The following is a 144179-nucleotide window of genomic DNA, read 5'->3' on the forward strand; positions in this document are numbered from 1 at the left end:
ACTTCCAGCCGGTGGGTCTCTCTAGGAAGTTATAGACCCTGCCTTGGATGTTGGTCCTGCTCAGCAGCGGTCTGCGGATGCTGTAGATGGAGACCCGAGGGTCCAAGTTGATGTGTGGCCGGGGGCAGTCCGTGTTCACCACCACCATCTCTCTCTTGTACTGCGGCTCGCCCCGATCCGGATCCGCCGGCTGGCTGGAGCCCTGCTGCATCTGCTCCTGGGCGGGGGGCATAGGGGCATAGTGGGCACTGGGGCTGTTTTCAGCCAGCTCCAGGGCGGAGGGCTTCTTGCTGGGAGTCATGCTCCCTTTCCGGGACCCAGGCAGCCGTCCCAAGCTCCAGCGTCTCTTCTCAGGCTTGGGGGAGGAGGTCATGGCCGGAGGGGCGTGGGGGGAAGGAGGAGGAGGAGGAGTGTGCGCGATGAAGGAGGGAAAGGGGCAGCCACTGCAGGGGCGAGAGGGCAGGGATGCAGCCCCGGCGCTGCCCCGGGGAAGGAAGGCGGGAGGGACAGCCAGCCACCGCTGGGGAGTCTCTCTCACACCCTCCCTTCCCCGCTCCCGGAGCGCTCCTAGCCCGGCCCACCCCGGGGGACGGCCCCCGCCGGGAAAGGTACGAGGTCTCCGCCTCCCACCCAGGGGAGGCTCCGAGCCCGGGTGACCGCGGGAGCTGCCTCGCCCCCGGGCATTCCCCGGGCAGTTGGCACGAACTACTCGCTCGCTCGGGGGAGGGTGCCCGGCCCCCCGCTTGGAGCCGGAGTGTAAAGCAGAAAGCCCGCCATGGGCACTGCCCGCTCCAAGGGCCGGGGCAGGTCAGGCAATGCCGCACCGCTCGCAGCATTGCCCGCCTGCCTGCCGGTGGCAGCGGAGATGGGGACTGGGTGCTGCCTTGGGGTTGCACCAGGTGATGGGGACCTGATTGTCTTTGTGGGACCGATGAGCCATACACCAACCCTGGTAAGGGAAAGGAAAGAGCCACTCTGTTGGCTAAAAGAACAGGAGTAGTGTGGCACCTTAGAGACTAACACATTTATTTGAGAATAAGCTTTCATGGGCTACAGCCCACTTCATTGGATGCATAGAATGGAACATATAGTAAGGAGATATATATACACATATAGAGAACATGAAAAGATAGGAGTTGCCCTACCAACTCTAAGAGGCTAATCAATTAAGATGAGCAAATATCAGCAGGAGGGAAAAAAAACATTTGTACTGATAATCAAGATGACCAATTTCAGGCAGTTTGACAAGAAGGTGTGAGGATACTTAACATGGGGAAATAGAGTCAATGTGTGTAATGGCTCAGCCATTCCCAGTCTTTATTCAAGCCTAAATTGATGGTATCTTGTTTGCATATTAATTCAACTTCAGCAGTTTCTTGTTGGAGTCTGTTTTTGAAGCTTTTCTGTTGCAAGATTGCCACCTTTAAGTCTGTTACTGAGTGACCAGAGAGATTGAAGTGTTCTCCTACTGGTTTTCAAATGTTATGATTCCTGATGTCAGATTTGTGTCCATTTATTCTTTTGCATAGAGACTGTCCGGTTTGGCCAATGTACATGGCAGAGGGGTACTGCTGGTACATGATGGCATATATCACATTGGTAGATGTGCAGGTGAAAAAGCCCCGATGGCATGGCTGATGTGATTAGGTCCTATGATGATGTCACTTGAATAGATATGTGGACAGAGTTGGTTGGATTTAAAAAAAAAACAAAAACAAAAAAGGACAGCATCATAGCTCACTGGCTAGCCACCAGGGGAGAAAGCAGCTGTATCCTTTCAAGCTTACAATAACTTTCTTCAAGGTGAACGTAAGAGCAGGTGAGGGACTTTACCTCAGAAGGGGCTTTCTGAGGAACGGTCCCTTTGCAGAGCTGTTTCATATGTTGGTGATGCTGGTGCAGGGCTGTGTCTACAGACACAATGTCCTCTACTAGATCTCTAGGTGTAAATAATAATTTGTGTCTTAGACTTTGGTGCTAAACTGTTCTTTTTATTGTTATCTCACCTCCCCGCCCCACACACTCCATTTGTCCATTTCCTCCACTGGTTGGATCCTATCTGACATGCAGATCATGAGTAGGATTTATTAGAAATTCTCCCCCAGAAGGTTATTCCATTGGAAAATGCTGACTGGTCAAAATCAAAATGGTTTGTGGGGACAGGGTTCCGGCCCGTGTGCCCACTTGGCTACCAACTTTTTGGCAGCCCAACCCAGCAGGCTGATGGAGAGCTGAGACTGTGGAAGCTCTGGGAACACCAGCCCCCAAGTTCCCAGGCTGTCAGCTCTTCCGCACGCCAGGCTCCCAAGAGATCCCAGGAGGTGCAGGGTCTGTGGCTGCAAGGCAGCCCACCATTCAGACTGTCCCAGACACGGGCCCATTCGCTTTCCCACAGTAATTAAAAAATTTTGATTTTCATTCTAAAGCAGAATCAAATCATATTTTGAAATCCTCTGTGAAATGAAATTATCTTTCTCCACACAGCTCTAATTGTGAGGTTACTGGTGCAAGGACTCAAGTATCAGAGGGGTAGCCGTGTTAGTCTGAAACTGTAAAAAGCAACAGAGGGTCCTGTGGCACCTTTAAGACTAACAGAAGTATAGGGAGCATAACTTGCATCTGAAGAAGTGAGGTTCTTACCCACGAAAGCTTATGCTCCCAATACTTCTGTTAGTCTTAAAGGTGCCACAGGACCCTCTGTTGCTTGGTGCAAGGATTGTCTTCCTTGTTATTTCTCTGTAACAGCGCCTTTCACAATGGGGCCCTAGTTTTTCATTGTGGTTTCTAGGTGCTACCATGATATAAATAAATGATGAATAGGTGGTTGAACTAGAGAGCAATAAGTTTTGCCCTTTAGCTCTCGGACCATAGTTGACCCTCTCTTCACCACCTTTAAAATATGTTTGCTTTTGTGGAGGCCCCCTGCTATATGTGTTTGGCCATTACTGTTATGTTATGTGAGGGCTTGGCCCAGTTTTTCTGTTTACTATTTTAAGCAATGACTTACTTTACTATGACAAATTGTTTCACGCCACAGTTACAAGAGCCTATGCTGCAGCAATTAGCTAACAATTTCTATTCCCAGACCTAAAGGGGAGATTATCTTTGCTCTGGAGAGCTGTTTTTTTCCTTCTAGGCCAGAATAGAGTAGAACTAGCTGTGCTGAGTTCATGGGAGATACTTGTGCTTAAACAAAAAAATGTTGTGGTAAGATAAGGGGCTATATAAAGTTAAACAAAAACAGCCTTACTCATTGCAGCTCCATTCAAACCAGAGAGAGCTACGCAGGGGGATTGGGCCAAATCCTCAGGAAGTATAATGAGCATGATTTTATTATTTGGCCTATTGTCTATTACATGAAGAAAAGCAAAATATTGATCTTACAAACAATAAAGACTAAATACATCCGTTTGAAAAATAAGATGGCAGTGATTGTTTTTTATGAAAAAAATAAAACATGATTAGCAAGTCACTTTAGCAAAACAGCATGCCAGAAGAAGGGAGATCTGCCTTTCACCTAATCTAGAGACAGCCAGATTGTGACTAATTGGCACTGACCCACGTTGGGAGTGGTATGAAGTCACTGTCTGTCACTTTCTGTGCCATGTAGGGACAATCCACATGCTACACTGTGGTGTAACATACCACCCTTTCTGTACCCTGCCAGCTCCACTGACCAGTACATTGGTGTTGGAGGTCATGGCTGTGCCTCCTCACTGTCCCCTTTGTGGTACCTTCACAGTTGCCAACTTTCACGGGGTAAAAAAAGCACGCTGATGTTCACAATAAACCAAAAATAAAGCTAATCCCATTTCAAAACAAGGCCAAAACAAGCCAATCCCTAAGAACGCCAATACTCTATGTGACTAGATCCAGACTGCGTCCAGTCTGGGACTGGGTAGGCCTGCTGTGCACCCCTGACTCTCTCTCCCCTCCTTGCCAGGAGCCAATCAGAAAAAAAAAAAAAAAAAAAAAAAAAAAAAGAAGAAGCAACAAGCTGCAAGCCAAACAAGCAAAAAGCTACAAGCCAAAAACTAGCCAACAAGCAACTCACAAGCCAATTCAGCTGAAAACAAGCCCAATTTCTGCATTTTTTTCACGGGTTTGGAATGTCTGGGTACCTTGTGCCCTGGGTTTGCTAGGAGAAAATAGACCTTGTGCTCCCCCAAGTGCACAGACTGTAATTGTGCCCAGTCCTTGTGCATAGGATGTAAGGGGGAAGAGAATGCCTCTCCAGACCCTGTGCACCTGTACAATGGCCATGAAAAATCTGTCCCTTATTATAACCGATTGTATGACTTAATAACAAGGTTTTTGTATCTAATCTAGTCAAAATGATCGTTTGGTTTTTCGATTAGCCAATGGAAGTGCTGATAATGCAAAGAGGAAAGTTTTGGATTTCAGTAGAAATGGAATGATGCCTTCTCTCTGGCCTCCAGTAACAACTTCCTGGGCTCAGAATTGGCAGGGATTTTAGTAACATTTGATTGTGATGTGTTTGGCAGCCAGCAAGACCATCCTTGTGACTCTTTGGGCAAGATTGCAAAGGTCCCCCGCCTTTATTTACGTGAGATGAGCAATTACCCATATGAGTAGGGTACTCACAAACTAACTTTTTGTATATTGCCAATCTCTTTTGTTATGGGGTTACTTAAGCCCAGAGTGAAAAATGAAAAAATTCAATTACTACCCTCCATTGGTTGAGGCCTACCACTTTGGGGTTCTAGTCCTTGACTAGGGCTTCTAGGCACTATGATGAGAATATTAATAAAGTTTTGATATGGAAAAGTTAATCTATTTGTTTTTTAAATAAAATATGACATTTCTATAAAAGCAAGGCATACTTTTCTGGACTATACAGTAACCTATCCCTGGAGACACAGACAAGAAGATTGAAAAAAATCAAGAAAAATAAGGGACAACAAAGATGCCTGAAAGGTAAACTTTAAATTTGATTAAGATGCTCTTTGAAACCTGAGTAATTGTTTTAAGGATACTGTGACATGGTTTTATATTTTCTTAATTAAAACATGAGATGATGACAAAAGAGATGGTAGGAATTCTGAGACAGGTTTTAGACTTGGAGAGAGAGGAAACTCACATAAATTACTTCCAGCATAAAAAACAAGACAGAAGATGTAGTCATCCTGTTAAGGAAGTAAAAGAAGAAAATTAAAGGTTAAAAAAATAAGAGGAATATATTTATACTTAAGTATCTCTAAACAAATACAGGAAGGTGAACAAATAAGAATTAAAAGTGATACTAAATGATGGAGAGTATGACATAGTGGCATAACTGAAAGCTAGTGGGATGATTCTCTCAAATGAAATGTCAAAACTGAGTTCTTAGCACCTGAATCCAGGGAATAATTACTTTAATTATAAGGCAGAAGAGTCATTAAGTACCTGGTATTTTATGTACAGCATGCAACATCTTCAAATATAAACAATTACATAATATGTATGCACCAATTCCAGTTTCTCTTCATTACAAGTTATTCTTGTCTCTCTATTAATTTATATATACACTTTTGTATTTTGTTTCTATTTTACAAAAGAAAAAAATAATTTAAAACAGAAGAAAACAAAAACTCCGAGGAGCACTGCATAGATAAAAGAACTAGGAATAGAAAGAAGAGGGGGAAGAGTGTCAAAAATGTGTACCAAGTCAGGCAGCAATGCTTTGATACCGAAGGCAGTAGTGAAATGCTTTGGATAAGGAGGATACGGGGAATTAAAAATTAAGGAGGAACTGTAATACAGTCAACATTGTCACTGCTGCTCAGTAGTAATTTCAATTTACAATTTATGAAGGACATAGTAAATATTTAAGAATCAGAAAGGAAAGGTTAATAAGATATGATATTGTTAACTTATTACAACAAGGTACCATGTTATACATTTGCATCTGGAGCAAGATGGTACATTTGAAATTGGATTTTAGGCACTGGCCTAATTCTGCTCCCATTAAAGTCTATGGCAAAATTCCCAGCCCATTGACGTTGATAGGAGTAGAGTGAGTCCATCATTCAGCACTCTTAAAAAAAAAAAAAAAAAAAAAAAAAAAATCACACACTGAGTTTATGGTAGATCATGAATTTTTGTCCCACCTTGGCGCTGTTTTTATATTCATCACCCATGTATATAGTTGGATGTGAGATGTATTTTTAAGGTCTTAGCTTTTGAGTTGTATATATTATACTTATTATACAGCATAAAAATGCAGAGTCACATCTTTCACCATTACTGAACATTTATAAGGCAGAGTTGGTGCAGTGAGTTTCAGAATAGGGACACACTTTCTTTGTGTAGTTAGTTCCCTGTATCTAATCTAAGAGTTGTGCAGTTTGAAAGCGTATGGTTGCTGTGTGTGTCCTGAAAACCAAAACACTTACACTGGCAATTATAGACTTCCGTGTCAGATAGTTTTTCAACATAACTAAGTTTGACTTTGATATCTGCATTCTAACTGTTGCTGCTAAGGGTTTTTTCCGTTTTCTTCTCTCTCTCTCTCTTTTTTTTTTTTTTTTTGGTGCTACTTCCTGTTTAATGAAAACTTCTGTGCAGCTGTGGAGATGGGGGTGGGGAGAGAAGTTTTTGATGTAAACAAAACTTTCCATGGAGAAACAGCAACATATGTTTTAACAACAACAACAACAACAACTCCTTGCTTAAAATCAGTGCTAGTGCCTACCTGAATTCCACTCACTGTAGAGTCCCCAGGTTAATCATTCTGTAAGAAGTCAATTTAAAAAGTCAACCAAAGAAATAGGTAACTGTGACTCAATAAGCAACTGAGCAGTATTGTCCTTAGTGAACTATGGTTCACCATGGAGAAATACAGAATGTTTCAGATACTTTCATACATTAACATATGCACAGTTTTGCAAACTCACAATATTCACTGTTTTTCTTAGTGCCCCAACTCCTGGAGGCATGTAATTACATGAGAATCTCAGTTTTCACTTAAAAAAGAAAAAAAAAGTTTCTAGCCCTCACAGTTGCAAAGTAAAGCCTGAGAACAAGACTCTAAAGGATCAAAACCCAAATAAAAAGAACCCTAAATTTCTTTATTTGCTGTTTTTAAAACTAATTAATTTTAAGTCAGTATCATGATTTTTGAGGCGTTGACTCGTTTTTAAATGCTTAGGGTGGGCAAAAGTGTATACAGGCTACTGCTTGGAGTTTTCAGTGCACATGTGAATGAATTAGACACTGTTTTAAATTGTTAGTAAGTCAAAATCTGCCCTCATACCACACTACTAGAATCAAAAGCTAAGATTTTTAAAGCTACCAACTATATTGGGTCACTCAAATCCCATTAAAACTAATGAGGACTGAGTGTCCAGATCCCCTAGGTGATTTAGAATTTGTCCCAGTCTTCACTGTATTTTAAACTGTGCAGCACCTGAGGATCTCAGCAGTGGGGTGCATCGTAAATACAATTATTACAATAAATTTTCTTTTAATTATTCTGTATCAGGGTGAACTATTTTAACTAAGGCCTAGAAAGTTTTACCAGCATAGCTATGGCGGTTAGGAATGGGGGGAGGTGGGAGAAATCACCACCCCTAACTAACAGCTCTGCCAGCAAAACCCCAGTGTAGACGCCGTTATATTGCCAACAAAAAAAAAATCCCTTTGCTGACATAGATCTTTCCATTCAGGGAGCTAATTTAACCTACAAACAGAAAGTGGAAAAAAAAGAAGCTTTTGCTGATATAAGCTGCGTTTCCGAAGGAGGGAGGGGGTGTGTGGATGTTGCTGGTATAGCTCTACCAGCAAACCTTTTAAGTGCAGAGAAGGCCTAAATTTGATAATGAAGAGGAGTTGAGGTATTAGGTTTCTTTTTCTTCTTCCCTTTTTTTTTTTTTTGTCATAGTTTAGCACAGAGGCCCTGCTTTTACTTGGTATTCAGCAAACAGCTGGTGTAGCTCAGACTCATAGACTTTAATGTCAGAAGGGACCACCATGATCATCTCCTACACATCATGATCCCCTCCTACACACTGCAGGCCTGCATCATCGCCACTCCGGAGATGACAAAGAAAGCCTCAATTTATACTAGTTGAATTTACCCTGGTTTCAATCAGGGATAACTGCTACCTGTGCATACTATGGCTTCCTTTGTCTAGCCATGAAATTTGTACCAGTGCAGCTACACTCATTGCTAGCCTCTGATGGCTGAATCGGAGCTAAGCCTAAATATAGACAAGGCCTTATACGTTTCTCTCCTATATATTGCTGTTATTGCACTTATCAATTTAAAAACAGACCTCATTGGTATGTATTCTATTCCATTTGAGAACCCAATAACTTACTTTACTGTTCTTGAAATATTAGGATTTGGGCTCCCTGCTATTGTTTCAAAATTTTAGGCTATGGTCCTGCAGAAACTTATGCATATGCTTTACTTTTAGTTTGGAAAAGAGAAGACTGAGAGGGGACATGATAGCAGTTTTCAGGTATCTAAAAGGGTATCATAAGGAGGAAAGAGAAAACTTGTTCACCTTAGCCTCTGAGGATAGAACAAGAAGCAATGGGCCTAAATTGCAGCAGGGGAGATTTAGGTTGGACATTAGGAAAAAGTTCCTAACTGTCAGGGTGGTTAAACACTGAAATAAATTGCCTAGGGAGGTTGTGGAATCTCCATCTCTGGAGATATTTAAGAGTAGGTTAGATAAATGTCTATCAGGGATGGTCTAGACAGTATTTGGTCCTGCCATGGGGGCAGGGGACTGGACTCTATGACCTCTCGAGGTCCTTTCCAGTCCTAGAATCTATGAAAGTCATTCCACTGACTTCTCATTGAAGTCAATGGAATGACTTGCATGCTTACATGTGTGCTTAACTTTAAGTATTTGCTGTACTGGGACCTTATTTTGTTACACATGCTTGAGGAAGCAGGTTAAGGAAATTCCTGCTTCTTTCTGCCTTGTCTACTCACCGGGTATTTGCCCTGATTTCAGTCATTGCTGGCCAGCTATTGCTGTAGCTGTACCAGTGCAAACTCCAAGTTTAGACAGGGAAACCAGTATTAACTGTCATTTACATCAGTGTAGTTTACCCCAATATCAAGTGTTGGCCCCATTGGTGCAAAATAGTGGCTTTGTCCATGTACACTAAAGTTTTGTTTTAGCATAGTTACACAGGTGGCTGGAATCTCAGGGTAAACCTCAGTTCACTTTTTACCTTTTAGTCAGTTCATTGTAATCAGACTTTCTTGTTCTATTCTAAGTGACAGCAGCATCACACTACTAGTATCTTACTCATATTATTGTCAGGGAAAGAATGACTCACATTACAGCAGTCATTATAGCATGGATGTTATGACTAGCAACCCCAGTTACAGACACAAGGTAGCTACTTGACCTGAAACATATTCATGTGCACTCAATACATAACAACACAAGAGTGTGCTATCAGTTCCTTTTTAATAGCCCTCCTTGGCCTAATCTACACTGTTTTACTAACTCCTCCCACCAGTCCAGCTCCACTGGTATGAGTGCTAGTGGAGACAAGGCACCACCAGTTACCAGAATTTTAACCACTGCATCATCTAGAACTGCTCTCAGTAGAATCAGCGATAGATAGCAACACTGGGAAATATTAGGGTAAAATAGCCACTTGCTTTCTAGGTCTGTTCTTGGAAATGAAAATTCACTTGTACAAATGTTAATGGAAAATCCACACAGAAGGCTGTGAATACCATCCAGGTGACTTTCTGAGTTATATTCAACAAAGGATCGCAAATGGTTTCTACACTGTTTGCCCAGTACTAGTTGCTCTTATCAGTGTGACTGAGAGCTTCTATTTAATTTTAAAAAAGAACATAAGCCCTAGATATTTGCCTATTTAAGAGGAGGAGCTTCTTTTATCCAAGAGCCCTGCTCAGAGGGTACATCTGTGTAGGAATAAGGGAGCTGGAAATGCCTGTAATAGAAGAGCACCTCCTATGTTGCATCAGGTTTTGTTAATTTTTTTTTCTTTGTGATTAAAGCAAGGGCTGGTGGGGCAAAAGGTGAATAGTTAAGTATTATAAAATCCGGCCTAAGCTCTAAGGGAGACACTCAGCCTTGACTAGGCAAGAGGAAACCATTTTCTGAGCTAGGCGCTCTATTTGTGTCTCAAGCCTGTTTTGGCAAATGCCAGCCTGTTTCCCCCCCTGCCCTTTGGTTTGGTTTGTTTATTTAACTATCCAGCAATTTTCACAATGGCTCCTCTGAAAATATTTCCAGAAGAGGAACCAGAAACCTTAACAGGACCTGCAACACACCTGTGTTCTTCATTAATGCACTTCGGCCAGATTCTAGTCTCAGCTGCATAGGATTCAGCCAGTGTCTTGATGTTGCATACAGTGCCATGTGTATAAAGAACGAGGAGTCCTTGTGGCGCCTTAGAGACTAACAAATTTATTTTTAGCCCACAAAAGCTTATGCTCAAATAAATTTGTTAGTCTCTAAGGTGCCACAAGGACTCCTCGTTCTTTTTGCTGATACAGACTAACACGGCTACCACTCTGAAACCAGTGCTATGTGTGACACTATATGCATGTATGCGTAAATGCAGAAGCATCTGAGATTAGCATCTGACTTCATTCTTTAAAGAGAGGTCATATCGTTACATCATCTAATTGCATCACACATTTGTCAAAACTCTCTTCTTTATATAGGTCACATTCTCTCTCTCTCCTCCACACTGTAATCAGCGTGTCTGAGTGAGCTCCAAAGAAATTAGCTGCTCTTTCCAAACATCGGAATTCCACAAACATCTTAACTTCTGCACTTGGATATTGGATAGTGGCAGCATCTGTGGCTGCCAGAAGGATATTACAATATTTCTGGAAACAGGTTTGCTCTTGCTGGCTGAAGCCAATTCAGAAATTGCTTTGGCACAAAGGTGCACCAACAATAGAGAGGTTGCTTAAGTCCCTCGCCTGATGACTTCCAATAGGTCTTCCTGAAACCATAGGTCTAGGAATTCTTTCTGCCTCAAACCTTCCGATTCAATAACATACATGCAAATTATGATATTATATAAGTAACTTGTTATGTTGCATGCGAGTCTTACTGTCCTATACTAATACTGTGTGTACCTTAGTTTCCCGGTGTACTGCACCAATACTTAGGTGGTGGGAACTGGGTGTGTGAGACCCTCAGGGCAAGTGAGACTGCCCAGCTATTTGCACCTATGTAACCTGAGACCAAGGAGGGGGGTGCGACCAGGTGACACCTTTGTCCCGGGAAGCGAGACAAAGAGAAGGAGGAGGGGCATGAAGGGGGGTGTCGGAGGTCAGGTGGCTGGAGGTTGGCAGTCTGCGTGGGGGGACTGGAAGAGGGGGAATCTAGGGCATCTGGCCCAGGATTCCCAAGATGGACTTGGCTGAAAGTCACTGATGTCTGCAATAGCAAGCTCTGTTCTACGCTGTGGTCCTGTCGACGAATAGACCTTCTGTTTCATGCTGGCTGAGAGTCATGTCTGACTGCGGAGTTGGGATGCGGGGCCCTCTGGCTTCCCCAGGAGCCCCCCTGTGCAAACTTGCTGTGGGAAGCACACAGTGTGAAAAGGGGATGCTGACTGCTCTGAGGTCAGACCCAGGAAGGTTGAAGCTGTGTAAACTTCTTGCCCTGGAGACATTATGCTCAGAGAGAGGAGGCATGCTTCCCCAGAGTCCTGACTGTCTTTGTATGGAGTAGTTCCAGAGCATCACTCGGTGACTCTGTGACAACAGGTGTCAGTGGTGGGATCAAACTGCACCCAGTGGACAGAGCATCCTGCAGTAAGTGACTGGGGAGCAGTAAAACAAAGGGGGATTAGTGAGAGACAGGCGTGCTGGAGGCTCTGAGAGGTGCGTTTCCAGGAGGCGGAGGAGCCTACGGCTTAACCCCCAAGTGAGAGTGGACCCCCAAGAAGGGCTGTCACACTGAAGGGGTTCCTCCCAGGGATCATGGGGAGCTGAGAGAGCACAGGCCTGAGAGTCTGTGACCCCTTGGGAACAGCATGGAGATGACCTATAACCATCTCCTTAAGAAGGACATTGTAGAGCTGTGCAGAGAGAGAGAGAGAGAGAGGGGGCTGTGCATTGGAAGATTTACCAAGGCACAGCTGATTGCTCAGTTGGAAGAGAATGATCGCTCTAAGGAGCCAATTCCTGACCAACCTGGGGCTGCGAGAGAGGCTGGGAACAGCCAGGCAGCCCCAGGGGTCATCCCAGCCACCAACCCAACCAGGGATGTGGGAGGGGAAGAAAGAAGCCAGGCAGTCCCAGGATCCACCTACCCGACCAGCAGGGGATCTTCCCAACCGAGTTCCCCATTGGTAGAGCTGAGATGGTTGGAGTTGGAAATGGAATTGAAACTGAAAGAGCTGGAGGATTGTGAGAAGGAACAGCAGGAACGGGAGGACCATGAGAAACAGAGGCAGCATGAACTGGCGATGGCGGAGCTGAGAAGCAGAGAGACCCCTACCATGGTGAGTGGGGGTGGCCGCAGGGAACTCCAATATAAAAGTGCTGCTTCAGTTTAAGGAAGGGGATGATATAGATGCCTTCCTCACTGCCTTTAAGAAGGCCTACAATGTGCACCAGATTGACCCTGTAGACAGGCTTCAGCATCTCACCCTCTTACTGGGTCCCAAAGCCATAGAGATGTTCAGCCAGATGGATGAGGTGGAAGCAGGGGACTATGAACTGTTCAAACAAGCCCTGCTGCGCAATTTTGAGCAGACCCCTGAGGTATACAGGAAAAGGTTCCGGAGAGTGCAGAAGACCCAGGGGATGACCTATCTGGAACTGGTCACGCTGATGGCGGAATACACCCGCAAGTGGGTGAATGGGATCAGGGCCCAGACCAAGGAGGATGTGATTGAACTGATGGGGCTGGAGTGACTATATGAATTCTGTCCCCTGGACCTGAGGATGTGGCTGGTGGACAAGAGGCCGAAGGACCTGCGCCACTCACGGCTGCTGGCTGACGAGTTTGTAGACAGCAGGTCGGGATATGGAATGGAATCCCAGAGGGACAGGCCCACATCAGTACTGAAGGGGGGTCACACAGGGGCTTCCCTGAAAGGAGTATTGGATAAACCCCCCCCCCCGAGAGGCACAGCCAATATCAGAGCTGACCGACCGGCCTCGGGGACCAACGAGACCGGAGGTGTAATTAGTATGGGCAGAGGGGCCACAGGTGGGCCCAGTGCCAAAAGCTCAGGGACAGGATGAGCAAACCGAGCCCTCAAAAAGTTAACTGGGTTGGAGCCCAGCTGGAGGAGGGGCTGGCGCCCCAGGCAGGAGGGGCTGGCAGTTTAGCAATGGCCCAAGAGGGAGGAGTCTCCCAAGCCAGCTCCTCGGGGAGGCTTGATGCTCCGTGTGACGTTGAACTCCATATGTTTTTATGAAAATATGCTAATGAGTGTGAATATAATGTAACTGAAATATGCTTCATGCAAAAGGTCTCTTGTAAGGTATTATTACAAAGCTTATAATCTACTGAGTGTAGTCTCTAAGGTGCCACAGGACCCTCTGTTGCTTTTTACAGATTCAGACTAACACGGCTACCCCTCTGATACAATCTACTGATTGTGATCATCCTATTTGTATAAATGTATCATTCTTGTATCTAAAACTAGAAATATAAAATATAACTTTAAGGTCCAACTTGAATCAGTGTCACTCAAAGCACTTTACAAATATGAATGAAGTAAGCTTCACAACAGTTCTTTGAGATAGGACAGTATTGTTATCCCCATTATGCAGATGAGGCACAGAAAGGGCTTGACTTTTAATAGTTCTCAGCATGTACATTTCTCATAGAGATCTATGGGAGCTGCAAGTGTTCTGCAGTACTGAAAAAAATCAGACTTTTTAGGACTTTCTATAGACAAAGTGGTAGAACACAAACTATGAAAAGTCATTGTAACTAATACAATGTTAAACACACATTGTATACAGGGACTCATGTTCAATTCCATGTCAGCTGGCTGTAGTTATCCCAAAGGTCCACACACAACCAGATGACATGGAGTTGAACATGAAAGCCCCTGTTCATACTGAGTGCTAAATCATGCACCTAATACCTAGCTGAAATTGGTGCTTTGGCTGGACCACCGATGTGGCAGTAGGTCTTATCACACATATTGTGGGCACAAGGAACAAGATTCTTTTCCTCACACTTAAAACTATATGGAACAGAGAAGGAGGCACAATTTTTCCAGTCCTTGTTTTTTTTTTAAATGTATTATTGGTCAGAGAGACAATAAAGAGCCTGTTTACTAGACCAGCATGTTAAAAAATGGCCAATTGTTTGGAAAACAATGAGCATCCATTAAAGAGTAAAGTAACTTGATTCCATCTGGTCAAATACAGTATCATTTTTCCATCAGGAAACAAGTTATTAAAGTAGGCCTTCTCTTTCTCTACCAGTGTCAATCATAAAAACTCTAGTAACCGAAGTGGGGAGAAAAAATAAGCAATTGATAATGGTTAGGTGGCTGATGTGCTCTGACTGCTGCTTATTACATTATGCTGTGGAGTTGTACCCATGTCAGTCCCAGGATATCAGAGGGACAAGGTGGGTGAGGGAATATCAGAGTACCTTTCCCAGACCTGAAGAAGAGCTCTCTGTGACTCAAAACCTTGTCTCTCTCACCAACAGAAGTTAGTCCAGTAAAAGATATTCTCTCACCCACCTTGTCTCGCTTATTACACTAATCATAACAGTCTCATTGTTACCCGTGTGCTTCCCACCCTGTGTGTTTTACTCACCTGTTGCCTCATCTTATATTTAGACGATAAAATCTGTGGAATAGGGATAGTCTCTGAGTGTGTACACAGTAACATACTAGGGCCTTGATCCTGAACTATCACATGCTACTGCAATATAAATAAATAATAAAGTTGAACCAAGGTATTTGGGACCTTCGACTCTCATACTAAAATTTAGTAGTGCATGCTATCACCCCTCATATATATTTATAGCAATAGCAATCTTACATTGTTAGAGCACATTTTATCCTGAGAGATCCCAAAGCAATTTTGTAGAATGTATACAGTACACACGGATTGTTTGCCCACTGCTGAAATGCAACCCCCAATTGGGGTGAAATGCAGCAGCTGCTAAGGCCTTGTCTACATGACAAATGCTTTGCTAGTATAGCTGTAGTGGTACAGCTATACCAGCAGAGCCCCCTAGTGTAGATGCAGCAAATACCAACAAGGAGTTTTTCTGTTGACATAGCAACACCAGTTCTCAAAACAATTTTAGTCATGCTCAAAGAAGCATTCTTCTGCCAGCATAGCTGCACCTACACTGGGGTTTTGTCATCAGAGCTATGTCGCTAGGGTTTTTCATATCCCTGACTGACATAGCTATGCCAACAAAGCTTTGTAGAGTAGACCTGGGCTAACAGTGGACTGTAACACTGCAGACCAATCCAGAACAGAAACTGAAGAAGAATGATAGCTCAATGTGGATGTGCAGAGAGAATTTTAGGCAGGGAGAATGTAGTTACCTGACCACTGGCACAGTATGGACTCAGAGTGGTAGCTACTGAATCACTGACTGTTCTGTTCAGCACACTCTCAAACAATCTAGTTCCCTTGCTGCTGTGAAATAAAAGAAAGTAAACACTGTTGACAGGCCTTTGAATTAGCAAATACAATGGCTCTTCCACTGATCACGAAGACCCTCATCCAAGTCCTCCAAAGTAAAGATAGGGAAGGATGATTTCCCCTTCTTCAGACCATTTAGCAGCCCACTTTCAAACGCAGGGGTGATCAGACCCCATGTCAACAGATAATACTCAGTGGTCTATTCGGCCTTTGAAAGGTACGTGGCTCTCCAGTTAACTGTAATGGGAATTATGCACAGGTACTGAGAGGGGGCATATACCTCTAACTCTCTTTGCTGTATACCAGCACTACAAAGAGAGACTCTTATAAATCCAGCTTTAACCACAGAAACTGTGGGAAAGCTATACTAAAAACCAAAACAAACAAAACAGGTAAGTCAGAGCTGACCTATAACAATGGCCAGTTCCACCAAGCTGGAATTTCTGGTTAGTTGAAATACAATAAGATTTGATTTTCTATGGTGCCTTTCAGACCGGTATCCTAAAGAACTTTGCCAAGAAATGAGATGTGATATGACAACAAACGTATACTGGGGTTGAAAACATTCTTTGCATTCATTGTGTATTTGTATTTTTACATAAATTCCTGCTCCTGCCTCCTTTGTGGGGCAAAGAGGTTCAAAAACAATGGAAATGTACGTTCTAATTCTTCTTGCATTACACTGGAGAAAATCAAATCTGGGATATCTCCACTGAGTCAGTGGGGTTACACCACTGTAAAACATGTATACATGAAAAAAGAATCAGGACTACCATGTTAGTACTCTGCAGGGAATTGGGCCATGTGAAGCTTTTTGCTGGGGGAACGCCTCAACCCCTTGTGTGGCTCTATGCAGCAATGTGAAGGGGAATTTATGGGTACCCCTGTCACTACCCTGGTCCATTGCCAAACACAATACAGATCTACTGACCCAGAATGCCGTGGGAGAGCTGTTCTATGGGTGCTGTGTACCTCTCAGATAAGGGGAGGACTCTGCACCTATTACCGATACATTTCTCTCCTGCAAAGCCCTTTCACTCTGGCCTTTGACTCCGTTTGTGAAAGGACCACAGTTTCACCTTCAGAAATGCTCACTTGAAGCTGTCCATGATTTTAAAAGGTGGGGCCTTGAGCAGACCAAAGATATTGGTGCTAGGCCCCAAGATATAACTGTGGGTCTGTGGAAGATTGCCTTAACTATGTCAAAGAGTTTCTGACCCAAAAAAGGAGACAAGGAGCTTCAATTACAATACTCTGAGTTCCCCAAACCACCTCTACATTCCACAGCTGTATTACAAATTAAAAGTGTAATTGATGCTGCTATTATTTATCTGTACTGTGATAGCACCTACAAAGCCCAATAAGGCATTCAAGCCCCATTATATGTACAGTTTCTAGCACATTTAACAAGGAGATGGCCTCTGCTGCAAAGAACTTTCAATCATCTCTGTTTCTTTTTGAAAGAAGAACACAGACAGATTCTGCTGTCCACTACACTGGTGTGAATCAGGAGTAACTCCGCTGGAGTCAGTGATGTTACACTGACTGGTGTGAGGTCAGAATCAAGTTGATAGTCTTTCCCCATCTATTCTATGTGTTGAAAGAGAACTGAAAAGGCAGAGAACTCAGAAGTCAAAGCTCTCAAGATGTGTACTAGTAATACTGAAATAACATTCACAGTAATTGGCAGGGCATATAACAACAACAAATTTGAAATCAATTTTGGCAAGCATATCACAGTATCTATGGTTGCTTTGGTCTCCTAGGCTTGTGAAGAGCTATTAAAATTCAAATGAAATCAAAGGCTACGGTAATTATTCTAGTTAATTTAAAAAAAAAAAAAAAAAAAAAAGGATCCTCACTATCTTGTTAATTGCCTGCACAGAACTCAGCTTGATGGGTAATATGGAGTATTGCCCTCAACACCTCCAAACACTAGGGATGAAATCCTGACCCTATTGGAGATACAATGGAAGTCTTGCCATTAACTTCAATGGATCTTGGATTTCACCCTAGAATTTTATTATATTTAACCACTCACTTCACATTAAAAAACAAAACACCTTTTTAAATAGGCTTTGGAGTTTACTGGGAAATCCAAGCAACATGGAAATTTCATTTCCTGCCTGAAGCAGCAAAAACATGGAGCCAGTTCATTCTGATTTTCCTGCTATTTCAGAGCTCATTATAAACTAAAGAAAACATGTTTTGTTTGAACTATGCAGTTCTTTTTTTGAATGTCTAAAATTTAAAAATTGCCATTGTCAATACAGTTGCATATTATATTCCTAGGGGTCCCTCTAGTGGCTAAGGCAGTAGGCTAATTTAGTATAGCCAAGTAGACCATAGAGTGGGCTGCAGGTGGGTTTATGATCTTCTGTCTCATTGCGTTTTCACACAGAGAGAAGGTGCTGAAGTTTTTCTCAGAGTAGGACATGAACGAATAAATTCTTAGCACTTAGTTTCCGGTCTCCCGAATGAGTCAAAAGAGTAGGCAAAAATCTCAGAATCACTTCTCTATAAGGGGTCTAGAGTCATCTTTTGTTAAAAGTTGGTAACAATATTTTCTAACATAATTTGAACCTTCTGATTTCGAAAATAGTTGTTACCAAGCTGAATTTTGATGTTTAGATCCTCAAACTTGCAAACAAATATGGCCACCAAAATTCACCAGAAATGTTTAATATACCAACAGCGTGTGTGTGAATTTGTCAGCATCAAACTGTTTGGCATAATTCCTTTTCAGTCTATTAAGAACAGAAAATGAGAACACATCATTGTTTTACCACCTATTGCACCCTAATATTCAACTTCTTATGGCATTTAGTCATCCATGCATCAAAATATTAGAAATAAGTTGTCATCCATGCATCAAAATATTAGAAATAAGTTGTCATAACACCTAGCTTTCTCCTTTTCTTGCATACTTTAGTATTTGTTTTATGGTACATAATGCTTTGTCATTAGAATAGAAATAACATAGAAGTAATGGGGATACAAAAAGAGAGCACAACAGTAGTTAGATGAGACAGGGATTTAGGACACTTATATTGGTTAGAGTTGTACCTAAACCATGGAACTGGTAGTAAGTCTCAAGAGAGCCACACCAGCTTCCTACAGTCTCTGCATTATTTGTCCAGAATCAAGTAAAGAAGATGTGAGTAAAGCAGGTGAACAAGGATTGCTCAGAGTAAGGGAAGCAACAGTCACCGGAAAAAAACGGCAAGACGTCAAATACAGAGAAGCCATTGACAGAATTGGGCCTTCTTTCATTCAGTACTGACAGTATCAGTTGTGTGGCACAGAAATTGCTATGCCCAATACACTAACAAAGGCAAAATGCATAGGTAAACATCTGTAACTGATGTCTCATGTGTGGCAAGCTGTAGTGATCCCAATAAAGACACCAGTGTCCATAATGCAAGACAGTACAGTACTGTGAAAATATGGACTGGAGATGATACATGTTTTGTGAAGAAGTGCATCCTAAACAGAGACTCATCTCTATAACTACAGTCAACATGAGCTAACCATTAATGAAGGCAACTGTATTGGACCACAAAATGAGTGCTTGTGTATCTGGAGTGAATAACCTCATAGCTGCTGAAGTCAAGTATCACCTGTTTTGTTACATCCTATTTATGAGGTCTGTGGTGAAAAAGAGTGAGAGCACCAAAATTACTGACAGCAATGCTTTGGCTTCAAAATGAGTTTCAGCAAGCAGCAAATCAAGCCCATGTTTTGGAGCTATCTGATGTTTGGCATCATTACTGTAATCTTGCAAAGGAAACTGGCATTGCAATTCCACACTCCAGCATCAGTCAAAGATCATCATTCACGGAAAAACTCCACACTCATATTAGGGATTTAGTTCATTTCATTGCCTGATGGGTCTCCTATGGAGAGATAAACACTCTTAGTTCTAGCCAAGTATAAATATGTACCTCTCTCACAAATAACAGATTCTCGCCAAGATGAGGAGATGGCCGTCCCCATTTACCACCTCCAGGAAGACATATTTCTGTCACGGGTACATTTTTGCATTGAAAATTCAGGCAGATACTTTGCTACAGAGCTTTCAGTGTCCATGAGAATAATGTAGCTGCTTGCATTCCAAATAACATGTACATGTTCCCACTGCTTAATGTATGCCAGGCCTAAGCCCCAGTACCTCAAAGCTTGGCAGTTCATAGCCCTGGCATGTCTGGGCTTGCTGCATCAGTTATAAGTGTAAAATAATTGCTTGAGCCCCAGCACCTCTTTCATTACAAATTAAGCCCTGCACGTTCCTCCACCTGCTGTATGAAGGGTAGTCTCTTCTTGAGGACAATGTGATGAAGAGAACTTTGAGAAACGAGAATCCGTGAAATTCAATGTGTTTAGTATGGCTCAAGACAATATATATGGTGTGAGCGGTGCAAAGGAATGGCCATCAAAGCATATTGGTCTTGAGTGCACCTTCCATTAGCTAACAAAGTCAAAACTACTTGTTTAACTTTTAACTTTCCATCAGGGTGGCCATTGCATTAGTTATGAAGGAATCCTAAAGGTGGGGACAGCCCTAGCAGAGAAAACCCTACAAACTACGGATGCTAAAAATGGTGCTGTTATGCCTCCCAGCTGACAATATTGACATACATGATGAGTCTCTGGATGGCAAATGCCCATTCCATGAAACCCAGATCGCTGCTTGGCAAAGAGGATCTGCCTCTGATCTGATGCTGAATGATCTAAAAAGACAACAAACAGCAGCACACAGCGTTCCTGATGCAACTGACACAATCATACCAGCCAATGTAAGAAATAATAGAGCAGAACCAGTATTCAAGGACTGTGTTTGCAGAGAGTGGAACTCTGAATCTGAAGAAAACTGCGAAGTTGCAGTGCAGGCAAGAGTTTCTAATATGGCCTTTATCGTTAAACATCAAAATGAGAACCCAAAATGTGGATGGTCACATTTCAACCAATTGCACGTGACAACAGAACCAGAAATAACTACCATTGGATACTTGCCAATCATTCAAACCCCTGCCCACGAGCTGCATACCCTCAATACTCTTGCTTGGGCAGAAATATGTGCTTGGGCAGAAATATGTGGTTCTAATATTGGTGAAGCTCTGATGAAACTAAAAGGGGCCACATCACAGTAGAGGGAGTGGCTTATTCCATAATAAGGCTCCATATCTCAATGAACTTTCAGAAATGTATAGGCCAGCACACACAGGCTTCAGGGCTAGCAGTTGCCTGTACTGAAAGTGGAGCTCATGGACCAAACCCAACAGAACAAGATATGAATGGCCAATCATATGCCAGGGTGATGTGGATCCACAAACTGACATTTCAAGCACTGTGGAGCTCACTTCTTCTACAACTCTTGGACTTTATAGCAGCGTATGATCAAGAGCTCAAAGAGGATATCATCAAAGCTGACCAGTCACATTCTTTTGGTGAGCTCACTTCAGTTCATACCTCAGAAAGATTTTGAAATCTCACCTCCACATTTGTGAACAGGAAAGGTGAAGGTCATGTGAACCTCAGGTTTTGGTAGCAGTACATGGAAAAGTAGCCCTACAGCTCATGTTCAACCGTGTCCAGAGAGAAGGAAATTGGGAGTTGCATCGCTTCACCTTCAAGTGTCTGCTGCCAATCTTCATAAGCCATGACCACACAAACTCTGCAAGGTGGGGTGCCATCTACAATTGCAGAAATGCATCCGTTTCCATCTGAAGTGCTCAAGGAGTTCCAGCAAGAGAACTTTGTTGTCAAGAGATCATGTCTGAAATTCAACTAAATGCATTAAACTTTAGAATGCCTCGTTTAAAGATTCTAATGATTGTTATCTGAGGGAAAGGGATGTGCGTTTCATAACCTATTACATTGGCAGGTTTGTTGTGCCAATATGTGAGCACAGCAAAGCATAAGCCACAATCAGAACTATGACGGGTATAACAGGCAAATCATGCTTTTCTTCAAAACATAGGAGACCCAATCCTTGTTCCTGCTGCTGTTGCAAAATGCTCTTCTGTGTGCAGCAAAATGAACTGAAACTTTCCTTAAAAGTTCAGCTGATGATTCCCCTATTATGAGGGGAAACCTCAGCTACCATGAAGCTGGTGTGTCCAGCTACATGCCATCCCCTCCCAGCTCCCCCTAGACAGAGAATACATTGGGGCTGAAGGGCACATTCCTTTCAGAAGCAACTCTCTAGTTTAAGTGACTACTATGATGTACAGTAACCAAGCTCTTCAAGTGACTAGTGATTTCACCTGTCTCCACTTTTGGGAGCCCAGGTTGAGACATGTTAAAGCTTTCTTCTAAGTGCCTCAAACAGGGGCCCCCGAAGTGGAAGAACACAAAATCTCTAGGCATTTTTGAAAAAAAAAAAAAAAATCAGTATCTTCAAAGTTGCATAACACAATTTAGTTCAGCTCTTAGGGCTTGTCTAGATGGTGAGTTAGTGCGTAGCAAGCGAGGGTGTAAATTTACAGCAAGCCACACAGACCCTGGAACCATGCACTAAAGAGAGCTCTAGTACACTTTGATCTACTCTACATTTGAAATGGGAGTAGAACAAAGTGCACACGGACCTTTTAGTGAGCAGCATGCTAGTGCCCTGTAGGTTTACACCCCAGTTTGCTGTGTACTAATTTGCTATCTAGACAAGCTGTTAGAGCACAGCTGTAAATGACCTTCCCCCTCCCCCCCACTAATCCCTTGGTTGGTTGGTTGGTTGGTTGTTTAAAGCAAGTTTTTTTGTAGTTATAACAGATTAAAAAATAAATAAGTTTCTATTATGACATAATGGAATTCAACACGATTCCGGATATGGGAATTTAAACGTTAACAGAAACATGATTACAGTCAAAATAGTCAGAGGAAGGAAAACAGACAAGCGTGTGCACACACACACACACACACACAATTTTAAAGCAATCCAGAAGACTTATGCAGGCCCCCATGAGAGAAACAAAACCTGCTGTTCTCCTCAACAGACAGAGAGTGGATGTCTTCCTGCTTTCATATTAATTTGTGACCTGGTGTGACACAGGGGAATATATTCTTCAAAATTACTCCCTCTTGCCCCGCCCAAATAAAGGAAAGGAATCCAGTCTGGCAGAGGCAAGACAGGTGAATTTAGAGCCTAAGGAAAATAGCAAGATCTGTATCAAGGACTGGATATTTAGGACATAAATTATCTTAACCCTGAAAGGCCTGAAGCCCAACAAATCAAAAAAAGTACAAACCGTGGCAGTTAATGCCATCTCAGCAGGCAGAAAACAATTGAGGGGATGCGTCATAGAAAACAGCCACCTGAAAGAGTTCAACGTTTACACCAAGCTTTATTGGATCAGATCCTTCTCAGCTGGTGTAAATTTACATAACTCCATGGAAGTCAATGGAGCTATGCTGATTTGCACCAACTGAGGATCTGGCCCTAGGTATCCAACAACCCCATTCAGAAAGCTGCTTAAGGAGGCAGCAGCATTGTGACACTGAAAGGAAGGATTTTGGTGCAGTTGGTGGTAAAAGAAATGCAAACTAACACCAGCCATAGTATTGCATTTATGTAGGGAAGCTCTATGCATTGCTTATTGAAGTTACTTATCTTCAGGGAGATTCAGGAGAGTTTCTGTAGCTTGAAGAGGTTTTGACTGGGAATCTAATGATCAGAGTTAAGAGAGGACTTGGATTGTGCATCTGTGCCCTGGGGAGGGTGTACCAGGGTTTCTGCAGCTGAGGAGAGGCCCATGTAGGGCACTTGGTTCTTGGCAAGGACATTCAGAGAGTTAACTAGCTTCACTGATACAGTAACTCCTCACTTAACGTTGTAGTTGTGTTCCTGAAAAATGCGACTTTAAGCAAAATGATGTTAAGCAAATCCAATTTCCCCATAAGAATTAATGTAAATGGGGGGGGGGAGGTTAGGTTCCAGGGAAAAAATTTTTTTTGCCAGACAGACTCTTAAACAGCAATTTAATACAGGTATACATTTTAAACTATTTTAAAGAAACAATTTAATACTACAATCATCATTGCTGAGTATGAAGCTTGGTTGAGGTGGTGGAGTCAGAGAGTGGAACAGGATGGATTGTCTGGCTGCTCCTTTTGCTGTTCTTGAAAGCACAGGCACCGACTTTGCCGGGGGTGGGGGGGCTCAACCCTCAGCCTGTCCACTCCACCCCTTCCACTAAGCCCCCACCCTTAACCCGCCTCTTCTCCCACATCCGCTCCACCGCCGCCTCCTTTACTCCGCACGCTGCATCCTTGCTTCTCCTCCCTCCCCCCAGCCTCCTGCCCATGGCAATCAGTGGGTTTGTGGTGTTCAGGCAGGGCCGGCTCTGGCTTTTTTGCCGCCCCAGGAAAAAAAGCCTCCGGCCGCCCCCCTCCCCCCTCAGCGCGGCAGGGGAGGGCGGCCGGAGCCCCGGGAGGGAGGGCAGCGAGCTCCGGCTGGGGCTCTGCTCTCCCCGGCGGCGAGTCCCGGTCGGGGCTCCGCTGTCCCCGGCGGCCAGAGCGCCGGAGGGAGGGCGGTGAGCCCCGGCCATGGCCCCGCTCTCCCTGGCGGCCGGAGCCGGAGCACCGCGCCGCCCCCCTCCAGGTGCCGCCCCAAGCACAAGCTTGGTGGGCTGGTGCCTGGAGCCGGCCCTGCGTTCAGGAGGCTGGGAGGAGGAGCGAGGATGCGGCACGCAGCCTCCCCCCTCCCTCCCCAGCCTCCTGAATGCTGCAAGACAGCTCATTGCTATGGGCAGGAGGCGGGGGGAACGGGAAAGGCACTGATCCGCAGGATCCACCGGCGGGCGGAAGGCGCTGGAGGGCTGCCAGCCGTGGACAAAGCAGGCGGCTAAACGACGTTATAGGGGAGCTTTGCACAACTTTAAATGAGCATGTTCTGTAATGGAGCAGGGACATAACATCGAAACAACGTTAAGCAAGAAGACGTTAAGTGGGAAGTTACCGTACATTTATTCCACATCCACTCTGGTGCATTTAGTTGAACACATCACCTAGAAAATGTATAAATATTTAAAGTGTGATCCTTTTAGATGTCAGATTCTAATGGTCATTTACCCCTTACTGATGCAGCGACATTCATATCTACTATTTGCATACACATTTGCTTGACTCGTCTCCTATTCATTCCCTGAGTACAGCGATTGGTTTCAGCAGGTGCTGCTGCTGTTTTCTTTTACTCTTATAGGTTTAATAGGAAGGGTGCACCAGCTAAACCAGAAACCTCTCCACAATAGGAAAAGGAAGCAGCATTCAATGCCTTTTAACCTGACACACTGCATAGCAACTTCAATAGTGCAGGTGGCCAGTCATGCCCATTGCAAAGGATAACCAGCAGGTAAGTTTATTTATAATATATAAATTATCACGCGCACAATAAGCCTTGTGCAGACTCTGCAGAAGTCGTTCAGATTGTTAAATGAATTCACCTCTGGCCTTTAAAACTTTTCCTTTTCTGGAAAATGAATGGAGGTTCCTTCTTATTACCCCTCGCGGCAAGCCTTTGAAAGTGACCTTGGTGCTCAAGTTGAGGAGGTAACCAATGGCATGCTCCATTGTCTCTTCTCTTTTCTTGCTCTACTGGGCAGTAGCGAGTAGAGAAGATATAGAATATCCACTACTACCCTCCTCTCCATTTGAGCACTGGGTGTGTGTGCAGTACGTTTTTACAGGTATAATGTTCTTTGTCTATGCACTGAATGCAGGGTTATATTCATCACTGTTTGGTTCAGCCGCTGAAACAGACATTTCTGCTTCAGTGTTGTTGTTATATTAATTAAGGATTGTTGACTATGATTGTTTGAGCTGCTTTAGACCTCTACAGAAGTCTACTATTGCACTCCCCACTGCATACGTGAACTCTATATTAGACGTGGGTCAAAATCAAAATCCGGGATCTGAACATCTCCAAATTTATCTTTGTAATGGGACAAATCGAAACTCTGGATGGGGCCCACCTCTTCTCCAGGGCCCCATCCAGAGTTTCGATTTGGACCCAGGACCCAGATTCTGTGCTGTGATGCAGCTGCTTTGTGCTGACAGTGATACAACACACCTCTAAAGCCAGGTTACCTGGCCAGGAGAAAATCCCACTATTGCAGAGAGAATCCGACGAATCCAAACAAAAATTTTCTAGACTATACACTGTGGCTGTTTACTGTACTTTTAAATGCTCCTGAAATCATGGAAATTAAGAAGTGATAGACTTGCATGGCAATTTCATATTTGATAATAGTCAGCATTTTAGGTTAGGTATATTTTTAATTTTATGTACACTGAAATCAAAAATAAATATAGATGGAACATACAATGTATCAGTAATAATTAATATACCAGTAATAATAAAACTTTGCATTTCTACAGCTCTATTCTAACTTTGCCCTTCCATTGCTAACATTCCAGGACCCAAGAATGTTTTGCAAAAATTATTAAGTGATAAGCTTCACAAAAATTTTGTGATGGGTGAAGCATGACTTTTCACACTGTTCTAGATTTTGCATTACATAATTCATAAAAGTCACTTTTTCTTATCTGAATATTTTTCAAGAAAGGGGGGCAGGTTATCAGCTATGTAAATTGCTGAAGTTAAGGGACAAATAACAATTTACATCCTTTATTCCCACTATGCTGTCATGGTTATAGGGCAAGCAGTGCCTTATACCCCTTTACAATCCCTTATGAGTGCATTGCTCAGGTGATAGGTTTTGCTACCTTCATCCCTGGGTCCCCCATGGTTCTATCACTCTTAGAAAGGATCCTGGAATGTCAGCCTCCCCAATTCCAACCACATTAACATGACAGACCCAAATGAATCGGGCACCTGCAAGTAACTTCTCTCTGGGTGCATGTGATCAACAGCTGATCAAAGGGTCTCAGAACAGCTCCTTCTAAACAAAGGTACTGTCTATACATTCAGAGGTATATGTCAAGCATAGAAAAGGGTTAAAAACCACAAAAGTTCCATGCCTGGGTCTTGCCTATACCTTATTACTTCTCTCAAACTTTAGGCAAACTTAACTGCCTTGGACACATCCCATATGGCCTCTGCTTCAATCTGACTGCCCTGCTGTATTCTCTGCCTCTCTGAGTCTGTCAGTGTCTCACCTCCAGTAGCTGATGGCAACTCCCTTCTTCCTTTCTCTCAGAGTTGCTTTTAACTGCTGACAATCTTTTTGATCTCTTGACTATGGTCTTGGCAAAATGGCTGTGTAACTTTTGTCTGGTGCCTGGAAAGAACAACTTCTCAATTAATAGTACAGCCATTCTTCCCCTAGCTCGCTTGAAATTGTTTACCTAGGGAGGTCTCATCTCTGACCATTGTTCATTTCCGGCTTACTTCTTAACCGCCCCTTTTAATTCCACCTTCCAGCAGTCAGACAGAAAATGTCAAGCTCGTAAACTGAGGTACATGTACTATTCATAAAAAATAACAGCAGCTATCCCTCTCATTCTCCACAAACAGATTGTCTGTTGTGAGGGTGAATATTTCTCCGCTTTCTGACTGCATAATCAAGCATATTTCATTAAAACTGAATCTCTACCAGCGTCCCTACTCTCTCATCTCCCTGCCTGCACAATGCCAAACCACTGCCACAGAGGAGATGGCTTAGTTGAAATATTTTGACCCCCTGAAATCAGAAGTTCAAGTGGCAGCAGGGTCAACTTAACCTTTCTTTCCTCCAAAAGCAGCAAAGAATCCTGTGGCATCTTATAGACTAACAGACATATTGGAGCATGAGCTTTCGTGGGTGAATACCTACTTTGTCGGATGCATGAGACAAAGGATAATGCTAGTATTAAGTTACTGCCATCTTCAAAAGGCAGAAAACAATTGATGGGTTTTGCTACTTGAAAGAGTTCAGAGATCATGCCAAGCTTTACTGGGCCAGATTCTCCTCAGCTAGTGTAAATTGGCATATCTCCATGGAATTCAATGGAGCTTTGGTGATTGGCACCAAGTGAGGACGCGTGGGTGTATTCGGGATTAGACTAATGCACAGTTTCCATTTTTTCTGCATGAACATTAAGACTCCACAGAACTACTTGTAGCAGCAGGGATCTAAAGCTGTATCCTTGGCCAAAAAAAAAAAAAAAGCACATTGTAGAAAAATGACAAGAAGTATTATGTACTGCTTGCCTGCCTAACAGCTTGTCTGTACTGGGAATATTTGTACCACTATTGCACCACTGCAACTCCCCAGTATTGTTGCAATGCAATATGGGGCTTGCACTGGTGCAGCACATCTACAGTGGGCATTGCAGCTGTGTAGCTACAATCGTACAAATATTCCCAAAGCAAATATCTCCCACACTCCACCCAAGAAATGGATACATTTCTTTCCTAAAGGTGGGTGTGTGGATTATATAATCAATTTTCTGCCAGGTTTCACCCATGGAAACTAGACCTGTGCATTCCCCCTAATAAAAAGTGCTCCCCATAATTGGTCACCATGGCACAAGGTGTCCACCACATCATCTCTGTGGGCAGGCCAGGAGCAAGCTAGCACACCCCAGAAAGTGGGCAACTTGGGCTGTAGAGGGAAGATAGCCAGGCTACCCAGGAAACATGCTGCTTCAAGTGTATCATCTGGGCAGTCCCTACTGGCAGCCTCTACCTCAGCCCAGCCATACATTTAAGCACACACACCCCTCCGTGGAACCCCTGAATTGTATGAATAATAAAAAAAAAATAATAATAAAAAAAAATATCCTTGCCTACCTCTCACCAGGGGCGAAATCTTCTGTTGCATGCAGCTGGTTTTCACCCATTGCAGATGGGAGTGATTCTAGCCCAGTTTGTAAAACACTTCAGTGGGTTTTGGATCAGGCCTTAAGGGATGACAGATTCTAAATAGGTGCTTTCCTCCCTCACACCCAAAAAATCCCACCCTCAATAAAACCCAGTTAAAGGTTGCTGTGTGGCTAGCCCTTTAAACAGGGGCGGCTCTATGTATTTTGCTGCCCCAAGCACAGCAGTCAGGCGGCTTTTAGCGGCGCGCCTGCAGGAGGTCCGCTGGTAACACGGATTCGGCGGTATGCCTGCGGGTGATCTGCCAGTTCTGCGGCTTCGGTGTACCCGCCGCCGAATTGCAGCTGAATCCGCGGGACCGGCGGACCTCCCGCAGGCATGCCGCTGAAGGCTCCCTGACTGCCATCCCCACAGCGACTGGCAGGCTGCCCCCCACGGCTTGCCGCCCCAGGCACGCGCTTGGTGCGCTGGTGCCTGGAGCTGTCCCTGCCTTTAAAGCAAAGAAATGTCAAATTAGGGGAAACTTCTGTAACATTCCTTCACTCTCACACATCACCTTACCCAGTTCCTCTAAGTCACACTACCACAGAACCTGCATTCTGACGATAGCGTTAGTCAGGATATGGGTGCACTGGTGAATTGGACAGTGTGTTGGGTGGACATGGGTACAGTATGAGGTCAACTTGCAGTATGGTGTTAGAGGAATTTGGTGAGTCCTTGCATGTCTTCCTCTGTCTCTAGTCTGCTCTGGAGAAGTCCTGATCCGACACACGAAAGAATGATCAGTAGACCAGCACTGTAAGAGTGGAGTAGAAACATGTTCCCCAATTCCAGGGTACCATTAATAATAGTGGTATTTAAGATGGATGTTGTGACTAGAGGTAAAAGGTGATTCTCAGACCAGTTCTCTCCCTCTGTTCCCCAAATATTTAAGCAATCATCTGTACCCCCAAAACTGATCATTCATCTTTATGCTGGCTACAGGCTCTTACTCCCAGACCCCACGGTTCCCAATGTTCTTCCCTGGTTCACCTGTTTGTGTGCTCAGCCCACCTGGTGAATCAAGGAGGCTGAGAAGAGTGCCAGAGAACAGCAGTAACTGAGTGTAGGTGTGCTGGCAGCTGCCGTTAGAAGAACTACTTGCTGTGCTCATGGGCGAAGTTAGAAAAATATTACATGTAGAACAGTGCAAACTTCATTGTAGTGCACCTGTGACGGACAGGTGTGTCTCAGAGTTTAAGGCTTGCACAGATGGTTGTTTATTTGCAAATAAGATCTAGACAAAGGTGAGACTCACCAGCCCAAATTTTAGAAAAGAAGGACTTTGGGATGTTTATATAATTATTCCAGGAACACTTTTTAGTGCAGTCAATGGCTCTGACTTTTAAAGGGGCTGAGTGCACACAGTGCCAACTGAAGTCAATGGGAGCTTCATATACTCAGGTCCAACCTTCAGAAAAACTCAGACATCCTCTTCCAACTTGTGCTAGCGGTCTGAGCTACAGTGAGGCTTTAAAGTCTCAAAGGCAACAGCTTAACATAAAACGAATTATGGAGTCATTACCATGCCTGCATAATAAAATATTTCAATATCAAGGAGTGCATAAAACCAGATCAATGTTTCTTCAGTTTTGCTTTATTTTAGAAACAAAACAGATTATTTTCCGGAGGTTTGGCATTTTAAAGCCCACAGTGTGTCTGCTTTATGCAAAAGCGATGCTCACTTTTGCATATACTTCCTCTTTGAACTGCACGTAAAATTTGCTTAGTTTAGTAAACAAGTTTATGTTATAAAATAAGGGCAGTTGTGGAAAAAAAAAAATCAGTCTAACAGTAGAGGCAAAGGGAATGGTTTTTGTGATAATTGCCCTGATGAGACCTATACATAAAAGATTTTGTGGGAGTAAAAAAATTTAGGCAAAATTATTTTATCCATTTTAAATGTGAAACAAGGTAATTTTTAAAGATGGATTTAGCATCGCTTTTAGGGTGGGGCTTTTCTAAATTCCTTTGCCTTGGCCTAAGTCTGTTTCCATTTAAGTCAATAGTTGTTTTCAATTGGAACAGAGTAAGACCAATGCTGGGAACTTTTGAAAATTCTACTCTTAAGTTCTGGAAGTATAAATGTCTAATAGATTAACAACAAAAGGCAGATCTGAGCATAGCCACAGCAGCCTACTTCAGGCCTTTCCTAACTCTGAATTGTTGGTTTTATTTAGCTTATGGCCCTTCCTCCAATATTCTGTCCATATGACAGTGTTCATATACAAGTCAACTTCAACTAAATTTTTCTGGTAAGATTTTGTATGATATCGAACCCCACTCCCACCCCATACTGGTGATCCTATGTGGAGTTGAAGAACTCACCATTGAAAGGGGTTAAATAAAAAGTTCCCACAGTATACTATAGCAAATGTAACACTTCTCCTCCCACACCCCAGCATGACAAATGGCTTCACTTTACCAACAATGTTATGGTTTGGCTCTGCCTGTCTGTCATTCTCTTCCTCCTACCTCCTCCTCTTCTTCTTCCATTTTTTACTACCCTGCCCTTTCTTCTTTTCATTTTCTCTTTCCAACTTTTTCCCCAGCATTGATTCACATGTGAAACAAGCTGGTTAAAATCCACACGCAAATGTTTGTCGACTCACTAAAATTACAATATTCAAATATCCACAGGTTTTGTTTACTACTTTCAGCTGATGATGTTGGAAATGAAAAGGAAAAGTATATGTATTTGCATTAGCATTTTGCATGCTAGTTTGTTCAAAAGGAAGGGAACTTTTAAAGGGATGTTGTCAACCAGCTTAAGGATCCAATCCAAAGCTCCCTGAGATCAGCACGAAGACTTTAGTGAGTGCTGGATCTGGCCTTAAACCTCAAAATTTACCTACAAAAAGGAAGCAAAAATATCATGCAACATGTTCTGTAGCAAAAAATTAAAAACCTTGTTTGGTTCATTAACAAGCCTCTCAGCTTCTATATCTTTATCTGTTCTTGGGTTATTTCCTGGTGATCTTCCCCTCCCCCGCCCCACCCCATTTTTTTGGGTGCTCTCTATATTAATTATCTACACATATACAAACACTACAGATATCTTTTACATAAGTCCCATAATATCAGTCTTCCTATAATGGAGACTGAATAATTTCAATTAACAATACAAGTTAAAAATTTCAAAGATATGTAGTGACTCCAAATCACTTAGGCATGCTTGAAAATGTTAACCATGGTTTCTGAATTTGCTACTTTATTGCTCAGCCACTTCATGTAGTTTTGTTTTAAGTCCCTTGCTTCAGTTGATGTTTGCCATCAGAAGATTTCTGGGCTTGGTATATTTTCTGGCACTGTCTTTGTCAACTCATGAGGTTCCCTAGTTAGAGAATGCATTTCACAGTCATTGCCAGTTTAAACCATAGCCTTTTTAGCTAGGCTTTGAATCCAGATCTATAGGGCTGCAGTTATGTCAGCTGAGCTCAGCAACTGTTGCATACATTTATTGTATAATTAGAACAGGGTTTAAATTGGATTTTTAGATGGCGCAGAGGAGCGGACTAGAATAGCTACACTTTTTCATATTTATAATTTATTAATTTTTCCAAATACAACAAAGGTACCAACATACCAGATTCATCATAATACACAAAGTAAGGAAAGAGGGTTAGGATGAAGTGATGGGAGGGGAAGTGCATATCTATCTTCAGAGTCTACATTAATCATAGTCTTCTAAAAAGTCAGTCCAAATTGCTCTGAATTTTTCAGGCATTCCCCTTCTGCAGAATGCCTGTTGTAGCTCTACTCTCCATGTCTCAACAAAGTTTCATCCACCCCCATCTATTGGCACGTTATCACTGCTCTGAGCAGATTTCAGTGAAATACTATTAAAAAGAGCTGCAGCCATAGGAGCTTTGTCTACAGAAGCTGCACCAGTCTGAGCAAGGTTTAGAAAATGTGTATAGTTCAGACAAGACCATAGGAACTATCCATTCTTCTGGTTCATCAACCAAAATGAGGTTTAGGGGAGCCACCTCTAGTATATTGCAGGCAATATCCTACCACACAAAATACTTTCTGAACAAAAGTAAATGGTCAGGGTTGGCTGGCCTTGCTGCCAAAACCTAAACCAGGGGTAGGCAACTTATGGCACGCATGCCGAAGGCAGCATGTGAACTGATTTTCAGTGGCACTCACACTGCCCAGGTCCTGGCCACCGGTCTGGGGGGCTCTGCATTTTAATTTAATTTTAAAAGAAGCTTCTTAAACATTTTAAAAACCTTATTTACTTTGCATACAACAATAGTTTAGTTATATATGATAGACCTATAGAAAGAGACCTTCTAAAAACATTAAAATATATTACTGGCACGTGAAACCTTAAATTAGAGTGAATAAATGAAGATTTGGCACACCACTTCTGAAAGGCTGCCGAACCCTGACCTAAACCAATGGGGACATGGCTTACTTATCTATCCCTCTTCATTGTCTGGAAAGCTGTTAATTAAAAGCTATGATCTAATGAAACTATGAGCCAAATAAAACTGATGGGATAGTTCCTGCTGTCATTGAAGTCATGGCAAAACTTCCATTAACTTCAGTGCAACAGGATTGAGTCTAAGGTATTTGTACGCGCTTACATGCCCAATTAATTCTGCTTCTGAGAAGGGCGGGGAATCTAATAGTTACTGAGTCAGAGTGGGGATGTAGGTGAGAGCAGTATCCTACGCTCTCACTCAGTGCACTGGTATATAGGAGGAGTTAATGCTACAATTAGACACTATGAACTAATGACCAACACAGTCCCACTCTTTCAGTCAAACAACTCCAGACAATTCCCTTGTGGGCTGCTAATAAACACAAAGGGCAAAGACTGTATAATAAAAAGGATACAGCTCTCCAGGTGACATCTGCAGGCCTTGTTGAGACTAGTTGCCTGGCTGACTCCATCTTCATTAAAGTTCAAACTAAAGATTTGTTTCCATGAACATTTAGTGTGTGGTAAGCTTGGGTGTAAATCTAGCAGCAATAGTTGTCCATGTGGCCCCTGCTGGAGAGCCCTGACCATTCTTTACTGCACTTTGATCTACCCCCAGTTTAAAACAGGATAAGATCAATATGCACTAAAAAATGGTTAGTGCTCGTCAGCAGGTTCTACACAGAGAGTTGGTCTGAGGCAGGCTAGTGTGGGGTAGATTCATATGCTAATTTACTGCGAACTACATGTTCATGTAGACAAGCCCAAAGTTACCTAGGACCATGTGTAAAAATGGTTCATGCTCAAATGACTCCAACACATGCTCAAATCCCACCATGGAAGTAACCCAACCATGGGCTACGTCATTCACTCCTGTAGTAAAACCTACAAAAAGGAATCTTTGTCGGCATCTCCATTATAGATTCCCACACACACATTGTTCCTTTGAGGGGGCAGGGCATTCCCTTTACAGAATGAACCTGGATTGACCCCCAAATCCCACCGGATTTGCAGGAGGTCAGAACCATCTACATTCAGGCCCAAGCCTCTGCACCAGCTCTGGAGTCCCAGGATCCACACCCCTCCCCAACTGCCAGCTCCCTATGGCTCCAATGGAGCTGTTCTATCTAGGGCCTACTCCTAGGGCCCTCTTCAGAGGAGGATCCCCAGTATGAAGTGGGCTCTCTGGGAAAGCTATTGCAGTCTGATGCCTAGGGAATCCCAATGATGCCAGCAGGGGAAGGATGCTGACTCCCCACCTCACCTTGCGTGGAGCACCTTCTGCAGGAAGTGGACATATACAAAATGGGGAACAACAGGCCAGGCAGTAGTCCTGCTGAAAATGATCTGGGGGTTATAGCGGCTCACAAACTGAATGGTGAGTCAGTGTGATGCTGTTGCCAAGGCGGCAAATGTCATCCTGGGATGCGTTAACATGAATGTCACACGTAAGACATGGGAGCTAATTGTTCCACTCTACTCAGAACTGGTGAGGCCTCAGCTAGAGTACTCTGTCCAGTTTTGGACACCACACTTCAAGAAAGATGTTAACAAATTGAGAAGAGTCCAGAGAAGAGCAACAAAAATAAGAGGTTTAGAAAACATGGGCTCTGAGGAAAGGTGGAAGGAATTGGGCGTATTTAGTTTAGAGAGAAGATGACTGGAGGGGGCATGGTAATAGTCTTCAAGCATGTAAAAGGTGATCAGTTGTTTTCCATGTCCACCTAAGGTATGACAGGAAATAATCAGTTTAGTATGAAGCAATGGAGTTTTAGGTTGGATATTAGGCTTCTAATTATAAGGATAGTTAAGCACTGGAACATGTTACCTAGGAAGGTTATATCATCTTTGTCCTTGGAGGTTTTTAAGAACAGGTTATACAAATACCTATTAGGGATGGTCTAGATATACTTAATCCTGCCTCAGCACAGGACAATGGACTGGATGACCTCTTGAGATGTCTTCCATCCTTACATTTCTATGATTCTAGAATAGGAGTGGAAAGTGCACTTGAATCCTCCCCACTTCCTACCCCTTTTCCGTGTGGGAATGGGACCCCTTTCCACCTGGATTTAGGCCTTAGTTCAACAAGCATATACATAAGTGCTGTGCTGAATCAGGGCGTAAATGGGCACCGTCTTAACCCATATTAGGAAATGGCTTACACAATCCTGTGACAGCCTGGGTTCTACCAGTAAATCCAGCTGGCTTAAACTATTATATGATTGTATATACCATTATATAACAATCTGGCCCTACCTACACACAAATACATTATAATGACACCTAAAAGTGTGCTATAGCTCAGGTATGCTGGGTGTGCTGGTAGTACTTCTGGTATCACATGACATTGTAAATTATTCCATAACATGGCTGGGCCTTGTCTACACCAGCCATTGGTGCCATTCAGAAACATGGTTCCGGCCAACAGTTTGCTTGGACCAAGACAGATCTAATTTGGGTCCTGTCTGAGCTTCAGTGTCAGCTGTGGTAGGGACCAGTCACAACGTGGAAGCCCCCAACACAGGTTAGTCTTAGTTCAGGACTGGCAGTCTGGGTGGTAACAAATGGTGCTATAGTATTAGGCCATGGTATTACAGGCCCCAATTTTATAATGGCCCAGTCCTGACAGCATGCCTTTAAAAGACTACTTCACAGAGATAGTGACTCATGAGACTGGATCACACAGTGAATCATTCAGACTTAGGCCATCACTAGGTATAAATGATGTTGATTTATGTGTAGGTGGCACTGACAATTGTATTCTATTTTTAAATAGTATTAACTTGCTAGGCTAGTTTGAAATAGTTTTCTGGGTTACTGTGTTTCGGTTACAGTATAGTCAGTCACATTCTTTCCATGGACATTGGAAATTAAAGACAATGTAAGCATCCAGGTCAGGATTTGACCCACTAATATTAATACCACCTATCTTTTATATAGATAGTAAAGTTATAAAAAGATTTATTTATCTAGACCTGATCCATACCTAAAGTAAGACTGTCAAATACATTGTGTTTGGGTTGGCTGGTTTTAAACACACATACACACACACACACACACACACACACACACGTTGGTGGGAAAGTCTCATTTCACTTTCCCCTTCCCCCCCCTCCACTGCTCACCTTTTAAAATCAGTTATTTTTGTTTAGGTTTGGGCATCTGTTGGCCTCACGGAGAGTGGAAACGCTCAGAATTAGAACTCATTGAAATTTTCTGAAAGTTTGATTTTACAATGAAATTTTCATTAAAATGTTAGAGGGGGAAAAAGGCAACCTATTTCCCCCCAGGTTTTTCCAATCAGTTCTGCTTACAATCAAATAATGGACCACATCCTCAATTGATGTAAATCAACAGAGCTCAGCTGACTTCTATCGAATATGCTGACTTATACCATGTGAAGATCTGGCCCAACATGATGCACTTGGAGTCCAGTGCAGTTTTAGGGCTGGATCCAATGCCTATTGAAACCAATGAGAGTCTTTCCACTGACTTCAAAGGGGAGCATTTCAAGAAGATCCAAGAACAAGAGGAGCCCAATGAAATTACAATTAATTGTAATAGATCATTAGTCAATACATTGTCAATGCAAGGTTTGTTTTGTAAAGAACAAACACTGACCAATCCAGGAGGAAATAATAGAATTTATTTTTGTTTATCCTCTTCATTGCTGCCTAGCATATTAAATACCTAGGGGAAAATGCAACTCATGTGCTGCTCTATGTTGAATACCTGCTACAGTCCCATTGCAGTACATAGTTTCAAATAAAAAGCAGGCCCTTAAAAGAACAATGTTGTGTTCTAGCTCAGCACAGTGATAGCTGACCATGATAGCAGAAGCATTAAAATAAAGATAATCTGTACTAGTTTAGAAAACTTTAGGGAAGGTGAAGAAAACCTTTAGCTTCTGGGAGGTATTTCAGTGTAAGCCCATCTCCATTTTGAAAATGGAGGCAAGTGATCTGGCTGTTTGTGTTGTATTGTGAATCACAAGGATTCCATTCCATAGCTGCCTGGAACAACAAATGCAAAACAGTAGTGGCACAAAACCAGTGTTTGGTATTTGCATTTGAAGGCAATATCTGCAAATCGTTTGGATATGATCTTTATGGCAAACGAGTCACGCTATTTTCATGGAGTTTGTTTTCATGTTTTTGCTGAATGCAGAGAGCACCCCTTACAACGTCAAAGTTCTATGGCCTCTGTTACATAGGAGATCTGTCTAGATGATCACAATGGTCCTTTCTGGCCTTAGAATCTATGAATGTCCCCTCCAAAAAGCATTAAATACAAAAGCAACATTTACTAGTTTCATCAGTTACTGCTTGTTACAGTGCTATGCCAGACACGCAACAGAATCAGCATTTAAGTACAACCATATTAAGAGTCCAATTGACTATTTATTTCTGGGTGATTAGAGAATAGATACAAGGGGAATAAGTAAACACTGGAATTAGAGTCAGTTCTTACTAAGAAATGCAGTGCCATCTGTTGGAATTATCTGTAATATCACCTGGACAAGATGCACAGGAAACTAAGAAATTCCATACCAGAATAGCTCAATGTCTCATCTAATCCGATTGCCCACTCTATATATATGACTGTAGGAGGTGCTTGCATGGATGCCATCTTGAATTGTGCCCAATTTCAGGGTTGATGTTTTGCCACTCTGCTGTCAGAACCAGCTTTCCTGCTTTGTATAATGCAGGCATGCCTTCCTGGATCACAACCCTATCTGCTGGGCAGCTGTACTGTTTATTACTAACATTGGATCCAGTATTATCACAAACCAGGCCAGTGATTGAAGCCCCCACGTCTTGATCATTGCATGAAGGTGCTTTATTATTGCCCCACTGTTGCCTATCTAGTCTCCAGAAGAGCAGGTCAGATGTAGGGTCACAGAATTAGTGTCAGTCTAGGGGATTGTATCTGTAAAAATAACTATCCAAATGCCAGACAAAAACTTCTGTATATAACCTGAAGTTGTTAATAGAGTTAATCAATGGATACCCAGAAAGTATACCTCTCACCATCTGAGCATCTTTGTCCTGAAAACAAAATCTGGCTAGAACATGCCCAGACTTTGGATAAATTTGGAGCTGGTTCCAGACCTGAAATTTGTGATGCAGGCCCATCTCTAAGGTCCAAACCAACCCTCCACATTGAAATATCCCCAAACTTTGGTCAAGTTTGAATTCAGAGTCAAACTTTCAAGATGAGCCCAAGCAGGAGTCTTACTACACCGCCATAAAATATAACAGATAAAACAAAGTACAGCAAGAGATGTTAAGAGTAACAAGAAGGGTTTCTTCAGGTATGTTAATAACAAGAGGAAAGTCAAGGAAAGCATGGGCCCCTTACTGAATAAAAGAGGCAAACTAGTGTCAGAGGATGTGGGGAAAAAAAAAAAAGAAATGTACTCAATGCTTTTTTTGCCTCTGTCTTCACGAACAAGGTCAGCTCCCAGACTACTGCACTGGGCAACACAGCATGGGACCAGCCCTCTGTGGAGAAAAAAAAAATGGATGAGCACAAGTCCATGGGGCTGGATGCGCTGCATCCGAGGGTGTTAAGGAGTTGGCAGATGTGATTGCAGAGCCATTGGCCATTATCTTTGAAAACTCATGGCAATCAGGGGAGGTCCCAGATGACTGGAAAAAGGCTAGTGCCCATCTTTAAAAAAAAGGGAAGGAGGAGGATCCGGGAAACTACAGGCCAGTCAGCCTCACCTCAGTCCCTGGAAAAACCATGGAGCAGGAACCTCAAGGAATCAATTCTGAAGCACTTAGAGGAGAGGGAAGTGATCAGGAAGAGTCAGCATGAATTCACCAAGGGCAAGTCATGCCTGACTAACCTAATTGCCTTCTATGATGAGATAACTGGCTCTGTGGATAAGGGGAAAGCAGTGGACATGTTATTCATTGACTTTAGCAAAGCTTTTGATACAGTCTCCCACAATATTCTTGCCAGCAAGTTAAAGAAGTATGGGCTGGATGAATGGACTATAAGGTGGATAGAAAGCTAGATTGTCGGGCTCAATGGGTAGTGATCAATGGGTCCATGTCTAGTTGGCAGCTGATATCAAGCGGAGTAACCCAAGGATCGGTCCTGGGGCCGGGTTTGTTCAATATCTTCATTAATGATCTGGAGGATGGGGTGGACTGCACCCTCAGCAAGTTTGCAGATGCCACTAAACTGGGAGGAGTGGTAGATACGCTGGAGGGTAGGGATAGGATACAGACGGACCTAGACAAATTAGAGGATTGTGCCAAAAGAAATCTGATGAGGTTCAAGAAAGACAAGTGCAGAGTCCTGCATTTAGGATGGAAGAATTCCATGCACTGCTACAGACTAGGGACCAAATGGCTAGGCAGCAGTTCTGCAGCAAAGGACCTAGGGGTTACAGTGGATGAGAAGCTGGATATGAGTCAACAGTGTACCCTTGTTGCCAAGAGGGCTAACGGCATTTTGGGCTATATAAGTAGGGGCATTGCCAGCAGATCGAGGGACGTGATCATTCCCCTCTATTCGACATTGGTGAGGCCTCATCTGGAGTACTGTGTCCAGTTTTGGGCCCCACACTACAAGAAGGATGTGGAAAAATTGGAAAGAGTCCAGCGGAGGGCAACAAAAATTATTAGGGAGCTGGAGCAAATGAGTTATGAGGAGAGGCTGAGGGAACTGGGATTGTTTAGGAAAAACTTTTTCACTAGGAGGGTGGTGAAGCACTGGAATGGATTGCCTAGGGAGGTGGTGGAATCTCCTTCCTTAGGAGGTTTTTAAGGTCAGGCTTGACAAAGCCCTGGCTGGAATGATTTAGTTGGGGATTGGTCCTGCTTTGAGCAGGGGGTTGGACAAGATGACCTCCTGAGGTCCCTTCCAACCCTGATATTCTATGAGATACTTTTGATTAACAGATTGCCATCTAGCCTTGGGGCTATATCCTGCCTTACTTCCTGGACTGCATCTACTATGGACACTAGTAAAAATTTGTCCGTGGGTAAAGGGTTGTAGGTGAACTTTTAATAACAGCATTTCTCATAATCAAGTTTTACTTCCTCTTTTATATAAAATTTGTTGGGCCCAATCTACCAATACCCTGTGCAGTCATTTACACCAGTGCAAAATCAATGTTACACATTACCCTTTCTGATTTGGTAGTACTTTGCACAGGTATCAATTACTGCCCGGGGCCATAGTGAACGGGGCCTTAAATTCACATTAGTTCAAACCTGTATTCTCATCAGAACCTTTTGTTCAGTGAATAAATTCCATTGTAAAAGGATAATTGCTAAAAGCAAATTACAGAGTATTCTAAACCAAATGTATTCTTTTTGAGGACACTATTCTGGAAGCTATTGGAAGAGAGAGCAGCATCTCCAATGATAAAGTGGACTTAACAAATAAAACGTGAGTTTGGTTGTAATATGATGATGATCTAAGAAAGGGAGTGAATCTGAAATCCCATTATTTGAGGTAAATGTAATTAGTCTACAATGGGACTTTTATAACTTCACAGGTAGTGATGGACCTGAATCAAAACTCTCAGATCCAGACACTTCCACACTTGAAAGAAATCCAGATGCATGTGGTCAGACATAGTTCTTCTCATATGCCTCCCCCATCCACAACTCTTTCCTGTTAATTCATTATATAGCCTGAATGTTACCATTATTTGTCTGGCAATCAGTTACGGAGATTATTTGTTATTTGTCTAGAGCCAACAGAGTGCTAGGAGCTTGACAGACGGGCATGAAGACAAGGCCCATGCTCCAAAAATCTCATCATCTAAACAGATAACATACAGATGAGGGAGAAAGTTTGAAAAGTGGCCAAAAGCAGCAGGACTGAAGAGTGAAGGAGAGTATATAACTTGTAGGTCCCATGCTTTTTAAAAATGAGCTATGGATCAGCAAACACTTCACTGTGTGGGATGAGGGACTTCACAGAGAAGGTAAAGCGTGGCAATCTGTATGAAGGAAGGGTTGCAAAGCTGTTTAGAAGTCAAGGGTGCGAGCTGGCTGCACAAGGAAGGGACAGTTACTAAAGGCAGAGAGAATAGAAAGAGGGGATGTAAAAGGAGAGAGCAGAGAAATAGACATCATGCAGGCTGTGCAGGGGACTTGAAGAGGAGGACAGCATGCCTACATGCCATCTTCCCCCAGTGGATCACTGAAATATCATTTTAAGAAACTCATTATTGTTTGTGTTTTGATCCTTGAAACAGAATCGGTTCATTTACAGGACTTTTACTCCCTAACCACTCTAGCCTGTTATTCTAGAGGCACTCATAAGTCCCGACTTGCTGGAACAGACCTCTTTTTTTTTTTTTTTTTTTTTTAAAAGGACGAAGAATGTGGAAACATCTGTTTAGTAAAAAAAAATTATTCATATTCCATAAAAAAAAAGGAGACCTGGATTTTTCAGTCAGTTTTTGGGGCTTGTGAACTCTGGCAAAATCTAGTTAAAAGCAGTGGGGAGGTTATTTATTTTTGTCGTGGATATATGGACAAGATTTGGGCACATTCACTTTTAATAACTGAATGTGTTAATGCTTGTTTCTTGAAGTCACTCACAGATGGGCTGACAAGTGTTTCATTGGAATAAGCAGCAGTTGTGAGGAAAATGCTCATTCACAAACAAACTTCCAAGGGGATGACAATACAAAAAGGGAGGGCAGGTTGAGGCGTGCTTAGGTATTTGAGGGATACACTTGGGCCTGGTCTATACTACCCGCCTGAATCGGCGGGTAGAAATCGACCTCTCGGGGATCGATTTATCGCGTCCCGTCGGGACGCGACAATCGATCCCCGAATCGGCGCTCTAACTCCACCAGCGGAGGTGGTAGTAAGCGCCGCCGACAAAAAGCGGCAGAAGTCGATTTTGCCGCCGTCCTCACAACGGGGTAAGTCGGCTGTAATACGTCGAATTCAGCTACGCTATTCACGTAGCTGAATTTGCGTATCTTAAATCGACTCCCCGCTGTAGTGTAGATGTACCCTCAGACACAATTTCCATACAGGTGTAGGGTGGTTTTGCTTTTTTCAACCCTAGCACGATTGATAATCTATCATCTTTAGCCAGTCTGTGGGAGAGTAGCAGACACATGACAAACAGATTGCACTGACTGAATTGCTGGTTTAAACCCCAACACATAGCACAGTTCCATTAGGTTCACACAGGTCAACGCATGAGGAACTTCACATGGATTTTAGTTATAGGTGAGTTTCTGCAACGTTGGAGGCATGTTGTCTTGGTGGGCTTTCCCTCTTCTGCAGATGCATATCTACATCCTCGTATGGATGGGAGCGTGGGACTTTTATGTTGTGCCCGACAACTACAGACCATGCAAGTCTCACACACTGAAAATGGGACACATGCAATCAGTGAGTCATTCCCATGAACAGCTAGGGCTGAACTGCCCCAGAAATAGCTTCAGGCCAATACAAAAAAGCATCAACTGTGTTATTTTGGGTTGATACACAACACAACAATGTAGCATCTGGGTAGCACAATGGAATGACAACACCAAGAAGTTGCAACACAAACATTGCTAGTTGCTGCCACGACCACAGCTGTTGTTTCATGCCAAGGCCCCTCTTTTCAGCTTGAGAGACCTTGGTTCAATTCCTGGCTCTGCCGTAGATTTCCCATGTGACCTTGGGCAACTCACTTCAAATCTTTGTGCTTTGGCTCCCTCTCTGCAAGAGGAGTATAATAGTACTTCCTTTGTCTCGTCTACTTGGGTCCTAAATTCTGCTGTATCTATGCACAGTAGGAGGCAGCCCTCACACCACTTAGCAAATGGGACTCCAGTCTTGGCTGTAATATAACATTATGCTACTACTATAACATATTAATATTAAGACAAAATGCTGAAGCAGGGGTAGTCAATAGGTGGACCGCGGGCCAAATCCAGACAGCCAGATGCTTTTGAACAGACCCTAAAATCTTTTTATTTACTTATTATAATTCTTGTTATTAATTTTTTAATTATATTCTCTGGTCTGGATCTTCACCAAGAAATTTGGACCTCAACAAAAAAATAATTGACTTCTTGTGCTAAAGGGTAAAATAGGGGAATACATATGAACACTCTGAATGAAGAGTAATTGTTATTTATTAACTTTGGCAAATTTTGCAATTTTCCCAATCTAACCTGAATATTTTTGAACTCTCATCTTTAAGTGCTCCATTATTTCAGAGAATCCATCTGCACTAATTATCATACCACTGCTCCAATGGAAGACACAGAAGCCAAACTTTGCAGTAATGACAAAGAAGAAGCATTCAGAAGGGAATTGCCATACTGTACAGGAGAAATTGACTTCATGGCTTCCGGAAAGAAACGTGGGAAGGTATGATAAGTTCCTTAATGGGATGGGAGAAGTCAGGTTCTTGACTTCTATTCCTATTGTCAGATTATTTGGTTTGCATTACAGTAGCGTGCAAAGTTTCAGAAACAGGAGTGGGGCATCAGTGCTATGTGCTACACATGCCCATGTGAAGTCATGGTTTGTGCCCCAAAGAGCTTACAATCTAATTTAAGATAAGACACAAATAAATGCAACAAACAAGAAGAAAGGAGGAAGGGGGGGGGTGACCGTAATAAGATCACTTGGTTACATAAATAAGCATCATGCACAACTGGATGGCTTTGAACCATTTACACTTTTTTAGTTTAGTTTACCCTTCCCAGCTTTGTCTATTTGCATATCATTTGCCTATTTCAGCTTCTGCCCATCAATCTATTTTTTAAACTTCTATTTATTTAAAACATTTAAAAATGTACCCTTTGCCTATTTAATTTATTACAATTCTACCCTGACTTCTTCCCTCTGCACTTCCAGAAGAAGTTTCTGTTACCTTCTGCCCATCCCATATCCATAATCTCTCTCTTGGATGCTACCTAGGAAAACTCCCACAAGTCAAGTCCTCCGCAGACATGGAGACTCCAGAACACCTCTCCTCTTAGCCACGCACCAAGTCTTGTGCTGATGAAGGCTTGGGATTCTGAGCAGATCCTCAGCTGGCGTAAGTCAGCATAGCTACTTTGACGTAATGAAACCATACTGATTTGCACTAGCTAAGGATCTGTCCCAAAATGTGTAAAGTGCAAAGTAATGTTAAGATGAATCAGTGGCAAAGGTGGGAAGAGGACTCAGGCATCCCAGGCTCCCAGCCCTGCATTCAAACCACTGGACTCTCCTGCCTCTCGGGCAGTGGTTCTCAACCAGGGGTATGCAGAGGCCTTCCAGGGGGTATATCAACTCACCTAAATATTTACCTAGTTTTACAACAGGCTACGTAAAAAGCACTAGTGAAGTCAATGCAAACTAAAATTTCATACAGACAATGACGTGTTTCTACTGCTCTGTAGACTATACACTGATATACAAGTACAATATTTATATTCCAATTGATTTATTTTATAATTATGTGGTAAAAATGAGAAAGTCAGCAATTTNGGAAGTCTCCCCCCGTCGACGCCGCGTACTCCTCTCGGCGAGCTGGCCTAAGGCCTAGTCTTCACTTACCGGCTGGTCCGGAGGCACGCCATCGATGTTCTGGGATCGATTTATCGCGTCTGGTTAAGACGCGATAAATCGATCCCGGATCGATCCCGGAAGTGCTCACAATCGACGCCGGTACTCCAGCTCGCCGAGAGGAGTACGCGGCGTCGACGGGGGGAGACTTCCGGCCGCGTCTGGACCGCGGTAAGTCCGGAGTAAGGTACTTCGAATTCAGCTACGTTATTAACGTAGCTGAATTTGCGTACCTTAGTCCGAAGTCCGGACTAAGTGTAGACCAGCCCTTAGAGTCTGCACCCAGAAGACCTTACAACAAAATTAAGATTAAAAACAGGAGGAAGCATCAGATTCATGGAGGCAGTGATAAAGGGTGTTAATGATAAAAATCACACAATGGCTTGTGTGAGTGGTATGCATGTTGAGAGTTATATAGGTTACTGTTCAGTAGATTTTTTTAAAACAGTCTAAGGCTTCCTTGAAGAAGCCTATTTTGTTGGAGGCAATATGTATAAATAGGTGGTTTTAACACTTTTTCTTTTGTTTCTGTTGTTCTGTAATTTGTACCCATCCTTATTTTAAAAAAACAATACCTTTTATAGTATATAACAAAAGCAAGCCTTATTGGAAGCAAAACAGCATGTGATTTAAAGTGTCATATATAAACATTAAGTCACTGTTACTTCCAAAGCACATTACTATAGAATGAAGACAACACACTCATGAATAGCCCTACGAAATTGAAACCTAGGAAATTAGATCATAATTATATATCAAAGTATGTCCACAGTTGAGTGGTGGGCTGGGAAAGCTCAGTACAATGGGGATATGTGGTTGCAGTACTTAGTTCTAGTTTACAACAATGGTCTAGTAGACTTGTATGTACTATATTCTTCTGGTAAATATTTTAAGAGCTGAGGCATTTTGGTTTATTTCCTCTGGCTGATCCTATTGACATCACTGATCTGTTTTAGACTTTTAATGCCAATCCAATTATGAAAACCATGCATCGTATTTAGTAAATACATCAGCAGAGAAATCTTTGCTTGTTATTGAACTCTGCATCACTGAATTATCAACAGATTATTTGAGCCAAATAGGTATCCACAGAAGGTAGAAATCCAACTCAAGTGAAGCCAGTGGAAAAAGAGCATAAACTAAGGCAGCTCATGAAAATTAGGAAGACAGAGTATTTGAAGAGCAAAACAGCCAAAGACATAAAAACAGACAAGAAATAATTCAGGTAGTGAAGAAACAAGAAGTCTGTGACAAAATGGTTAAGCCTGCTCGACTCCACAGGAGTCAAGACAGCGGTTGAGGAGGACAAGGACATTGAAGAAGAAGAACTCAATAATGCATCAGTCCTCACCACTGTGGATATTGGGGAGATACACAATGAATAATTAACCAGTTGAATTCACTGCCATAAGATGCTAGTGAGGTCAAGAACTTAACTAGATATGTATATGGATAACATCCAAGATTTAAAAATAAATAAATAAATAAACAAAAGGAATATAAAACCTTTTCCGTACAAAAAAGTAAAAAACTGGGTGATGGAAGTTGGGCAGACACTTTCCTCTATTGGCAGGTTTTCCCATAATTGTCCATTACAGGGTCTTCTGCACCTTCTTCTGAAGTATTTTGTACTGGCCTCTGTCAGAAAGAGTATTAAGCTAAAACTTGTGACTTTGGGCATCATTTAGTCTCTCAGACTCAGTTCCCCCATCTATAAAATGGGGATAATAGCACTTCCCTACCTCAAAGGGGTGTGGTGAGGATAAATACACTGAAGATTTTGAGGTGCTCAGGGACTATGGTGATGGCTGCCCACCTGTTGATCTGATATGGCACTTCCTAAGGCAGAACTGCCTCAGCAAGATCTGCAGGATCAGTCCTAATGTGTGGTTCTGTCAGACTCACTGTCCTGAAGTGTTTCCTCATGGCAAGACTCAGCATTGCAGTCCCTCTGCTTCACTATCCCCTCCAGACTCAGTGATCTGGGCAGTGACATGGCCCTCTGGCCAGGTCACAGAAAGAGAACCACAGAGTGTGATAGGTCAGCCCTGCCTGGGACACCCACCAGCTTCCGGCAGAGGCACCTGCCTCAATTTTCGCTTCCTTTCATCCATAAGAGGGGCATAGTCCTTCAGTGTCCAATACAAAGCCTGCCCCTGAGCATAAATTTATTCACATACGCCAGTGCAGTAATACCCTAAAATCTTGTAGGTCAAACCATTCTCCAATTTCTGTAATAAACATACAAAGATACAGGGGGATTTTCCCATTCCTCTCTCCATGGAGATCACCTTCACAGCACCCACCCAAAAGTCAATAGCAGCAGCACTTTGTTACCATTTGCCCCCGATCAAGGGCCTCACTCTCCAGCCATCCCTATCGGAGAGTGACCCATTTCTTGCTGCCTTTCACTCACTTCTTCATCGAGAGGGTTCCCCACTCCTGCAGTGCTTTACTCCTCCAGACCTGCCTGCCTGTGAGTTCTATCCCTGCTCAGGGGCACCCACAACAGCTTTCTTGCTTCTGGGTTCAGCTCTTCTGAGCAAGCCGGATCCTCTTCAGGCCACTGCCCAAGCCTTCTACTCAACAGGGGTCCCTAGCTTGTGTCAGTTCTCTCCACCACTCCTGTTACAGATCCTATAGGAACTCAGCTTTCTCTACTGGATCTCCTGAAGCTCTCTCCCAAGAAGCTCCTGCCAGCTCTTCCTTGCTGTTCCCTGCCTCCGAGTCTGAGGCAGCTCTCACCACACCACCTCCTGCATCTGACTCTTCTCAGGCTCAGACTCTCCAGGTCTCCTTCCCTCTAGGGCCAGGTGCCCTCTCAAGCCTAAATTGACCAGTCATAGGCACATTGGCCTCTTCCCTCTAAGGGTATGTCTACACTCAAATAAATGACCCGGGGCCTGGCTGCAGCTGGCCCGGGTCAGCAGGTTTGGACTCACGATGATCGGGCTGCAGGGCTAAAAATAATAATAAAATCACTCTGTAGACATTTGGGCTCAGGCTGGAGCCTGGGCTCTGGGGCCCTCTCCCCTCACAGGATCCTAGAGCTCAGGCACCAGTCTGATCCTGAACATTTATACTGCAGTTTTACAGCCCTGCTACCTGAGCCCGACCCAAGTGATCCAGGCCAGCCATGGGTGATTAATTGCTGTGTAGACGTACCATTAAAGGGCCAATGTTACTGTTATTCTGTGACACAGGGTGTCTAAACTCAAGGGAACAAAATCTCTTCTGCCCTCTCCAGATGCAATTCTCTGCAGTCTCTTTCCCCCTCTCCCAGTCTCTGCAGAGTTCTTCCTTCCTCTGTTACAGAGCTTTCTCCCTTGACGCCTGGCTCCTCTCGAGCTGCTGACCCTTAGGGCCTCTCTCCTGGAGTGTCTCTTCTCCCAGGCCTGCTTCTGAAGTCTCCTTCTCCCCAGCTGCCTTCTCCATTCAGAGAGAGTCCCAGGGTACAAACTCCTTCCTTCCAAACTCCCTCTGTGGTTCCTTTCCCAAAGAACACAAACTCCCCAACTACCTCTCTCTGGGGTCACCTCTCTCTTGCCCTACATTTACAGGAAACACCCAGTCTGGTTCTCCCCAGCTGGGTCTAGTCCTTAATGACCTGTCTCCCCTGCAGGTGACACAGATTGGGCTAATTGGGTTGTCATGCTCCCCTTAAACTCTGTCACTGCCAGCATGGGGTTTGTACACCCAAGCACAGGCTTCCTGTCCACAAAAGGTTATGTCCTACACCACCTTGACCTGACATGCCAAGTCTCACTCTTCTTGGGGACAAACTCCTTTTTGAATATTAAGGTCTATCAGTACAATATTTCACTGTTATGGTGAAGGATTTTTCCCATCTGTTCCAATTATATACATAACATCTCTGACCCATCCTCTACAGTAAAACCATAGTTTGATGAACACCAATCTTGCTAATGACCAGGTACTGTATATGAACCATTTCCACTAAATGGGAGGACAGAGGGGGGAGAGAAAGGGAAATCACATCAAAATGATCTTGATGAAGAACAAGTCAACATCTCTTCATGTTCTGATGTTCCAATGCATTGGAAATCACTTTACAGTGGTGTGAGGGTGTACCACACTGCAACTTATGCTCTGTATTTGCTGTAGTTTTGAGAGGTATAATTTTACCAATTAGTTTGTAAAGATAGCAGTACAGTATAACCCCTATCTTGTTATTCAGTGCCCTTTTGTTTATTACAGTTTGTTAAAGTTCCATGTGCCATCCATCCTGGAGTTATATTTGATATTATGATCAACAAATGGAACCTACCTGCTCCCAACTTGGTTGTCTCCTTAGTTGGAGAAGAAGAAAACTTCCAAATGAAACCTTGGTTACGGGACACCTTAAGAAAAGGACTTGTAAAGGCCGCAGAAAGCACTGGTTGGTTCAACTCCCAAAATCGGGAACATAATTTCTTCTACCTCCACCCTAAAGAGTCCCCATCCAGCATTTGCCAATCTTGCATCATTAATTTCAGTGGAACTGCTCATATGCATAACAATTACATACATGCTTAAGGGCTTTGCTGGATGGTGGCCTAGACCTGTATTAAGATATGTATTAATGATAGTCATACTGCAGTAACTTGTATCTCAATTATTTACTACTTCATCCAAATTACTCCAGGCAGTGGTTCTTGCAACTGATAAACATTTGAAGTGCAGTTATACTCTAAAAGGTAATGGGGGAAAAGGTGTCACAGTGGGATCCATATCAATTTTCTCTCCCCAGCTCCCTAGTAGTGGTAGGATTTTCAAAAGCACTCAGCATTGGCCTAACTACACTCCCATTGAAGTCAGTCTTGACTGCGGTGGGAACACAGAGTTGAGACAAGAGAGAACTTCTGAAAAATACCACCTGAATCTCTTCACCTTCTGATTAAGAGTGGGTGTGTTTTTGTGTCTTTTAACTGGCAGCCCAGCAAACTCAACCTGGAATCTGAAAGTCAAAACTGACTTATTGTGGGCATCACATCCTCACCATTCATAAAGAATTTTTTATTGGAACGGACAATTTTGTTAAGTGATGCAGAAACCAGAAGAGAATCTGGTTCACTTTACCTGGTGTTCACTGCAGGGCTAACAGGAATGAAAAATATTTGAAATATTGACACTACAATTGGCCAATAGGACTCTGAATACACATCTGTCAGTTAAGAAGCCATTTTTTCTTTGCCCCTATGAGCATAACTGCATTTTGAAGTTTATAAAGTGCTTAAAGCATACTTTAGTGCTCAATATAGCATATACTCTGTTCATATTGCTTTGCTGGTTCCGGGGGGGAAAAAAGGTCATCGTGCCGTTTTGCTTTTCATTACTAAAAAAAAGCCAAGTACTAAGGTAGTATCAGAAGTACCATAAACAGAAATAGTTATTGAGATCATTGCAGCTGCTATTTATACTTACTATGCACTTCCTATGCTGCAAGTCATCTCAATACCTACAAGCGGACACTGCTAAGGACTTAGTTATATTTTACTTTACTTTTTGTCTACTGACACAGTTTGCAGAATATGCTAAATTATTTAGCGAGTGCGACCTCAAGTGGTTTGGTTGTCACTACAGCATCTGGGTCTGGTAACCACCATGGCTTGCCCTAGGCACGTGAAGAATGAAAAGAGCCCTGCTCTTTTGAGGAGTCCACTCTCCAGTACACCAGAAAGCAAGAAGAAGAGAGTGTCAGATACTTTCCCATAGAGCTAAATGGAAAAACCCTAAAGCAGCATCTCATCTACCAGCCATTTCCAACATCCCATGATCAGTCCTCCCAATTTAGTCCTCCATCCCAACTGCAAGATGCCACCTCCACAGTTCCCACCCTCCACCCCTTCCCCCAAGAAGTAGTACTGCCCCAGATATGCAGACTGTCATATCTTTACTTCCAGTAATATCATTCTGCCTCTAAATGATTCTCCGTGCTCCATCGAACATCCCAGATGGGAGTATGGTCCCTGTTAAACCAAGATGACAAAGCTGGAACTCAAGATGTCTGAAACATGTTTGTTTGTGCCTATCATTCGTCATTGCTTTCTTTAATAAAAGTGTCCTGTTTAGTACTGACTGTGATTCTATATGTAATGACACAAATTATCGATATCTGCTTGAGGCCTCAAAGATTGTCTTCTCAGAGGCCCCAAGAATATCTAGAGCCAGCCTGGACAAAACACATAGTTAGAGGTACTTATATGCCAAATGGTAAAGCAACTAACTCCATAATGTTTTTATTGATTTCAGGTGCCTGGATCTTTACCAGTGCTCTACGTGTTGGAATAACGAGGCATATCGGGCAAGCAGTCCGAGATCACACACTGGCTAGTACTTCAGCTAGAGTAAGAGTGATTGCAATAGGAATAACTTCACTGGGAAAAATTCAGCACAGAGAGATTCTGGACAATGTGAAGGTATTTTTCTCATAACACTTATATAGTCATTTAAATATGAACTGCCTCTCCGAAAATAATTGCTAATGGTAGGCAGCAAAACAATTGAGCTGCTCTAAATGACAACAGGAAAGATCTGAAATTATATTAGAATCATTATGATTCTGCACCCTGTGCATGCACTCCATAGACATCTCCCCCTGCTTAACAAGCAATGCTGCAAATATCCAGCAGGTGTCGGTATTATACATTTGATTAGTATAGAGTCCAGGAGAAAAAGAGCTTGGAGGAAGAACTTCTTTATATATTAATAGGATACCACTAATTCTACATAATTTTCTACAGTCACTATAAAATTAGTCACTACAAAAACTAATTTTCCCCCTGCTGATACTCACACCTTCTTGTCAACTGTGAAATGGGACACCTTGATTACATTAAGCTCATTAGCACTACAACAGTAATTTTTCCTCCCTTCTTGTCAACTGTTGAGAATAGCCCACTTTCACCTTAATTGAATTGGCTCGTTAGCACTGACCCCCTAGTTGGTAAGGCAACTCCCATCTTTTCATATGCTGTGTATTTATACCCCTCTACTGTATTTTCCACGCCATGCATCTGACGAAGCAGGTTTTAGCCCACGAAAACTTATGCCCAAATAAATTTGTTAGTCTGTAAGATGCCACAAGGACTCCTCGTTGTTTTTGCTGATACAGACTAACACGGCTACCCCTCTGAAACCTATATCTGCACTGTTATGTTTCTGTGTATACAACAGAAGAAGATGGCCCAAAGAGCCAGTTGCAGATCCTTGATCCTGGGGCTAATTCTGCATGTTTTTTATTTATCAGTTAGTGTCACAGATGTGCTCAGTGCTATACTCAGTGCCTCACCCTTGGCCCCAGAGAACGAGAAGGATCTGGGACATGCCGTGGGATTGAGTTCCCCCTTCAGGATTACGCCTCAGTTCCTTGTGACCCCTGGCCAAACTGTGTCATTAGAGGGGTTGGTGTTGGAGAGGGCCCCTGGGCCTAGGATTTGGCCCTTGGCTACTGAAATATGCTCCTGACCCTCAGGCTCCAGTTAATTATTTATATGGTACCACTGCTGTGCACAGAACTGTCCAGACATGTAAAATGACACATCCCTACCCCATACAAAACAAAAAGACAGCAGGAAGGAGGGGAAAAGGAAAGCAACACACAAACAAAATGACTGAGCAGACGAATTGGCTGTATCTTGCTAGAGCCCAGTGTTCAGCGTCAGTGGGCAGGAAGGGGAAAGGGAAGAGGTGTGTGTGTGTGTTTATTTATTGAAAACCATCCTACAGCAATGTGAGCTAAGTTAAAGGATCATGAGGAGAGAAGACAAGAGAGGTGAGCAATCCTAGTTTGAGCTGTCACTGACAATATACCCAAATAATAGCAGATGGACACCAGGAGGAAGGGATTTATTGCCAGAATGGGGCAAATGTATATAAAGCTTTTGTGCCTAGAGAGTGGTTCTCAACCTTTTCTGGGCAGGGATTCCATGTTGCAGTAGAAAAAAAAAAGTTTCAGGACATCCCACCCATATGGTGATGGGAGAGGGGAAGATGGAGAAAAAGGAAGGGTTACGCCCTCCCCAAACACACACACACACACACACTTTCTGTGACCCACTCCCCAGAGAGTGCAACTCCCAGGTTGAGAACTGATTGATTAGACCATACATAGTCTTGCCAACAAAATAATGCTACATAGTTTGAATTAGTACGTACATTTAGTGCACTAAAATAACTGCTAGTGTAAAGACAGACCTAATGCAATGGAAGTCGATGGAAATACCCCCATTTACATGAGCAGAGACTTTAGGAACCCTTCCGGCTCTATTCCCCAGTCATCAGGGTTTGTGGCCTGTGTCATTTGTCTAAGATCAGAAAAACATATTGCCAGAAGTTCTGAACTGATGCCCAAGTCACAAACAAGATGTTTGGTATCAGTATATTTTGCAGAATCCAAAAGGGATACTCAGAAGACTTCATTTTCTAGCGCTGCCCAATCTGGTGTCTTTTACAAAGATGCCAGTCTCCTTCTCCCAACTTTTAAAGGAGACTTTATTGGAAGTGTCTGAATATTTATTTTCTTCTATGACATAGTGCAAAACCACTAAAAAAAAAAAAAAAAAAAAAAGACAAAAATAGAAAATTATTTTATGAAGATTAACCTCTCTCTTTTCTAGAATGAAAACCTTGTATGCTACAAGTCAGATGATAATGGCCAAGGGCCACTGTACTCCCTTGACAACAATCACTCCCATTTTATTTTGGTGGATCAGATAAATCCAGATGAGCCAGATGGAACTACTAAACTACGGCTCACCTTGGAGAAACACATTTCAGAACAGCGCACTGGGTATGGAGGTAGGTAGATGCAAAAGAAATTAATCAAGTTGTTAGCCAATACATATGTTATACAAATTGCACACCATATCAATATGCATTAAATATTAGCAAAAAGTTTTATATTTGAATGATATTATGCTTACCTTTGTTCATTCATGCTAAGTATCCCATAACTCTTTGTAAAACTAAGTCAACTTTGGCATTCGCAAATCAAAATCTGTCAGAATCAAACTACATTAATTCTATGTCCTACTATAGGTATCTTCATGGGCAACTGGTTTGGAATGTAGTATCCAAAACAGAGATAAGAAAAGTACAGAACAAAAACAAGTTGAGGAACTGTTACAAACTGGTGGGTTGGATTTTAGTGATGTGCAAAGAATTTAGTAATTCGTAAAATCATACTACAGATACTAGCTGAAATGTATATCTTTGACACACACCATCTGTGTAAGGTGACTATGCTGGGAGGTAAGGATTGGTTCATGGAAGGAGGTTACCTATGTCTCCTTTTCATATTGTACTGCTTTGACTTTAGACAATACATTTGCCTAAGTTCGGTTATCTGGTCTCTTGAACTTTTTTAGGAATGAACCACAAGTGTAGTCAAACAATTGGCTACACCGTTTAGTCAATAAAAAGTTATCACAATATTTATGCTCTAGTAATACCTAGAACCTCCAGCTGAAATCAGGGCCCATTGTGCCAAGCACTATACATAAGAGACAGTCCCTGCCCCTAGGAGTTTACAGTCTAAATAGACAAGACATAAAGGAAGTATCATCCACTTTTAATTGTTGGGAAATTTAGGCCAAAAAAGCAACGCTCAGAGCTGGGAACTGAACTCCTACATCCCAGTCTAGCTCCTTAAGCGCAAGGCTATCCTTCTTCAATGCTCAAAGCTGACATGCAAGTAGCTTTAAAAAACTGCAAATAAATGTAGATTAAGTGCCCCCAAATAACATCTATAAGAGAGGGGCATTCAGCATACTGTACTTTCGTTTTAGATCTCCCCCAAACTCATGGATTGCTGGCTACCACTTCAGGAGACATCATAGCCACAGAACGAGGGGCTCGCTGAAATGCTCAGTCATGTCCGTTTATTTGAGAGAGAAATTCCACCCTGTACAGACAGTGCAAGGTCTATGCACACCTAAAACTACTGTTTAAAATGGGACTTAAGTGTTACATAGGCCTTGTACCAACCAACCACCCATAGTGGAAAGTGTTTTCACTTCCTATTGCTTCTAGATCTGCAGAGCTAACGTAGCTAGCAGAAAGTGAGCTGGATAATCTCTCTTATCACTCATCAGCAGAATTGTTAACGAAGCTCCCAATTGCAGGCCAAATTCTGCCCTCAACGCAGCTGCATGGACTAACAGAGAAAGCAAATGAGCCTAAAGAATGTTTGTTAAGGTGATGACATTCATATAGGAAAGAACCTGGTTTGATCAAATCTCAGGCTGAGTTTGCAGGGCTGGCATTTAGAAATAATGCCTTTTTACTTAAAAAGAACAGGAGTACTTGTGGCACCTTAGAGACTAACAAATTTATTAGAGCATAAGCTTTCGTGGACTACAGCCCACTTCTTCGGATGCATACAGAGTTCTTCGGATGCATACAGCCCACTCTGTATGCATCCGAAGAAGTGGGCTGTAGTCCACGAAAGCTTATGCTCTAATAAATTTGTTAGTCTCTAAGGTGCCACAAGTACTCCTGTTCTTTTTGCGGATACAGACTAACACGACTGCTACTCTGAACCCTTTTTACTTGTAAACTAAGCAAGAGTCACTTTGCAGACTAGAATTTCATTTTAAAGACAAATAGCAAAAACATGTCATACAGTACAAGATAAAGTCACGGCTGACCCCACTATATGTCATCTTCATGCTCCAGCTGAGTTCTGCGTTAGTTCTGTCACCACCTGCACCAGTTATTCTGGGATATCTCATGGAGTGGGAATTGGTGATCTATACATTACTTCAGGCAACCTAATAATAAAAAAGATCAATAAATAAAGAGATGTTTAAAAATCACTTGACCCAAATTGTCCTCTTCTCCTTGCTATTTGGTGCATTCATCGCTTGACTCTACAGGGGTTGTTTTTTTGGGATGGGAGCCACTACACCTCTACCCAGATATAACGTGCCCCGATATAACATGAATTCTGATATAACGCGGTAAAGCAGTGCTCCGGAAGGGCGGGGCTGCACACTCCAGTGGATCAAAGCAAGTTTGATATAACATGGTTTCACCTATAATGCGGTAAGATTTTTTGGCTCCTGAGGACAGCGTTATATCGGGGTAGAGGTGTATTTTTAGACATACTTGCAGGCCCATTTGAAATGCACTTGGTAGATTTTACAGTATAAACTGCAGTTGTGCGGTCTTTAGAAATAAATGCAGCAGCTGTTGGGGAACTGTGAAGGATGACTGTACTTCAGCTTTTTTGCATGCTCCTGTGAAAAATGGTTAAAAATGCATGGCTGCAAACATTTCTTTTAAATTGTCAAAGTTGTTACATCATATAGAGTTTTACTATTACTGGTCATCACATTAGGCAAAGTTGCATTGCACTGTAGGCTGATGTGAAGCAACCTAACAGAACATTAAGAAAGAAATGTATGGTTAATTCTGGCTCAGATCTTGGTCATCTGTCCTTAACAGAATCACCTAGGCCTCTCATTCATATCACTTTCCCATTTATCCTCCCTTTTCCTGAATTCTGTCTTCATATTTTCCTACATAGTTTAGTCCCAGATCCTGGAAACACATGTTCTGACATGTGTAACTTGATGCATGCGAGTGATCCATGTGATGGCTCCACATCGGGAGAGATGGTCAAAATTTCAATTTTTCAATGAAAAAAACATTTTTGTCAAAAATTCAATGTTTTTACCAAAAATACCACTCGTCAAAACTTTTCCCACTATAAACAGTTTTATTTGAAAGTTGGAAGTACATATTTTTGAAAAGCAAAACCAAAAAACAGCTCTATGCATCTATAATGTTAAGCGTGTGCATAGATGTAGTGAGGAGTCTACCTACATAGAGCTCCCTTCAGCTCGGAGGGTATGGATCAGAAAGTTAGAGAGGATCACCCTAATTTCATATGAAGCTTTAATGAGCCTATTGGAAATAGAGGAACAGCCATCACCACCTTGTTTTTCTAGCATCTAGGACACTGACCGCTTTAAGTCAGGACAAGTGGACAATAGTTAGAATCTATTTGCAGTGTGTGTTCTCATTGTATTTAACTTAGCATTCCAAATACTGGCTCTCCCAGGGTCTCGCCATCCATCTGAGGTACTTAGGTGGCACCCATCACGATAGTATCTCAGCACCTCACACTCATTAATGTATTTATCCTCACAACATGCCTGTGAGGTGGGCAGGGCTATTATTCCTGTTTTACAGAACTGATTGCCCAAGGTCACACAGGAAGTCTGTGGCAGAGCAAGGAATTGAACCCTGATCCCAAACCCCAGGCTAACGTTCTAACCACTGGACCATAGTGCTTTTCACAGCCTTTGCTGTCAACCATCCTATTGCCTGTGTTCTCTGGGTCCATTGCTCTTGTTTCAGTCCATGGACCATATGATGGCACAATGCTTTCCAGAAGATGGCAGCAACTCAACATCATCTTTATGAATGTTATGAATTTAAACATTTTCTCATCTATTTCACAGGAACAGGTAGCATTGAAATCCCTGTGCTTTGTTTACTGGTAAATGGAGGACCAAAAACACTTGAGGTAAGAAGCAACTTGTGATATGTAAAAATTCATTCTAAAAATACCCCAAGGAGGTAACAAATCCATGTTTTGGAACTGTCAAATATTAAATAAATACTTAGCAGAACGTTCTGCTGGGTGCCAACTACAAATCCGGGTAGTAAGATATTATCCAAATTGTGTAACAGTTAATTTTTTAGTAGAAAAAAAATTAAATTCAACTTATATTCATTAGCTTCATCAGTACATCCCTTACTGCAAGAAATAGTGCAGTTTGAGCAAATTCAACAGAAATATTGCTTAGTTTTAAAAGTATCAGCAGATCACTTAAGTTTCCTATATGACTACACATCTAGCTAACACCGCAGAAAGTGAGCAGTGGAAATCTGAAAAAAATCTGGTGAATTAGAAATTCTAGCCATTCCTCACAAAGCAAGTGCAAACAGATTAGCCAGGCATAGGTGCTGGAACTAGGGGTGCTGGGCGTGCTGCTGCACCCTCTGGCTTGAAGTGGTTTCCATCATATACAGGGTTTACTGTTTGGTTCAATAGCTCTCAGCATCCCCACTATACAAATTGTTCCAGCATCCCTGTAGCCAGGCAGTTTTTCCTGGCAATGATCAGACATTGCATATTCAGTCCTGCCTCTCAGAACTCAGGGAAACGCAACGGCAGATTTGCAGTATGTGCTGGCCTGATAGCATCATATTTCCATCAGATCTTCTCTTTATGGCTCAGTGAGGAACACTGCCAACTCTGTCTTAGCATTTGTAAATTGACCCAAAGATTCAGCTTTGAACTTTTCCCCAGCAGCTTCACACATTATGTTTGGAAATCAGCTCTCTAGCTGGATGACCCTCTTTTTCTTCAATTTCCATTTTATCTTTGGCCTGTTATGCAGGAAGTCAGCATAGAATTTCACCCAGTGATTCCTACACTGAGCCCAACAGCTTGTGTTTGAACTAGAGCATCTGACTTTAATAAGACAGCCAAGCTTGATTTAAAGATTCCAAGTGAGGGAGGCTCTACCAGACACCTTGTAAATATGTTGCAGTGGTGAATGACCCTCACTGTTTAAAAAAAAAAAAAAGTGTGTGTGTTGGGGGAGAGAAGAGTGTCTTCTCCTTGTTTCCTATTTGAACTTTTCTCACTTCAACTTCCAGCCACTGGATTTTGTTAAGCATTTATCTGTTAGATTGAAGTACCCTCAAGTATCCAAGACCTTCACTCAATGTAGACTGATCAAGTCACCTCTTAACCTTCTCTTTTATACGTTAAATATGGCAGCAATTCCTGCATGATTGATGTTGAAAGCCTTGCAGTGCAAGCCAATTGATCTTCTTTTGAAATCTTTAGAGAACAAGACTGGGAGACCAAGAAAAGACTGGAAGGTGTTGCTCTGGGCTCACCTATGTGCTGGGAAAGAATAGCCAATTGTTATTTTTAACATCACTATCGCTTGTAAACAATCACGTATGTCAGGGGTTCTAGAATTTTTTTTTTTTTTTAAAGTGCAGGAGGAGAGCTGGCACTGAGGTCTGAACATTTAATGAGATTGTCACATACCCCACAATGTAAATTGGCTGGTAATGAATTATTATTTCAGCTAGGATAATATGGTTATTAGCCTCTGAAGGATACAACTTCCATGGCCTCCCCTGCACCTCATTGTGATTACATGGCTCTTCCTATCTACAGATATCGTGAAACTTGGCATAAAGGCCGCTCTTTGTGGATGTTTTCAGCAGCCTTCTTATAAACTTCCAGTTGCCAGGTTTCACAGCTGATGCTGAGTAGCCAGATGTAGTGTTCCCTCAAGAAATTTCTGCTTTACAGCACTTGCAGTCAACCTCAGCAGGATTACTGTGCCTCACTGAGGAGTTCCCTATGCAATGCTTCTCTTTTTCTTGCTAATTCTGGCCCCCAAGATTCAAAAATGGGGATTTTACACCAAGCTACCAGAGAGTGACTGTTTTTAAACCTTGGCTACCCAAATCAGGACGCTTAGCTAGCTGGGAAGATAATGGTGGAACAGGGTATAGTTAAGTGGCTATCTGCAAGCCATCCCTTCACAGATGTCAGTATCGTGGTGATCCTGAGTATTCTTACTGAGGCTGAATGGAGTGAATCTGGTTCAGGTATTCAATCACATCCCTAGTTGCAAGATATTAATATACGAATGCATTGTATTTTGTCTTTCCATAACTGCATTCTAAAATGTATTTTTAAAACCACAGAGAATTTGCAGGGGCTTGGAAAACTCTGCTCCCTGGCTTATCTTAGCAGGATCTGGGGGTACAGCTGACATCTTAGCTGCAGTAGTGAATGAGCCACAGCTTATTGTGCCACAAGTTGTTGAAAAGCAACTTAAAGAGAAATTCCCTACAGAAAACTTTTTATCGAAGGACATTCTCCATTGGACAGCAACAGTAAGTGAACTGGTTTAATATATTAAACGTATCACACTCACAAACTCGGATATCATTTCTACGTTATGTGGCTCATCTGGTATCCACTACCCATGTTCAGAATTGCTGGGAGGCTGCTCAAAAAATATGCTAGAGATACAAATGCTCTGAGATTAATGGCACACACAAAGGTATCGGAGACCAGAATCAGGCATTCAATGGAGAGCATACTTATTTTGGCTTCGTAATTCAATTGAACACTTAGGGCTCTATCCTCCACTAAACAGTTTCTGGAGGATGTGACACACGATTCAAGCTCTGCAGCTGCGGACGTTCTGCAGTTGTGGAAAATGAGACCCAATTCATGACCCGCAGCTGCCGAGTGGAAGCCTGATTCTGGATGAGTGTGAATAGACAGTTGCTTCTCACCACTCCTTTTTACTCCCACCATCCACATTCTTTTCCAACAGCAACAATGAAAGTTACTCTTAAAAGAAATAAATAAAACACTAAGACCCACAAGGCATATAAATGTATAGATCAAAGGGACAGTGAGCTTTGCAATCAAGATGTGGGAGATAACACTGAAGTGGATACTCTTTCCCAAATAAACTAATAGGTATATAAATCAACTGAATCTGACCTTCAAATCACCTCCTCTACTGTAATCCACAGTTTTAAAGTTCCACATGTCTGACCTGTTAGAACCCACTGCACTATATGTACTATCTACAGAATGGCTATCATCAATCAAGAATGGGAGAGAAGAAAGATCTTTTGAGCAAGACACTTGTTCTCTCTGTGCCTCCATTCCCCCATCTGTAAAATGGGGATAAAAGTTCTCCCTTCCTTCCACACGATCTGCCTTTTCTATTTAAGATGTGAGCTCTTTGGGGCAAGGAGTGTATGTATGTATGTCATCTCAGCTGGGGCCTCTAGGCCTAACTGTAATAACAGTAATGATAGGATGAAGAATAAAACAATTTGTTTCAACCCCGTAGATTCAGAACATTGTTTCCCAGCAGCATCTTTTAACAGTGCACAGTTTTGAGCAAGAAGGATCAGATGAATTAGACACAGTCATTTTGAAAGCTTTGGTCAAAGGTAAGAATCTCTTTTGGCTGGTCTTTATAGTTGCTAGATCTGTTAAAGTCTATGTTTGAGATTTGCCCACATTTTGTTTTCTAACCTGAGATTATCTGCATGATAATTTACAGTGTTTATCCCGGAGAACTTAGTGTGCTTGTGTTATTGCTCAACCAAGCGCACTTTGTACGTGCTAAGAGGTGAGCGAGACTACAATGTTAAGACTAGAGTTAGAAGGAGCATTTTTAGAATACATTTTAAATTACAAAATTTGGCCAGAAAGTGAATTATGAAAATGTCAAGCTTCCAATGTGTCTGATCCAAAACCCACTGAAATATATGCAAAGGCTCTCATTGACTTCAATAGGCTTTAGGTCAGACCTTCAGTGCTAATAACAACAACAACAACAACAAGATAAAGAAAAAGTGTCCCACTCACCAAAAAAAATTTATTAAAAAAAAAAAAAAAACCCAAAAAAAAAAAGGAACCCCCCCCCCCTATATTTTTCAGTTTTTTCAAAATATCCCAATGGAAGAAATAGACAAGCCAACTCTGTCTCTCATATAACAATCTGTTCAGATGAATTTGTATCAAATGAAGAGGGTTATTTTTGTAGCTACATATTTTAAATGGAAGGGTTTTTCATTTAATTTAGATGGACAAGGAGTTATAGTTTGAGGGAGATTAAATTATATAAGAAGTTAAGGGAAAGATGGCGAAGTTACCACAACCTTAAATAAGGGGCAGTTCATAGTGTCACTGCCCCAGGAACAGGCCAGAGACCAACCTGTGCCTCAGGCTCACAACTGGATCTCCAGTGGAAAAGTACAGTAGTTTGCACCCCTCCCCCCTTCCTTGGCACAGCTTACCAGCTCCCACTCCTTACCTGCTTAGAAACACTGGCTGGCAGATGGCAGGCAATTGAGTCAAGGAGGCTCTACCCACTCAGCCTACCTGGAAGGGAAGTGACAGTTCAATGGAGGCTGCTTTCCCTCCCATGGGGCAAGCCATGATGTGGATAGTCTAAGTCTACACAAGGGAGCAGGGCATTTTACATACCCGTACCCCTTTGTAATTGCACTTAAAGCAAGCCACAATCTCATCCTAAATTAGCTATAAACTTTAGTCTGAGCAAAACCTTCCTACAAACTCTGTGCAATCAGGATGCTCTGCACAATGACTGAATTGCATGAACATCCAAAAGCTGGGAAGCGGTTTTCACACCGATGTTCAAATGGAGGAAAAAACGCAAACCAAAAATTCACTTATAAACGGGCTATTGCCTCCATTCAGAACCAAAAATGCTCTTCTAATAAGGAAACAGTTACACAAAATTAATGTGATAATCCAGTGGCAGCTTTCATCAAAGTAAAGCCTGATCAATTTTCACATACTGGGCTTGGGTTCCATATTTACATGATCTCGTTTCCACTAACTCAGACCGATAGTAAAGTGGCCACAATGGCCAGGGAAACAGAGAACGAATAGCAAGTGTATCTTATTCTTGAAGACAGGAGCAAGCAAAGTGGGCTGTTTGATCAGTGTTCCTGTTTGATGTACAGTCTTCTGCTTGCTTGTAGATGATGCAACAGGGACAATTGGATATAAGTTTTATCAGATCACACTAGATATGATGGAATTTTTTTAAGTAATGCTTGCTATCATATTGTATAGTATATTAACTGATCCATGGTTGCTGTTTGCGCCTCTTAGAAATAATAGGCTATAGAGGAATTGAAACGTGTTGGCGATAGTATATTCTGATTAAAGACATTTTAAGAAGCCATACATCAAACTCAGCTTCCATAACGAAACTTCCAGTTTTACGACAAGAAACCTGCACTCTGTCTTCTGAAAGAGTTCTATAGTAGCATTGCCATCCATTGCAGTTGTGTTGGATCATCCCAGATTCAACAGCGGGAGGGAGGGATTCCATATCCTGTGAGTTAATACATTAAAAAACTCCCAAACATACCCTCTTCTGAAGAACATGATTCAGTTTGAAGGCCCAAGAACATGTGAGAGAGAGATTTTGGCTAGAAAACAACATTCAAAATGTGAGGTGGATGTAAACTTTCAGACCACAGTCCCTCAGGTAAGGGGGGAAAATAAAAAAGTGTGAGGGATTTCCATGTAGGTAACCCACAAATATGACATAACTGAACAAGAGGTCTCATTACAGTCACACTTTGATTAAACTTTACGTAACGTCCAATTTAACGTAGAGTCAAATGCTGAATGTATTTGTGTTTCCTGTTTTTGGCAGCCTGTAAAAGTCACAGTCAGGAAGCCCAGGAATACCTGGATGAACTGAAGCTGGCAGTGGCCTGGAATAGAGTGGACATAGCTAAAAGTGAAATATTCAATGGAGATGTTGAATGGAAGGTACCAGACTCTACTTGCTTAGATTGTAGTTGCATAAATCCTATTGTTGAAGGGCAAGAATTTCATGTAGCTAGTGAAACATACCAGATCAGTAGTACTAGAAACTAAAGCCCTCTTTTATTCCCCATGAAAGCACAGGAGGTGGCAGTGTTCATTGTCCTCGCATTGCCTCTGTCTTTCTTGACCACAAAGGATTATATCTAAAGAGCCAAGGATATTTCAGCTGCCATAGCCCTTCTGTCCTTGGCTACCCCACCAAAACTGCCAACTGCCCTTCGGGCATCCTTTTGTTTTGTATTTGTATAGCAACTAGCACAATGGGGCCTTGGCCCATGACAGGCTCTTACACACTGCCGCATTACAAATATATACATACCATAGTAACAGGGTAACCATAAATACTAACTGTGATGGAGTTTTTCCATTGTGCACACACACATGCTCAAAGACCTGATATGAGGCCATTCTTTCATTTCATATCAGCTCTCCCCTCCCACCCAGAATCAGTCAGGTGGTAGCAAATTTTAACGATTGCTGATCTGGTCTGGATTTAAACAGTGGGTGAAAGTCTAATTTCCCAGCCCTAATCCCCCATGGCAATACTCGTAAAATATAAATTATTCCCTTTTGTGTTTCATGGAAATCTAGTCGTGTGACCTAGAGGAAGTGATGATGGATGCTCTGGTGAATGATAAGCCAGAATTTGTAAAGTTATTTATCGACAATGGGGCCAACATGTATGACTTCCTGACGTACAGCCGGCTTCAGAGGCTCTACTGCTCCATCTCTCGGAAATGCCTCCTCTATGCACTCCTACAGAAGAAACATGAGGAAAGCAGGCTGACTCTAGCAGGGATCACTGGTCAACAACATAAGGAAATGATGGACGTCTGCCCACTCTTTACCCTCCATGAAGTTTCTAGAGTGCTCAAGGATTTTCTTCATGATGCATGTAAAGGTTTTTATCAAGAGGTCAAGCCAGGAAGCAAGAAGAAAGCTGTGAGTTACAGTTAAGATTCACATATTAACCGCTGTTCTCTCTGTTTTTGAATTTTATTTACAGCTGTCCAACATTTTGAAAATGGGGGCAGGGCAGAGAATTGGAGAAACTTGACAATTTTTTCCTTTTTCTTCAACCAGCTATAAAATTCGTTAAAATGTTTTGAATTTTCCAATTTTTAATTTTTTAATTAAAAAGGAAGGGATTTTTTTGGAAAACATTTTGTGATTCCTCTTTATGCCTCCACCCCTCCCACTACAAGGTATTGAATCTTGAATTAAGTTCAAAGTGTGGGGGTGGATTCATAGAAGGGAATGCCAGGACTCAAAAAATAGGATCCATGATTCAGTTTTAATCAGCAATTCTGTAGGATTCAGATCTCTAAACTACAAATCCTAGCAGAATTTCAAGTAGATATGCCAACAACTTCCTAGTTCTTTTATTGATGGGGGACAAAAATAGCTAACAGACTTGCCCCTCCCCCACCGATTTCAGCATGATCTATTTATATAGACTAAATCCTCAAAATATTTGAAAAATAAACTGCATTTTATTTTAAGCTTCATGTGAGGTAAGAAGCAGTGAGGCAGAGCAGCTGGTGCTTGGACTAAAAAGAGAAGGGGCACTCCAGTGCTCTTTCTTGTTGTGTACAGGGCCATGTTGAGACTGGTTTTATGTTTAAATAGAATACCTTTTGTTGGTTTACCCTGAAACAGAGTTCTTTGCCCCAGTTATGCAGAACCTGGTATAATTCAAGTCCAACTTAGATGAGCTAATCACAGGGGGTTTGGGGATGATATTACACATACAGGATGAAATCCTGGCTCCAGTGAAATCAATGGGAGTTTTGCCATTGACTTCAGTGTGGCCAGGATTTCACCCCAAATGTTCTCACACATAATAAGTTGTATCGTGGGCCCTTTGATTCAGTATATAGAGTGAATTAGTTACCTCTTGAGCCTAAGGAAAATCAAAAGGATCTGAAAGTTGCTCGCACTGCTGATTTGCTGCTTGGATCATGTAGTTGGCACAGACACATTTGACAATATATTAAAAATATAAAATGAAATTATAAAATCAGATTTTAAGTTTTTCTTAAAATGTATTGTAGGATAAAACGAATGCAAAACGACTACCGGGGCTCCTGGATATGAACCAGAAGAGTGAGAATCCCTGGAGGGATTTATTTTTATGGGCAGTACTTCAAAACCGGCACAAGATGGCAAACTATTTCTGGGCTATGGTAAGCTTCAAGATATAACTACTTTAGGCCACTTATTGGCAATTTGTTTTAGATCTGAAATATTAGTATATTCAGTCTTGCAGTTAGGAAGTTAAGATATATAGGTTTGTCCTTCAAGACATGAGATATGACTTTTATGGAGTCTTTCACTGCTGAATTGCTTTAGTGTGACTGTAGCTCAGGCTGGTAGTGGCCAAAAGTCACATAAACATGGTGTGAGCCACAGCTGGTATAAATCAATGCAGCTTCATTGGCTTCCATTAATCTCTGCTGATTAACACCATATGAGCATCTGGCCCTTGATTTTTAATCACTGTCTTCCGGGCAGTCAGTGACCCTTTGCCTCTGACCTCAGATTATGTTCCTTTTCCAATGGGTTAATCGTGTGTTTGGTTTTCACACCATGGGGAAGGAAGAGACACAGCAGCATACCCATTTCTCATGCTCTGCATCTGTGGGGAAATGTGTTTCTCTGTTTCCACCAGTCACTTTTCTCCTCTTGCTCCCTTGCCTGCTGCCTGAAAGTCAGGCCCCTTTAAAAGGTCTCCAGCTAGGTTCCCAACCATAGAGATGACCTCAAAAATCACTAGCCTGAAAGAGGTACTAGAACTACAACTCCCATGAGGCACTGCAACAGCATTTCCAAATCAAGTATTACAGCCCAAGTTTTTTGTTGCTTGTATTTCTGTCCTCTACCCAAACAAACAAACAATTCAAAGTTTTCCACAGATCTCCCTCCCCATTTTTCAACCTGCTCTCATGGTGACATTCCCATCATTCAGAATCATTAATATTTATCTTAGGCTGCCCCCACCTCCTTTCCATTTTCCAGGGACAAGAAGGTGTAGCTGCAGCTCTGGCAGCTTGTAAGATTCTCAAGGACATGTCCCGACTGGAAACAGAGGCTGAAGTAGCCCGTAGGATGAAAGAAGCCAAGTATGATCAGCTCGCTCTGGGTAAGCAACTGCAATCTTTAAGATAATTATCAAATATTTAAGAAGTGACTGGCGCTGGAAGACCACCTAGCAAAAAACCATCATAAAGTAATAACAGACATGCTCCTATGAGTAACCCAACCCTTTCAAAGCTTTGCTAGTCCCACCTCCCTCCCCACCAAAATCACAAGAGTAATGTATAAATTATAGGATTTTAAAATAAACCACTATTTTTGGTCTATCCTGTGTTTTTTAAGGCTTTAGAGGAAACTGGCCAGCCCCAATTTAAGTAGGACCATTTCTGGTTCAAAGTCCTATCTGAAATACACACACAAAAATGCAGGCTCCCTGCTGGGCACTTGGAGTGGGTACACCCACTATCCCCTCCTAATCTCCAGGGTGGGGAAGCTGCCATTCCCTTCTATCCCTGGCTTTATCATTGGGTCTCTGTCTCTCTCAGTCATGCTCCCAAGGCCCTATCACAAAATGCTCCAATACTTCTGTTAGTCTTAAAGGTGCCACAGGACCCTCTGTTGCTTATCACAAAATTAGACTCTCGAGATTTCCAGTGCTTGCTGGCATTGCCCAAGCTGAAAATACCGCAAGAACATCCTCTCTCACTGCATTTTGATAACTTAAAGCTCCTAGACTAAAACAGGAAGTGCAGAAGTGTGTGGAAGTGACAAATGAAATAAAGAGGTAGCCAAAACAGTTTCAAACCTCAAAAAAGCTTTAAGTATGGGTTTGGAAGTCTATTCGATAGCTTGGATCCGTTTATTATTCAAACCAGTTCAAGCGCCCTGTAGATTTACTCCCCAGTCTTCTGGCAGCTGTGTAGATGCCAAGGCAAAGATTTTGAAGACCTGAAACCAAACAGCTTGCTAGATTTTAATTTAATATTCCATTCCAAATGGCAGCCAGAATTAAAATAATCGCCATCAAGGATACACAACAGATCCCAGCAAAAGCCAGGATCAGATTAAAGCAATCCAGAGCCCTAGGCACACAATGCTCCCCATGGCTTTGACCTCCTAGTTGCAGCATTTATAGCAAGGGGCCCGCCTGCCAGAGAGGCGGTGCCATACGAGTCTCCCTTCCTTCAGCAGCATTTGTGGTGGCAGCAGGGAAAAGATTAGGGTGGCATCACACAGGTCCCTGGAACTTCTGCCAGCAGCTGGGTTTGTCTGATTGGGAGATGAGCCAGGTCTGCTGCACTCTTCTCCTCCACAGAGTTCTCTGTTAGGTGGTGTTAGCAGGGCCAACGAGGCTTTGGCTGCATCTACACTTGGAGCTGGGGGTGTGATTCTCAGCTTGCGTAGACGTACTGGCACTAGCTCTGCTTGAGCTAGCACAACAAAAATAGTAGCATAACCCCAGTAGCATGGACAGTGGCAGCGGCATGGGCTAACCATGCCGAGTGCAAACCTGCCCCAACCCCTTTGGTATGTACTGGGGGCAGCTAGTCTGAGGCCACTGCCTGGGCTACCATAGTTACACTACTGTTTTTAGTGTGTTAAGTGGATGAGTGCTAGCGTGAGCATGGTCAGGCAGACATCACTGTATTCGTTTATACAAGGGTCATATTTTCAAGACTGTCTTTGCAACCATGAGATCTAGACTTTTTTTTTGTTTCTAAAATCAGAATGAAGACTCTGGTGTAATCACATGAATGCTAGAGTCCTAGGCAAAGGACTGTAGGGCCATTGAAATCAATGGAAGTCTTTCCATTAACTTCATTGGCCCAGGATACAACCAACAGTGCCTAGGTCTTAATCTGGTCCTGACAACGATATGTACTTCAGTGAGCATATTCAAGGGATGCTGCAAAATAAACTCCTATATCAGGCAACTTCAAAAAACACTGACATTGAAAAGCCAAAGTGATTGAGGTGGTGAAGGCAGGGATAGGAAATGCTCTGGAGTGGGGGAGTGGGGAAGATCAGTAGAGCGACGGACACAGTAGCCAACTCAGACACAATGAGCACACTGTGACTTACTTCCGCTGGTGCTCCCATTACAATAGCAACTGAGCACTAAGACCAAAGGCCAGCTCCTGTTAAAGAATTTTGCCCTAAAAGGGCCAACGTTGGTGTGCAACAGATCTGTGGCTTGAAACCCATGGTTAGTTGGGTAAGGCCTGATGTTGAGCATCCTCATTTCCCTTGGATTACCCATGGGAGTGGAGGGCACTTGGCACCTTGAAGGATCAGGTTCTTCAGTGTGTAAGAAAACCTACCACAGTTTGGTTTGTGCCTGATACTGCATCAAATTCTGCATATGAAGTGGCTTCACAATTGGGCCTTTAATGTGTATTTGTGTGCATGTAAAAGGGGCTTTTATGTAATCTGTGGAAGAACTGAGGGACGAGAAATTTATCAATAAAAAGTCAAATAGGTGAGAAAAAAATTAAACAGACTCAAGACTGAGAAGAAACCATGTAGGCAAGAAAGGGGCAATGAATGGACACCTAAGGGGGATGAAGGATTTTGGCTTTTTGTAAATACTTAAATTTAAGGAGACATTTTCAAATGCATTTTTACCACAATTCCCTGAATTTTGACTCTTTTCCCAAGAGAAATACACAAGTTCTCTCTCCTGCCCCAGTGTGTATGCACAGATGTAGAGCTGTGAGCTGTGGGTCTGTCATGGAAAATGAATTTCCTTCACTTGGCAGAGCTATTCAGTGAATGCTATCACAACAGTGAGGAACGAGCATTTGCTTTACTGGTGAGGAAAAACCAATACTGGAGCAAAACGACCTGTCTCCACTTGGCCACAGAAGCAGATGCTAAGTCTTTCTTTGCACACGATGGTGTCCAGGTGAGCAAAATGCAAGGAAATTCCCTTGTGACTTTCTAGGGGCAGCATTGTACTTTTAGGCACAGCCCTGAACAAAGGAGGAGTTCATGGATAAACTGCACCCTCCCAGGAAACATCTTGTTGAGGCAGAATTCCTCCAGTGCTCCCCTGGGGCAATAAGAGAAGGGAGCATTCTACTGCAGTGCGTTACAGAGCAGCATACTCACCTCCTGGTGTCCAGCCAGGCCAACAGTGGAGAAGAGGTCAAAGCTCTGGCCCCACCCACTCCCTGCTTTCTCTCACCCAATTGCTCACAGAGGAGCACTGGAATGCATCTCCTATTTTCCATTTCACAACTGAAGCCAGGATCTGTAATGAAACTGTACAGGGATGTGGGGTGACTCCGTAACATGGCTGTGTTAGGCCCAACAAAGGGTTTTTCCTTCATGACAAATTAGAACTAGGGATGCCAATTTTGGTTGGACATATTCCTGGAGGTTTCATCACATGACAATCTTTAATGAAAGATTAATTTCTAATTCCTGGAGACTCCCGGGCAATCCTGGAGGGTTGGCAACCCTAATTATAACTTCAGTGTTGCCCTCAACTCGAGGTCCTGTCGACACACAAAACCCTTAAGTGTGGTGGTGCTTTTATCTCAAGTTTGCTGCCCATCAGGGTGTGGAGGCTACAACTCAAGTTAGCACAACTCATCAGCTGCTATCACAATCACTCTGTAGCATGGACACAGGCTAGCTCCAGTCAAGTGCTGCTAAGTCCTCCAACATCTTCCCACAATTCCCTCCCATGTGCCCAGAAAGGAGATAAATTCTCCTGTAATTCACTGGGAAAGAATTCATAGATCAGCTCAGTTTACTGCAGTGCAAAGAACCATGGGATATGTCCCCCAAAGTCTTAGTGCAGAGGTGGGCAAACTACGGCCCACGGGCCACATCTGGCTCATGGGACCATCCTGCCCTTGAGCTCCCGGCTGGGGAGGCTAGCCCCCGGCCCCTCCCCTGCAGCCACACCGCCGCACGAGCAGCATTCTGGGTGGCAAGGTTGCACGCTTCTGCCAAGCAGCGCGTCTGGCTCCGGCCGGGCGGCGCGGCTGCCAGACATGCTGCTCTGAGCAGCTTGGTAAGGGGGCTGGGGTGTTGGATAAGAGGCAGGAGATTCTGGGGGGGTAGTCAGGGAACAGGGGGGGTTGAATAGGGGGCAGGGTCCTGGGGGCGGTTAGGGGCGGGGGTCTGGGAGAGGTTAGGGTTAGGGGACAAGGCGCAGGGGACTTTTGGGGACTTCAGCAGCTGAGTCAAGGGAGAGAATTCTTCCAGGAGTGGGTGGGTCAGCTTTTGTGGCTGAATTATGCGGGAGGACAGACTAGATGATCATAATGGTCCCTTCTGACCTTAGAGTCTATGAGGGGGATTGGATGGGTCAGGAGTTCTGAGGAGGGCAGTCAGGGGGCAGGAAGTGGAAGGGGTCAGATAGGGGGAGGGAGCCAGGCTATTTGGGGAGGCACAGCCTTCCCTACCCAGCCCTCCATACAGTTGTGCAAGTCCGATGTGGCCCTCGGGCCAAAAAAGTTTGCCCATCCCTGTCTTAGTGCTATACATGAACAAGAGCTGTGCCAACACGGACATAGGTACTTTCCCTGGAGCTAGGTTAGTGAGGAGTAAGAGGGTGTAGACAACTGGAGTTAACTCTGCAATGAAGACATACCCACAATCTAGTTTTAGGTAGCGTTTCTTGCCCCACCCTTCAAGGTTCCATAGAAGAAAAACATGATTTAGCTCCATGTTCACTTGCTTTGCGTCAAAGCCAGGTTTACTTTCTGTTCTTTTTCTTTGACTTTCAGGCCTTCTTGACAAAAATCTGGTGGGGAGACATGTCAACAAGCACTCCGATCCTGAAGTTAATCTGTGGATTCTGGTGTCCTCTTCTAATCTACACTAATCTAATAGCATTCAGGTATAAACAAAACATTTGTGTGTGTCAAAGCTGTCCCGGGGGGGTGGGGGGGAAAGAATCAGTAAGAGAAAGTTAAGTGAAAAATATAGCGCGCACAGAAATAATCACAGAAAGAAAGGAGGGTGACATTAACTCTGGGCAGAGGGGCCAACAGAAGGGCTGGTCAGCCATTAAGCCCTAAGGGTATATCTGCACTGCTGCTGTGAGAGGTCATTCCCAGCGTGGGTAAAGAGACTGGTGCTAGTTCGGCTCATGCTAGTGTGCTAGAAGTAGTGTAGATGTTGCCACACAGGCAGGAGCTCAGAGCAGGCAGACGTGAACTCAGGAAGCTAGCTCAAGCCATCACCTGTGCTGCAATCTCCAGCAAAGCTAGCTGGAGTCTGGGAATCACACCTCCCAGCTGCAGTGTAGACATAAACCTAAGAAGCCTTAAGTGGTATTTAGTGGTTGGATGGGCCTCGTGCAGCCCCCTACTATGCTTAAAATGTGACTGTATTCTCCACTTGTAAGGTAACTCCCTTCTCTTCATGTATAACAATGCCTGCATCTGTCATTTTCACTCCATGCATCTGAAGAAGTGAGGTTTTTACCCACAAAAGCTTATGCCCAAATAAATCTGTTAGTCTTTAACGTGCCACCGGACTCCTCGTTGTTTTTGTAGGTTCCCTTCTGTGCTGGATCTTCAGCTTGCCCCCTACAGGATGTGAAATACACAGCCTGGCCAGTTCTCTCTAGCCACATAAGAGCCTCTTACCGGGGAGAGATCCCAGGCCAGGCCAGGCTGCTGTAACGTAGCTGCACAGCTCTCAGTTCAGCAGTGAAGAGCTGCCTTCCATCATCTTTCAATAATAATTATATTTTCTTACAGTGAACAAGTACAATCAAAGAATGAGCCAGAGACATTCAGAGAGCTAGAGAGCCTAGACACAGAAAGGACTTTGCTTTTTTCCAAGGAGGGGGATAGGTAAGTCTGAGTCAGTCTGTTAATATAATTCGGAAGTTGAATTAAGACACAACAGTCAAAGCACAGGACATTTCTCGGGGATTAATGACTAGCTGGTAACCCAAAGGACAGCTGAGGTGCCCTTGTCAGTCATTAATCCTCAGAAAATCCCCTGCGCCGAGGTTGTTAATGTTATTACTGTGTATATGGAAAGAGGGAGATAAATAGGAGCATAGAATTATTTTTAAATGAACAAAGCAACTTCAGTCAGTCTATACAGCTCATACTGACAGAACTGATGGCCGGTGTTTTAGCCAGATTCTCTCAAGTCTCCTCTTAGCATTCCATTCAGCTAATGACACCCGCTGTGTATTGGATTTAAGGCCTAAAACTGCACAGGTCTGAGTAGCAGGCTGCTGAAAGACATGCAGAAAGCAGACTCTGAACTCATTCAACTTTGGGATCTGAACTTTATGATACTTTATCCCTCTCTACCCAGGTCTTCACAGCCAAATCCACAATAATTATGTTTAGTATAGTAGCACCTAACCGTTTCTATCCCAATCAGAATCCTCTCAGGCTAAGTGATAGAGACACATATAATAAGAGACAGGCCTTGCGCTGAGGTGCTGAGGGTATGGCAAGGGAAAGCTGTGATTGGTTGTTAGCCCATGCTGAACCCATGTCACCATCTCTACACTGCTATTGTTACCCATGCTAGCTAGATTAAACCTAGGACAAGTATGCCTACCTATGCTACAATCACACCTTCTCTTATAGCATAGGCATATCCTTTATTTATAAATAGACAAGATGTAGGACTGGAGAAAGCAAAGTATTATCATCCCCATTCTGCAAATGGGATCCAGGCAGAGGGAGGTTATTTAACTTGGCCACAGACGCACACAAATTCTGCAGCAGACCCAGATCTCCTGAGTGCCAGTCTAGTGTCTTAACCACAAAACCCATCTGTTTTAGATCTGAAGGTGGCCAAGAGGTTTTCACCATAAATCAGGAAAGAGAGATTTTCCTTGTGATAAGTACACAATTCCCACTGATGCTAAAGGGTGCTGAATACCTGGATCAGACACATGCAGTACCACAAACATGATTAAATCATCCACATATTTGATTTTGTTTCACTAGCATTCTTTGAAAGGTCTGAAAAACTGAAGTTGAGGGAATGTCCTATAGTGGACAGAGTCAGAACTCTGTTTCTATTCTTAGCTTTGACATTGAACTAATGACACTTAGGGAAAAGTCACTAGTTTCTCTGCTTCATCATCCATAAAATGGATATAGTAGCACCTCTCTCTGAAGAAAGCAATTATTAATTCATGTCTATGAAACGTTTTGATGTCCTCATATTAAAGGGAGGGATATGGTTCTTGGCCAGTATGTTTTCTGTTCCATTTGTTATGGTCTCAAAAGTTTATGTTAATATGGGATTTCTCTCCCTCCCAGGTTTGTTTCTTTTTCTGAATCCCAAGTCATAATTATTTGTTTACGACATCAGTCTGTTGCTAGGGGAATGGCTGTGCTCATGTCATAAATTTAGCGTTATGACAACTGCTCCTAGAGAATCAAGCAGGGAGAACAGGCTGGCTATGAATTAAAATATTTAGAAATTAGAAATAGTACCAGGAGAAATAAAAAACCCAGGTAGAATCAATTGCTTTGTGTTTTGTTTGAGTTGCAGAGGAAGCTTTCCCCAGCGTGCACATCCCTTATTAAAGAGTGATCTCCTTCATGTCAAGGAACACAAACTTAAAGGTGCAATAACATCCTTAGTCTATAGACAGCAATTTAGATGGAAACAAGCACAGCCAGGGGAGACACTAAAGTTAAAAAAATATATATATATGTATACAGCGTGAGATTTTCTGAATCGGATTGCTGCCAAATATGGGGTTTTCCCATTATCCGCACAGAATAACTTACATTTACACTATATAGCACTTTATATACTGAACGACTGCAGCATGTTTTGCAGGTATATGGCCAGATTTTCCATCAGTTCCCATAACACTCAGGCAACCGCAGTGCAGCCAGCGCTTACATTAATAATTTACAAGCCTGACTTCTTTACTGAAAACTCCTGTCAGACTTTTGAGTGAGTCATTATAACTTTAAGCCTAGGACCAGACTGAAATACTCTTACCCGTATCGAGTAATACCTCACTTCTTGAATAGTTCCATTGATTTCAGCAACACTACTTGAGGAATGCGGTACTACTCGATGTGAGTAAGGGTATTTCAGTCTGGTCCTAAAGGAACACACATGTTCAAAATCATACATTTAAAAAGAAAGTCCTCACCTATGTGAAAAATAGTACCTTGGTTTATCAGAAACAAAATACATTTTAGAAGATAAATTTATTTGTCAGCATTTATGGCGCCTGTTCGCTTTTCACGCCTCGCTCTCATTTTGGACAATGAATAGTAACGAATCTGTTTCCCTTTTGGTCCTCATGCACTAGTATGATGCTGCAGTGTTTGTGTTGCAAATGCTCAAGGGGTATGTTTAAACCCTAGCCCTCCTCCAAAAAACAAAAACAAAACACGCGCACACACACACACACACACACACACACAACCAAAAACCCAAACACTAAGCAAACCTACTCCACTGTACTGAAAAGCAAACACTGAGCTAAAGGAATGAAGAGATGTAAAAGGTTTGGTACAGTTTTGTTTTAAAACATACAAAGCTTAAATGCTGCCTGGCAGTGTTTCTGTTATGACAAGGCACATCCAGTGACTTCAAGGAGAACTTACACTATCAGGGCCAGATCCTCAGCTGGCATAAATCAGTATAGTTCCACTGATTTCAATGGAGCTCCTCTAACATACACCAGCTGCAGAGCTGGCCCTCACTAGCTCCGGGGAGACCCTCGGCACTGCACAGGATCAGGCCCAGGGTTCTTTTACAAACAGATTTTAAGAAGCTGTCACTATAATTTGCTCTCTTTGTTTTACAGGGTAGATGCCAAATTAGAGAAGCGGAGGTCTTCTGAAAACATAGCATGGGCAACATTCATGTTTACTCGCTGGAAAAAGTTTTGGAATGCCCCTGTAACAGTATTTATGGGGAATGTTATCATGTATTTTGCTTTTCTGTTTCTATTTACCTATGTCTTGTTACTGGATTTTAAACCACCACCACCTGAGGGGCCTTCTGTTAAGGAGATTATACTTTACTTTTGGGTTTTTACATTGGTCTTGGAAGAAATCCGACAGGTCAGTAACCTCATACATACCTTCACAATACTGTGCTAAATTCAGGTAGTAAGATTCAGAGTTGATTTACAGGCTGTGTAATCCCATTGTCTTCAAGAGGTGGGATGTCAAGGACAGTGTTACAAAAGAAAACAGTGAAAAATTTTCATTGTTCTGCACCTTTTCATTACCCAGAGAGGCTTGTGTATTTCCTCCTCACATACATCCAGCTAACATGCCAGTCCTCCATCACACACAGCTGCAGCTCTACCCCTTATTCTTCCAGGAGAAGCTCCAGCTGCTAGCAATATTCGTTTGCTGATGCTCTGGGATTGATGAGTCCTTCCTCTGGTCTAACAGCTATCTGTTTACCTATCCTGCTCCGCTCACCACATCCAAGCTCCGTTCCCCCAGAATTGCTAATCCACCCTACTTCCTCCTCTTGGAATGATCCCATCTGCCACTGTTTTGCCTCCCTCCCACTTCCTCCAGAATTGTATCTATATTTATATTCAGGAGTGAAGAGGTTAATGAGTTTGCCTCTTAAACAGTTTAACTTTTGTTTTTCTAAAATTCTTTTCAGTTCAGGCCATTAGGTTATGTTTAGATTTTTTTAAAGATTTCTCCATTAATCTTGCAATTGTTTTTAGAATATCCTCAGCTGCCTGGTTTAGCAGCTGAAATGGTGTGTCTACAATACTGTAGGGAACCGCCTAGTTTGTATATACACAAATGGCCTCTATTGGGGGGTACCTGGACTGCTTACCTTGTTGTCATAGATCCTGACCCTAAAAGAATTAGTGGGCCTTCTCCTTTAGCTCAAGCAATAGGGGGCCAGGGTTTCTGAAGTATGAGGATCAGGGTTATAGCCTCACTTTTATTAGGAAGTTCTGAACGGCCATGGCTTGCAACATTGTGAAAGCTCGGAGGGCGACCACCAATTTGTCACAAATCAGCTGAGCATATTTTAAAGATGTTATATCGGACTGTTGTATCCTGTAGCACTAAGGTGATCACAGAGGATGTTTGGGCTGAGGATTGTTTGTAATACAGCCGTAAAGCATCAAGAGCCCAATTTTGAGACAGGGACACCTAAATAAGAGAGCCAACTGCTGTCTGGATGCTCAAAGCTAGTTAGTGGCAGTTGAAGCATCCAGGGTTTGAATACTCTCTTTAGGAGCCCATGCCTGGACGTTGAGATCAGTCTGATTGAAAAGATTGTTATAAAACAGAAACAAATATGGCCAACCCCCAATGTTGAAAAAAAATTGAGTCAGCCTCCAAAAAACTCATGAGATTAATTTAAATATTATGAGATTTTTTAAAAAATAATATATGCTGGGTTATTTTCATTTGTTTTCTGGGGCCTGAGCTTCTAGTATGCAGTGGGGTCATGTTTTCAAGCTTTTCTCTCTTACCATGGGGGTCAGAAATATACCTTCTTTACAAAAGAAAAAGAAAAAGCTGAGATGTTCATGTAATCACTTGACTTGAGGAGCTGGGGCATGTAGAGAAACAGCAAACATCACAGGACTCACACTAAAATCACAAGAGCTGGCAAGCTAACACTGACAATTGTTGCTCCCTTGTAGAGTTTCTTTACAGATGAAGACATGAATTTAATTAAGAAATTTAAACTGTACGTGGAGGATAACTGGAATAAGTGTGATATGGTGGCCATCTTTCTGTTTATAATTGGAGTGACCTGCAGGTTGGTGTCTTTCAAGAGTTTTGCCCCTGTATCCATTTTATGTGACATGGTCAGATATCTGTCACATGGAGCCAGGCAACATGGACTATTCCTGCCACAGTCCACAGGAGGCTCATGCATGCATCTGAGGGAAGGCGCAGGTGGCTTTTATTTTTCATCAGTTTTGAGACAGTAGAGTCTATACTGGTGGTAAAATGGGCTGAAAGCACCCCTCTGAGCTCTAAATTTCCACTGGCCTAAAGAGGCTGTCACACAGATTACAGAAAAACGTATCTGGCACATAGAAACACTTGCAGAAGGAAACACCATTTCCTCTTTAAGACTACATCAAGTCGATGTACTCACTTATCTCACCTCTCTGTAGCCCTAGTGGTTTATATGGCCTCACCACAGCTGACATGGGGAGGCCGGTGTTCCTGCAGTAGCTGGATGCTACTCATTGGCAGATGGTACATTCTTTTTACAGTGTGATGGTTGTGGCTCATGTGAGATACAAGCCCTAAGCACACATCCTTTCCTTGCCTAGATTCCACATTGAATCAACATGTATAACTCTAGAAATAAGGGGCCTGAGTGGTGTTTGAGGCTGTTTCATTCGATCTGTTTTGCAGAATGCTGAACTCAACATTTCAAGCCGGCCGTACAGTACTTGCCATTGATTTCATGGTGTTCACTCTGAGGCTTATACATATTTTTGCCATTCACAAGCAACTAGGGCCAAAGATCATAATTGTGGAAAGAATGGTGAGTATGAGCTCTCCCAAAGAGAGATTCTTGGGGATTCTGCAGTGAAACAAACAAAACAAAAATTTGAGATTATAATTTTAAGGAAGTCAGTGTATAACTCTGCTTTTTTAAAGTCCTCTCGTTTGGTTTATACTGCAGCATCATTAAGAGCTATTACCAGCCAGATGTGGCTCCTCTCAAAGAGGTCTGTAGCACGGATTTTGGATCCAAGTCAGCATTGCCTTGCACCTTGTGTAGTCATTTACCCCAATGCATTTTACACCCAGTTAACACAGCTGTAAGTGATTATACAAAAGTGCAGGGCAACTGTTAATCGAGGCCTTTGTTTCTTTCTTCTTTCTTTGTTCTCCCCTGTTTTACTCCCTTACAATTTGGGAGGCTGCACAGGGGGATTGCCATTTCTTTCTTTCTCCTTCCCCACTGTCCTGGTCTCTCTTTTCCTGTTCCCTTTCAGTTTAAATATAACTGCTTGTCGGGTTCAGGAGTTGGGGCTCCAATCCTTAGAGATATTTTGGCTTCTGAGTCCTGTTGATTTCAAGGTGAGTTAGGTGTTTATATACTTTTGAGGAGCTGGGCCTGTGTTCTTTTGGGGAAAAGAATCTGAAATGGGAGACAAGCCAGTTCCAGAAGAACTCTACCGTTATGTCAGTGGCAGGGAGGAAACATATCCCTGTAGAGATAATCTGGGTTAGTGCCTGGCGGAGGTAGGAGCTGCTTTCTAACCATAATTTATAATGAGAATGTGTTAGTACTCCGTGTGTTATAAGGCAGAAGTGTTGATACAGTGTTTTCATTTACTACCCTACAGCTGCAGGGAATGTACAAAAGTTCCAGTTACTGCACGTGGGTACAGACCTGAACAGTTTGGTGGTTTTTATTTGGGTATGTTAATCATAGAGGTCAAACAGCACATGTTAACAATTAACATGGAATTAATCTGACTGTAAATGCTAATATAGCCATGTACAAACATTTGTTTCCCATCCTAGCTCACCCTAGGGCTCAGCAGAAACTCTATTCTAGACAAGGCTTAAGATTAATAAACTTAAAAGCTACCAGACTGTTCACATCTGTGCACCACTGGAATAACTGGAACACTTATATCCCATTGCTTGGAGTACCAAGAGGATAAATGAAAACCATATATTAATGCTTGTGTAGTATCACATACACCGTACTCATAGGTTTTTATTGCAAATTATGCTTACAGAATGCAAGTGAGAGTAACTCACAACTGCAGCTCCCAACTCCTCCAGGCTGAGCACTAGGCTAAACCATCACTATGAACAAGTGTTTGTGCAGGGTCTACTACATTTATAAAAGGGCTGTCAAGCAATTAAAAAAATTAATCGTGCAATTTATCACACTGTTAAACAATAATAGAATACCATTTAAATATTTGTGAATGTTTTCTACATTTTCAAATATATTGATTTCAGTTATAACAGAATACAAAGTATACAATGCTCACTTTATATTTTTTATTACAAATATTTGCACTGTAAAAACAAAAGAAATAGTATTTTTCAATTCAACTCATGCAAGTACTGTAATGTGATCTCTATCGTGAAAGTTGAACTTACAAATGTAGAATTATGTACAAAAAATAACTGCATTCAAAAATAAAACAATGTAAAATTTTTGAGACTACAAGTCTACTCAGTCCTATTTCTTGTTCAGCCAATCGGTCAGACAAACAAGTTTGGTTACATTTGCAGGAGATAATGCTGCCCACTTCTTGTTCACGTCACCTGAAAGTGAGAACAGATTTTCTCATGGCACTGTTGTTGCCGGCGTTGCAAGATATTTATGTTCCAGATGTGCTAAACATTCATATGTCCCTTCATGCTTCCACCACCATTCCAGAGGACATGCGTCCATGATAATGATGGGTTCTGCTTGATAACAATCCAAAGCATGTGGACCGATACATGTTCATTTTTATGTTCTGAGTCAGATGCCACCAGCAGAAGGTTGATTTTCTTTTTTGGTGGTTCGGGTTCTGTAGTTTCCACATTGGAGTGTTGCTTTTTTAAAACTTCTGAAAGCATGCTCCACACCTTGTCCCTCTCAGATTTTGGAAGGCACTTCAGATTCTTAAACCTTGGGGCGAGTGCTGTAGCTATCTTTAGAAATCTCACATTGGTACCTTCTTTGTGTTTTGTCAAATCTGCAGTGAAAGTGTTCTTAAAATGAACAATATATGCTGAGTCATCATCCAAGACAACTATAACATGAAATATATGGCAGAATGCGGGAGACATACAACAGCCGGAGACATACAATTCTCCCCCAACGAGTTAAGTCACAAATTTAATTAACGAATTATTTTTTAAATGAGCGTCATCAGCATGGAAGCACGTCCTCTGGAATGGTGGCCGAAGCATGAAGGGGCATAGGAATGTTTACCATATCTGGCATGTAAATACCTTGCAATGCCAGCTACAAAAGTCCCATGAGAATGCCTCTCACTTTCTGGTGACATTGTAAATAAAAAGTGGGTAGCATTATCTCCCGTAAATGTAAATAAACTTGTTTCTCTTAGCGACTGGCTGAACGAGAAGTAGGACTGAGTGGCTTGTAGGCTCTAAAGTTTTGCATTGTTTTATTTGAGTGCAGTTATGTAACCAAAAATAAATCTACATTTGTAAGTTGCACTTTCATGATAAAGAGATTGCACTCTAGTACTTGTATGAAGCGAATTGAAAAATACTATTTCTTTTGTTTCAGTTTTACAGTGCAAATCTTTGTAATAAAAAATGTTTTCATTCAGACTCTGACCCTTTATATTGTATATAAGTACACTTTATATTGTATTGTAATTGAAATCAATATATTTGAAAATGTAAAAAAAAATCCAAAAATATTTAATAAATTTCAATTGGTATTCTATTTGTTAATAATGCAATTTAAACTGCGAGTAATCACAATTAATTTTTATAATTGCGATTAATTTTTTTGAGTTAATTGCATGAGTTAACTGCGGTTAATTGACAGCCCTAATTTATAATTGTATTAAGTCACAGAATCAATTAACATTTTACAAGGTGAACAAAAGCTCTAGTCTTGAGAAGGCCATAAAATATGAACTTGATCCTGCTCTCATCCATGTCAATGGGAAAAACTCCTATTATCTTCAGTGGTACAGGATTGAGCCCTACATCAAAGAAAAAGAACCGTATTTCACTAGATGATATTGGCTCCAAAGATATATCAAATGGGATAACATCAGACTTTTCCCCTTGAATAGAAAGGCAAGCCAAAACTGCTTAACTCCTTATTCATCTTGCAGTAGCACTAGTAGTTTCTAAAATAGGGCAAATCCAGTTATTTAATGAAATTCAAGTAGCAAATAAAGATCACAGATATATTTCCAGATCATTCACTGCTCCTTTTTAGCAACCGCAACATCACAGTCCCCGTGTATAGACAAATTTGGAATGATCTCTGGCCATAAAGTAAATTGGCAAAAGTCTGAGATACTCCCACTATCTCTTGTCTGTTTTAGCTTGTTTTACTAACTGGAATTTCAAATGATCTCCTGCGAGATTAAAATACCTAGGCTTTCAGTTAGCTGTCCAATCATAAAATCTAATTTAAATGAATCTACAGTCACCACATGAAATTAATAGGCAGCAGTTTTAAACCAAACAAAAGGAAGTATTTTTTCACAGAACACACAGTCAACATGTGGAACTCCTTGCCAGAGGATGTTGTGAAGGCAAAGACTATAACAGGGTTCAAAAAGGAACTAGATAAATTCATGGAGGATAGGTCCATCAATGGCTATTAGCCAGGATGGACAGGGATGGTGTCCCTAAGCCTCTGTTTGCCAGGAGCTGGGAATGGGCGACAGAGGATGGATCACTTGTTCTGTTCGTTCCCTCTGGGGCACCTGGCACTGGCTACTGTTGGAAGACAGGATACTGGGCTAGATGGACCTTTGGTCTGACTGAGTATGCCCATTCTTATGTACAGTCATTAATGGGCTGTTTCAAATCAGATATGGATGGGATGCAATATTTCTTTTCCAATGGGAAAAAGTTATTAAAAACAAATACATATTTCAAGTGTAAGTAAGTATTTTAGGATATAATTACTTTTGCTTCTCTGGAGAAACATAATGTTTAAAAGTAGAGGGTCCTAAAAACTAATCTTCAACTATATTACTCAGCAGAGAAACCCAATCAAAATTTACATGAACCTTGCATGGGTCAACGTTTATTCTAACAGCTGTTCAGAATTCTCCAGTGAGTAATATCATTTGGGATTCAGTGTTGGAATGGGGAGTTTTAGCAGAACATCAGATACTCTTCAGATTATCCTGTTTTCAACAAGGCAGTCAATCCTACTGCAAGGTCTCACAGAAAACCTGTGTTTGAAAACCTCAATAAGGCACATTTTTAATCACGTAAGGGTCATAGTCTGAATTAAAACATGCCCTTAGCTGGAATGGTCAGCAAAAAGGTCACAAAGGCGAATCCTGATCACAAAACAAGAATAGTATGATGGCAGAGGGCACAAGAATTTCTCTCGTTCCACCTCAAAAAATAAGTTCTTAAAGAAACAAGAGAAACTTGCTCTGTACATTAATAATTTCAGTCAACATTTTTTTCTCTCCTTTAGATGAAGGATGTTTTCTTCTTTCTCTTTTTCCTGAGTGTGTGGCTCATTGCCTATGGTGTGACAACTCAAGCCTTACTCCATCCTGATGACAGCCGAGTAGAATGGATATTCAGAAGGGTGCTTTATCGTCCCTACCTTCAGATATTTGGGCAGATTCCACTGGATGAAATAGACAGTGAGAAATTGATTTTTAACTGATCAGACCACCATAGAATAAGTACCATTAATCCGAGCACAGGCATCCAGACTGGGGTCGTCACTTTCTTATCTTTGTCCTGTAGGAAAAAGTCTGCATGTTATGATGTAATGACATTTTGCACTGCAATATCTGGATGTTAAAATGTATATTGTCAAGTTGTGCTGCAGCATCAATGCAGGCCTTATCTACACAGTTAAACCAAGTTAGTTAAACTGGTGCAAACCCTTGGGTTGATACCTTATTTCAATGACTTATTTCATTAAACCTGTTCCGAATTAACTTAACTGAAACCCAAATAAGCCTAATGTAAACTGAAATCAGAGCACTTACACAGCCTTTTGCACCAGTTTAATTAAATCAGCTTTAAGAAAAATCACAGCTTTAGTTAAACCAGTGCAACTCTGCATGTAGTCACAATCAGGAGGCAGCACCACCTTATGTTCAGAGTGAATTATCCAAAATTGAATGAGGCTGGTAACCGTATGGTCAGGCATTTCAAACAATATACAAAAACAAACCAATTGACCCACCAGAAACAGAAGTACATGAACATAAGAGTATTAGGGTGGCATTACCCATGGAGAAATGGAGTAAATACAGAGTACGCCATATTCTAAGGACATCTGATAGAATGCTACAGAATCCCCATTCTCAGCAGTGCCAAACATTAACAATATTTAAATTCAAATCAAGCATGAGGAAATAGAGAGTGATCCAAGAGGTACAATGGAATAAACAAAGCAAGCCAGCCTTCCCTCACATTCACGCTGTTTATTAGCAGATGAAAAGATGTCTTGGAGAAGCTGTCAGAGACAGCATGGAAGTCAAGACAGCAGGTTCCTGTGGAGAGTTTTCTCTTGTTAAATGTATACCCAGGAGGTGCCAGCTAGGAGGCAAGAGTGTGGGCGATCACAGATGCTAAAACTAAGAACTCTAAACTAATTGATAAGAGATTAGAAGATTTACAGGACAGGCTGGGGATGATAGAAAAGACAATTGCAAGTATCTGTTTTCAGGATTCCTGAAAGAAAATTGAAGTTTGAAAATCGGCTTAGATGTTCAATTAATAACTAAAGTTTTAAAGGAGCTTCAAGCACATTTTCCTGAAAGGCAAAATTCCAAGGTGGTAAACATCGCTGAGGCACTCAGAAGGGGTTTGCTTAAGATGAATGGAATAGTCAATAGGCCTCAATAGACTCTGAAAACCTATTTTTGGACATTTCCTAATGGCCAGTTGTGAAGGCCATCTTGGCACTGGAGGAGCAGCAAAGATCTGTAGCTCTGTCAAGTAAGTCTGGCTGGAGCTGCATATCCCTCACATTTCTAAAGCAAGGGCACATTGTATATACAATATAGATGTGTATATTGAACCCACATTAGAAACTTTGGCTCTTTCTTACCCTCTTGTCCACCTAAAAAGTTGAGTCATCTGCTGCTTTCAGATGAAGGAATTATTCCTGTAGCTCAAGCAGTAGAAAGTCATTCTTCTAAGAACTGAAGCTACAAACCTGGCTCTTGGTGTAAGCATCCCCATGGGGTTTAAGTCTAGTAAACCTGAGACATTCAGAATGAGATTCCCCGGGTGGTTACATCTAGTAGAGATTATATCTCATATTAAGTAATCAATAGTCACTGCTTTTGATTTGTAGCTTAACAGAAAATGCATTGTTTGTTGTCTGAGTTTCTCGTTCTTAAAAGAAGACAGGTTAAGGGATGCTAATTCAGCCGTAGTTCACACTCTACTTATCTATGACATATAGTACCTCAAACTTCAGGCATAATGTTAAATGCTTGAGCCAAATCCATCAGCTTGATGGCAAACAAACTGAGAGGCTATCATTACCATTTTAATGATTAAACATGGCAGCAGAACACACTATGTCCGCACTGCCATTTAAGATATAGTTGTAGGGTAAAGCAAACCCATGCTAGCTTTAATCCGGCTTGCACAGGTGACAATTATAGTGAAAATCTGGTGGCATAAGCTAAATCTGCATGGGATGAACAAGCCCACCAGGGACGCTGGGTATGTAACCTAAGTTCCTAGCTTGCACCAGGCTTTGTGCCACCGAATCTTCACTTCTTCTGCTATTTGTACTAGCTCAGTTAAAGCTAGTGTGGGTATGCCTATCCACACTACAATTACAGCTTAAATTGCAATGTAGACATATAAAACTATTGTTTTATTTCCCCTACCTCCCCCCCATTGCAGCATCTCGCATGCGTCTTGAGAACTGTACCTCTACTCTGCAGAGTCCGCAGGAAAATTCACCATTATGTTCTAATACGTATGCCAATTGGCTTGTCATACTTCTGTTGGTCACTTTCTTATTGGTCACCAATGTGCTACTTATGAATCTCCTGATTGCTATGTTCAGGTAAGTGTCAATTAATTAATTCGGAGATGGGGATTATGGGGTGGGAAGAGAAGGGTTAATAAAAATGCATGCATGCATACATATACATAAATGCTTCTCTAAGCATTTTGGATCTATTAGCAATTTTACTAATTAGTGGTAATCTTCACTTTGCAGGTAAACTTTTACGAACACACAGTTTTTAATTTCCCCTCTCCCTTTCACTATATCCCTCAAAGGAAAAAAACAAAAGAAACATTTTTTCCTTTTTACCAAAAAATCAGGTAAAATCTACATATATACAAATTTGCAGGTGAAAGCAGCTGTACACCTGGCAGACCTGCCCATAGAGGATACTCTCATAGGGGAATCCCTTGACTGGTTTAGGGGCTGACATAGTCAATGGAGCTGTGCTGATTCACAGGGCTGCCCAGAGGGGGGGGGCAAGTGGTGCAATTTGTCCCAGGCCCTGGGCCCCGCAGGGGCCCCCATGAGAGTTTTTCAGGGCCCCTTGAGCGGGGTCCTTCACTTGCTCCAGGGGGCCCGGAAAACTCTCACAGGCCCTGGGCCCCCAGAGCTTCTTCCACTCCGGGTCTTCAGCGGCAATTCAGCGGCAGGGGGTCCTTCGGCTCCGGGACCTGCCGCCAAAGTGCCCCGAAGACCCGCGGTGGGGGGTCCTTCCGCCCTGGGACCCGCCGCCGAAGTGCCAGGTCTTCGGCGACGGGGGAAGACCCCAGCCCTCTGAATCCTCTGGGTGGCCCTGCTGATTCACACCAGTTGAGGATCTGGCGCAGTATGGTTGCCTGATATAAGTTTGGTCTACACTTAAAAGTTAGGTTGGCAAAGCTATGGGATGTGAATTTTTCACGGCCCTGACTGACATAGCTATACCAACCTAACTTAAGTGTAGACAAGGCCACAGCCTTACTCTGGCACATTACAGTTACCATCTTTAAAAAGGTTTGTGTCTTATTGTCTACTGTCTGAAGGCAATTACTGCAAGTAATGTAATCTCTAATGAGGTGCACATACTTTATCTTTTATTTTAAAGAGGATCAATGAGAGAGTGATAGCAGTGGAGTGGCATTCACTCAGGCTAAAGAAAAAATGATACTTTTGATTTTATAGTAATAAATTTTAGGATCATGAGGGGGAAAGCTTAACATACTTTTTTTGTTTGGTTAAAGTTATACTTTTCAAGTTGTTCAGGGCAACGCAGACATCTTCTGGAAATTTCAGCGTTACAACCTGATTGTGGAATACCATGGTCGTCCAGCGTTGGCACCACCATTTATCATTATTAGCCACGTGCATCTGATTCTCAGAAGAATCTTCAAAAAGACGGAGCACAAAAAGGAACATCTGGGTGAGTTGTTAACAAACAGCTAGCAACCAGGTGATTCAGAGGAGCCTGACCACAGGTGGTGAATAAGAAACAGAGGAGTGCAAATAAACTTTCAAAAAACAAAAGCTTCTATTTTCATTGATATGTCTTCATTCATAAACAGTGTGAGAATACATATGTAAAAATATGATTTATAATCTAGCTTCTAAAATAAGAGGGCTTAGAGTTTTCCCACAAGGCATCAACATTTCTTTGTACAATATAATTAAATGGCCAGATACATTAGCCCTCAAGGCAGGCTGCAAGGTCCATTTTTTTACCCAGGCATTTGAGGAAGTTGTGTGAGCTGTCCACTGCATTTAAAATGTTATTATGAAATTAAAGGATGTCCAATTGCCCAGAGGTTTCCATGGCCATCCATTTGTCTTTATAAATCAAATAAATAAATGCATTTATATTTGAGTATTAAGAGGCTGAGTTTATGATGTTTTATTTGCAGTGCTTGAACACTGCTTATTATTTATTATTATTATAGCCTAGACAATAAAGTGCATTTGAACCCAAGTCTCCACAGGTTAAATCCCATTTAGATCATGGAAGGAAATGGCCATTGTATAAAAAGCCTAAACATTTAACAACTGGCTGCATGCAAAATTCCACTGTTGAAATAGCAATACTATATATTAAACAAGCCTGAAAAAACAGATTCCTCCTTCTATTCTGTTGCTATTAATGTAACTAAAACATTGTTTCTATACTTTAAAACAATGCTCAAACCATACAAGAAAGACAAGTATCCATTGTTTCACTGTCAGGCTGTTATATGGCTACAATTGCAATTAGGGGAGGTTATAATAGAAAGCCTGACATAAACTTCAGCTAACCTGATCAGCACCCACACATGAAGAACAGGCTGGTGAGTTTGCAAAGGATGTTAGGAGCTAGGGGAAGTACCTAGGTTCGATAGTACAGAATAATGGCAGTATAAACAGAACAGGAAACGCATGAACCAAATGGAGAGAAGTGAGCAGAGTTATCTGCGATAGGAGAATGCCTGTTGCAGTGAAGAACCACAAGATGGTAATTAGGCCTGTGCTTTTGTATGGCTCTGAATACTGCACACTGAGGAACAGACAGGAGCAAATCTTGAATACAGTGGAAATGAAAATGGATGCCTGGAGTTACAAGGACGGATCATGTTTGGAGCAAATGAATTATGGGAAGTGTAAAGGTGGCACCAAATACAGAAAAGCTGAGGGAAATCAGACTTAGATGGTTTGGGCATGTGAAAACAAGATCATAAGACTATATAGGAAACAGGGTGTTAAACTTAGAAATGGAGGGTAATGGAAGGGTTGAAAGATCTGTAACTAGATGGTTGGATGTTATACAAAAGAATTTGATTAGATGCAGACTTTGAGGAAGTGCTTCAAGACCGACTGGAGTGGAGAAGGAATCAAAGAGTCAACCCCATATAGATGGGATTAGAGCTAGACAACGAGGAGTTAGGAGCTAAGGGAAGGCATTTAGACTTTCTCTGTGTAGAAGCTTCATCCCAGCTCTTTGGATCCTTTCTGCTTTTTCTCCCTAACACCTTTGAGCCTCTGTGTATTTCTGGGCTTCCTGCCTTTAAAGTAAAACCTCAAATAAATAAATGAAGGACTGGGCCTTTGAGTGTCCTGCCTCCAGCTATTTCTAACTGCCAGTCAGCTCACTCCTCTCTTTGTTGGAGTCTTTCTTTTTCCTTCACTGCTATTTGGGGAACGCTGGTAAGGTCTGACAGTCAATGAGTAACCAACCTGTAATATTTGTAAATTCCTTCGAACTGCAGTATTTGTGTAACAATTCAGTAAGCCTGGGGCAGTCATAAAAGCAGTCTTGAATGAGGTCACATCTGGGCTAAGGCAAGATAGTTTTTTAGAAAGGTCAACACCCTTACAGTGAAGAAATGACTCTAAACTGCATTTAAAGGAAAACTTGTAAGCCACAATTCTTTACACTGTAACCTGACACTTCTGCCATAGTAAATCCACAGTTTATCTCCCAAATTTTAGCATGGCAAATCTACAACTCACTGACCCTCCTTCGTGTACACACATGCAGCCTCCCCTCCCCCAAACACACACACTTCTTTTTATAAAGGTGTGTTTTTTATGTCTTTTTCCACAGAAAGAGATCTGCCAGACTGCCTGGATCAAAAAATCATAACATGGGAGGTGGTCCAAAAAGAAAATTATCTCGCAAACCTGGAACAAAAGAAAAAAGAAAGTAACGATGAAAGACTAAAGAAAACATTTAACAAGTACATTTCTATTCATCTTTCAACATTTTTTTGATGCAGTGATGGGTGAACCTTGTTGCTCTGCAGGTTTGGATTAGGGTTGCCAACTTTCTAATTGCACAAAACTGAACACCCTTGCCCCGCCCCTTCACTGAGCCCCACCCCCCCCACTCACTGCAGCCCCCCTCCCTGCGTCGCTCACTCTCCCCCACCCTCACTCCCTTTCACTGGGCTAGGGCAATGGGTTGGGGTCTGGGGTTCAGGAGGGGGTTCCGGGCTGGGGCCGTGGGTTGAAGTGTGGGAGGGGATGTGGGCTCTGGGAGGAAGTTTGGATGCAGGAAGGGGCTCAGGGCTGGGGTAGGAGTATGGGAGGGGGTGCAGGGTGCAGGATCCAGGAGGGGGCTCAGGGCTGGGGTTCGGGGTCTGGGAGGGAGTTAGGGTGTGGGGGGTTCCAACCTGGGACAGGGGGGTTGGGGTGCAGGCTCCACCAGGTGGCACTTACCTCAGGTGGCTCCCAGTCCACAGTGCAAAGGCAGGCTCCCTGCCTGTCCTGGCTCCTTGCTGCTCCAGAAGTAGCTGGCATGTCCGGTCCTTAGGCTGAGGTGCGGCCAGATGGATCTGCACAGTGCGTGCTGCCCACGCCCGCAGGCACTGCCCCCGCAGCACCCATTGGCCACAGTTCCCAGCCAATGGGAGCTGCAGAGTTGGGGGTGGGGACAGCACACGGAGCTTCCCTGATTGCCCCTGCACCTAGGGGCCAGATATGCCGGTTGCTTCCGGGGAGCTGGGCAGAGCCAGGGCCCTGCTGCGCCACTGACCAGACTTTTAACGGCCCAGTCAGCCGTGCTGACCGGAGCTGCCAGGGTCCCTTTTCAACCAGGCGTTCCAATCGAAAACTGGACACCTGGCAACCCTAGTTTGGATAAACATACTGAAGTTCAGGTGCTTCCCAAAGCTTATATGTGGAGCAAGACATTAAAAACAAAGTGCAATTAGTTTGGAAATATGCATCCTGTGAGAGCTGTAAAGTTCTCACTGTCCTTGAGATATAAAGACCAACCAAAGTAAAATGAGTTGATTTTTATATAGCATTCTGAAGATGGGAAGTACTAAGTTATTATCCAAAAGTATACATTATTTTAAGGGAGAAGTAAGCTATACATGTAAAGCAACATCTAAGGCAACACGAGTAAGCCTTCTTTGGGGAGGAATTTAATAACATGACTGAAATGCAGTAACTATTATTGTGAAAGATAGCCAGCATGTTACAAAAGTTTCATTCAAACTTCAGTTCTGGCATAAACAGACGGCACTGAAATCAGTTAGCTATGCTAATGGTTTTGCTTTGAGTGCTCTTTCAAAACAAGCCTTTGCCTTTCTAATTTATATCATAGCTGGAGCCTAGAACAGCCTATTTGAATATGCAGTGAAAATATTCTTCCCCCTCACCTAATCGATACACAAAAACTGCCTGATTTGATTGTTTATTCATAATAACTTAGAACGATTAGATTATTTTTACTTTAGAGTCAAAGAATCACAGACTTACTTTAGACCTGTGGCCCTGGGAATAAGCAAGATGGACAAGCAGAGCCTAATAGCTCTTATAACAAACAATAAAAATGCATCTAATTGCCTCCTAAGAGAGCCTTTTTTGATAATGACATTGTTAGTTTTAAATATTGTAAGTTAGGGATAAAGTTACTGGTTTGGGGGGTGTTGGGGGGGGGCAGAAGAGAGAATAAGTAAGAACCAGTTTTAACTTCTCTGCTCCTGATCTGAAACAGAGCCATAACCTTTTTGAAGTTGGAAAAGGTTCAGATAAATACTACCTTTTCGGCTTTCTACCCTTGCTGGTGGCAGGCAGTAATTCTGGCTGCACTGAAAGGGCCATTTTCCTGTCTCCAAAAATCTCATCAAATCTGTAGCCTCCCAAGATGCATAGACTAGGAACATATTCCTTGACCCCTGAGCTGCAGAAGCCACAGGCCAGAACACATTAGATCCAAACCCAGCAGTCAGTAAGAGCCTCCCACGTAGATGCTCAAAGAATATCACCAATGAAGGGAGAGATTTGAAAGAGCTGAATTCAGAAGAGGGATTTAGAAGTCAGGGGACACTGCAGGGATTGCACTGAGGCTCATTTGTGTATAGGGTGAAAGAGAGGAAGAAGCTGCCTGGGAAAAGTGCCATCAGGTGAAGTGGGTACGGACAGGGAGGCCTAAAATATTTTGGATACATTCGGGTGAGCTCTGAAGAAGCTTTTGGACTTTGTGGGGGAGGAAGAGCTAGCATGGATATTTTGCGGTTTATTATTACCAATTAAAAGTATGTAACTAGTTTCTGGAAACAGAACACTTTGAAAAGGTTTCAAGAAACAGCTAGTACTTCTTAGGGGGTGATAAAAATACTATAGGTGCAAGCCTTCCAAGTTCTGAGCTCACATTGGGTGCTGCTGCGGAAAGAGGGGTAAGGAATTACAATGGCTTTACACCTTCCCGGATTCCTGGAGCAGTTGGAAACTGAATGGGTCATGGCACAAGTCCTAGTAACCTAAGGACTGCTTTAACTCATGCCAGTATATAATGATTCCCTAGGGGCAATTAGACACGAGGATTGGCCAGACTGCTGTGTACTCCAGCCCTACCCCCTGCATTCTCACTATACCCTCTCTCTATGCCAGGGAATCCCCAAATGACCCTTTAGGGCAGGCAGCCTTCTGGGTGCTCCTACCTCAGCAGTGCAAAGCAGGCAGAAGTCCATCTAGCTCTATGTCTGTTAAGAGTGATGTAGCTGTAATTTGCAGATGTCTTTGCTCAGTACGTGTCTCTGCTTTGTTTGTATTAGGGTGGACAACCTGTCTAAACATTTTAGTGGAATGAAAGAGCAAGAGAAACGGCTTAGATCTCTGGAATCACAAGTAACACTTTTTATATACTTTTTTGACCTTTTGCTAGTATTCTCTTCATTTTTTGTTTGGACTTGACCTTCTCTACAAGGAGGGGGTGGTGTTGGCATGTAGGCCTTAGCTGGTTCACTTTACATTACGAGGGCAAAAGGAAAGAGGATTCTGTCGCCATTAGGGCCCCTGGTGGCCTTATTGTTTATTTCTGTGGAGAAAGAGAAAGAGAGAGAGAGAATCTTCACTGGCCTGACAAATGTTAGAGAGAAGCGGGAGGGTAACTGCATTTCTCTCTCTCATTCTGCTGGTCCTGCCAGACCAACCTCTCCCTCCAGTGGACTATTGCTGGTTCAATTCTCTTCAGGTAGCTTTCTGCCTAAACCTAACCCTTGAAGTCCTCCCTTGAACTGTTAAATCTCTTAACGACAGTCAAGTGACACTCAAATCCCATGAAACTATTTTCCAGTCTTTGAAAATAGGGAAACAGAAATCACTTCCATGCAATCAAAAACCCCATAGAGCAGTTTAAGCAAGGCGACAACACATGGGCACCAGCTTTTGGAAAGTAAGATTTGATCCACGGATCTCAATGGTCACTCAAAGTGCATACTGATAAATCCAAATTCTACTGTATATAAAGCAAGTAAAGCATAAATTCCATTTCCAGCTGGTTTAAAAAAAAAAAAAAAAAAAAGTGTGTCATGTCTGGAGCGTTATTCCAAGGCTGAATTTCATGGCTCTGACAGAGATAAAAATTAACTATTTAGAAATGACACTGGCTGGCAGTTGGATTTTTTTTTAATGTTAAAATTATACATAGTTTATGAAAATGCTCACATCCGCTGATACAAGTTATATTTTCACTGATATGATCTACACTGACTTGTTAGCATATTGAATGCAAACAGACATTTCAAAGAGATATTCTAACCTACAAATATGCAACACTAATAATACAAGGAAATTCCATCTTAAATTTCTGATGACAATGTTTATTTAAACACCAGCTGCTTAACATTTGTAAAACAGTTTAAAAATGTTAAACACTATCCAAGTACTAAGTAGTACATTTATTGTTTTCCAGGCCACTAGAGCTCCCCAGTGAACTTTTGCCTTGTGGCTTATCTGATTACTTTTATCGCAGAACTTTTTTCCAATACATTTTTCACTGCTCCTTAAAAATACTTTGTATTCAATAAACAATGTTGACACCAAAATGTAAAGATAAATGGCCAAATTCAACAGCAACGCTCAAAAAATATTTTAGCTAGATACATTAAGCCACCTATTTTTCTGGTTCAAAGTTTGTGCCACCTATAGATATGTGTATATATAAAGAATAGAAATTTAGATATTTATGGCTCAGTCTATTTGATTTAATAGAAATGCTATTTAGGAAGTTTAATACTAATTATTGCCTAGATTTTCAACTTTTTAGATTTGTAAAGGATAATTAATCTGAAGGATTACAGAAATAGAATTAACATAACCACCACTTTGTTTGTAGGTTAACTACTGTTCAGCTGTTATTTCTTCAATGGCAGATACTTTAAGCAAAAATAACCTCTTGTGCAATAGACCAGTTCCAAAATATACAAGTGAGTATTTGAATTGATAATTGCAAAGCAAAATAGTGCAGGTGAACAATTCAGTAAAAGGGTGTAAATGGCAAAGAGGAATCATGTAGGGAGGTACTGGGGTAATGGGGATGAAATTATAAAGAGGGGCATTTTGACTGCAGATCTGCAAAAGCTTCCCAACAGCAAGACATATTAGAACGTGAAATCTTTGGGGCTGGGATTGTCATTTATTACATGTTTATGCAGTACCTAGGACAATGGGTCCCGACCTGGCTGAACCCACAATATGTTTAATAATTATAATAGGAGAATAGTAATTGTCCAGATTATCAGATGATGTAAATCAGCATCACTCCATTGACTTCAGTGAAGTTACACCTGCTTACACCAATTTAGGATCTGACCTTGTATCACTGGAAGGGGAAGCCTCTCTGTTTGACACATTTAAATCTTGTCCAGACTAAGAAATAGGCAATACACATTAACAATCTTGCACTGTGGCTGAGGATAGTCTGACTTAATAGATATTTTCCATGTCTATTTTTTCTTGTTTGTCAAAAAAGATACTATAATGGGAAGTAACTAAGAACTCCACAAGGTCTTGACATGGAAAGGTCTCAAAACATTGCAGATTACTCATTTAGAGGTCCAAGCCCAGGCATCCATTATCTATGACTTGTGACTATTGCCATCTCTCCTCCCTGATTTTTCCCGACGTTTACCATGACAAACTACACAATCCTAGCTAATATAAACACAACTGATTGAACATTTTCCCAGCCACAGAGTAACGTGGAACACATAAGTGTATCTGCATAATAGAGCATAAGATTCCCCAAACATTCAAAGTAGTTTTCAGTATTCAACTTCTGGAGTAAAGCACAGATCACTAGACACAAAGTCATGAGATGGTTGAGTCTTAAGTCCATACACCTCTATTTCTCTCACAACAGAGTTTGCAAAATGGACTGTTGTTAAAAGTGGCAGTAATAGCTTTTCAACGACTGCTTAAATTTTGTAGAGCTTCCCAAAGACCCCAATAGTTATTGCAAGAGCTTATTTTCATAATACTTTTAAACTAATGCATTGATTTTTTAAAATCCTGTTAGGTTTTATGAATACCAGCACAAATCAAACAATCCTACCAGAAAGAAGTGAAGGCAAAGAGCATACAGAAGAGTCTGAAAATGACATGATGTACATTGATAATTAAATGAAGTTCTCATTTCCTCAGATTTGTTTGCCATTTTGAAGTAGTTCAGGGGTGAAATCCCAACCCCACTGAAGTCAGTGGCAAAACTGCCATTAAGTTGTGGGGCCAGGACTTCACCAATGTATTCGTTAATCAGATGTATTCGTGTATCAGATGTCTTCTATTTCCTTCTCACTGTATTTATATACGTAGTGAACAGGGCAGTGAGATTTTTTCCCTTCTTCATCCCCTGCCCTTACGCAGAGTGCTTACCTGCTTGTCTACTATATTTCTCTTAATCTATTTACCCACATTAAGGAAAAGCAGATCAATTGCTAGAGGCAATCACCTGTGATGTATAACATTCTTCTCTGTCCATGTCAGACTTCCATCCTCCTTTGCCCTGCAACCGTCTTGCATGATTCTCTGGATCCTGAACAAAGCCGAAGCTAGATTTTTGCACTGATCTAGTTTTTCTCATCACCAAACTGTTATACTTTCCAGCAGCTCCTCCTTATCTTGACTATGGTAATTTCCTCCTTTATGACCTTTCCTTAGTCCTAACTTCTCCCAGATGCAGAAACCGAAACATCTTTTGTCCTCAAGTCTTCATTGGCTTGCTGTCCATTTCAAAACCCAAAGCACATAATTGTTCTACCTTCACCCTCTCGACTCTATCCACTATGCTCCCTGAATGCCAGACTTCTGCCTGCTGTCTGTGTTGCTTTAATAGTGGGCAACAGAAACCCTCCCAACATAGCCCCAGAAGTTGGAACAGCTTCCTTACCTTCAAGAACTCTTCTGACTTTTTTTCATCTTCTTGTCTGATACCTCTGAAAAATCAAATCCTAGTCCATAGTCATTTTTCCTAGAAACTAGACCTATGAACATTTCACCTTTTGTCTTTTCATTACAGTAGCTACAAATATTACACTTGTATATTTGACATTGACTTTATTTGCACATATAGGCTAACTGGCTGTGAAACCTTGTTATACTTTTGTACGAGACAGCATACACAAATAAACTGAATTTTACTACTTAAAAGGTTCTCTTCCTGTAATTTTGTAGGGATAGTGCCCAACCTTTTGGATTAATGTAAATACACTACTATTGGCAAAATGTACCGGACTTCTGGCTTTCTTGGATGGACAGGTCTCAATTAAATTGGATTTCCTAGAAAATATTATACCTGTAGGCTCCTATGTATCATAAATGCTGATCCTGGTAAGTTACACACCTTCCCAGTCAGGTTTCTTGATCTCAGAAAACCACCACCACACACAAAAATCAAAAAATTAAAAAATTGAAGATCAGGTCACAATGCCTTTTATGGAAGCTTTCAAGCAAGAAGTTCTTGTTAATGGAAATAAAGCTGTTAAGGACTTCCTCCTACTATAGGAATTTGCTCATCTTATTTTCAAGCCAGCTGTGCCACATCACTGTAGCCTACACAGGGGAATAATTTTGGCATCCATGCTACAATAGTTCATTCACCTTTAGATTAGGGACAGAGGTGGAACCAATGGCTACTGCTTTAGGGACATTTTGTGTTTAGGAAGTAGTCAGTTTGCCAAATCAAAACACTTCCTGCCATTACTGATGTCATCAGTGAATTCAGATCCTTATTTGAAAGCAAAATATATGGTGACAACTCTGGAGTTATACCTCATCTGAATTTTTGTATATCCCCTTCAAACCAGCAGGATTTATGTATTTAGGTATGTCCTATGAATGTCCATAGACTCTAATTGTTCCTCATTGTTGCTCTCCAAGCCAATTTGTCCTGGATAAGGTCAGTTTCACAAGACTGGCACTATTGCCCCACCCTCTACCCATTGTACATTATTATTTTTTTCTGGAAGCAACAACCAGATGCTCTGGACTGCACAAGCAAAAAAGCAGCCATGGTTCCTGTCCTGCAGCCAAGAATTTTCTCTCTAGAGATTTCAAGCACACTATCAGTAATATTTCCAAGTTTGCATGAGGGTTTAAGCAATGGATCTCTAGCTACAATGAATGAATGTAGTGAAATTGCAGATTCCAAGGAAAGGAGAGATGGCCTTTTACTGCCCAGTTATAAATATTACAACTTGGCTAATTAATTGCATATTATTAAATTGTTAATCTACACTGGCCATGATAAATCAAGCCAAATTACCTAAGCAATATGCTGTCTTTGCAGTGTTTCTCAATCTTTTTGATACCAGGGACTGGCTTGCTGCCTTCCTAAACTGTGGCAGGCAGATCTCAGGGACAGGACCAGTCATTAAGAAACATAGTATAAATATCCATTCTAAGAATGTAACCTTTCAACCTGTTTTCCCTCATCTAACTAAAGGCATTGTCAGAACTTACTAACCTGCCTCACAAGAATATTTGTATACTGCTATGTAAAAATTTAACATTCATTGTTGTTGTGTTAATGATTCCATTTGCACTTGTAAATGCTACTGTGGTGTTACAAAAAAACAAAGTAGTAAGACCAAGAGAGGGGAAAAAAAGCCCCTCTCTACATATTTAGAGTAAAATCCTCTCAGATTCTTACCTGAAATCCCACCTTGCCAAATGAAACTGTCTCTATACTTCGCTACTAATATTCATAGTTGTGTTTGATGCTAATATACCTATAGGTGGAAAACAGACCCAGAAACCAAATTACAACTACATGTTTTTATTGACATCCAAAGAATAAAGAGAATCTCTTAGTACAAGTCTTTCCCTTCCAGTTAGTCCACTTAAGAGTCAAAATGGAAGCACTGCAACTTATGGAGGTGAGACATCAGCACAGCACATCACTCACACACAGGGTAAAAGCTTGTGGCTGCTTGACCAGTCAGTAAGCTGTCACACAAATTTCAGTTGTACATACAGCATGTTGAGAAGTGGCTAAGGCTTTCACGCATGTCTTTGCTAAAATGTTTCCAAAGATGTTTTGTCTCAACAGGCCTCATGTTTCTTTTAAACTTTTACCAAATAAGATATGTTAGAAAGTAACCGAGGGAAAATACTCAGACTACCTTAAAAACCATTTAATTTGCAACTCCTGATTGTGCCCTCTCAGCTCATGGTCGGTTACTTACTGTGTTTTTATTTTCGGTGGCAGTGCGGAAAGCATGGCTCAATCCTTGTCCCACCTGATCCCAATTAGGGACATACATATTAAGGGAATATTTCCCTCTCTGAGGTAGGAATCAGGATACAAACTTAATCCTACTGGGTTTGGTTTTTAATACTTTAAAACTCTACCTTATATGTTCCTCTTCAATCCTGATCCCTTTTGACCCCAGACTTCTACAGCACTGTCCAGGGGGTTCTAATTTTTTTAAGAGGGTGGAAAAGTAGGGAAAGACAGGGGATCCTCCTGGATCCCTCACTTTTCCCGCTGAAGTACTTGTGTTAGGATAGCCTATCTCTGTGGTCAAAGACTTGACACTGTGTCAGCGTCAGTCAGAGGGACTTGCTCAAGAGCACACACCCCACTCCCTACCCCTCCAGGTGCTGTACTCACACTGTTCCCTGCAGGTATAGAGTTTTTATACCTTAATTTCTGACAAACTTACTAAAAATAGTATATTTGGAGACCATGAAACTGAGTGCTAGACAAATGTCTGCCACCTGCCCCACTAGTGAGATCTGAGCTGAGAGAGAGCAAATAAAGGTAGCCTTCTGGAATAACACTGAAGCCTCTGGATGGGTATAATTAGTTTCTCTCTTAAGACTCTTCAGCCTCTTCATAGTCTGCTTTGAGACGGAAATGCTTCCTACTCCTTTTCTTACTACCGTGAAACCCTACGGTTTCCACCAAAGCATCTTCACCTGTGTGAGCGGAACCTGTGCCAAGTTCCCTTTTTGTACCCAGGTCCTTCAACTTCAGCTGCTCCTCTTCCTCCATCGTCTTCTTCCCTTCAATGTCTAGATGGCCCAGCTCAACTTCATCTTCGTCCTTCAGGTCACTGCCCTTTTTGGAAGATTTCTCATTCAGACCTTGCTTTGTATTCATGAGCTTCTTACCACCCTCCTCTGCTGGTCTTTTCCTTTCCGAACTACGCATGCCTATTTTTGTGGGCTTGGTAAATATTATCCTTCCAGCACCATAGCTGGAGGGGTCCTGGTTGAAATATGGGGTGTAGCTGTCTTGCATAGCTGAGCTTTCTTCTCCTTCTTTCTTCTTCAAGCCCTCTAGAAACTCCATGGCAGTCATCCTGTTGGTCTTATCACTGGACTCTGAAACTCCCTCCAGGCTGTACTTTGTCCAGCGTTCTGGATGTGCCACATAGTCCGGGACTCCGGGAGAGCTTTTGGGAGCTGGGGGTGGCTTGCTTTGCCTTCCAAGGCTTTCTGCAGCCATCTTGCTTAAAGGAGTGGGTGGGGGCAGAGGGCGCTTAAACCTCCCATCAATAATGTTATCTTCAGCCATAGAGGGTGCCGCTAATTTGGCTGCCCCTTCCAGGCCGTCAAATATGCTCTGGCTACGTAGCGAGAAGGTAGAGCTCATGCCTCTCAGATGGAATGGCTGGACAGGAGACTTATGTTTGTTGTTTGAAGAATCAGGGATCTCATCTGATCCATAACCTACATCATCCAAAGATGATGGTTCCACTGGAGAAATCGTATCAACTTCTGCTTCATCCACTAAGCCAAAGTCTTCAGAGTCTGAATCACTGAGTGAAACTGTGTCAGAAGGTAGGGCGCCCTCATAATCTTTGGCCCCACCAGCCACTATACCCATAAAGGGCTCACCGGCACCTTCATCTCCCATCTTTGGGCTGTTACTCAACTGTGCTCTCTGGCTTAGGCCCAGCTGCAGCAAATAAGGTCTTCCAAATATCCAGTGACTTTAAAGCCTGGAATGAGAAAGAACAAATATAAATTCATCTGTGAAATGAGAACCACATCAGAACAGGATGTCCTGAGAAACAATTCTGTTCACACCACAGCAATTCAAGACCATGGAAAACTGTGTGACTTAAGAAGTGGTGCAAATGAAACAGAAAAGAACTAGTGTGAGGAGACTACCCCTGCTATATTCTGAGCTCAACATTCTCAGGGCTCACCGAGGAAAGGGTTGCAGCATCCACTGTGCTATTTAAAGAAATACTATGATTGTCCTTATTTCAACTGATGTTGTACATGGCTGACATTGTGTACTGTGTCAAGTCATATTGCTACAAATCTCAGGTACATGTACCTCATTCTGTCACTTGATAAATTTTTGTTTGAAATAAAACCATTCTTTTGTGCATGAATGTGAGCAATTAATGCACATATACAGGGCTTATTTCAGAATATAGGCCTAGTTAAAATAGGTTTTTGTTATTACCAGTACACCAGTTTTAAACAACAATTCAGGGTTTTTTCCTCCAATATATGAATACACTGCAAAATTTTAAGGTAGAAAAAATATATGCCTAAACTATATAAATATAGGTTCTCAATAAAGACTGTAAATAGGCATGGAAAGTGTGCTAGTCACTCACTGTCTCTTGAGACTGAAACAATTTCCCTTCCTCTGGGTCAGTTAAAGCCACCAAGGATCTCAGCTCCTGCACCCTAGAAAACAAATATCTACATCACAAGGTGGGAAAATTCATTTTTTTTAAAATGATATTTTAAAAGGAACGGTTAGCACATTTCTCAGTCATCTCCAACTGTGGCACTGATTCCTAATTTTTGACATGAGCCTGTGCTAATAAAAACTCTGCAGACATTTCTGGGATTTAGGTTGGAAAAAGAACTCTGCACTTTCTGCTGAGACATACACCAATGAAGCCACTCAGGACATAATGCCAATGCCAAAATTCATGGTCCCAGCCTGAATTCAATGGGAAAGAAAAACAACAGATGTTTTTAAAATTTTCTTTTTAGTTTCCAGTGGCTACAAAATACCCCATCGAGAACTGAATTTGACTAAATGAAAAGAGATTTTTAGCAGAGGAGTGTCAAAATCAGTGTGGTCAACAAGAATAACTGATAAATAATAGTAATCATGAACAGCATTGCACACTACACCCATAATGGTAAAATTTGCAGGCCAGAGAGGGGAGAAAAGTATGGGCCAGATTTCAAAAGAGCTGAGCACTTACAATCGGGGCCAAATTTTGAAAACCTGTAATCAGTTAGACATCAAAATAAGAGAAAAAGATTATTTACACTGGGTCCTGAACACCTTTAAAAATCTTACTCCTGGGGACACAAGGGCCAATTTTTCAAAGTGCCAGGGGGTGCTCGATCACCCAACACTGTCCCAGGCCCCGCCCCACTCCACCCCTTCCCCCATGGCCCCATTTCCCCCACCTCTTCCCACTCCTGCCCCACCTCTTCCCGCCCCACTCAGTTCCCCCACTCCCCAAGCGTGCCGTTTTCTTGCTCCTCTCCCTCCCTCCCAGCCTCCTGCATGCCCCAAAACAGCTGTTTCACAGCAGATGCGAGGAGGCACAAGGGGGAGGCACATATCCACGGGGCCCTGGAGCACCCACAGAGTCTATGCCTATGCCTGAGGAAATTCTGTGCCACTGTGCAATGCAGAATTTTGAAGAAATTAATGTGTGCGCAGAATTTCCTTTTCCGCCACAGAAATGGGCTGCAGTGCTGCTAGCAGCCAGTAGGGGCTACTGGAGCCAGCAAAGCCCAGCTCACACATTGAATATACTGCTGAGAGGCGGGAGAGGGAGCTAGAGAGTTCCTGGGAGGTGCAGTTCCCAGCATGCCGAGAGGGAAGGAGAGGGCAGCACGCAGGAAACTCCATGAAAGCCTGGGACCAAGCATCAGGCTGTTTCTCCCACTGGATCCCAGGGTTTTCAGAGGAGGGGCCACGGCTGGGCTCGGGGGGAGGGGAGGTGCATTTATTCAGCCCAGGGGGGCCCCACATCTGAGTTTGGGGTGGGGGGTTCTGGTGTATTGGCGGGGGGGGGGCGCGCACTGGGGAAGGTGGCAGAGATTGTATTAGGGGTTTCTTTAACACTCTACGCCTGAGAGAATTTTTGTGTCTGAATTGTTACAGACATACTTGCTGACAGAGATTTTGAAATAAATTACCAAAATAATTTAAACTGGTGTGATTATGAAGTGTTATTTTGACAGAATTTTGTATGTAGAATTTTTAACTGTTTTGGCACCCCAGGAGTAAAATTTGGACATATGTCATAATGGGCGCATTTGAAAATACAGCCTTTAGTTGGGTGAAATGGAAGATGAGCACTTGAAAAACTGGCCTTATGACACTTTGCAGTCATAGCACATGGTTCAATAGCTTTTGCAGAAACAACAGCAATCCTCCAAACTACATGAAGGAGAAAGGAGCAAATGCACCTGCATAAGGGCTGCTTTCAAACTGGCAGTTCACCACAGCTGAGACTGGCAGAAAGACAGAAAGGAAAAGTTCCCAAACTTTGAAAACCTCTTCCACCTCGACAACAAAGACCAAGAGTACTGACCCCTACATCCCAAGGAGACTCACAGTTTCTTGGTGGTGATCTGAATATGGTACAACTCAGACAGGATGGCATCTCTCTGAATGGACAGGTCCCCAGGAGAATCTTCCATGCTGCTCTCAATCAAGCTCTCCCTCCTTCCTCCTCCTGCTGCAGGGGGGGCCAGAGAGCACAGTCACCCCAGGTCAGCTGTTACCACACTCATGCCTCCAGGGCAAGGCTTTACAGGAGACAGCTGTTAGTGATGGATCTCAGATACCCTAGCAGTACGTGATGGGGGGTCACATCAGTATTTTAAGACAGACAGCAGCATCTGACAGCCTCGCAGCGTGTCATGTGCTGAGCTCACAGCTCCCCAAGGCAAGACAGTGATCTCACTACACAGAGAGGGCTATGATGCAGGGGAGGCACTAGGGACAGGCTATGACTCGCCCCCCCCCCCAGGCAGGGTTATGATGCAAGGGAGGCACTCAGGAGGGGCTGTGATGTAGGGGAAGGGGACTGTGACCCCCCTCCCGGCAGGGTTATGATGCAAGGGAGGCACTGGGGAAGGGCTGTGACCTCCCCAGGCAGGGTTGTGATGCAGGGGAAGGGGGATTGTGACTCCCCAGGCAGGGTTATGATGCAGGGGAGGCAGTGGGGAGGGGCTGTGATGCAGAGGAAAGGGACTGTGACCCCCCACGCAGGGTTATGATGCAAGGGAGGCACTGGGGTAGGGTTATGCCCCCCCACGCAGGATTAGGATGCAAGGGAGGCACTCTGGAGGGGCTGTGACCCCCCCCCCAGGCAGGGTTAGGATGCAGGGGAGGCACCGGGGAGGGGCTGTGATGCAGGGGAAGGGGGACTGTGNAATTGTGACTGTGACCCCCCAGGCAGGGTTACGATGCAGGGGAGGCAGTGGGGATCGGCTGAGACGGTGGAGCAGGAGGGAGGTTCTGGGCCCGGGGCCTGGGACGCTGGGGGGCGGGGCTGTGACACTGGATGGGGGCGGAGCTAGGGGGCCTATGACCCCCGGGGGGTTGGGCTGTGATCCCGGTAGGGGGCCGGGGCTCGGCTCAGGGGGGCTGTGACCCCGGGGCAGGGGAAGGCGGGGCTGTGAGCCCCCCCGGCAGGGGAAAGCCCAGGGGCCTGTGACCCCGGGCTAGCCAGGGGGTAATTCCCCGGGGCGGACGGGCAGTCCCCGGCCGACCAGGGAACCGACCCGCCCGAGCCCCAGGCCCCGCGGTGCCCGCAGCGAGGCCGAGACCGCCGCGGGCAGGGCGGGAACACGCGCGGCCCGTACCTCACGGAGCGCGGCCCAACCGCTCCTCCTCGCAGCGCGCGGCCCAGGCGGGTATATCCGGCCGCTCCCCGCAGCGCGGCGCGCGCACAGGAAGGGCGCCGTCAGCCGCGGCGGCCCGCGCGGAGCACGCTGGGAAGCCGAGTCCCCACCGCCCGCTGAGCCACTACTGAGCGACAGCTCCCAGCCCCTCGAGCTGCTATTCCCATGAGGCAAAGCGGGAGGGGGGGGGGGAGAAACACCCACCCGCTTTGCCCTCTGGGAATTGTAGTGCGCCGAGCTCGGGCCAGCTTGATAGACCAGGCCGGAGCAGCGGGAGGGGGCAGGGCGGCCGTTAGTGACAGGCTGGGGCTGATCAGAGCACAAGGCTCCACGCCCAGGCCTAGGAGAGCGGGAGCCAACTTAAACACTGCCCTCTGCTGGCCGGCGCTGGTACTGCGCCGCCCCATGTTACAGGGCCCTACGAACCAGCCGGTGTATGGTGAATGCTGCTCCCCACAGTGCTCCTGCAGCCAGCGTGACGTGCACAGCTACAGGGCAAAGTGCAACGTGCCCAACCACTGTAGTCACGTATCACCTCTATTACAGTAGCAACCAGAGGCCCAGCCTGAGGGTGAGCCCCCTTCTAGTCTGCTCTCTGAACCTCCATCCTATTTAGCACATACAGAGCACTTTTCATCCATAGATCTCAAAGCACCTACATGGGTGATTGGTACCAACTATCCTTAGTTTACAGATGAGAAAACTCAGGCACAGGGAAGTGAAGATCACCCAGAAGTTTGGTAGTAACACTGGGAACAGAACATAGATAACCCAGAATCCATTCCAGAGCCCATTATCTAAAATAAATATTCATTTCTAGTTCTTTTTTCATCCAAAGAACCATTTACAAACTAACTAATCTTTGCAATGCCACCTTTGTGAAGTGAACAATAATTCATAGTAGGGCTGGTAGGGGGAAAAAAGATCACAATTCCAAATCACAAGTCTGTGATTTCTGCCTGAGAGCAATTTCGAGTGAGCCCAACAGGGACATTTAGAATGGAGCTCTAGTCTCACACAGTAGCTTTGCGTTTGCTTAACAGGACACGCAAAGCCCTTTAGGCCTCATGTTTAACATCACTCTATGACGGGGATAGTCAATAGGCAGACTGCGGGCCAAATCCGAACAGCCACACATTTTTGAACAGATCCTGAAATCTTTTTATTTAGTTATTATCATTATTGTTACTAGTTTTTTTTTATTATTATTATTTTCTCTGGAGTCTGGACCTTGACTATACCTTAACCAAGAAATTTGGACCTTGACAAAAAATAATTGACTACCCCTGCTCTATGAGCTTAATCCAAAGCCAGTTGAAGTCAATGGAAGTCTTTCAGTAGGACCAGGCCCTCAGGAAATAGGGCATTTATTTTGACTGAGGGTTATGTCTACACTGCACACTCCTTACAGCAGTGTGTAGAGTACATGCACTACATACCCCCTTAGTACGGGTATGACATCGCCAGACATTGCTAGATGAGGGTGCTCTGGTGAAATGAGAGCTAATTCCCAGGATGGCCAGCAGGAGGCACTGAGATGGTGAGTTCCACCCCGTTACAGGGAAATTCCAGCCAGCATACATGAGGTGTGGAAAAAGTCATGTCCCAAGAGATTATGCATGTCCAGCTAAAGGCACATGGTGTAATAAATGCATGAGATATGGACATTTTGCATCAGTGTCACACCAAAGCAGTCAGGGAATTTGCTCATATTACAGACAATCAAAAGCCAATGTTTCTGGGATCTATCACTTGTGATGCCAGAGCCTGCCTGGAGAGTGAAACTGAATATTCATGGCAAGACTATTGACTTTAAAATTGGCTTAGGAGCTGACATCACAGAAGGGACTTACAGTCACCTTCAACTCCTCCCAGAGCTGAAGTCACATGACAGCTCTAGCTAGCCCTGCAGGTATTCAGAACTGCATAGGCCAGTTGACCACAGAAACAACTTACAAAGATAAAAACTATGCCTTGAGTGCATGTGATCAAAGACCAACAACCTTCTCAGCTGCAGTATGGCAGCCATGATGGGTTTATTGAGAAAGGTGGAAGAACTCGATAGAGGATTTGATGACATTGGACTTTTGAAAGGAAACTCCATACAAATCAATTTAAGAGACAATACTGAATCATGCAGTGTACAAACACCTTTACCAGACAGACCTTGGAAGAGAGTAGCTGCGGATTTATGTAAATTCAGAGGACATCATTACCTGGTCATTGCGGATTATTTTTCCAGGTATATAGAAATAATGTACTCGAAAGACATAACATGTTGCACTATTATTGAGAAACTGAAAGGCATTCTTGCTCATTTTGGTGTTCCAGGACAACTAATGATGGACAACTGACCACAATGTACTGCAGCAGAATTTGTCATTCTGAACAAAATATGATTTTGATCATATTACTTGCAGCCCATATTACACACAAACAAATTGAGAGCTGTACAGACAACCAAGAAAATCCTTTTCTTGCTCTTCTGAGTTACAGATCAACACCAATAACAGCCACTAGATATAGTCTAGCACAACTCCTGGTAGGAGGACAACTTAGAACAACTGCTCCAGCTTTGGAAAAGACTCTATTTCCAAAGTGGCTAGATGTGAAGAGAGAAGCCAAATCAGATGAAAAGGCTAATAGATCTGTGTACAACAACAGGCATCACTTAGAGAACTGCCAGGTGTAGAACCTGATGCCCGTGTTCGTGTCAAATTGGATGGAGGAAAAAGGATGGACAACTCCAGCTGTTGTAAAGAAAATGAATTCAGTGCCCAGATCATATGTGATCAAGACCGACAGTGGAGAGTTCAGCAGAAACCATCAACATTTACAGTTTGTTCCTCAGAAAGAACACTGCACAGCAGTGTTTCTCAACAGCCAGTCTGTGAGCCAGGTTCTCCCTGACACATTTTAGGAAGGCAGCAAGCCAGTCCCTGGTATCAAAAAAAGTTGAGAAACACTGAGCAGAATAGATCTACAGATGGGTGCAGAACAAGATGACAACACTCAAAGATTCCAAACTGACCATGGCTTGTCATTGCTACTAATGAACAGCTAGATGACCAAGTTGTTATGTGTTCAGGTAGTGTAATTAGAAAACCGGTATGATTCAGAGACATTTAACAGACTAATACATACTGAACTTCAAAGACAGTGTGATAGTGTAAAAATGGTAATGTAGAACTTAAATGGGGAAATGTAATGGAATATTAAAATGCATTATATATATCAGTCACTAGGTAGCACTGTATGTCAAATACTTTATTTAAGCTAATCTGGAGCCATGCCTGGCAGAACATTAAAGGATCTTATGATGAACACATCTGGTATGTATAAGCTGGCTGTCTGACCAGTCCATATCTGGTACAGAAAAACATGACAGTGAGTATGTATCCTACATGGCTCTCTACTTACCCAAGCAGTGCCTCCCCAGTTTACACTATTTTTAGCGGTGTAGCATCCTGCTGTTTTTCTGCTGCTGGAGCCTTCCTCCCCAACTCCCCGCAAGGAAAGGCTCCAGCAGCAGGAAAAGGCTCCCTCCAGAGGGAGGCAGCTACTGCCTCCCCTCTGCCAGAGCCTTTCACTGATGCATGTAGCTATGCACCAGAGTGTGGACGTGACCTGGTTTTCCCTGTGGTGTGCAGCTACGCATACTCTACATGCTACTGAAAGTGGTGTACAGTGTGGACATAGCCTTAGAGGAATTTATTTAATCAATCCTCCCAATGCTAAATAATTAAGAAACAAACACTGCACATTCTAGGTCCCACATCTAAACTAAGCTGCTATCATATTCTCAATGGATGCGTGTACCATCTGCTATCTACTGTGCTGTAATCCTTGTTCCTCTTGGAGCACTTGGAGATGTCTTTCTTCAAGGCCTCCAGCACTGTGGCAGCTATCGCCCCTATGAGAACATGCAATGTTAAAGATCAGTTATGTTTGTAGTCTAAAATACTTGACTGAATCCCTTTAAGAGGGGCCCCGTGGTGAGTCATCTGTAATGTAAACTGCTGCTATTTCATTTGCACTGTCAGTTTTTAAATATGTATCTCTGCCTTCTGGAGTGTTGCTAACTACAGTAATTTATGACAAGGAAGCTGTGTTTGGAATACATTTGGCAGCAATAACAGGCAGGTTAGAACAAAATGTCTTTCATCTGGTAGGGATTGGGTTGGAGTTTTAAAACACAACAGGCTTTCCTGTTCGGGGATCTTTATAACATTCCCATGGAAACATGCCTAGGTCAGCGTTTCCTGGCTAGTTGGCTTATGTATGAAGCCTCCCCTAGAGGGCGCCAAAGGCAACGGTGCAGAATACAGAGGGGGAGAATAGGGGGGAAAGGAGGCATTGGAAAGGAGAGAAAAGAACAAACTGACCTAGCGGAACAGGGTAAATAATATTACAGGAACTCTTCACTTAAAGTCATCCCGGTTAACGTTGTTTCAATGTTAAGTTGCTGATCAATTAGGGAACATGCTCGTTTAAAGTTGTGACATGCTCCCTTCTAACGTCGTTTGGCAGCCACCTGTTTTGTCCGCTGCTTGCAGGAAGAGCAGCCCGTTGCAGCTAACTGGTGGGTGGTTGGAACCAGGGTGAACCAGCAGCCCCCCTATCAGTTCCCCACTCCCCTAAGTTCCCTGTGCAGCAGCTATCCCTCCCCGCACTGCCATGTGCTGCTCCTGCCCTGCCTTGGAGCTGCTCCCAGAGACTCCTGCTTGCTGTATAGGGGGGAGAGGGGAAGAGGGGAGCTAATGTCAGGGGGTCCCCCCCTGCTCCTGCACCCCACTTACCCTGTCTTCCATAGAGCAGGGAGGATACTCAATGGAGGGAGGGAGCTTCTAGGCAGTAGCTGCCCTCAGGTCTCAGCAAGCTGATTTAATTAACAAGGCAGTATACTTAAGCCTGGGGTCAGCTACTTAAAGGGAAAATGCGCATTTTTTCTCTCTCACACAGGGTGTGTGTCTCTGTTTGCCCTCCCGCCTTTCCTGCTGCCTTGTAGAGTGTTGTGAGAGTTAACCCTTGAGGGCTCAGTCAGTTGCTAATTCATTTAACAGTAAGGAATTCCCTGGGAAATATCCCACCCTCTGACTCCTCCACCTCAACCAAGCTTCACAATCATCATCACTGTGTACCAATATTAAATTGTTTGTTTAAAACTTATACTCTGTGTGTGTGTATATATATATATATAAAATAGTCTTTTGTCTGGTGAAAATTTTTTCCCTGGAACCTAACCCCCTCATTTACATTAATTCTTATGGGGAAATTTGATTTGCTTAAAGTCGCATTTTTCAGGAACATAACTACAACGTTAAGTGAGGAGTTCCTGTACACTAAAGGGCATGTGTGGGTGGGTGACAATAGGGGCAAAGCAGGTGATATACGAAACAGTGGGTGGGAAACGGAAAAAAAAAAGCAGAGATGGGGAGAGGGCAGCAGGTCATCCCATTTTGCAAGGATGGGTGCTAGGATTGCCAACTTTCTACTCGGACAAAACCGAACACTCTAGCCCCATCCCATGCCTCGACCCTTCTCCGACACCCTGCCCCTGCTCACTCCATCCCCCCTCCCTCTGTTGCTTGCTCTCCCCGACCCTCACTCACTCGCTCATTTTCACTGGGTTGGCTCAGGGGGCTGGGGTGTGGGCTCTGGGGTGGGGCCAGGGATGAGGGGTTTGGGGTGCAAGAGGGGGCTCCAGGGTGGGGTGGAGCTGAGAGGTTTGGAGTATGGGAGGGGGCTCCAAGCTGGGGCAGAGGGTTGGGGTGTGGGGGGCTGAGGGCACAGGCTATGATGTGGGGCTGGGGATGAGGGATTTGGGGCACAGGAGAGTGCTCCGGGCTGGGCTTGAGGAGTTTGGAGGCCGGGAGGGGGATCAGGGCTAGGGCAGGAGGTTAGGGTGTGGGAGGGAGTGAGGGCTCCTGCTGTGGGTGTGGGTTCTGGAGTGGGACTGGGGATGAGGTGTTTGGGGTGCAGGAGGATGCTCTAGGCTGGGATCGAGGGGTTCAGAGGATGGGGGGATCAGAGCTGAGGCAGGGAGTTGGAGTGCGGGGGGGGGGGGGGGCTTAGGGGTGCAGGCTCCGGGCGGCACTTACTTCAAGCTGCCCTGTCCACAGGTGCTGCCCCAAAAGCCCCTATTGGCCGTGGTTCCTGGTCCATGGGAGCTGTGGGAGCGGTGCTTGGGGCACGGGCAGCGTGCGGAGCCCCCTGGCTGCCCCTATTTGTAGGAGCCACAGGGGGAACATGCCGCTGCTTCCCGGGAGCTGCGCTGCATGGAGGCTAGCAGGGAGCTTGTCAGCCCCACTGCATGGCACCACCAACCAGACAGTAAACAGCCCGGTCAGCAGTACTGACAGGAGCCCCCAGGATCTCTTTTTGACTGGGTGTTCCTGTTGACTGCATTTTTTACCTTGGCCAAGGGAACCAATCTGAGGTTCATCTCCCTGCCCCACATCTATCAACGGGTTTGTTTTACCCCAAGAAAAGCTGACAAAGGGATAAGGTGAAAAACAAGGAACAGGTTTATTAACAGGCAACTGTTAAACAAGTAGGTAAAAAGGTAAATAACACAGGTAAGTACAACTATGTAAACACTAAGGGACTCCCAATTGTAACAGAAAAGGGGACAAGAATATGACAGGCTTTGGCTGTAACAGGGTAGAGGGCTTGAAGCCCTGACCCACGGATAAACCCAGATTAGTCCTAGTACAGAACAAGATGTTGCTTCTTTGCCATCTCTTGCAGCTTAAGTAGCAGCTCGCACCGTCACGACTGACTGGACTCCAGATCCAGATGACACTGGCAGGTTCGGGAAGCAGGACTTCCGACAGGTAGATGATCACTCTGTCTCCTTTTACCGACCTTCCTCCTGGCGCCGTTGTGGGTGGATGAGAGTTGAAGAATCAGGACAGCGGATGACAGCTATCCTTGCATGCAAGGTAAGTTAGCCTTCCTACAGCCCTAGTGTGGTACTAGGCCTACCTATCCTGCAGACAGCAGCACTAGTTATTCCCTAGAACAGCAGCACACTCTGCCTCCAGCATGGGCAGCCCCGCCTGACTGGTGAACTGATCTTACATACTGTCCCAGTTGCTGGGCAGACTCTGTCAGATGACCTGCCAGTTTTCTGCCTTTGGATGGAAAAAGTGGTGAGAAAGAAGGGTACCCAGTATGGATTCCAGGTGGTTGTTGTTGAATCCAAGATGGTGTATAGGGACAAATGCGAGGTAGACAAAAATCTCCCTACAATTCCCTTCTTGTGGATGAGGGAGTCTCTCTTTAAAGAGAAAGCCAGATGTCAACACCCTTTTAAACGCTAGATACAGTAGCACATCTGGATTGATGCTGGATCTTACTAAACTTATCCTTAACCCATCTAATTAGCACAACATACAAAATAAACAGAATGACTTACATAAACAACATAATTGAGAAGGCATATCCTTGCTCATCCTAAGATTCTGACATTTTGTTGGGGTCAGTGAACAAAGAATTCCACCAGTGAGTGATTCCTGCAGATTTTTGCACCCTTTTTAGGATGGCCTCAATCTGGTTGGCTGAATGATGGATGGGAAGCATCGTGGCTTTGCCCTGCTCTAGGACCCTATCAACCTGTTGAGTCAGGTCCAGATGCTCCACCAGCTGCCTTAACAGGATTGAAAGGAAGTAGGCTACCCTAATGTTTTTGGAGATCATCCTTTCCGTTTCAAATAATCTCACAACCTTTAACAGATAATACAATGCATGTCTATGGTGACTCGTTTAATGGCATAGCTAGGACTAGTGATTGACAGCCTTCTAAGGTTTTGGTTAACTACACAGGTCCTATATGGTTAGCGTGTGGCTTGGGACCACAGTTACCACCATACTTTGAATTACGCCATAAGGACCCGCTAGATACCACATACCTGATTCATTGGTGGCCACTGAGATGTTTATGTGACCATAGCAGCTTACCAGAAACTTAGACTGCTCATGTTCTGAGCAAAACCTATTTCTAATATTCAAAATGTTGCAGAAGTGGTGTACGTCACTACTGCAGTTAACAAAACTAAAAACCGACCTGACTGGGGTGTGCATTCTTATCTGCATAGAGGATCACCTGAACTGAGCACTTAAAGACATCTTAACTGACTCTTACATCTAATTGCTCAGTTACTTGATTAATTTGGGCAGATCCTTGATTACAGTAAAAATGATCTCCCAGACTTACAATTAACTCGCTATTTATAATATTTACAGTTAAAAAGAGACCTATCAGGCAATGGCAGAGGTGGACTCCCTGCCGTAGAACAAGAAAAAGACAGCAATTAGTTATTGCCAGTGGACTTGGCTCCTTTCCACTCTTTCATTTGAGTTGAATGAAACCATTTAACCCATCTACCCTTTTTACCTGGGATCTCAACTTGGTACACACAGGGACTAGCTTTGTTTATAATAGTTGCTGGGCTCACCCATCTAGGGCTAAGAGTGTGTCCCTGGTTAGAGTAGAATTTATACAAAATCTTATCCCCGACCTTCCACTCGGTTGCCTTGATGTTTTCCAGCCTTTTGTCCATAGTTTTTTGAGTGGAGCTTAATTGCACAGCCACCTGGTGTTGAATGGTACTGATGTCATTCAGGAGCCGTCTCATAATTGTCCATAGCGAGTCGAGGTTGGTATTTGTCAGGATGCTGTCCTCCCACCCACCAAGGTTTCAAAGTTCTCATTGGTCTGCCTGTCATAGCTTCATGTGGAGTGAAGCCATGGGATGAGATGGTAGATCTCACCGCCATAAGAATAAGTGGGTGTTTTATGTCCCAGTCCTTGCTCTGGTGGCTTATGACCTTCCGTAATGCTGTTTTTAAGGTCTGGTTTGTTCGTTCAATGAGACCCGAACTTTGTGGGTGGCCCGCAATATGGAATCTTTGGCGGATTTCTAGTGCCTGGCAAAAGACTTTGGTGACCTCCCCTATGAAGTGCAGCCCCTGGTCTGAGTCTCTCTCTACAGGGAGGCCGAACTGGGCGAATGTCTGCTCCAGTAGCACCTTGGTGGTGGTTGTGGCAGCATTGTTCCAGGTGGGGAACACCTCAACCCACTTCGTAAAAACATCGACCACCACTGGGCAGTACTTATGTCCACGGCTGGTGCAAGGGAGAGGTCCTATGTAATCCACTTGCAACCTGCACCATGGGCCTTCAGCAGAGTGATGTTGCAGTAGACCTTTAATAACTTGGCTGTCAGAGTTATTGTCTGCACAACTCGGGCAAGATTGTATATGCAGGGCGATGTCTTCGTTTAAGTTGGGCCACCATGCCACTTGTGTGATTCTTGCGGCAGTCTTTTCTGGACAGAAAGGACCCCGGTTATGAGCAAGGGTCACAATTTCCTTGCGGAGACACACCAGCATTACTAGCACTGGCTTATGTAACCCTTCTGTCCATCTAAGTTGGCAGCAACAAGGGCCGGGTTCTGTATCTAGGGGTTCCGTTTCAATAACGCAATGCAAAACCGGCTCGAGCCCCCACCCAGTGACCTGGGACAATTACATACCACCCCCTGGGTGCCTCTAAGAGGCAATACTTACCCTCTTGCAAGCACGGAGTCTGAGTGTAACAGAAAATGTTTAATAACATGAGGTAAACGAGATCAGCATTAAATTGGAAAAACACCACAAACAGGATTCATAACACAAACCATGAGCAAAAAAAAAAACCCACCCCAGCAAGCTGGGCTGTGTCCTTTCCCTTGGGTTCTTGAAACCAGCAACCCAAGGATCACCAAAGTCCCAAAAGTCCAACAACCCCCCAAAGTCTCTGTCCCTGGTCAGTGCAGCCCCAGAGTTCGGGGGGGCACGCAGGGTGTTAAGGGGCACCTTACGTGATCCGAGGCCGATGGGGTTCCACCGCAGCCTTCACCACGAGCCGCTCCACTCCACCAGCTGCCCCGTGAGCTGCTCCCGCCGTCCCACGAACTGCTCTGGCAGCTGCTCCACTCTGCTCACCGACCTGTGAGCCGCTCAGCTCTGCTCCACTTCAGCCGTCCCTTGGGCCGCTCCCACAAGGCTCCGCTCTGCTCTGCTCTGCTCCGCTCCGCTCCACTCACCGACCTGTGAGTCACTCAGCTCCACTCCAACCGTCCCCGCAAGGCTCCACTCTGCTAGCTGCTCCGCCAGCCGCTTAGCAATATAGCTTCAGGCTCCCCCACTAGTTAACACAGCCTCAGTGATCTCAGCTCTTAATAACTAAGCAATTTCAGCTCATAGTAGGGGAGCCCCAGTGCTAGTGCACCATTGGCCCAAAGTGAATTCAGCTCAGCAGTCTGTAACTAGACTTATAATGGAATGAAAGTTAGCTCTGATATCCAACAGTGGAGAGAGGAGGTAGTGCAATTGGTGTTTCAACCCCTCAGAGAGGGCCCATATCATCAGGTACAAACACCTGTCCCCATCCTCTCTCTATTCACTGGGTTTTGTAACCCATGCCCCTTGTCAAGCAAGTGCTACTTAGGTAATGGTGAAGGACTCACTCAGTCCTTCTGTCATACAACAGTTTCACTGGCCTTGATTCACAGAATCAGGGTAACAAAACTTTATTCTTCCTGTCCCAATAACAGAGAAAACTGGGGATCCCACACCAGCCAAAGTAACCACTTTGAGTTGCTGTTGTTTCATGCCAGGCGAGTGGATGTGCCTATGCAAACAAGATCAGCCGCTGAAGTTCTTTTCCACACTCCCCATAATTCACCACCAGATGTCAGGGTAGAGCTCATCCTGACTCTGCTTACACTTAGAATCCTCAATATTTTTTTCTGAGGGCTAGAACCAGGCCATGCTTGTCCTTAAAGATGGTGTAGCCACAATGCTCCTCTTTTCCTAAGAGGTCCTGCACTTGTTGGTCTGTCAACTGCTACTCTCTGATGTCAAGCTGGGTGCTCAAGTCTGGATTTGGTGGTTGGATTTTCATAACCACCTCAGGAGACAGGGTCCACTGGTGTTCTTCTCCTAATAACGCAGCTTCCTTTGCCAGTTGGTCTGCTTGGTGGTTAAACTTGGATGCCTCGGTGTGGTCTTTACAATGCGCCTTAACCTTGCACAGGTAAGTAGCTCCAGATCTGCTGGAGGCAAGGTCCCATGCATGGTGCAGGTAGCTGGCATACTTAATGGGTTTTCCATCTGCTGACCACATCTGGCATGATGCCCAGACAGGCGTCCAGTCACTCAAGGCTCGAACTATCCAGTCCAAGTCTGAATAAATACAGATGTTTGTGCACTTGTCCTCCTCATGCAGAACGGCTAAGACAGCTACCACCTTTACAGCCTGAGCAGAGTATGGCTTCACTGTGCCTTGCAGTATCTTTTGAGATGATGGCTGAATTGCAGTGTAACCTGCACAGACCTGACCGTTGTGGTGGTAACAGCTGCCATCTACTGCCCATACAGTTAACCTTAGTTCTTTAATTCTGGCAAAGTCGTTTTCTACCTTAAAGGGGGAGGTGTCCACAGGTTCCTGCTGCGGCAGGGGACACTCGTGCTCTTGCCCCTGTTAACAATGCATAGGGTAGGATACACAACTGAGGAGTCTTTTGGACCCTGGTGTCCTTGTTTAAGGGCTTAGTGTCCAGTTAGCTAAATGAGGAGATGACACTCTCTCCTTGTTTATCTTGCCTGATAGCACATACCTTATGGGAGCATGAGATGTTCTCAAGATCACAGGAGCCTTTCCCACAAGGTATTCCCAATGGCTAAGTGCCCAAACTAACGAGAGCACCTCCTTCTCGCATGGGCTGAAGTGTTTTTGACTTCACTGAGGATGCGAGAGCCGTAAGCCACAGGACGCACTCTGCTCCCCTGATCTTGCATAAGGACAGCACCTATGCCATTCTCAGAGGTAGCCAGCTGCAGGTGGTAGGGACAGTCTGGTTTGGGATAGGCGAGGGCAGGTGCTGTTGCCAGAGCCTGTTTGAGAAAGCAGAACGCCTTTTGATGGTACTCCTCCCAACACCACTCCTGTCCTTTTCGCAGCAGTCAGCTATGCAGAGGTAGCAAAGCCTCGTTACCATCTACGGACTCGCAGGAGAACCCAGAAAGGGAGCAGACTTTTGCCAGCCAGTCAATAGCAGTGTCCCTTGTTAAAGGGCCTAAGGCTTTTCCCATGGCGCGGGCCTGCTCAGGCGTGTAGACCTTAAGCTCTTGACGAGTCTCTAGGGATCTAGATGACCCTGGCCCGTAACTGATTCCAGTTGTTGTAACAGGGGCCATAGGCAGCTTGTTCCCCTCCTCGCAGGCCTCCTGTACGGGAGCTGAGGGCTGCTTGCCCTTGGCGGATTTCAGGGAAGCCCGACAAAACTCCTCCTCAGAGCCCACAGGACTGCCCACAGGCTACAGCTGCAGCTGGTTGATCTGCCCTTACATACAGGAGCCTTGCTCACGGCTCCTAACATGCCCCGGCGTTTTTTTGAGCTTCTCTTGGAGCTTTCCCGTGGCCTGTTTACAAGCCATGTGCTCGGCCTGCTGACTTTGGCCTGAGCGCAGCTCCTTGAGGGGCTCTCTGATGGTGGCCTGAGACTCAGCCTGCTGTGTGTTTAGGGAGAGGAGTTTTTTTCCCTCTCTCTCTCTCTTCCGTAGCAGGTCGCTAAGGTCCTAGACCTGTAGCTCGAATCTACCAATCTGATACACACAGGTGCCATTCTGTGCCTCTAGTCCCTCTATTTTAAAGCCCAATTTTTCCAGTTCAGATCCTGAGATTTTATTTGGGACTCTAAATCACTGATCTTGGCTGCCTCGCTCTTGCCTAACTCCACGCAGGCTAGGTATAGGCCATAGATCAGGGCTCTTTTCTTAATTTTAATGAGATGGCTTAGGCTTCTCAGACACCAAAGCCTCCCACCTCCGGGACAAGGTGATCAAAGGATCCCGGCCCTGGAATAACCCCTCAGTCCAGGGATTTTTCCATTTGCCAAAATAATGCACTCCAGACACCAAATACTCTTTATTGTGCTGCATACTCCAGCCTTCTACAGCATAGGGTCCGCGTACTCATGGTGGGACAAGTGATTTGTCCTGCCCAGCCCTCAAGCAACTTTAGTTCGCTGCTGCGATTCCCTACAATGGTAGCAGTGCCCACACTCTCAGCAATGACCGAAGTGCGTTGGGGACTTAGTTAATATCTGGTGACAGCTAATATCAATCAAGTGAGCTGGAGTTCCCAGACCCACAGAGCCAAGCTGGCTTCTGCACTTGCTCTAACATCATCACCAAATGCAGGACCAGGCCAGCCATAGTTCGCCCAGGAACTCAGCTATGCTGCCTAGATCTGCAGCCTGCCTCCCTGACCCAAACTGTCAGTGACCTCCTTGGCTCTGGCCGAAGGATAGGGCAGCGGTAAGCCTTGCTCCCTCAGCTGTCAGGCTGGGATCCCAGATGGTACCACACAATTGGCCAAAAGGCCCGTAATCTGAATTCTGCCCCTGCTGGATTTCTTCCAGGCAGGTGGGGCCAGAAGGTTTGCTAAGCCTCCTATACCTCTGGCACACAAGGCCGATGCTTCCCCTGAGGTATGCCTCAGACCAGAAAGCGGTTGGCACTTGGCAAAGTGGGACACAACTGCCTCACACGGTAGCCGGCTTATGAGCTCCCATAGTGGGTCGCAGCGACACTCCAGTCACCAGCTATTAGGTCTGCCCGCTGGCTCCACTCTGTGTGCACTCAGAGTGGTCACCCAACCACGCAACCTCTGGGTTGTATGTTATAGCCAAGCCAGATAATAAACAGGGCAAACAAAAACAAAAGGGAGTCCTGCCACGGTCACCAAATTGTTGACTGGATTTTATACCTTGGCTGGGGGAAACAGTCTGAGATTTGTCTCCCTGTCCCGCAGGTATCAACGGGTTTGTTTTACCCCAAGGAAAGCGGACAAAGGGATAAGGTACAAAATAAGGAACAGGTTTATTAACAGGCAACAGTTAAACAAGTAGGTAAGACAAGGTAAATAACACAGGTAAGTATCGCTTTGTAAACACTAAGGGACTCCCGATTGTAACAGAAAAGGAGGCCAGAATATGACAGGCTTTGGCTGTAACAGGGTAGAGGGCTTGAAGCCCTGACCCAAGGATAAACCCAGATCAGTCCTAGTAAAGAACAAGATGTTGCTCCTTTGCCATCTCTTGCAGCTTGAGGAGCAGCTCGCACCGTCACAACTGACTGGACTCCGGATTCAGATGACACTGGCAGGTACAAGAAGCAGGAACTTGGACAGGTAGATGATTACTCTGTCTCCTCCTTTTACTGATCTTCCTCCCAGCGCCGTCGTGCGTGGATGAGAGTTGAAGAATCAGGACAGCAGATGACAGCTATCCTCGCATGCAAGGTAAGTTACCCTCCCTACAACCCTAGTGTGGTACTAGGCCTACCTATCCTGCAGAGAGGAGCACTAACTATTCCCTAGAACAGCAGCACACTCTGCCTCCAAGATGGGCAGCCCCGCCTGAATGGTGAGCTGATCTTTTATACTGTTCCAGTTGCTGGGCAGACTCTGTCAGGTGACCTGCCAGTTTCCCGGCTTTGCATGGAAAAAGGCACCAAAACCAAAAGTGGTGGGGAAGAAGGGTACCCAGCATGGATTCCAGGTAGTTGAATCCAAGATGGCATATAGGGGCAAATGCAAGGTAGATAAAAATCCCCCTACATTCCGGTCGAAAACTGGCCACCTGGTCACCAACTGGGTGGATGTGGATGTTTAATGGAAATGGACTGAGGGATGCTTTTTTAATGAGACTATTGCTGTTTTTGGTTGCCAGCATGCCATCTCTTTCCAGCACCTCTACCTCTGACCCAGGGTGCTTTCTAAGTCAAGCACTGCTGACAGATGGCTTCTTGCCTTTTGCATGTGCTGCCGTAGTTCCCTCTTTTGCAGCCTGTTTCATGCCTGTCTGATGGCTGAGATCACTGTCCCCAGTCCTCTCCCTCTTTCTCCCTCTTTGCAGATACGTTAGTCCACATGCTGTGGAGAACTAGGGCTGGGCATGCTTTCCAAATCACTGATGGTGGAACAGTTTGTACTTGCTGCTGCGTCAGGGTGTTGGGACTCTATTTATTGCTTGGCGACACAAATAAAAATAGAAAAGCATGACCCAAGCACGAACAGATGGTAAAGCAGTTTCCTCCAGCCAATTCAGGCTGAGATGGCTGGGGGGGGGGGAAACACAGAGGTAGGCAGCCATGCAGGAAACCATCAAACCAAGAAGGTAGTGTTGTTATATCACAGCCTGGGGGACTTTGGAGAGAGCCTTACACTGCTGCAGAGGAAGGGCATGTGTGCGCCAGTCCCCAGCCCTACCCTGCGAGTACTGGAGCCCACAATAACCTCTCTCTCTCTTGTTCACACATACACCCACACACCCCTCTCATACTCCCCACCACAGGAAGCCCAGCTGAAATAAATCAGCCACTAGCCCTTTCCTCCCCTCAGCTGAGGCTGTTCATATACAGGCTCCTACTCTGTCTACAGCTGCTGAAGGATCCCTGTCCTGCTCCTCCCAGAAAAGACACAGCCACAGAAGCCAGTGAACTACTGCAGCTCCCCCAGGGGACAGCAGGTACGACAATGAGGTGAGTCCATTCCTGGGCAGCATGGAAAAGCTCCTTTATGGGAATATCGGACTCTAGCAAAATAAAAATTACAAGAAGGCTTTAAAGATAGACCATCCCAACCTTTAAAAAGCCACAGAAAGAAAAGGGTTGTTTCTAAAGTTGTGTCTAAATTCCATGCCCCGCATGCAAAACCCAAAAACGTTTCTAAATGCAAATGACGTTGAGTATCCAGTTTTGTATCCATTCTTTGTTGATTGTCATGCTTTAGTATTAATAAGTGCTTGTCCCATAGTCGCTCTCCCCAATGTCATCAGGCACGATTTCCTCCCATTGTTTTGGCAAGCTTTCAAATCAATTTTTCATGGTGCATCAGAAATAGTAAGTAATATTAACAAAAGCACTGGAAGGGTTATGTAGTTCGTTGCAGTACCTGCAAAGCAACAATTACAGGGTTCTGTTTGTTTCATTTATCATCTCTAAACAGAGCTTGTCCCTGCCAGGGACCCTCCTATAGCCAACCACAGCAAGTCTGCCACAGTTTCCCCTTCATCTGCTCAGGAAGGATTGTGTTACCTTTCTTCTCCACCACAGATCAGATGAACAGCCATCTTATTTGCCTGGGAAAGGAAGATTGTTCCTCTGAGTCCAAATCAAGCCCTGCTGCTGGGCATACTTTATTAAAGTAATTTCAACCTTCAGCAAATCCCTCAGACTCAGACTCAAAACCCTCAAAGTACAACAGGTTAAAATGCAGCTGCCTCCAGCTCTATGGACCATTCCCCAGACCACAAGAGTTCCAAGAGTCAATCACCACTCTGTTCTCAGTTCCTCTGCTCCTGTTCCAGGGCCTCCACCTCTGGCAATACTTCATGATGTTTACATCTCTTTTCTTGTAGCCCTTGACTCAGGCCTCCTGTGAGAAGGCTCCCTGCAGCTTTCCATGCCCCAAGCTCCTTTGTGTGAACAGCCTACCCCTGTTCATGGGAGCCTCCCTCCAGAATCAACCCTCTTGTTTCTAGGCTCAGCTGGCATTGGCTGAGGTACTTCTGCACAGCCTTCTGTTCAGCTGGGTTCCCCAGCTGTGGCCAATTCTCTCCAATAGTTCCTATCCACAGCAGTCACCTAACAGCTCACCAATTCTCCCTCTTCACCAGCAGCTCTGCTACTGCTCTCTTTGGTGTCACACAGCTCTCTCCAGACAATGCTCACCAACTTCTTCCTTTTCCCCTTTTTCCAACTGCTGCCTAGATCTTTGTGGGGTAGGTCTACACTGCAGTTGGGAGAGAGTCTCCCAGCTCAGGTAGACAGACTTGCACTAGTGGGGCTCAAACCAATGTGCTTAAAAAAAAACAACCACCACACTTCAATGTGGATGTTCCGGCTCCAGCTGGAGCTCGGGCTTGTAAGCCTAGGAGGTCAGGTGGGTGTGAGAGCCTAAACTTCTCCCTGAGCCAGAACATCCAAACAGCTGTTTTTAAACATGCTAGCTTGAACCCTGCTAGAGCAAGCCTGGCTAACCAGGCTGGAAGACACACTCCGAAATCCAGTTTAGATATATCCATAGAGGTCAGGAACCCTCAATTAGGGCCCATTGGGAGGCAACTAACTCGTCACATGTGAACTGGGCCCATTCCCTTTTAAATGGGCTATGCAGCCTGTGACATCACATTGAAGAGGCCCTAAAAATTGATTTTTCCTGTTCGTATATAAGACTTTATACTTTATATTTTACACCTCCAGAAGCTGTAACCCTAGATCCTTTACAACCCTAAATAAAACAAGACGACACTGACAAATTACTGAAAACAGACGTTATGGTGACTGAAGGCCAAATGCAGAAGGGAAATTTAAAAGGCACAGTTGAGTGGACGAGGGTCTGATTTAAGAGATTTGAAAAAAGAGGAGAGCTTTGTAACTCCGAGGTACTTGTGCTGGTGTAGCTGCCCCATCATCCATATACCCACCACACATGAACAGGCCATATACTTTGTTTTTGCTAAACTTAGTTACGTGTAGAAGTATAAAAATGTGCACAAATGTCTTTACCCTACCTCCTTCCCTTTCAAAACCTGTTTCTATCCACCTGTGTCCCAAACCAGAAGGTCCTTCTTACCTCAGAAGAGAGAAAAATCAACTTCTGCAGCATTGCCCCTGAATAGTTGGCGAAGAGAGTGTTGCGCAACCATTGTATAAAGGAGGATATGACGTTCAAAAAGGCCTGTTGATTAATGATGGAAGCACCTCAATGTTCCTTGAATCAGGCTTCGCCGCCACCCCCTATAATCAAGTAGCTCACAAAGAGACATTATACAGACAAAGCCATGGGAACTGAAGAAACAAATACACCATTGGCACACCACCAGAACCATGGCAGGAGAGCAGGACAATGGGGATAGCTACTGATGAAAGTGATCAGAACCATAGTGCAAAAGAGGAGCATGACGCCAGACCACTCAGCCAACTTTTGTTTAAGACTCTAGAACAGGGGTCGGCAACCTTTCAGAAGTGGTGTGCCGAGTCTTCATTTATTCATTCTAATTTAAGGTTTCGCGTGCCAGTAATACATTAACCTTTTTAGAAGGGCTCTTTCTATAAAAGTCTATAATATATAACTAAACTATTGTTGTATGTAAAGTAAATAAGGATTTTAACATTTTTAAGCTTCATTTAAAATTAAATTAAAATGCAGAGCTCCCCGGACTGGTGGGCAGGACCCGGGCAGTGTGCCACTGAAAATTAGCTTGCATGCCGCCTTCAGCATACATGCCATAGATTGCCTACCCCTCCTTTAGAACCTTAACAGGACACTTCAAATGATTCAAAACACAGCGGGGGTGGGGAGCAGTAGAGAGAGAAGTTGTGTGGCTAAATGTTTAAGAGGCTGAAGTAGAACTGGTGGAGGGGAATGGTACTAAGAACTAGCCATGGTAGCTCAGCTGGTATGTGTGTTTAAGGTCAATGAATTAAGACCATCCCAAGGCAAACTTTTTCCTTTCAATACAATGAGCTGAAGGTGCCCCTTGATGCACCAAATAAAGGTATTAAAGCATGCCTTACGTGTACTTCCTATTTTACATTTCTTAGCAGCTGAGTGATGGTTCTTCAGAGGCTTTGGAGAATTTAGACACCAATAGCCCTGAAGGAACAAATGCTTTGGGCCCAGTCCTCTTTTGCCCAGACCTGAAACCAGATGCTCAACAATGCACAGAGAAAGAGAGAGGTGCTAATTCTATAGATATTTACTATCTAACTTTGAGGACAGAATTTAGTACTGAGCCTATGCCAGTCCACAACTGCAAAACAATTATGTGCATGATTGAGTGATCTGCCATGCATAGAATTATTAAGCACTATTTGAGCCAGAAGCTGACAGAGTACTCCTAAGGTTGTGTCACAGATTACCTACACCAGAGGAGCCCTATCTGTGTCAACTGAACTGGAAAAAACAAGCAAAAGAAATGTATGTAAATCTGTACCTGGAGAGTGTTTTAAATATTGCCACACTGGGATATGCTCTGCAGTGCTTCTGATTAACCCAGGGAAAAGGCATGAAATGGATATTTATTCATTTATTTGTAATGCTTCCACTAAGGATTAAAACAAACAAACAAACAAACAAAAAAAAAAACACATTGTTTTTTTCCAAAAAGGCCAACGACACTAACATGCACATGTCCAAAAGGATACCTAGGGGCCCTGGAAAGTGTGGAAGCGGGAGGGGAAACTTGTCAAAAATATGACTCAAAATATAGACTTATTAATACTCAGCAGGGCCGCCCAGAGGGGGGGGGGCAAGTGGAGCAATTTGCCCCAGGCCCCACAGGGGCCCCCATGAGAGTTTTTCGGGGCCCCTGGAGCGGGGTCCTTCACTCGCTCCGGGGGCCCCGGGCCCCCGGAGCTTCTTCCGCTCCGGGCCTTCGGCTGCAATTCGGCGGCGTGGTGGTGGTGGTGGTGGGGAGGCCCTTCCGCTCCGGGACCCGCCGCCGAAGTGCCCTGAAGACCCGCGGTGGGGGGTCCTTCCGCCCCGGGACCCACTGCCAAAGTGCTGGGTCTTCGGCGGCAATTCAGCGGCGGGGGCCCCCCACCGCCAAAGACCCCAGGCCCGCTGAATCCTCTGGGCAGCTCTGATACTCAGGGAAGTTAAGGAGACAGTGTTCACCCAAGCTTGAATTCAGAGCCCCTGTTTCTCTTTGAAGAGGTGGCTGGGATCTCATCCTTGGAAAGAGACAAAAGCTGACAACACCTTTATTTTTTTGTAAGTTTATTGTTTTTAAATATCAATTTTGTAAAGTAATTGTTGGACTCCATTAACATTCAGGTAAACAAGTGAAAAGACAATGGATGGGCATGATGTCTTAGCACAGGCACAGCCAAAGAGAGCAGGGAATGGAGGCTGCTTGTGTTTTGGGGAAAGTCACACATCCCTCTCCCTCCCGTTCCTGTTTCAGCAGAAGCAATGGTGGGAGCCTGGAGCCAACCTGGGATGCCTGTACTGCCGGTCATGAAAAGTACAAGGGAGGGGTAGGGAAGGGCAGTTGTGGGATCACAGTACTGTACTTGCCCCTTTCACTCACTGCAGGAGCTTCGTCTGATGGGGCAGATGGCAGCAGTCAGTTATCCCATGGCTGGACCATCTGACAGATCAGAAAGCCATTCCCTTAGGTTGGGGAACAATGAGCTCTTTGGGATATTCTCAGTTGCTTTTTAGTACCAGTTTAGTTTCCCCACTCGTTAGCCACCACAGGCCTTTCTGAATTTTAACCCCCTCATCATTTTGGAATTCATACTAGCTCCCCCACTACTGGGCACCTGCAGCAGCAACTGTTATTGGCAAGAGCCATTTGCCTTTACTTAGCTTGATTCTGGATGTCCCACTCCAGCCTGCCCATTTCTCCTTCTCCTCCTCCATCATCCCAGAGGCCTGGCTCTGCCCATGCTGTCAAAGCCTGGCTCATTAAGCATCCTGGTGTTAAGGTGAACTGGTTGTAAATCGTAGATCATGGTCATACTATACACACTATGATTAACATTAGATTTTTTTTTTCTTAAAAATGAACAAAGAACAAAACAAAAAAACCAAGGCAGCTGTAGGAAGCAGTTAAACACACAGCTTTGTGGCATGCTCCACAATATAAAAGAATCCCAAGCATTCAGTTCAGCTGGCAGCAGCTCTGTTTGACTTTCTAGCATAGGTCTTCAAACCCAGCCCTGGTTAGTTCCCTGCTCCTGGCCTCCCCCAGTGAAATGGGACTCTCCTCTTCTTCCTTTGCCTTATGACTGTTTTCTCAATGACTGGTTGTTTCCTCTGGGAAGAGGCTTCTCTTCAGAGGGAGTGTTTGTGCGTATTTATAGCCCATGGCCCCTGATCCTGCAGAGCCCTATGCAGTGGACACCAATCCTGTCTGCAAGGGGTCTCCAGGATCAGGCCCTGGATCTGCATGCTTCCATGTGTGTACACATACATAGGCAGGATAGTCTCTTGGAAGGAACATGAGTCCTGCGTTCTGCTTCTCTTCCTCCTCATCTAGCTTAAGGACTGGTTATTCAGATACAGGGCAATGGCCCTGGATACTGAGCAGTTCTCAGGGATAATTTGGGGGGAGTCCACTCTCAAATTTTCACACACCCCTGCCTCCATTCTGCTTAGGCCTCCCCTTCTCAGGAGTTTAGGACAGAGACGACCAAAGGGGGTTGTTTTACTTAGCTGCTCCTCAACCCCTCAGTCCATTCTTATGCATGGCAGCTCCTTCTCTCCCTCTCCTAGCCTGGCAGGCTGACAAACAAGCAACGGGACACGGGAATACTCCTGTAATAACCCTGAAGAGAAATGGAGAGAAATGGACAGGGCATAAATGCCACCCAGTGAAACCCATCTTTCAGCTTCCTTCCGTGAGCTACCTACCACTCTGTGTCCTCAGGACTCTATTCCCAAATCGCTGCCACCACACTCAAAAGCCATTTCCCCAGCCTTCAGAGCTCCAAGTTCCATCAGCATCTCTTCCATGCAGGCTTCTTCTCCAGGGCAGGAGGCTGCAGAGGTAGCTGACAACTACAAGGGCACCACCAGAGTTCAAAGTGAATAGTTACTTTCTGTTATGTAGTTCGGGGTTGGATGGCAAATTCCAGCAATCCCAGGGCACTTTTTGACCAAAGACTTTGCTTCCGTGTTTTCCTCCCACACTTATCAGGCTTCAGCCCAGCATGCTTCTCAATAGTCACTTCTTCCCACTTGCTACTGCAAAGGGCAAGTCTAGTACCTTAAAGCTACATCTAAGAACGTGCCTGACCTGCACTTGCTTCTTTGGAGACCCAGCAAATCTTCAAACAGAGCTCCAGCTACTGACACAATATCAACTGAATACTGAACAATATCAAATATACGGTATAGGAAAAAACAAAACTGAAATGCTTAATGGCATATTTATACATATTTATCAACAGTCGACAAAGAGGTGGCGAGTTACACATCCATTCTGTATGCTAACAACCCTGATGCACATATATGTAAACACACATGCTCAGCTGATGCATCACATTTTACATATAACCTCATATCAGAGGAGGTGACCCTAAAAAATGTACAGTGGAGGAGGCACCTGGTGCATAATCTGTTCTTGTTTCCAATGCATGCAAAATGGACATTCAGGGCAATGTTACTTTAAGGCTGCTTCTATGGTTAAATTACTTCCTGCCCAATCCCCAATCAATCTAGGCTGTGTTGATACACTTCTTCCTTAGGTCACTTTAAAAAAAAAAAAAAAAAAAAAAAAGCCCTTATGTGCTTAAAGAGGCAAGAAAGGGAAACAAGGAGAAAAAATAAGCTTCTGGATTGATCAATTTGCCCACTTGTGGGAATCCCTCATTCAGTGTGTAGCAATGGCTGTGGTACTTAACGCACAGTGGTGAAGGGGTGTGTATAGCCTAGAAAGAGCACAGGATCCCCCTCACCCCAAACCTGATTTGGAACACTCTTACTTTGAAAGTTACAAAAGAAACACTTCAGGGAAATAGAAACATCTCTTAAAGGGACGGGGGGAGAAAGCAAAAGGAACCTCAAATCTTAACTGGGCTGAGAATAAAAACTTCCTGCTTCTGCTCAGCCAACAGCTGCAAGATGCTGCAGTCCCCAACTCAAGTACCCATAAGGGGTAGGGAAAAGTGAAATAGCTTTGTTTAAAATATATCTATCTATACATATAGAGCAACAGAGGGTCCTGTAGCACCTTTAAGACTAACAGAAGTATTGGGAGCATAAGCTTTCGTGGGTAAGAACCTCACTTCTTGCATCTGAAGAAGTGAGGTTCTTACCCACGAAAGCTTATGCTCCCAATACTTCTGTTAGTCTTAAAGGTGCCACAGGACCCTCTGTTGCTTTTTACAGATTCAGACTAACACGGCTACCCCTCTGATACTATACATATAGAGCATCTTTTAGAGAGAGACACACACACACATTTTATTACGTAGGATTTGAGGCGCACACTATCCTCTTATGTACAGGGCAATAGTGATCCTGTTAGTCCAATAGAGTNTGTTTCTCTACCTCCTCACCTACAGCAGTGTGCAGCTTCTCAAACAAAGTCTAATCTGCAACCTAATTATCTTAAAGGGCTATTTAAAGGGTCTCTCTCCAAATCTTTTTACTTGCCCTTTGACTTCCTTCTTTTTCTGACTAACAGAAGTATTGGGAGCATAAGCTTTCATGGGTAAGAACCTCACTTCTTCAGATGCAAGAAGTGAGGTTCTTACCCACGAAAGCTTATGCTCCCAATACTTCTGTTAGTCTTAAAGGTGCCACAGGACTCTCTGTTGCTTTTTACAGATTCAGACTAACACGGCTACCCCTCTGATACTATACATATAGAGCATCTTTTAGAGAGACACACACACACATTTTATTACGTAGGATTTGAGGCGCACACTATCCTCTTATGTACAGGGCAATAGTGATCCTGTTAGTCCAATAGAGTGGCAGACAGTTAAAGCCACACACATTTAGTTGGTAACATCTAGCTTGGATTTTAACCTACACAAAAAAGTATGTTCAAAGGGGTGCCTTCTTAAATCCTGAATTTCCCAGCTTGAGTGAGTTGGTTTCCAACTCTTCCAACTTTTAAATGAAGGGCTTTTAAAAAACAATGTTTAACAGGTTATGGGATTTTTGGCATAATTACAGCATATATGACAATATGCCATGAGCAAGCAAAACTGTATCAAAGAGAACTATGATGCAAAGACAAAATTAGTTTGAAATAACATGAGAAGACACCCCCAAAGTCATCCTGCATTTGTTTTGTGGAGGATTTTGAGTGTTCTGGATCTCAGCGCTTACCTACCCTCCCCCTTTTAATATATCCTTTATACAGAAGTATTAGTTCAAATTAGGAACTAACAAAACCAGACTGGACATCAAGCCCCTCCAGTCCCCATGTTACATGACTGGAAAGAAGTGTGCAGGAACATAAAGCAGGCTTATTTTTCAGTCATTTGTAGAATTTGGGGGGAAAATGGGGTAAGAATTCGCTCCCAGGCTATGAACCTGAGAGACAGGTTCAGCCCAAAATGAATGGGTCAATTTGTTGTTTTGTTTTTAAACGAGTTACAAACCCCAGGGGAAAAAAAGCAAAAGTTAGAATTTAAAATTGTAACTATTAAACTCTCATGTTTATTTAGCAACATAAATGTGTCTGATTGGAACCGGCCATCTCCTCCAGATCCCTCTGGGCTGCATCTCAGCTTGGAGGACTGTGTCCCCTGCTTCTCATTCCTACCAGGCTTTGCACACCAAGTCAAACTTTCCTATAAGCAGCTAGGGAATGCCATGGAGTCAGGACCGTGGGGAAAGGAGAGGAAAACAAAAAACCCTGCTTCAGTTTCCAGTTATAAACTTAAAACAAAACAAAAAAACCAAGGCAAAGGTGTTCATTGTCCTCACAAGAGGCTGTAGCCTGCTGCTCTGTACCTGTTTCTGCACCATAAACATCATCACTGAAATAATGGGGAGGACAAAAAAAAAAAAAAAGGGGGGGGGGGGTCAGAATCGCTGGTACAGTAGCTTTCCCTACCACACAAAACTGATGTGTAACTAACTCAGCCACAAGGTCATGGGAAAGTTTTACTTGTTTAAAAAAAAAGTAGTTCAAAGTAACAATGATAAGTACTGTATGGTAATATTGGAAGTATTTATATACATAGTTTTCTTTGTCTTTTGTTGAAATGTCTCCTGGTCACTTGGTGGCACTTGGGGTCCCTTTTGCGCGGTCATCTCCAATCTTCCCCCCCAATTCTCCACTTCTCAATACACGGTACTATTCCTTATGCCACAGCACAGTATCATGCTCAGGATCATTTCAAAGATCTGTAAGGAGACAAAGCTACCAGTGAAATTCTTATTTGTAAGCCCTAATGACCTAAGACATCCCCATCCATTATCTTCTCCTGGCCAGAGCTTAAGGACACAGAGTTTGATTCCCTGGTCTGCAGTGCTAATCCAGGACCCCATCATCCTTCCTCCACTTCTGGCACAAGAGGAAGTGGGGGTCATGTCCTGGGCAGAGCCATGCTATACTATCCTCCACTGACTGTAAGCCAGTTAGGCTCTCAGCTGCTCTAACTTCCTCCAGTGTTGGCTACAACAGGATCGGGGCACTGCAATTGGCTGTTTCCTGAGGTCATTCTACCTCCACTGTGTCTTAGCAGAGCCTGGACATTGTTGGGAATTCAGCTCATGATTTACAATGCAAGAACAGGACAATGGCCCATCTAGTCCTGGTATATTGCCTCTGAAAGTAGCCAATGGATGCTTTGGAGGAAGGAGTAGAAATCTCATATGAACTAACTGAAGAAGTTCTGAAATGTAGGGGGAAATAAAATTGCTTCCTCCAGCTGGGAGACCCGCTTGCACCTTGAAGAACAGGACAGAGAGCTCTTGTAACTTCATCTCAGCTAGAGTGTTTTTTAAAAAATTGTGTCTAATCCCCTTGTAAAATTTAAAATGCTATATACCTCAGTAATATCCTGCAGCAGAGAGCACTACAGGTTAGTTGTATTTTGAGTAAAAACATTGCCTTAGGTTTCTAAAAGGGGCACCTGGCAAAATTAATAACCACCGCTTGTTCTGCTGTGGACCTCACAAGTTAGAACTCAGAGTAGAGCAGCCAGCCTGGAGACAGTTACTGTGGTATTCAGTGTCTTGGTTGCAGGACAGGGGGCAACAGAAGAGAGAGCACTGATGGGAATGAGAATTGGAATGGACAAGGAAAGGGATGCTGTGCACCTGGCTAGCTCTCTAGTCTACCTACACTGAGGTGGGAAGCGGAGTGCATCATGGGAAGGATGGAATTAAAATGGTTTTCAAGGGAGATGAGGTGGTGCAGCAGATGAAGTTATTTTGCCTTTACACTCCAGAGACTTGCCACTAAATATGGCTCTGGTTACAATTCTCCGAGTCTGGCGGCTCCCACCCTACTCTCTAGTGAGTCTCCGTCTGTGTCACGGAGCCAACACTCACCTCAGCACAGGTGGGATCTATCAGGATTGCGGTACACTGGTACAGCTGTGGAAGGGCTTTCTTGACAAACAGGGCAGGAGAGGTCAGTTTTGCGGGGGGACCCCAATAGGAGTTTCAGATCAGTATTAGCAGTAGAGCTACATGGAGTAACACAGCCCATGTTGTGTTAGTGAGCCAATGGTAACCACATGCTTTCACGAGCACTAGATTTATAGTTTCACTTTAAAAATCCAGATGAAAGTCACAGAGTTTAAATCATAAACCCTAATGTGCTGCACCAATATTCACACTTACCATGATCACAGCCACCACAATGGCTGCAATACCGATCAGGTACAACTTCTCTGAGAACAGCTCATCAATTTTCTTATGACAATCCTGGGGTAGGCGACCCTAAGCAGAGGAGAATGCAGACAGCTTAGTCTCTTTCTCTCTCTCTAGCTGTGCACCAAGGCACATTTGTATAGGAAGAAGTGGAGTTCAATATTTCTACTATCCCTCCCCCTTCCCATGCAACGTCATGGTGTAATTTCCTGGGCCCAATGAAATCAATGGCAAAAATCTGATTGATTTCAGTAGGAATGAAAATTTCACCCCTTTGGTAGCTTCCAGCACCTTATTTCCTGCATTTTTGAAGAACAGCCAAGCTGGAGCCACCCCTAGCCCCTAACCGTAGCATGCAAGAGTAGCACCATACCCTAGACTGACTTCCTGTGGAGGATTTGTTTGGTGCTGAATAGCCCATCCATTTCCAGTGGGGCTGTCAAAGCTGAGGAGATGAGTTTCTTATCCTTACTCCTTTGCTATCCCGACTTACGCCCCCCGCCCCCACACCTTTGCCAGCTAGCAGAGAGGACTGGCTCCTGAGTGGATATTAAGACAGAAGATGGGTTTGTTTAATTCTGATGCATTGCTTTCTTCCCCTTCTTGATCGGAGGGTGATGGAGAAGTCAACTCCAATTCAAGAATTGGGACTGAGCAACCCCTGTTGCCCTACCAGGGCAAGGGCGAGTTTCCAGGGTGTGTCAAGGTTGTAGTAGGGCTCCATGGACTTGCTCCCTCGTCCAACACTGTATGGTAGAAACAGCAGCCATCCCTACCTGGACAAAAGTTTCCAAGAAGTTTTTTTCCTTTGGACAGAGATCACTATGCGTGATCGAGGTGCCTATGGCCATCATGCTGTTTGCACCGCAGCAATCCAGCTGTATGTGGAGAGAACACAGGATTAGCAGGTATCAGCTTGGCTCATATGGAGAGTAGCACACCTCCAAATTCAAGTTCTGATTTCTATGTAGTGCAGTGGCTGGATAGGATAATCCTACCAGATGTGTATTCCTGGCCCCTGGAGATCCCAGAAGATCTAGCTAGAGCCAGAGGAAATGTTGGACTAATTAATCTGAGCTGAGCTCCTCTTCCATTGGATTCTATTTAATGGAGGCATGGGACAGTTTCAGGGTAAACAAAAGGGCTTTTATTTAAACTCAGACCTGACTCAATGTGCTCCATGTTAGACAGAATACTATGTGGGCACCTCCGTCATCCTACCCATCTCAGGTAGCTGTACAACATGCTTAAACATCCAGGGCAAAATATTAAGATCAGGATGTAATTTAGTCTCCAGTGGGCCCTGTTCTTGCCATCCCTTGGTTCAAATACTCAGACCTGGCATCTCCCTGTCACCACTCCTTCAGCTCTTCATTGGCTGTTATTTGACAAGCCTTCTGAAAAGAGGTGTTTTTGCACCAAGCTCTGACAACAGCTAGGCTTGAGCTAACTCAGATCTTCACAGCAAAGACCCTGTGCTGAGAAAGCCTGGATACCAGCTCCTGATCATGTTAATGCCTTCGCTACACTGAGTCCAAGGCACCAGCTGTTGAACCTCACTGCCTCTTCCTTCACAGGCGGAGCAGTTTATGCACAACAATGCTTATTCTTGACCACTTCTGTAAAGTCCCACAAACTGAAGGAGGGCTCATCACACATGGGTTGGTCAGATTACTCCAAGGTGCATATCTCTTGTGGATACCTGGGGACCTTTTATTTGGAGGTAGATTATTGTATTCCCTATGGAGAGCCCCCCATAGCTATCCCAGGCACCTTACCGTTTCGTGGAAGGTCTTCACCACAGTTTTCGCATTAGTTGCATCAGAATTTGACAGGTCTTGTTGCAACGCTTGTTGCAATGCTTGGTCGTAGAACTGCTTCACGTCTTTGGCAACCTAAAGAGGGAGAGCAAGAAAATCCCTCTTACAACCACAGAAAATAAATCTAAACAGATCCTTCCAACTGCCGTGCAAGGCAGCGACAAAGTGGTACAGATACCAGGCAGCCCAGCTAATCACAAGTCACTGTCAGTGTCATTCCCAGATGAGTAAGAAGAGCTGGGCTGTGTTTGTGACAATTATGGCAATATCCTATAATATCCTGGATAAACCTTACTGACCTAACAAACTTAATTCAAATACGCTTGGAGTTCATTATATTAAAAATGTGGGGGATCATAGGACTGGAAGGGACGTCAAGAGTCTGCAGTGCCCTGCACTCATGGCAGGACTAAGTATCATCTAGAGTCTTCTAGACCATCCCTGACCGGTATTTGTATAACCTGCTCTTAAACATCTCCAATGACGGGGATTCCACAGCTTCCCTAGGCAATTTATTTGAGTGTTTAACCACACTGACAGTTAGGAAGTTATTCCTAATGTCCAACCTAAACCTCCCTAGTTGCAATTTAAGCCCATTGCTTCTCGTTCTATCTTCAGAGGTTAAGAAAAACAATTTTTCTCCGTCTTCCTTGTAACAGCCGTTTATGAACTTGAAAACTGTTATGTCCTCTCTCAGTCTTCTCTTTTCCAGACTAAACAAACCCATTTTTTTCAATCTTCCCTCATAGGTCATGTTTTCTAGACCTTTCATAATTTTTGTCGCTCTTCTCTAGACCCTCTCCAATTTGTCCACATCCTTCCTGAAATGTGGCACCCAGAACTGGACACAATACTCCAGTTCAGTAGTTCCCAAACTTCAACAACCTGTGAATCCCTTTCACTAAAATGTCAGGTCTCGCGAACCCCCTCCTAAAAATGAATATTTCCAGGGATTTTCTCCTTTACCGGCGTATAAATTATAAAAGCAGTGATCTTGTAAATATACAATTTGTTATAACATGCTTATTGCACAGTATTTATTATTAATTATTATTTATCATGACAGTATCTTCATTACATTATAAAAACAGCAACATTCTTCCAAGATATCACTTTTGTAGCTTGTATCACTTTGAATAAGCCGGTTATAATACAAGGTTTCTATGTTTCATCCAGGAGTATCAGATGTGAAACAGCATGAAGGTATTTAAGAAGCCAACTCAAAGAGTTCCTCCTACACAAGCATTCAGGTCTTGAGCAGTCCAGGCAAACAATGCACATTACAACAAAGCTTAAACTTGTTCTTCATAATAATTTTAAAAACAATACTAGCTGCGCGTTTAATTTTAAAAACAGCAAAAAATATCCACCTCCCTTTCCATTTCTTATAAGGAGTCTTGAAGTTTCAATCTCCTCAGTGTGATAGATCTGCTTGCTTTGATCTGCTTAGCTCTTGGAAGTCCAGGGGCCTGTGCTGCCCAGGGTCCCTAGGGACAGCTCTGTCCGTCATTAGGAAATTTTTTCCCAAGAACCCCCTGTAACATTTTGTGAACCCCCAGGGGTTCATGAAGCCCAGTTTGGGAACCACTGCTCCAGTTGAGGCCTAATCAGCACAGAGTGGATCGGAAGAATTACTTCTAGCAGGAAGACAAGATTAATGCAATCTCTAGGAGATATTAGGAACTTCAAAGGACTTTCTAGAACAATATATGTAAAGTGGATTTCCTAGGAAATACTCGGGGGTGAGAGAAATGCAAATGACCCAGTCTGAATCCATTCTTTTGAAGCTACCCCTTGAGTAGAGATACCTATTGTCTGAATACCTGTTCCTGAATACTCCAGTTAAAAGACCTCCAAACCATATAAAAGGATGGACACTTTCATGAGTGCTCTCATTCTGAGCAAAGAGCGTGATGAACTTGAAACCACAAAGCAGGGGAGGTGTTTTAAAGGATTAGTCCTGCCAGAGACCATGTTGGAGGGGGTGATCTCTGGTAAGCTTATTAGCATGCATGCAGGTACTTTTATTGCTTTTAATATTTTTGCTGCAATGCTTTTACCTTAAGAATAAAATATGCTTGTTTAGAAGAACTGTGTGGTAGCTTAACTGTGGACAGTTACACTTGGTCTCTGAAGAGAAAGCAAGCAGACTTATTTAGGCTGACTATGTTTATTTATAGAGGTAAGTGGTAGGGACCACTTCCCCCTCAGCCTCACAGAGCTCGAAGTACTTCAAGCTACTGAATGTTGGAAGGACAAAAAGTATAAGCATTCATTACACACTGCCTTTCAGCCAATGATATCCAAGTATTCTACAAATGCTCTCTCTATACCAGAGGCGGATTACAGTTTTGAGGGTCCCTGGGCCAGAGCAATTGGGGGGCCTCTTTCCACCTCTTCTGTCTGTCCACCCCCTCCCCGCCCAGTGATCCTACCAGGGAGTGGGGTCGGGACATGAGGGCTTTAGGATTTTATACTGCTGCCCATCCCCTTGGTATCGGAGCGTCTTCCACATAAAAATCAATAGCAAATTCCTAACTGGACTTTATTCTTTTTGTCACCTCTTGGCCTCTCACCAACAATACCCAGACAAAGTAACATTTACATAGCCCATAACCATCCTGAAAGGTTTCATATCCTTAGCCTTCATCCTTTCTAATGAAGTAATGCTTCGCTACTATGAATCATTGGTTGAATGTTTCCATCCACAAACGAGTGAGTGAGGTCTCTCAAATGGATCTGAAATGGAACTGACAACCACCTGTTTGTGTAGTTTAATTAAACTTCTTAATAAAGCAATTGACTTTCCAACTCTCACCCCCATCCCATCCGATGCTAACTGTTTCTCCAAGCACAGTAAATGCCTTCTCTTCTTGAACCTGGCAATGGTGAAATGACTAGAATATTAATGTCCAATTCCCTCCTCACTGCAGGATTGCCAAAGTTCTCACACAGAGACAGTCGATCCTTGGAGCATGCGTGCATGTTACACCAGTTTCTGAGGAGTACTGTGCCAGAAGAAAGGTAAGGACAAGTCCGGACTCAAAAGGTGCAGCCAGCCCAATCCTACCGCCCCTCTTTAGGGAACACTACTCTGGTCCCTGATGAGAGATCTTCCCTCCAGCATATCTCAATCCAGAAGACAGGGCATACTGCAGTGCAGGGCTGAAGACAGGGAGGAATCAACATGGAGACCCAAGTGACATTATGTAGAGAAGTGAACTGGTGCCTTGGTAGGTGGGTATCAGCACAAGGCAGCTGCTGTATGTGTCTGCAAGGAGGGGCGGGGGAAGAGAGCAGAAAGGGAAGGGGTGCTTCTGTGGGGAGGCGAAAGGAGGGAGTTTACTCAGGTCATGTCCTTCATTTCAGGCTCCTCAGAACACACATACTCATCCTGAAGCTCCAAGGGTTAGACATTCAATACTGAGATTTCAGGCTGAAAAGTCCACATAGGCTTGGCAGGGAGTAGGTCTATCATTCCCACCTCATGTGTGAGTGACCAGTACACAGTGACTGGCCTGTATACAGTCTCTATATCTTGTGCATGCACGGAATCTAAGGCAGTAGCAATCTGCTCCTGGCATGATGAAAATTCACAGCATGTACACTGCACTTTCGAGGAACAGTAATTTGCAAGAGATCCCTTCTTACAATGTAACCTGGTCCCTGAGCAAGAATACCCACTGGGGTTTGGTGCTGTGAGAGTCTAGAGATTCCCTTCGTGCTATGCAGCCAGGTTTGCTCTATTTTTTCCCCTCAGCATATATCTATGCACACCCACATTACACTCCAAAACACTATGCAAGGGTCCACTAGTGTTATTTATATTGCAGTAGCACCTAGAGAATCAAGCGGAGATCAGGGCCCCATTCTTCTAGGCACTGTACATTGTGTGTGTGTGTGTGGGGGGGGGGGGACGGGGGGGGAGTGAGGCACAGAAAGGTTAAGTGACTTACCCAAGATCACATAGTGAGTCTGTGGTAGAACCAGAAACTGAACCCATATTTCTTGAGTCTCAGTCTGATGCCTCAAGGACAAGAGGATCTTTCCACCAGCTGGGACCAAACCATAGCAGACTCTTGCACAACCACATGATCGCATAGGAACAAGGGTTTCAGAGATATTTTTCTTACCAGGTCTTTATTGACGAATCCCCAGATTCCAGCAGCCACTTCGCAAGCAAACAGGATCACCAGGCAAGTGAAGAACTGTGAAGACAGATTAAGAGAGGGACATTAAGAGGCTTGACTACAGGGCAGAGAAAGGGGCTTTGGGAAGGGCAGCTCACAGTTCCACTTGATGAAGAATGGGGCAGAACTGTCCCACCAGGGAAAAAATATGGTTCAACTGATGGGGATAGCAACATGGCTTCAATGGCTCAAGGATTCTGCGGCAAAAACATTCTACGTGCATGGTACCGGGAGAGACCCTTGAGCAATTCCACTCTGGGAACCATTCAGGCTGGTTTGGGTTTGGGAGAGATTATCAGAGACCTGTCCGTCAATCAGAACAAGAGAAGGGGGGCTCTATGGAAAAAAAGAATCTTCCTGGGCTTACAGGGCACGTTGTGCAAGCTTCCTGCTTTGACACAAGCCGTTCTAGCTTTGCCAGTGTGGGGATAACAGCATGTACCAGCCACTGAGCAGCAGCAGTGCGTCAGGCTGTGATTGATGGAGGTTTCTCTTGGCAGCTGCAGCCCTGCAAAGCTACTGCAGTTTTTTGCATAAATATCAACACACATGGTTCTCACAGCCTCACCCTATTAGCACGTAACCCGAATACTCCACTCCTGCCAAGCCAGAACCTCCCTCTACAAGATTAACAGATTCCAGTGCCAGAAGGGACCCACTGTGATCATCTAGTCCAGGCCTGCACAACTCGTAAAGCGGTGAGGGTCACATTACTCCAAAGAAAACAGCTGAGGGCCGAAACCCCCCCGGCTCCCCGAAACACCCCCCCCAGCACCGCCCAGCCCCCTGAAATAACCCCCCACCTCCGACTTGCCGCTCGCCCCCCCAAATATAAAGCCTCATTCAAAGACCCAGGGGTCACTATATTACTGCATACGGCAGTCAATCAATGCAGTTGTAGATAAATCTCTGCATTATGCATTTTTGTATAACTTTTATATGACTTTATATTGAACCTTGGTAATATGTTATAGTGGGCCCCTAAGGTAGTATAATTAAGGTAAAAGAAAACTGTCTTTTTGCTAGAAGTAGAATAAGATCTCACCCACTTTGTAATCAATTGCCCTGTTGAATGAATGAGGTGTGAATGAGGAAGGCGTGGAAGGCAGACACCTCCAAGACAGCTGCAACCCTTGGAGAGGGGCTGGGAGCCAGACCAAGGACAATCAAACTTGTCAGGTGGGCTGACTAGAGAAGAGCAGACATACTGACGGCCTCGGGGATTAGAAGCAAGCACCTTCCTTTGGGAACACCCTCTTTGCAGCATTCGGACAATCCCCAGCCCAGAGAAAAGCAGAAAAAAGGACCAGTTTTTATGAGATGCAAGATCAGTAGAACACGTCAGCCATCAACTCACCGCTCGTCTTCTCACCCCCCCCCACGATTAAGCCCCCCCCCCCCCGGCCCGCCCGCTCTCCCCGGCTCGCCTACTCCCCCCCCCCTCCCCGTTGCCTTCTCCCCCCTCCCTCCCCCGCCGCCAGCTCACCTGCCTGCCTGCCCGCTGCTGGCCTCTTACCTTCTGCCGCTGCCCCCGCCCCCTGCCGCTGGCTCACCCTCACTCCCCAGCCTGCCACTGGCCTCTTCACCACCCTGCCCACCCGCCGTCCGGCCGTTGGCTTGCCCCACCCCGCCGCTTGCCTACTCACCCTCCGCGGGCTGCACAGACTAGATTCTAGTCTGACCTGCACAACACAGCCCTTAGAACTTCCCCAAAATAATTCCTAGAACACGTCTTTTAGAAAGACATCCAGCCTTGATTTAAAAATTGCCCATGGTGGAGAATCCACCCTGACCCTCGGTAAACATATGACTTATTTCCAGTCTGAATTTCGTCTCACTTCAAGTTCCAGCCACTGAATCATGTTGTACCTTTCTGTGTCTGACTGACGAGCCCATTATCAAAGATTTGTTTCCCATGCAGGTATTTAGAGACTGTAATCAAGTCACCCTTTAACCTTCTCTTTGTTAAGATAAATAGTGATAGATTAGGCTCCTGGAGCCTAAAGGCACATTTTCTAATCCTTTAATCATTCTCGTGGCTCTTCTCTGAATTCTCTCCAATTTAGCAACATCCTTCTTCAATTTTTGACAACACAACTGGACACAATATTCCAGCAGCGGCTGCACCAGTGCCAAACACAGGCATAAAAACCCATCTACTCTGACTCGAGATTCCTCTGTTTATGCATTCAAAGATAGTATAAGCTCTTTTGAGCATAACGTCTCCCTGGTGACTCCTGTTCCACCACTGTGAGGGACAGACCTTTGGGTTTCCAGGAGAACTTGAGGATTAATTTTTTATTCTGGCTTTGGGAGACTAATGAAAGAAGAGAAGCTAAATCACACTGGTCCAAGTCAAGTGCCATCTAAGTGTTCCTACTCCATTCCTGTGGGGATAGCATGGCGTGGAGAGTCCTCTGAGCATTTCCCACAGCCAGTACTGCTACACCATTCCCTAGACCAACTCGCTGCTGGGAAAGGCTGATGTCCTAGTTATCTGGCAGCCAACTTCTTGAAAGCTGAAAGGGAAGAGGTGGATGTGCAGATGTAAGAATACATCATAAAAAAGGGAGCACTTTATTATTGGCAATTGGGATTTCTTTCCCAGTTTCACTCACTCACACACATGCACAATGATCCTAGGCGGTCAGGAAAAAGGAGTTTTTAAACTGTACTTGTAACAAAATTATTCTTTTTTGTGGCCTCTGATCTGGAATGTCAGAGCCTAGACTCCAACATGTAAACTGAAAGGGATTACAAGAAGTAGAAGTGGCGCTCTTTACAAGAGAAAACTTTAGGCATTTGTAGCCAGTGACTGCGGTTTCAATTGTAACTTAATCCAAACAACTGGGGCAAGGCTGCTGTAATTCCCAGACTGGACACTAGGTTTCACCCTTGCAGTTGGTATCCTCTGGTGAGAAAAAGGTGTTTATTTACATGTCTTTGGAAAACTGCACTTTTAGTCATTTTTGCAAGTCAGTTATGAAACTCTTCCTATATAAAGGTAATGTTCTGAGATACACACTCCAGATTCCTGACTAGGCACTTGGTACTTCCAAAGGTGCTTCCTCCCACAGAGAACCCAGGCCAGATTTCACACAGAGCCTAGTGCAAGCAGGAGCATGATTTAGGGAGTTTGGTCAGTGCTGCCTGACGACTCATACTGAAAACATGAGCAAAAAAGCTCCATTCAGGCACATGCTATCAAGGCTCAGTGCCTTGACTTAAAGTGCTACCCAGTAATATGGAATTCACACAGTCTATTCCTTACCCTTCTCCAGAACCGAGAGCCTTACTACATTTTCCCTTATAGCAAAAGCCACATTCCCAGGGTCCAGCTAGAAAGCTTGCCCTTCCATTAACAGGAGCCCCTGAAATCTTTTGAAGGTCACAGGACTGCAAAACAAGGAGTGATTTATTTCTTGCCATCCAAAAAGCTCACGATGCATATGGTGTGCGCATTTAGTACCAACACCTTCTCTTTGTGTTATTCTCTTCCTGAGTCTCCATTGAAATAGTCATTTCCTTATGCATCTTCCTATGCTCCCCAAAGTTACATTCGTGGAGATGGCAGCAGCACAGAACTTTCAAGGTGTGCTAGCGGAGGAAAACCTTCCTCCTACCAGCCACATAGTGAGAATAGCGTCTGTGGCATTAGAACGTATTCTCAATAGATCACTTCCATGTTCCTAGTCTTTAGTGCCTCTGTCTCCAATCTGGCTTTTGTGGACAATTTAAATGCCATTGACTGCCTTGTATTACTCCTGTGTGATGAACATTTTCCCATGAACACCCATTATCCTCAGCCACATGGGGAGCGAGGTCACAGAGGGGAAATAAATACCTGGTGGGTTAAAACACTTTGCCTTGAAAGCTCCATGCCTCAGTGCACAGTAGCATCAGTTTCCTCATGTAACCACAGCTTATCAGGTGTCATTCACAAGGTGCCTCCAGCCTTCCCTTGGCAAGCAAAAGTGGGAGGGACGGAGGGAGGGATGCAGTCAGCACTGCTAATCTCAGCTGTAGCAGTCAGTTTCACTATGAGGTCTCACATATATTCTGTCATCTGCCCATTAAATCTCCTTCTAGACTTCAAAGGGAGGCAGGGTATTCAATTACTGTAGTTCCCTGGTTTTACAAGAATTTGCTGACAAAGTCTATAACCTGGTATTCCCAAGGTCCTCAGGATCTCACTCAGACAACCCCTGCCATATTTGCCACTTGGTTCCTCTCACCTTCTATTGTTATTAGTAATTATATCTAGCTCTTAGATAGCACTTTTCATGAGGAGAGCTCAAAACGTTCTACAAAGGAGATCAGGATCATTATCACCCTTTTATAAATGGGAAACGGAGGCACAGGGAACAGAAATGACTTGCCTAAGATCACCCATCAGGTTGGTGGTGGGAAACCTGAGTTCTATTCCTGGATCTGAATCCCAATGGAGTGCTCAATCCCCTAACTGGAGAGGGCTGTGAAACATTTTCCCTTGGAAAGCCAAACAGACTGGAGTCTAGTCTAAGATTACAACCCAGCCTAGGACTAATTTTAAACAAATAAACTCCCCCACAAGTAGAGGCTTTTGGGGTGCTGTGTTTTCTTTAAGGACATACACACAGAGATGGCAGCAGGAAGCTGGCTCATAAGGATAGATTTCTTTCCCAGAATACACAGGATGTACCATTGCAATGTGTCTTAATTACAGGCAGTCCATGAACACACTGGAGCGCTGGAATTGCTCCAGCCAGAGTCCTTTACAGCAGAGAAGAAAATGTTTATATTGTATTTTTTATTTCAAATTTCTTAGAAATAATAAAACTGTTTATACAATTCTTCGCCTGTCAGAGTTTTTAGTGTTTGCCAGGCACCTGGCAACACTTCAGTTCTGTCAGTTTGTTGATGTTTGGCTTCAGTGACTGAGCAGTTGAAACCTTCAGGATTGCAGCAAGGTGTTCATCAGATAGTTGTGTTCGGTATTTTGACTTGTTTATATTCATTGTGGAAAAAAGTGACCCTGCCTCCATGGCTGACTCTGCCCGGCAACTAATGATGCTGCCTCCATGGCTAACTCTGCCTGGCGACTAGTGAGGATATCTCTGTTCCTCTCCCCCAGCCAATGGGAGCTGCAGGGGCAAGGGGGGAAGGTGGCACCTGCAGCTGGCAGCGTGTCTGCCTGCGTCTCTCCTCTGCAGGATGCAGTGGGGAGGTTCTCGGGCCGCAGATGGCCCGCGGGCCGGGAGTTTGAGATCCCTGCTTTAGTCTGTGTCCGAAAGCTTAGCTCCCATCATCATCATAGACTATTAAAGACGGGAGAGAGCTAGTCTTATCCAGTGGCCAATGTAACATTCTTTCCCTACATGCTGCTCTCCAGTACTCCATTCAGTCCAGTTTTAAACGACTCCCACTACTTCCCGCAAACAAAATTTTAGATCTGTTAAGCGATCTGCCTGATACCATGTAGTGTTCAAGCATTTGTGTCTCTTACCGTTCCCAGAAGGCACTGGGACTCCTGGATAGCACCGTAGCATCCTAGGAACCCCACAAACATCATCACTGCACCAACAGCAATCAGGATGTAGATTCCTGCAAAAGGAGAGAGACACGGGTAGGGCAAACATGTTAGTGAAGAGTCTTCACCAGAAACATTCTATCATTTAACTAGATATTAGCACTCTGAAAAACTAATTACAAGTTTGGATAACTATGGCCCAGGAGAAGCATAGCAGGAGGTGCTGCAAGTCAAGATGGTGCTATATGAGCAGAGACGTGTAGAGAAAGTACTATAGCTGGGGCGCCATTCACTCTTATGAATACTTTCCTTTAAAAACAAAACAAAACACCATACTAAAATTCAACAGACATAATAAAAATATAATAGAACATAAATGTTAGCAACTGCTAGTTAAGGTTGAGTTCCAATATCTGCTTCAAGCCACTCCTAGTACCCATCCTTTACAAAAATTAAGAAGTTGCATATTATTGCCTCAGACAGATTCCTTTTTCAAATGAAAATGCCCATAGCTGATTTCTCAGTTTGAGCCAATGTCTACTTGATCATTTGAGTGTGAAAATGAAGCGTGTGTGAACACACACCTCAGAATCCAAAAGTGCCTGAAGCTAGTAATTTCAAACTGGTTTTATTTAAATAAATAAATAAATCTAAGAGATTGAAGAAGCCCATGATCTCTGTAAGCACCTCAAGTCAAGTCAGTCTTTATTTAAAAAAAGGAAAAGAAAAGAAAATTTAAAGTCAGTGAAACCAAAGGCAAAACATGCAAACAAAATCAAACCAGCAAACAGTTACCCCTCCAAATAACAAGGCAGTGCAATGCTGAGGTTGGGAACTCGAGCACTCAAAAGTAACAAAATGCTAGAAGCGAAGGTAGCTCCCACAGTGTAGTGGTTTAGATTCCTTTTATCCTTGTAAACCTTAAAATGTATTGTTTGGTTTTAAGAATGGGTTTTTCAGAAGTGCACATCATTGGTTTAGCTCTGTTCCTACTAAAAAGTCTACCATTGACTTCAATGGGAGTAACATTAGGTCAGTGTGGAACACTTTGGAAAATCCAACCCTGGGTGCAGTATTTGTTTATTTCACTTTGGATTTTTGAGAACAAAAGAGGTGGATATCCCAAGCTCTAGGTACCCTAAGATGTTACTTAAATGAATCACCAGCAACTATGCAATATAGAGCAGTAACTAAACTATGCTACAGTAAGTCATGTGGTTCAGTAAAACTCAGCCACCAGCATGGCTTTGTCAAGAACAAGTCATCCCACACCAACTTAATTTCCTTCTTTGACAGGGTTACTGGCCTAGTGGATAGTGGGGAAGCAATACACATGATACATCTTGATTTTAGTAATGCTTTTGAGATAGTCCCACAGGACATTCTCAAACTAGGAAAAATGGTGTCTAAGTGAAATTACTATAAAGGTGGATGCACAACTGGTTGAAAATCCTACTCAAAGAGTAGTTATCAATGATTCACTGGGAGGACGTACCTAGTGGGGACTCAGAGGTCTGTCCTGGTCTGGTACTATTAAATATTTTAATTAATGACTTGGATAATGGAGAGGAGAGTATGCTTATAAAATCTGCTGATTGCACCAATCTGGGAGGGCTTGCAAGCACTTTGGAGGACATGATTAGAATTAAAACAACCTTGAGAAATACAGAGAATTGGTCTGAAATCAACAAGATGAAATTAAATAAAGACCAATGCAAAATACTTCATTTAGGAAGGAAAAAAAAAATCAAATGCACACCTATAAAATAGGGAATAACTGTCTAGGCAGTAGTACAGCTGAAAAGGATCTGGGGGTTACAGTGAATCACAAACTAAATGAATCCACAGTGTGATGCAGTTGCAAAAAATGCTTATATTCTGGGGTATATTAACAGGAATGTCATATGTAAGACACAGGAGACAATTGTCCTGCTTTATTCAGCATTGGTGAGGCCTCAGCTGGAGCACTGTGTCCAGTTCTGGGTGTCACACTTTAAGACGTGGATAAATTGGAGAGAGTTCAGAGGAGAGCAACGAAAATGATAAAAAGTTTAGGAAACCTAAACTATGAGAAAAGGTTAACAAAACAGGGCATGTTTAGTCTTGGGGAAAAAAACCCCAAACCAGACGACAACTGAAGGGGGACCTGACGATAGTCTTCAAACATGTTAAAGGCTGTTATGAGGAGGAGGATGATTAATGTTCGCTATGTCCACTGAAGGTAGGACAAGTAATCTGCTTAATCAGCAGCAGGGAGATTTAGGTTAGGAATTAGGAAAAGGCTTTCTAAGGATAAGGATAGTTAAATACTGGAATATAGTTCTGAGGTAGGCTATAGAATCCCTGTCACTGGAGGTTTAAGAACAGGTTAGACAAACACCTGTCACGGATGGTCTAGGTATACTTGGTCCTGCCTCATCACAGTGGATATGGATTAGATCAGTGGTTCTCAAACTTATTTGAGCAAGACTCCTCCTCCAGTTTGTATCTGTAGTAGTTTACACACAGACACAGACACACACACACACACACACCCCTTGGGTGCCCAGCCAGCAGCCACCGCTCTCTGGCTGGCCAGCTCTAAAGGTAGAGCGGTGGCCGCTGGCCGGGTGCTCAGCTCTGAAGACAGCGCTGCCCGCCAGTAGCAGCACTGAGTAAGGGTGGCAATACCGCACCATCCTTAATTCTCCACTGCTGCTGGCGATGATACTGCCTTCAGAGCTGGGTGCCTGACCAGCAGCCGTTGCTCTCCAGCCACCCAGCTCTGAATGTGTGCAGTACATTTCCTCTCCCCTCCCCCCAAATACATTCCACACACACCAGTTTGAGAACCTCTGGACTAGATGACCTCTTGGGGCCCCTTGCAGTCTTACATTTCTATCATTCTATGGCAGAGATAATACTGTGGGAGCAGCCTGAATGTTTGGACTCCGCTAACTTTAGGAGTGTTTAATGTCTCATTGTTAATGTTGCATTTATGTAACAGATGTTGCTATGTACAGCCACCAGCAATTGGAGGAAACCAGCTGCAAGGGAAACAAAGGCAACAAGGGTTGCACTGAGGCAGTCTGGCGCAGAAGGAAGTTCCACTCCATGAAACCCAATGGGATTTGCAGTCAGTGACTCTGACTTCCTCATGGCAATGGACTGGTAATGGTCACTGAAAGACAAAGTAATTAATGTGGGAGGAAGCCAACTTATTTTCTGCACTCTTCCAAACCACAACCTGTGAGCGTCAAGTATTCTGGTTACCATCAGAATCCACAGTGCTCACTCCTATAGTGTCAGCTTTGTAGTTCTTTAAGAATGGGGCTTTTAAGTTCTTTGATATAGGGACTGTATTTATACAGCACCTTGCACAATGGGATCCCAGTCCATGACCGGGGCTCTACGTGCTACTGCAATAGAAACAACACTCTGTCAGTATTCCCTCCATCCTCTTTCCTCTACACCTGAGTACCTCTGCATCCATCCACTCTCAGGCTGGTTGGAACGGTCACACAGATCCCATTGAGAACTACTCCATTCCCCCACAACCAGGAAGACTTGGTGTGTTTCCCCTGAAGTGCTTCCAGGAACTGCCAACCTTGGTGACAATCTGCTTTACACTCTAACATGAGGGACACAGAAAAACTAGGTGGGTCACAGAGACTTGTCAACTGGAGCAG

The 144179-nt window shown here is 43.7% G+C and overlaps 4 protein-coding genes across 11 annotated transcripts in view; 1 reads left to right on the top strand and 3 right to left on the bottom strand.

The window, feature by feature from the left end:
- KCNQ1 (potassium voltage-gated channel subfamily Q member 1) overlaps window positions 1–567 on the bottom strand; it is a 553569-nt gene extending 553002 nt beyond the window's left edge. For 3 of the 4 annotated variants that reach the window (XM_034770267.1, XM_034770265.1, XM_034770268.1), the window contains exon 1: window positions 1–566. This exon is cut by the window's left edge and continues 22 nt beyond it. In XM_034770267.1, the coding sequence (XP_034626158.1) occupies window positions 1–373 (373 nt within the window). In that variant the 5' untranslated portion in view covers window positions 374–566. The other variant, XM_034770266.1, reaches the window with a different exon arrangement.
- An 11162-nt stretch (window positions 568–11729) lies between these two features.
- On the top strand, window positions 11730–96440 carry TRPM5 (transient receptor potential cation channel subfamily M member 5). Of its 3 annotated transcripts, XM_034770264.1 has the most exons (26): window positions 11730–12471; window positions 40178–40248; window positions 43043–43196; window positions 48603–48783; window positions 50637–50803; window positions 53003–53183; window positions 56855–56919; window positions 59136–59327; window positions 60308–60410; window positions 62660–62778; window positions 63427–63777; window positions 64890–65021; window positions 65854–65977; window positions 68631–68776; window positions 70614–70726; window positions 71595–71690; window positions 74651–74909; window positions 76481–76599; window positions 77211–77343; window positions 81973–82147; window positions 84384–84549; window positions 85716–85894; window positions 88043–88175; window positions 91002–91074; window positions 92564–92654; window positions 93746–96440. In XM_034770264.1, exons 1-26 carry the CDS (start codon window positions 12001–12003, stop codon window positions 93847–93849), a joined length of 4098 nt encoding a protein of 1365 aa, XP_034626155.1. In that variant the 5' UTR covers window positions 11730–12000; the 3' UTR covers window positions 93850–96440. The 3 variants fall into 3 exon arrangements, with proteins under 3 accessions (XP_034626155.1, XP_034626153.1, XP_034626154.1); XM_034770262.1 differs by lacking the exon at window positions 11730–12471 and having other exon boundaries at window positions 40191–40248; window positions 43027–43196; XM_034770263.1 differs by lacking the exons at window positions 11730–12471; window positions 92564–92654; window positions 93746–96440 and having other exon boundaries at window positions 40191–40248; window positions 43027–43196; window positions 88043–88241; window positions 91002–91076.
- A 46-nt stretch (window positions 96441–96486) lies between these two features.
- TSSC4 (tumor suppressing subtransferable candidate 4) lies at window positions 96487–102701 on the bottom strand. Of its 3 annotated transcripts, none has more exons than XM_034770269.1 (4): window positions 102544–102701; window positions 101288–101411; window positions 99309–99381; window positions 96487–98675 (listed from the first exon to the last, which is right to left on the bottom strand). In XM_034770269.1, exon 4 carries the CDS (start codon window positions 98588–98590, stop codon window positions 97544–97546), a length of 1047 nt encoding a protein of 348 aa, XP_034626160.1. In that variant the 5' UTR covers window positions 98591–98675; window positions 99309–99381; window positions 101288–101411; window positions 102544–102701; the 3' UTR covers window positions 96487–97543. The 3 variants fall into 3 exon arrangements, with proteins under 3 accessions (XP_034626160.1, XP_034626161.1, XP_034626162.1); XM_034770270.1 differs by having other exon boundaries at window positions 101265–101411; XM_034770271.1 differs by lacking the exon at window positions 99309–99381.
- Window positions 102702–126269: 23568 nt separating this feature from the next.
- CD81 (CD81 molecule) overlaps window positions 126270–144179 on the bottom strand; it is a gene marked incomplete in the record, with an annotated part of 78651 nt that continues 60741 nt past the window's right edge. The window contains 6 exon segments of the mRNA XM_034770272.1: window positions 126270–127516; window positions 128963–129061; window positions 129769–129870; window positions 130771–130887; window positions 134946–135020; window positions 140488–140583. Coding sequence (XP_034626163.1) covers window positions 127454–127516; window positions 128963–129061; window positions 129769–129870; window positions 130771–130887; window positions 134946–135020; window positions 140488–140583 — 552 coding nt within the window.

Source organism: Trachemys scripta, chromosome 4, assembly GCF_013100865.1.
Source record: "Trachemys scripta elegans isolate TJP31775 chromosome 4, CAS_Tse_1.0, whole genome shotgun sequence".
NCBI classification, from domain to species: Eukaryota; Metazoa; Chordata; order Testudines; family Emydidae; genus Trachemys; species Trachemys scripta.

Bases quoted from the DNA above. Each gene is read 5' to 3' on its own strand.
- TRPM5 (XM_034770264.1), top strand. From the start codon at position 12,001: ATGGAGATGACCTATAACCATCTCCTTAAGAAGGACATTGTAGAGCTG. The intron at 63,778-64,889 runs GTGAGTTACAGT...AATGTATTGTAG, and splicing joins CAGGAAGCAAGAAGAAAGCT to GATAAAACGAATGCAAAACG. The intron at 82,148-84,383 runs GTGAGAAATTGA...CCCCCATTGCAG, and splicing joins TCCACTGGATGAAATAGACA to CATCTCGCATGCGTCTTGAG.
- TSSC4 (XM_034770271.1), bottom strand. From the start codon at position 98,590: ATGGGAGATGAAGGTGCCGGTGAGCCCTTTATGGGTATAGTGGCTGGT.